The sequence below is a fragment of the Dendrobates tinctorius genome, unplaced genomic scaffold, assembly GCF_039654945.1.
Source record: "Dendrobates tinctorius isolate UK_male_01 unplaced genomic scaffold, ASM3965494v1 ptg000129l, whole genome shotgun sequence".
Taxonomy (NCBI): domain Eukaryota; kingdom Metazoa; phylum Chordata; class Amphibia; order Anura; family Dendrobatidae; genus Dendrobates; species Dendrobates tinctorius.
Genome location: NW_027361797.1, coordinates 38,792,982 through 38,937,160, shown reverse-complemented (window position 1 = coordinate 38,937,160; position 144,179 = coordinate 38,792,982). Strand labels below are relative to the sequence as shown.

General features: G+C 46.8%; 1 protein-coding gene across 2 annotated transcripts; it reads left to right on the top strand.

Moving 5' to 3' along the window:
• Positions 1 to 28,129: 28,129 nt before the first annotated feature.
• On the top strand, positions 28,130 to 136,016 carry LOC141047749 (uncharacterized). Of its 2 annotated transcripts, none has more exons than XM_073543013.1 (3): positions 28,130 to 28,362; positions 62,419 to 62,557; positions 134,511 to 136,016. In XM_073543013.1, the coding sequence occupies exons 2-3, from the start codon at positions 62,467 to 62,469 to the stop codon at positions 135,791 to 135,793; spliced, it is 1,374 nt and encodes a 457-aa protein (XP_073399114.1). In that variant the 5' UTR covers positions 28,130 to 28,362; positions 62,419 to 62,466; the 3' UTR covers positions 135,794 to 136,016. The 2 variants fall into 2 exon arrangements, with proteins under 2 accessions (XP_073399114.1, XP_073399115.1); XM_073543014.1 differs by lacking the exon at positions 28,130 to 28,362 and adding an exon at positions 29,915 to 29,988.
• The last annotated feature ends 8,163 nt before the right edge of the window (positions 136,017 to 144,179 follow it).

Sequence of the window (144,179 nt, the reverse complement as noted above, 5' to 3'; positions counted from 1 at the left end):
ACAGACCTCCATGCAGTATAATGGCCCCCACACATCTCCACACGGTGTAATGGCCCGGACTAGCCCTATAAACAGTATACCGCCCCGACACAGCCCTCCACACAGTACACTGGACCACACTCAAACCTTCATATTGTATAATTGATTGCTTACAGCATAATGGCCCCCACATAGCCTACGAGCTAGTCGCTCCGCAGAACAACACCACTTCACCACCCAGGGCCGCCATCAGGGCATTATTGCTCTTACTACTGTATGGGGCCAGGTCAGCAGCAGTACACAGAGGGGCCCGCAGGTTCGGGACCCCACTCTTGTGCTTCTGCTGATCAGGCCCCATCGTGCACTAAAATACTGTGCACTGCGATGCACACGTCGGCGCTGGGGCACAGAGTCTTTTTGGAGCTGTCCACAGCCGTCTTACCTAGTCGGCTGCGCAACTCCTGCTCGGCTGTAGCTAGAATGTATGGACTCACTACAGGTCCTGACTACAGCCAATACATTCTAGCCATCTCAGTAGTAAATGCGCTAGAATGTATGGGCTCCTTTGAGGTCCTGACTATAGCCCATACATTCTAGCGGCTTCACTGCTGAAAACACTAGACGTCCCGGGAATGACTGAGGTAGGTATAGAAAAGTTAAGTTTTGGGTTTTTTTCAAATGGGTGAGGTGGGAGGGTGAGACTGCAGATGATGAAGTGTGTTTGAGGGGGTACTGCACATGATGAAATGATAGGGGGCTGCAAATGATGAAGTAAGGGAGACTGCAGATGAAGTGAAGGGGTAGGTGACTGTAAATGATGAAGGTGGACTGCAAATGATGAAGTGGGGGTGATGGGGACTGCAAATGATTATGGGGGGGTGATGAGGACTGCAAATGAAGTGAGTGTGAGGGCCAGGGGACAGCAATTGAATTGAAGGTGCGGGTGGGGAGAGCAAATGGTGAATTGAAGGTGGGGAGAGAAAATAATGATGAATTTTGAGGGTGGGGGAGTAAACGATGTATTGAATATGGGGAAGAGCAGTTGATAATGAATAGAGGGTGGGAGAGAGAGAATACATGACAATGAATTGAGGCAGAAGGGGCATGTAACTATAATGAATCAGGGTTAGAGTGGGAGGTACATAGTGGGGGGTGTTGAGGATAAAGTGACTGGTAATGAATTGGGGAAAGAGTACAGGTGCTAATTAATTTATTTATTAAATGGGGAAAGTGCCTATGTACAGATAGTGGGGGCACAGTGGCGGATTATAATTTATATTTGGAATGGTGGGTTGCATAATAACCAATTATATATTAATGGTGGGTGAACGTCTGTATTCAGATGTGTGGTGTAGAAGAAAAGGAAAAAGTGGGGAATGTGCTCTGGAAGTGGTGCTCTAGATAACTGTTATTTTATGCAGAGATAAGTCCTGGCTGAAAGAAGTGATGGCGGTCTATGCTGGATTAAAAAGAAATGCAAAGATTAAGGACTTCAGCTAGACACCACTGGTGAGTCAGTGTGTTACCTATAAACACCACTGACTGTGTGTCACCACTGACACTGACCACTGACTCTGTATACTGTATACAGAGGTCCTGTGTATAATGCCACTGGTAATCACTTTATTACCTGTACGCTATACACTATATACAGAGCTCATGTGTATAATGGCACCGGTGATCACTGTATTACCTGAACACTATATAAAGAGCTCCTGTGTTTAATGTCACCGGTGATCACTATATTACCTGTACGCAGACACTGCATACTAAGTACAGATCTCCTGTGCATAATAGCACTTATGGTGATAGTATTTTTTTTTATTAATGATCAGTATTGTACTATTCAGTCACAATGTGGTGGTAATATTTTGTCTGGTCAAGGTGTGGCAATATTTGTCCCTTGTATGTGCTATTATTTGTTCACTGTCTGGTGGTAATATGTGGTCTGGTCATGGTGTGATGGTATTTGTTCCTTGTATGTGATATTGTTCGGCCACTGTGGTGGTAATATGTGGTCTGGACATGGTGTGGTGGTATTTGTTCCTTGTATGTAGTTGGTCACTATGTGGTGGTAATATGCGGTCTGGACATGGTGCGGTGGTATCTGTCCCTTGTATGTGATATTGTTCGGCCACTGTGGTGGTAATATGTGGTCTGGACATGGTGTGGTGGTATTTGTCCCTTATATGTGGTATTATTGGTCATTTTAAAAATTGGGGAAAAAAAATGAAATATGCCTAAATTGTATTGGATATTTTAACAAATATTTAATAGGTTAGAGTAGAGTAGGACCCAGCCAAAAGATTCTACCTTGTCGTCTTGGCAGATTAAAAATATCTTTTGGCCAAAACAAGAGCTGTTGGCTATATGTGTGATCTGGTGATGGGACTGTTAATGTGTGATTGGTGTGGAGTTTTCCAAGAGAGAGCGGTGAGACTGTGGACATATTGAAGGGTGGAGGTGGGGCTGGGGTGGAGCCTGGGCGGAGTCTCAAGGGGGCCCTGAAAATTTTGCCAGTATGAGGCCCCGAAATTCCTAGTGGCAGCCCTGTCGCCACCAATAAGTAAGCCTCCATTCAGGATGTGTGTGACATGTTGCGCTGCTTTGAATTCTCCACCAATATGGCCAGCGCTGATGATGCCATCGTCAGCGTTACTATATCACTTATATGCCTGCTGGAAAAAACAATTCAGGCGATGATGGATGATGTGGTGGAAGAGGAGCAGGGCCATTTCACACTGTTATCAGGCCTGTTGTTCACACATGGATCGGAGGGTGGGTTACTGTCCCAACAGTGGGCAGGTACTCAACTGTGCTGCCCGGGGACAGTTTAGGAGTGTTAGGCTACTTTCACACTTGCTTTTTTTTGCAGCGCATTTTTCCCGCAAAAAAACGCATACATACGCATACAAATGCTGCGTTTTTTTCAAGCATTTTTATGCGCATGCATGAAAAAAACGCAGCGTTTTTATGCATTTGTATGCGTTTTTAGTGCATTTTTACCGCGTTTGCATTTTTTTCCAACATTAGTTGGCCTAGGGTTAGGATTAACAGTAACCCAAACCATGACTTTACAAAACCCTAACCCCTAACCCCAACCCTAAACCCTAACCCTAACTCCTAACCCTAACCCTAACCCTTAACCAAACACTACAAACCCTAACCCTTAACCAAACCCTACTAACCTTGACCCAAACCCTAACCCTAAACCCCCTTAACTAACCCAAACCCATAATTTCCATTGTCTAACCAAAGGGCAAAAAAAAACCGCATGGGCAAAAAAACGCATACATGAGCATGCCAATGCGCATGTGTGCGCACCCATAGACTTACAATGGGTCTCTTGCTGTAAAAAAAAACGCATTGCGCGCATTTGTTTTTTTACAGCAAGTCGGACGCCCAAAAAATGCAACAGGATGCATTTTGTGCGCCTGAGCGCATACCACAAAAAAACGCATGCGCGCAAAAACGCATACAAACGCATGTGTATGCGCACATAAGTGCATCCCATGCAAAAGATAGGGGGAAAAAAGCGCATGCGTTTTTTAGCGCTAAAATACAGCGCAAAAAAACGCAAGTGTGAAACCAGCATTAAGGATGTAATATATGGCATATGGAGATATATAGAAATCAAGCTTATATTATAAATGGACGCTTTGCTGATGCTGAATGTTTGCTAGACCATGTAATTTCATGTTTTCTGATTCCTCTGTCACAAGACTCATTGCTATCTCAAAGTACACTTTATCGCCAAAATTCCAGATGGACTATGAGATGGATGTATAATCCAAGCTCATCAAGAGTAAATGTACCTGTACCTGAGGGGAACACTCAGTGCAGAACAGATATCAGCTTGACCTAACTATGAGCCATTAGAGTGATAGCCATCACAGAAATGACAGGTATAGCAATAACCATTAGAGAAATGTTCCTTATGGCAATAAAGATAATGAATAGAACAGGTGTAATCAATGCTGACTTGCAATAATTATAGATGAAAAACAAATAAAGTAATGCGGAAACCACCTAATTTTCCTCCATAAATACTGGACTGTTTGGCCGATAAAATCAGAATTCATTTGAGACTTGACTCTCTCTCGTCTTGTGTGTTTTCTCCGTGCACGTACAGTCTCTCTCTGAGATACAATTAGGCCACAGACAATTAAGAAGTGTCACCCCCTAATGGTGACAGAATCCACAGGAGAATGAGAAGGATGAGGAACAACCGTGCACACAGCAGGGGTGCATTCAGAGAATCTCTGGGGCATCACTGGAGTGTGGCTGGGGGGATGCAGATAACTCAGAAGATACACCTCCCACCGAGGACAGCTTGTCATTGCCTATGGGCAGCCTGGCACACATGAGTCAATAGATGCTGCAGTGCTTGTGCAATGACCACCAAGTTATTTATATTGTTACCAGTGCAGATTACTGGGTGGCCACCTTGCTGGATCCCTGCTACAAGAATGATGTACCATCAATACGTCCGTCACTAGAACAGGATCACTATAGTACACTATAGGAACAGAAAAGCGCAATAGGGTCTTATCTGGGTTAATATTAAGATTACAAAAGAAATCCACTCACCTATTATAGGAGAGATCAGGTGTATACGATCAGTAGTCAGCTGCTGCATGTCCAATGGTCAGACAAGTGACCGCTACTATATCAATTCTTGCGGAAATATTTTTGGACTTCCGTGCGCTGCTTGACAAAATACATGAAGGAGGAAGAAGTGGCTCTCACTTCGAAACGCGTTGGGAATAAATGATTAATCTTCAATCATAATTGGAATCATGAATTTTGTCAAGCAGCGCACAGAAATCCAAAAATATTTCCGCAAGAATTGATATAGAACAGGATCACAAAATGTGTGAGTACAAGCACACGGTGGTAGAGAAACTACTGATGGCTTTCCCACTTGACAGCAGGGGCACAGGGGAATAACAAGGCAGAAGCGAAGGAGGAAGTCACCAGCGCACAGGGGCGGACTGGCCCACCGGTAGATCGGGGAAATCCCCGGTGGGCCCCGACCATTGTTGGCCACGCCCCCGAAGCCCCGCCCCCTACCCCCCTGGGGCCCCCGTCCGGTAATGACAGTACACACTGTCTCATATCGGCGCAATGCCGATATGATCAGTGAGTCAGTGACACAGCACACAGGGAATGTGATCATGTTCTGTTCCCCCTCTTTGCAGCGGCTTCTGCACAGTGCTGCTGCTGCTGCCGGGAGCTCTGAATCTCCTCTGCGCAGCGCGACACTGCCTTGCCCGGCACATGCGCGCAGGAGGAGACAGTTTCAGCGGCGATGATGAGTCATGACTGTCTGCTTCCTGCTTCCTGTGCTGCGGGTGCCGGCGCTCGCTGTGTCGCACTGCGGAGGAAGAACCCGGCTGCCTGAAGGAGAAAAGCCATGGCAGCATGATTGATGAGTATGGAAGGCGGGGGGCCGGGTGAAGGGTGAGCGGGGGGGGGATTGGGGGAGGGTGTTAGTGCTGGTGGTGACTCTGTCTCTGAGTGTGGTGGGTGACTGAGGGGGCCCATGATCTGTTCTGCCAGTGCCATGCCATAAATGATGGGCTCCTCTCAGTCACCTCACCAGCCTGGGGCCAGGGTCAGGGTCCCAGACAGTGCTCCAGCCCCCACATTCCTTCTGTCCTGCTGGCTGGGGGCCTGTAGTGCAGTGGTGACTGAGGGGGCCCATGAGCAGGCCCCAGCAGTGGCATGCAGCGGGCCCCAGCAGTGGCATACAGCGGGCCCCAGCAGTGGCATACAGCGGGCCCCAACAGTGGCATACAGCAGGCCCCAGCAGTGGCATACAGCAGGCCCCAGGCTGGTGACTGAGGAGCCCATCTTTTATGGCAGAACAGATGGGCCGCCCATCTGTTTTGCCATAAAAGATAGGCTCCTCAGTCACCAGCCTGGGGCCAGGGGTCCATGACAGTGCTCCAGCCTCCACCATTCCTTCTGTCCTGCTGGCTGGGGGCCTGTAGTGCAGCATGTAATGTGATGTGAATGCCACACTGGAGATGCTGCTTCTACTACTGCCCCCATTATGGTGTGCCATCAGGGAGCTCCCAGCTCCCACAGGGCAATACAGGCCTTAGTATGAAGCAAACACTGTGGGAGCTCCCTGAGGACACCATACTGGGGCAGTGAGATCCTAACTTCACAGGGCACCATGATCTCTATGTACGATCCCTGACTGGGCCCCGTGATCTCTATGTACAATCCCTGCCTGGGCCCCATGATCTCTATGTACGCCACTGACTGGTACAATCCCTGCCTGGGCCCCATGATCTCTATGTACGCCACTGACTGGGCCCCGTAATCTCTATGCATGCCCCTGAGTGGGCCCCGGCCATGATCTCTATGTACACCCCTGATAGGGACCCATGTCCGTCCCTAATGGGGCCCCTGTAATCTCTTGTGGCCCTCACCTCCACTTGGCAGTAGTAGAAGCAGCATCTCCTTAGTGTGGCGTTCAAACTTCATGCTACACTGTACATGACTCACAGCCAGCAGCAGGAAGGATGAGGAGGTAATTGCCTGGGCTGGGACCCTTGGCTGAGGCTGGCAGGGCATACTACTGCTCAATGGGCATGATTATCATGCCTATTGGCCAGCATGTAATGCCAGCCTCTGGTGGTACTATCATGCATGCCCATTGCCCAGTATGTCCTGCCAGCGTGTGTGGTACTACCATGCCCACCCAGCATGTCCTGACAGCCACTGGTGGTAGTACTAACAAGATAGTACCACAGAGGCTGGCAGTGGCAGTGCATACTGAGCAATGGGCATAATAGTGCCACAAAGGCTGGGAGGACATACTGGGCAATGGGCATGATAGTACCACCAGTTGATTCTCCACAGCTCCATCTCCCCACCTCGCTGCTGTTAGGCTGGGTTAAGATTGCGTTTAAGCTGTGCGTTACAACGAATCGGTTGTAAATAAGCACAAACGCAATGTACCGTACACTTGTATTGCAAAAACGCATACTAACACTTGCAAAAATAGGCATGCATTTGAAAGTACCGCATATACTCGAGTATAAGCTGACCCGAGTATAGCGGAGGCCCCTAATTTTACCCTCCAAAACTAGGGAAACTTATTGACTCGAGTATAAGCCTAGGGTAAGAAATACAGCAGACCGCCATCCTGTTATATAGCCCCCATCCCGGTACAGCGGCCATAACTGGTATATAGTGCCCATCACTGGTATACAGCAGGCCCCAGCAGTGGGCAGCACTGATCTCACCCTCCGACGTCTTCTTGCAGCCACCGGGGGTCCTCTGTCCTCGCTGTATTGCCGCTTCTATTGCTGTGGGCGGCACAGCAGAATGACGTCATCGCTGCTGCGCCCGCGGTCACATTATTAGAGCCGGCAATACAGCGAGTGCGGAGGACTGAGGACCCCCGGTGGATGCAAGAAGACGTCGGAGGGTGAGATCAGTGCTGCTGCGGTGGGGGGGGCCTCTGTACAGGGATGGGGGCAGTGTGCCAGCAGGGGGGGCTGTATTCCACTGCTGGGGGGCTGTATACCATAGTGACTCGAGTATAAGCCGAGAGGGGCACTTTTCAGCACAATTTTTGTGCTGAAAAACTTGGCTTATACTCGAGTATATACGGTATGTGTTATTTTCAATGCACTGGAAAACGGTTGGCGGCTGGAGCCCAGCTGTACAGTGACCGCTTCTCTCACAGCTGTGTTCTAGTGTTATTCTGTGCCTGCTCATCTGTCAGTAGACATATTTGTCTGATGGCAAAGATGTAGCAGAGCTCAACACGGAAGATCGGTGGATTACGTCGGAGCGAGGATTTCTTTTAGTAAAGATGGAGTCCCTAAATGTCTTTTGTGTTTGATTTTTAGTAAACATTTATTTTCTCTGGGTTGTTTTTTTTTCTGTTTACTAGAAATTCATGGTGGCCATGTCTAGTTTGGCGTGACGCCATGAATTTCAGGCTTAGTATCAGCTGATAATACAAAGCTGGTACTAACCCCATTATTACCCAGGGTGCCACCCCCCACCAAGGCCACTGGAAGAGCCGGATAAAGCGCCTGGAAATGGCGCTACGATGAATGCGCCAATTCCAGGGGGGCTGCGGGCTGCCATTTTCAGCGTGGGGGGCCCAAAATGCTTGGGCCTTACCATGCTGAGGATCCCAGTCCGCAGCTGCCTGGTTTTACCTGGCTGGCGATCAAAATATGGTGATTGCCAGCCAGATAAAGCAAGGCAACTGGGGGCTGGGATTCTTAGCATGCTAAAGCCCAAGTGTTCTTGGCCCCCCCACGCTGAAAATCATAGCCCACAGCCACCCCTGAAAATGGTGCCTTCATCATAGTACCATGTCAAGGGGCTTTCTTCGGCTCTTCCAGCGGCCCTGGTGGGTGCGGCACGCTTGGTAATAACGGGGTTAGTACCAGGATTGTATTATCAGCTGGTACTAAGCCTGAAATTCATAGTGTCACGCCAAACTAGACATGGTCACTATGATTTTATAGTAAACAGGAAAAAAAAACACAACCCAGAGAATATAAATGTTTAATAAAAATCCAACACAAAACACATTTAGGGACTCCATCTTCAAAAAAAAAAAAATCCTTGCTTCGACGTAATCCACAGGTCTTCTGTCTTCAGGTCTGCTACATCTTTGTCATTACACAAATATGTCTGCTGACAGAGATGAGCAGGCACAGAATGACACTGGAGCACTGTTACTGTGTATTGCGGCACTATGTCGCTTTTTTTGTCCTTTTATGTAGTGTAAAAATCTTGGGAAAAGTGTGGATTGTTCTCTGGAAGTGATCGGTTATAGCTCACTATGTTATTTTCTGCAGAGATAAGTCCTGCAAAGAAGACAGGATATCGGTCTGCGACAGATAAAGAATTTCACCTAGAGACATCACTGGTGAGTTTGTGTATTACCTATACACGCACACTGACACTATATACAGAGCTCCTGTGTATAATGTTACTGGTAATCTCTACATTATCTGTACCCTGACTCTATATACAGAGCTCCTGTGTATAATGTTACTGGTAATCTCTACATTATCTGTACCCTGACTCTATATACAGAGCTCCTGTGTATAATGTTACTGGTAATCTCTACATTATCTGTACCCTGACTCTATATACAGAGCTTTTTTAAATTTTCACTATCGGTCACAATCTGGTGCCATGTTGTGCTCTGGTCATGGCTTGTCGGTATTCGTCCCTTGTATGTGGTATTATTCGGACAGTCATTATGTTGTGGTAATATGTGGTTCTCTCATGATGTGGCAGTATATATACCTTGTTGTTACATACAAAAGCAGAAGAGTGGCACTCACCGGGTTTCTTGCAAGCATTGAGGTCTTTATTGGAGACAGTGGCTGTACATTGTGCAGGGAGGGGGTCACCGGGCGGACGACGATACCGTTTCGGGCATAGTGCCCTTCGGCTGGTGCCAGGACCAGCCGAAGGGCACTACGTCCGAAACGCTATCGTCGTCCGCACGGTGACCCCCTCCCTGCACAATGTACAGCCACTGTCTCCAATAAAGACCCCAATGCTTGCAAGAAACCCGGTGAGTGCAAGAAACCCGGTGAGTGCCACTCTTTTCTGCTTTTGTATGGACTTATCAGTTGTGCTTTAGGCTGTGTGCCCACGTAGCGATTTTTAAGTGTTTTTGCCGCAATTTTCGGCGCAAAAACGCTTAAAAATCGTGTACAGAATGCACCCCATGCATTCCTATGGCATTCCGCACATGCTGTGCTAATGCTGCGCTTTTTTCTGCGGCGGAATCGCATCGTGGAAAAAAATCGCAGCATGCTCATTCTTTGTGCGGAATCGCAAAGAATTGCCGCGATTCCGCACCCATAGGAATGCATGAGAATCGCTTACTTCCCGCATGTGGCTATGCCCACCATGCGGGAAGTTAAGCGTCTCATGTGCGGTTGGTACCCACGGTGTGGAGGAGAGGAGACTGTCCTCCAGGCCCTGGGTTCCATACCCCTGTAAAAAAAGAATAAAAAATAAAAAATCGGTGTATATTTACCTTCCGGCGTCCCGCGATGCATTCCCGGCCTAAGCGTTCACAGTAATGCCTTGCGGCAAGGTCCTGTAATGACGTGGTCTCGCGAGATCGCTATAGCAACGCGAGACTACCTCATCACAGGTCTCGCAAGGCATTACTGGGAACGCTGAGGCCGGGAATGCAGCGCGGGACGCCGGAAGGTAAATATACACCGATTTTTTTTTATTTTTTTTAGCATTTTAACATTCTATCTTTTACTATTGATGCCGCATAGGCGGCCTCAATAGTAAAAACCTGGTCACACTTGTCAAACACTATGTTTGACGAGTGTGACCAACCTGTCAATCACTTTCCAAGCGATGCTTCAAATCGCTTGGAAAGTGCTTGAATATCGCACGCGAAAATCGCGGCAAAATCGCGGTAAAATCGCGGTGAAATCGTGCGGGAAAAAACCGCGCGATTTCTGGGAAGGAGTCCGGATTTTAGTAAGCGTTTTAAAACGCTACGTGTGCACATAGCCTTAGAGCGAAGACACCCTGGGGATCTGTATATATGCCATGCTGTTTGAAGTGTTGCTGTAACCTGAGACACCAGTGTCGGTCTGCATTACTTGTTTTAGTGTATATACCTTGTTGTACTTGGTAGCGCCGTATTTGATCACTATATGTGCTCTGGTCATGGTGTGGCGGTATTTCTCCCTTCTATGTGGTATTATTAGTCTGGGTATAGTGAATTGTTGTCAGTCATTTGTTTTTTCGGATATTAAGAATGGGAACATTCTTTATTTGCAATACATATTGAATACTTTGTTTCACCTTTCCCTGTGTTGTGACTACTACACAGCAGCAGAGATGCACTCAGGCTAGGGTCACACATACCGCTTTTGGGAGTTTTCCGGCTTCCTCAGATTTTCTGGACTCCGGTATTCTGAAACCGGAGTCTGGTTCTGGTGTCTGGTTCCTTCAAACGTGGTACCATCTGCCCCCATGCTGTCAGCTCCCTGCGGCCACACATACAGCGCTTTGTGGTTTGCTTTTTAACGGTGCACAGGAAACGTGGCATGCCACGTTTCCTGTGCACCGTTGAAAAGCGGTTGCAAAAGCGCTGTATGTTTGGCCGCTCATAGATCAAAGCATAGGGGACTATGAGAGGTCTTTTCCTAAAACTGGACGTCGGAACCGTACTCCGGTTTGTGAAACCGGAATGCTGAGAACCGGAGGGACCCCTGAAATGGTCCTAAAACAGTATGTGTGACCGTAGCCTTACAGAGGTTTTCTGTAGGAAGCCAGTAATCATCATTTGTACGGCCATGTTTACACATTGAGTATTTTGTAAATTGTTAACCTTAAGATTTGTAAGGAGACTTATAGGAGCATGGACTCCTGTGCTGCCTCTGTGCATACATATATGGAAGTCCTGCAATACTATAGTTTATGTAAATGACACTGAACTTTTAATTAGCTTTGTACATTAAAGCATCACATTATTTTGGCAAATTGCAATAGTGTCAGAAATAAGTTCTCTTTAAAATATCACTCTGTGTTATTATTAACCACTACCTGACCCATGATGTACAATGTCATGGGCCGGTTACCAGGGTTTGATGTGAGCTCCGGCGCGGAGCTCACATCAAACATTCCACATCTCAGCTGATCTCATCAGCTGAGATGTCAGGCTTACAGCACCGATCGGATCCGGAATCCAATCGCTGCTGTTAACCCTTTTGATCCTGCTGTCAATTACTGCCAGCAGGACCCAAAGCAGCCGCGGCAGGGAATGTGCTGTTCTTCGCCGGTACTGGAGATCCCACGATAGCATCGCAAGATCTCCAACGGTCATGTGATAGCCTGGGGGACTGGCTTGATGTTGGAAGCTGTAACGGAGCACTTCCAGTGAGTGGTTGTCAGTTGCTGAAAACTACTCACTGCGCAATTCTGACAGATACCGTTGTGCTGCAACTCATCAGTATCTTTCAGAAGTAATCGGACAGTGGATTCCTGTGCCTCTCTATGGGGGTGTGTAAAAGTTAAAAGTTCATTAATAGTTATTACAAATGTAAAAAAAAAAAAAAAGTAAAAATCTCTCCCTTTTCCCCCATTGACAATAAAAGTATACAAAAAAAATACATGTTTGGTATCGCCACATTCAGAATCGCCTAAACTATCAAGATATGAAATCAATTAATGATAGCCGTAAACTGCGTAACTGAAAATCGGTCCAAATTACAAAATTATTATTTTGTGGTCCACTGCAACATGGCTTTAAAATGCAATAACAGGCGATCAAAACAGTGCATCCACCCAAACATTATATCATTAAAAACGTCAGCTCAAGACGCAAATAATAAGCCATCACACAGCCCCAGATCTCGAAAAATGAGAACGCTACGGGTCGCAGAACATGGCACAAAAAAAGGTATTTCTTTTCTAACTTGTGAATTTGTTTGAAACACTTAGATACCAGTAAAGGTATACATGTTCGGTATCTAAAAACTCGTACCGACCTAAGGCATCACACCATTACGTCACACCTTATAGTGAACATGACGTCTAAAAAACCCAATAAACAAACATGTAATTGCACTTTTTTTGCAATTTTACTGTACTTGGAATTTTTGGTGCCATTTCCCTGTACATTATATGGTAAAATAAATGATTGCACCTGAAAGTACAACTCGTCCCGCAAAAAAAAAGCCCTCATATGTCTATATCAGAGGTCCCCGATGTCATTCCTCGAGGGCCAAACCAGTGCAGGTTTTCAGGATCTCCTTAGTATTGCACATTAGGTAATGATTCCAATCCCTGTGCAATAGTAAGGAAATCCTGAAAACCTGCACTGGTTCAGCCCTCGAGGACTGACATTGGGGACCTCTGGTCTATATTGACAGAAAAATAAAAAGGTTATGGTTCTTGGAAGCCGAGGAGCAAAAAAACGTAAATGAAAAACGAAAAATACCCGGATCATGAAGGGATTAATGTAAGTTCCCAGTGTGTAATAAAATACATAGCAGGCAGTCATTGTCTTCTGCCACTGTGTCATTTGCTTTTCCTCTTTTTGTTGACAGAAGCAGTAGACTATAGCCACCCACCGGTATTTTACTACACACACACATACCGTAATCTAAATTAGTGATACCGCTCTGGTGGTTAAATAAAAAAATTCCTAAGGTGCTATTTAAAACAAGAGGCTATGTCAGCATTTCTGTGTGGTGTGTATATAGAGGATGTGTTGGCTCTCCTCTATGATTCTGTAAAGACTCACCTCACACACCATACATGTAAGCTGACAGTTCTCCCTATTGATATAGTATTCTTTTTTAGAAGCAAATGCAAAGTCTCTATTTTGTGGCAGCTGGAGTATGTTTGGCTGAATATTGTGTATCCATACTGATTCTAAATGCTACAATATAAGTTTGACATGGCTTTATGAAGTACAAGTGCATAGGCTCGTATGCTAAGATTGTACTTAGGCCGGTTTCATACCACGTTTTTTGCCCTGTAAGGCTGTGTCCGGTGCTTTGCAGGAGGCACTGGACAGAGCCTGACAGCTCCAGACAAATAGAACCAGAGGGTTATTATGCCCTCCAGTCCTGTTTGTAGCCGGATTCTACAGAACGCAGCTGAGGAAGCTGTCCCCTGCTAAAATGGTGCTAAACCTCTTCACATGAGACAGCTCCCCAGTGCTAAAGTTCAGCAGAGCTCACGCTGAACTGCAGCAGCCGGAGTCTGGGAACATGACAGATTCTCTGTCAGATCGGTCGCCCCATAGAATCCCATGTTGAGGGGCGCCGGATCGCTGTCGACCCGTAAGAATACGGCAGGGTCCAGTTTGCTTTAATTTTTCGGCCCAGACACAAAAATGCTGCAAGCTCCATTTTTGTGTCCGGGGCAAAAATCGTTTGCAGCCTGATGATGCCGGACAGGGACAAAACCGGATGGCAAATAACTGCCATCCAATCCTGTCTGGCACCATAGGTCTGTATTGTGTGAAAATCGGGTCCGAGGTGTCAGGTTGACATCGGACAGCCCCGGACCTGATCCTGCCGTGGTGGGAAACTGATTTTATTCGTGAGAATCCACTAATTAGTTATAACTTACATTACCTTTTCGTCAATAGGAAGAAGACAGCGCAATGTCTTCTAAAAGAAATTCTGATTCAAAAGACAAGGCAGAAGAAGAGGGTGGCAAAAAAAAAAATATAAATCTGGTGCAATAAAGAGACAGGAGACATCAAGAAAGGGGCTAGCCAAAGCCAGTTCAGCACCAGGACAGCAGAGGTTATGGCAACCAAGAGGTGTTGCCAGTGAAACATTTGTGCAGCAAACAGCCTCAACCTCGGACGTTGCTACTAGTCAACCTGAGGTATTGCCAGATGAAGCTACTACTGTAGATGCAATATGTGATGCAAAAGAACCTTAAGCATCACATACAGTTGAACAGTATTGCACAGATGAAACTTGTGAGCCAATAAGTGACTCCAATTCAGAGAGTTCTGCTTCAGCCTATGATGTCATATCCTCAGATGTGTCTTCATTGTCTGACACTTGCATTGCTTTTAGAGCACCAGATCAGATGAGCAGTTTATCTGCAAAGCTGCACCTTATGAATAAACATCCAATTCAACCATCATCCGATGCAACCCATACATTGCCATTCCATGCACACAAAGTTTACTTCAGAGCTGTACCAGGTGGTAGTGCCATTCAAAGAAAATGGCTTTCTTACTGTGCACAAAGTCAAAAGTTATTTTGCTCTACTTGCATGGCATTTTGTAGCAACAGAAGAAGCCATTTTATTAATGGCTGGGTAGTTGATAAAACACATGTGTATGATCGCATAAAGGAACATGAGGAATCGATCCTACATCAGTCATCTGCAACAGCCTATTTGTCTGCTGAAAAAAAAAGACATTGAAACAATGATCAATATAAATTTAGTCAATAAAAACACTTGACGAACAGTCAATCAATGTTATTATTGAAAAAGCCTTACCCCAAAAAAGAATAGGTAGAAAAAAAATTATGCCTGGTGAGTTAGCAAAGGATGAGCCTTCTTCTGACCCCTTGAAAAGTTTTCAGCATCATGTTTTTTATGTTGTCATTGACCAGGCAACAATGAGCATTGAAAACAAATTCTCAAAAAACAAAAACCTGATTCAAGATCTAGCGTACTTTGACCCCAGACAGTTTGACCGTATTAGCTATACTGACATTCCATCAGAGGCTTTGCAGACTGTAGCTACACTGGCTGAAGTTGATGTTATTCAACTTGAAGTTGAGCTAGTTAGTTTTAAAGAAAACTATTCTGCTCTCAAAAATCCATGCCCTCCTATGGATGAAATCACACATGAAATAGAGGATGATGAAGAGGAGGTCATTGATACCAAAAAGTTAGCTTGTGAAAACTGTCTTTCCTGCTGCTACAGACTTTTATATGACTACAATTTACATTCTGCCGCTTACACAAACCTTTCTGCCGTTTACAAGACATTAGCTTGCACCCAGGTTTCATGTGAAAGAGTGTTTTCAAAGCTGAAGATTGTAAAAAATCGTCTGAGGTCTTTGATTGGACAGGAGCTTTTAGAGTCACTCCTTCTGTTGAACATTGAGTATGACATTTCAAGGAACTTAGACTATGATGACATTATTAATACATATGCAATGTCATCTTCTGTTCTGAAAAAGAAACTTTTGTAATTTTGCTGCTGCATGACCGTTGTGTGTTTATTTGTTGTTATAGGTCCTTTCAATATACGACTGGGTTCACACTACCATTTTTAGCAGGTTTTATCGGCATCCGCTTAAAACTTAGAATCTTTTCCAGAAGCGCATAAGCGCTAAAGAGCTCTTTAGCGCTTATGCGCTTCTGGAAAAGATTCTAAGTTTTTAGCAGATGCCGATAAAACCTGCTAAAAATGGTAGTGTGAACCCATAAAAATTGAATGGTATTGTATTATAGATGAGAGGAAAACGTGCAATACAAACTTCCAAAATGCCTATAGAATTCATTAAGTTTTCCGAGTGGGGCAAGTTTGGTACTGCTACAATGATGCTGGCTGCTGGGATACTAGATAGATGCAGGTTCAATTTGTGGCACTTATACTTTAAGAGAATGTACCTTGAAAGTATTTATTGTTCTGTTATGGCACTTTATCCCACACTGATGTGAATAAGACACCAGTGTGTCCTCTTTTGCCAGAGTGTTTCTTTAGTTTGTTATTTATTCATTTTATTGGTTATTTATTGGGTAAGAAAGTTAATTAATTTTGAAAGAGTTTGTGGACTTATGTTATTTTTATATACAGTACGGTAACTGCATGGGGATGGTGGGCCCCAAGATTGAGTTCTCCTGGTGGGCCCCAGGTACTCCAGTCCGTCGCTGCCAGCGCAGCTAGGGCACCGCAAGCACCTTAAAAGGCAGGGCTAGCATGGCCAAAATGTGGCAAAACTTTGAGTGCGCCACAACATCCGGCACCATCATTTGATACGGTTCGTATTAGCAGGAGGCAGCGTTACAACAACATGGTGGAAGAGTACCTGTTCACACGTCTCCACGTACTAAAAGATGGGTTTGCCTCGTTTAACTTCTGGGTGTCCAAATTTTACACATGGCCTGAGCTTGCCCTTTTTTTCTTCATGGTGCTGGTTGCACTATGGCAAGTGTACTCTCGGAAAGTGTGTTAAGTACTGCAGGGGCGTGTGATCACAGACTGACGCATCCGCCTGTCCACATCCAACAAGGGTAAGCTAAAATTTCTTAAAATGAACCAGGCATGGATCCCACAGGACTTGTCCAAACCTTTGGATATCTAGACAACTATACTAGCTGCACCCAGCTAGTTTCAACTCTATTTGCCATTGGTTTCATTTGGGTACCCCCACCCCAACTAAAAACAAAACTGTGCTATCTGCCTCCTCCTCCGCCTCTTACACCTACACTGACACATTCACCTCATCCTCCAGTTAGACTTTGATCTCCTCACTCAGGTAGCATGAACAGGGCCGCCATCAGGGCATTACTGCTCTTACTGCTGAATGGGGCCCGGTCAGCAGCAGTACACAGAGGGGCCCACAGGATCGGGACCCCACTCTTGTGCGTCTGCTGATCGGGCCCCATCGTGCACTAAAATAGTGTGCACTGTGGTGTACATGTTGGTGCTGGGGCCCAGAGCCTTTTTGGAGCTCTCCACAGCCGTCTTACCTAGTCGGCTGTGCAACTCCTGTTTGACTATAGCTAGAATGTATGGTCTCACTGCAGGTCCTGACTACAGCCCATACATTCTAGCCATCTCAGTAGTGAATGCGCTAGAATGTATGGGCTCCTTTGAGGTCCTGACTATAGCCCATACATTCTAGCTGCTTCACTGCTGAAAACAGTAGATGTCCCAGGAATGACTGAGGTAGGTATAAAAAAGTTTTGTTTTTTTCTAAATGGGTGAGGTGGGAGGGTGAGACTGCAAATGATGAAGAGTGTTTGAGGGGGTACTGCACATGATGAATTGATAGGGGGCTGCAAATGATGACGTAAGGGAGACTGCAGATGAAGTGAAGGGGGTAGGTGACTGTAAATGATGAAGGTGGACTGCAAATGATGAAGTGGGTGTGATGGAGACTGCAAATGATGATGTGGGTGTGATGGGGACTGCAAATGATGATGTGGGGGTGATGGGGACTGCAAATGAAGTGAGTGTGAGGGACAGGGGACAGCAATTGAATTGAAGGTGGGGGTGGGGAGAGCAAATAGTGAAATGAAGGTGGGGAGAGAAAATAATGATGAATTTTGAGGGTGGGGGAGTAAACGATGTATTGAATATGGGGAAGAGCAATTGATAATGAATAGAGGGAGGAAGAAAGAGAGAAGACATGATAATGAATTGAGGAAAAAGGGGCATGTAACTATAATGAATCGGGGTTAGAGCGGGAGGTACATAGTGGGGGGCGTTGAGGATAAAGTGACTGGTAATGAATTGGGGAAAGAGTACAGGTGCTAATTAATTTATTTATTAAATGGGGAAAGTGCCTATGTACAGATAGTGGGGGCTGTTATGAATGGGTCACCGAGGAGAAAAAAAGCAACACACGCTAAGTCTCAGAAAACCAGAGAGGTTGGTAGCTATGCAGATTACAGAGCCCTAATCTTAACACACAACTAGAAGCAGTCGTGGAGCGTGCCTACAATGGTCCTGGACGCCTTGTCACAACCGGAGAGCTAAATAAGCCTAAAGTAAGAAAAGAGGAAAACTAACTCCCCAGAGCAGAACCCTCAACCACGCCACCAGGCCGATCAGGATGGGCCCGGTAAAAAGCACGAACCAATTTTTTGGCATGAATATCCAAGGCAGAGACCCAAGAATTATCCTCCTGGCCATAACCCTTCCATTTGACCAAATACTGGAGTCTCCGTTTGACCAAACGAGAATCCAATATTTTCTCTACCTCATATTCCACATTGCCTTTAACCAAAACAGGGTCAGGAGGTGCCGCCACAGGAACGACTGGCTCAACAAACCTCTTCAACAGTGATTTGTGAAATACGTTGTGGATTTTGAACGTAACTGGAAGAGCCAATCGAAAAGAAACAGGATTAAGAATCTCCAAAATCGTATAAGGTCCAATAAATCTTGGCTTAAATTTTGGAGATGTAACTTTCATTGGAATATTCTTAGACGACAACCAATCCATATCACCCACTTTAAACCGGGGACCAATGGTCCTATGCCGGTTGGAAAAACGCTGGGCCTTTTCCTGAGAGAGTGACAACTTATCCACAACTTGGTCCCATATCTGCTGCATTCTCACAACCACAGTGTCCACACCTGGGCAGGACAAAGATTCCACTTGTCCTGAAGAGAATCGAGGATGAAACCCAAAATTACAGAAAAGGGTGACATCAAAGTAGCAGAACTAGCTCTATTGTTCAGCGCAAATTCGGCCAGGGGCAAAAATGAGACTCAATCATCTAGATCAGCAGATATAAAACATCTTAAATAAGACTCCAGGGTCTGGTTTCTTCTCTCTGTCTGCCCATTGGTCTGGGGATGAAATGCGGAGGAGAAGGATAACTGAATTCCCAGATTGGAACAAAAGGCTTTCCAAAATCTGGAAACAAACTGGACCCCTCTATCGCACATAATGTTCTCAGGAATCCCGTGTAAGCGATCCACCTGTTGTAAAAACAAGGGTACCAACTCAGCGGAAGATGGCAACTTTGGGAGTGGTACAAGATGGACCATCTTCGAAAATCTATCACAAATCACCCAGATAACAGTCATTCTCTGAGAGACAGGAAGATCAGAAATAAAATCCATTGAGATATGGGTCCATGGCCTCTTGGGCACCGGGAGGGGCATCATCAACCCACTAGAACGAGAACAGGGTTTAGACCGAGAACAAGTCCCACAGGACTGTACAAAATTCCTGACATCACGAGATAAGGCAGGCCACCAAATCGACAGACTCACCAAATCTCTGGTACCAAAAATACCTGGATGACCAGCCAATGCGGAGCAATGGACTTCAGACATCACTCTTTCTCCACTGGTCAGAAACATACAATCTTCCCATAGGGCAACGCTCAGGTTTATCCTCCTGAAATTCCTCCAGGGCGCGTCTCAAATCGGGCGAAATGGCAGAAAGAACTACCCCCTCACCTAGGATAGTAGTAGGCTCAGTCACATTAAGAGAATCAGCAAAGAAACTCCTAGAAAGGGCATCTGCCTTAACATTCTTAGTGCCCGGAAGAAACGAGACCACAAAATTAAAACGCGTGAAAAACAAGGCCCATCTAGCCTGTCTAGGATTCAAGCATTTAGCCGACTCCAGATAAATCAGATTCTTGTGATCGGTGAGAACTACAAATTGATGTCTAGCTCCCTCCAACCAATGTCTCCACTCCTCAAATGCCCATTTCATGGCCAACAATTCCCGATTCCCCACGTCATAGTTGCGTTCAGATGGGGAGAACTTTCGAGAAAAGAAGGCACAGGGATTCATCTTAGAAGTCACAGGATCTTTTTGGGACAAAACAGCTCCAGCACCAATCTCAGAAGCGTCTACCTCCACTTGAAATGGAAGTGAGACATCAGGTTGCCGTAGAACTGGAGCTGAAGTAAATCTCCGCTTAAGCTCCTGAAATGCTGAGACAGCCTCAGGAGACCAATTCAGCACATCAGCTCCCTTCTTGGTCAGATCAGTCAGTGGTTTGACAATACCAGAAAAATTACCTATAAATTTACGATAGAAATTAGCAAAACCCAAAAACTTCTGGAGAGCCTTCAAAGAAGTAGGCTGAACCCAATCATAAATGGCCTGTACCTTGGCCGGGTCCATTTCAAATAGTCGATGGAGACAAGATAAATCCCAAAAATGAAATCCTCTGTACACCAAAGAGGCATTTCGATCCCTTAACAAACAGGGAATTCTCCCTCAAAATCCGGAACACAGTCCGGACATGTTCCACATGGGAATCCCAATCACTTGAAAAGATCAAAATATCATCCAGATAGATGATCAAAAACTTATCTACAAAGTCTCGAAAAATATCTTTCATAAAAAACTGGAAGACAGAAGGGGCATTAGAGAGCCCAAAAGGCATCACCAGGTACTCAAAATGTCCCTCCGGAGTACTAAACGCCGTCTTCCATTCATCCCCGTGCTTTATGCGAATAAGATTATACGCCCCCCTGAGGTCAAGCTTAGTAAACCAGCAGGCACTCTTAACTCTGGAGAATAAATCAGACATCAGAGGTAACGGGTACTGATATTTAACCGTCATCTTGTTAAGGGAACGATAATCAATACACGGTCTTAATGAACCATCTTTCTTGGCTACAAAAAAAACCAGCGCCTAAAGGTGACGAGGATGGTCTAATATGACCCTTCTCCAATGACTCCTTAATATAGGATCGCATAGCATCATGTTCGGGTACAGATAAGTTGAAAAGCCAACCCTTGGGAAATTTACACCCAGGCATCAACTCAATTGCGCAGTCATAACTTCTATGAGGAGGCAAAGACGCAGACTTACTCTCACTAAATACAACAGAGAAATCAGCCAGATAATCAGGAATATCATGAGACTGAGGAGAGGTGGAGACAACAGGAGCGTCCCTAGGAGCACACTGACAACCCCAACTCACCACAGACACAGATTTCCAATCCAAAACTGGGTTATGAGATTGCAACCAGGGGAAACCCAGAACAATAGTATGCAAATTATGCAGAACCAAAAATGTACAATTTTCTTGGTGGTCTGGGGCAACTCGCATTATCACCTTGGTCCAAAACTGAGGTTTATTCTCTGCCAAAGGAGTGGCATCAATACGCCTCAAAAGAATAGGCGTCTGCAGAGGCATCATGGACAAGCCACAACGTTTAGCAAAGTCCAAATCCATCAGATTCAGAGCTGCTCCTGAATCCACAAAAGCCTTTGTGGAAAATGTGGACAAGGAGCAGATCAAAGTAATTGCCAAAAGGAACTTAGGTTGTATACTGCCCACAGCAAATGTGTGTGCAAAACGTTTCTCTCGTTTAGGGCAGACAGAAATAACATGAGAGGCGTCTCCACAGAAAAAACACAGCTTATTACGCCTTCTAAACTCCTGACGTTGCGCCCTAGACAACACCCCATCACATTGCATAGGTTCAGACATTTGTTCAGAAGGTGGCAACGCCTCCCGTGTAGTTTTACATTCACGTAAACGCCGATCAACTTGAATGGCTGATGACATAGAGCCATCCAGACCAGAGGGAACAGGAAATCCCACCATAACATCTTTTGCGGTCTCAGACAAACCTTTCCGAAAGAGAGCTGCCAGTGCACTATCATTCCATGTAGTAAGGACCGCCCACTTTCGGAATCTTTGACAATATAACTCTGCAGGATCCTGGCCCTGGTTTAATGCCAACAGGGTTCTCTCAGCTTGATCAACGGCATTAGGTTCATCATACAACAACCCCAAGGCCTGAAAAAATGCATCCACATTAGTAAGAATAGGATTTTCAGGTGTCAGAGAAAACGCCCAATCCTCGGGATCGCCGCGCAGCAAGGAGATGGCAATTTTAACCTGCTGCACAGAGCTCCCCGATGAGTTAGGCTTCAAGGCAAGAAATAATTTACAATTATTCTTAAAATTCAGAAATTTAGAACGATCCCCAGAAAACACATCAGGAGTAGAGATCTTTGGTTCAGCAACATGTGACTGAATCAGGTAGGTAGAAATTCCCTGCACTTCAGCAGCAAGTTGCTCCACACGATCAGACAGTTGCTTAATCTCCATTAGGAGAGAGAAAAAAATTCTTACACTTTTTCCTTTTTTTTCCTTTCCTTTTGTTTTCAAACAATTCTTTCCTGCTTTTGAGCACCCTAGAATCTGCGGTATGGCTGGTGATTCTGTTATGAATGGGTCACTGAGGAGAAAAAAAGCAACACATGCTAAGTCTCAGAAAACCAGAGATGTTGGTAGTTATGCAGATTACAGAGCCCTGATCTTAACACACAACTAGAAGCAGTCGTGGAGCATGCCTACGATGGTCCTGGACGCCTCATCACAACTGGAGAGCTAAATAAGCCTAAAGTAAGAAAAGAGGAAAACTAACTCCCCAGAGCAGACCCCAAAGGAAAAGCAGCCCCCCACATGTATTGACGGTGAGGCAAGATGAAAACACAAACAAAGGCAGAAAAATAGGCTGAGCAAACGATGGGGCCAAACTAACTTGAAAGGAAAGATACTGTCTGCAATCTGCCAAAAAACCCTACCAAAAATAATGTCCAACGCTTCTGATAACAAAATTAACCCTGAAGTCACTAGACTTCTCCCGCTATATCAGCACTCTGGAATATTCTGAGATAGAGCAAAAAGAGGCCAATCTAATAAAGGACAAAAAGGCAAATTGTCAAATACAGATAAATAAGAGTGGAAATTCAGCACAGCCCAGCTGGGCTGGCTGACCACACAAAACCTGAGTTGGCCAACAAGAGCAAGTGTGAACATTAGCAAAAAACAAACTTAACTTGAGAAGAGTGGAGCAGAGCTGAAGTCCAAGACCTAAGAAGCAGACTGAATCACCAGCAACAGGATAGGGCGTCGGCTGTCTTATATCCATTCTGATACTCCAGAGATCCAATCATTATCCTCCTCGTCAGGTGGCAGACCATTACCAATTAAACTAACCTCACTACCTCCTGTCACCACCAGAGGGAGAACGGAAGGAGAACTCCCAGCTGGTGGAGCAGAAAATGAGCTCATAACAGAGGGCACAGTGGCGGATTATAATTTATATTTGTAATGGTGGGTTGCATAATAACCAATTATATATTAATGGGGGGTGAATGTCTGTATTCAGATGTGTAGTGTAGAAGAAAGGGAAAAAGGGAATGTGCTCTGGAAGTGGTGCTCTAGATAACTTATTTTATGCAGAGATGAGTCCTGGCTGAAAGAAGAGATGGCGGTCTATGCTGGATTAAAAAGAAATGCAAAGATTAAGGACTTCAGCTAGAGGCATCACTGGTGAGTCAGTGTGTTACCTATAAACTGACACTATACACTGTATACAGAGGTCCTGTGTATAATGCCACTGGTTATCACTTTATTACCTGTACGCTATACACTATATACAGAGCTCATGTGTAGAATGGCACCAGTGATCACTGTATTACCTGTACACAATACACTATATAAAGAGCTCCTGTCTATAATGTCACCGGTGATCACTATATTACCTGTACGCAGACACTGCATACTAAGTACAGATCTGTGCATAACGGCACTTATGGTGATAGTATTTTTTTTATTAATAATCAGTATTGTACTATTCAGTCACAATGTGCTGGTAATATTTTGTCTGGTCATGGTGTGGCAATATTTGTTCCTTGTCGTCTTGGCAGATTAAAAAAATCTTTTGGCCAAAACAAGAGCTGCTGGCTATATGTGTGATCTGGTGATGGGACTGTTAATGTGTGATTGGTGTGAAGTGGAGTTTTCCAAGAGAGAGCGGTGAGACTGTGGACAGTTCGAAGGGTGGAGGCGGGGCTGGGGTGGAGCCTGGGCGGAGTCTCAAGGGGGCTCCCGAAAATTTTGTGCCAGTATGGGGCCCTAAAATTCCTAGTGGCAGCCCTGATCATGAATCAGCTTAGACACCTATAACCTATTAAGGACTATGCCACTTTGTATGTTAATGACTGGGCCTCATTTTTAAATCTGACCACTGTCACTTTATGAAGTAATAACCCTGAAACGCTTCAGCAGATCTGCTGATTCTGAGAGTGTGTTTTGTGACTTATTGTCCTTCAAGACAGTGGTAAAATTTTCAAAATTGCTTACTTTTTTGTGAAAAAATTGGAAATTTGGCAAAAATTTAGAAAATTTCACAATTTTCAAACTTTTAATTTTTATGCCCATAAATCAGAAAGTTATGTCACACAATAGTTAATTAATAACATTTCCCCACATGTCGACTTTATATCACCACAAGTTTTGAAACATTATTTTTTTTGTTAAGAATTTATAAGGGTTAAAAGCTTGGTGGTCGGCGCTCATAGCAAGTGAGCATATCTGCTACATAGAGCTAGTAATACTTTCTTTTTTGGTTTGGAACGCATTTGGAAGACATTTGGTTCTTCATATCGCTTTCGCCGCATTCACTTCCAGTCCTTGGAACGCAGGACATGTTCCACTGTAACATGTAAACCGGAAGTGTGTGGAAGAGCACCCTTAAGTACACTTCCTTTACTTGGAATGCATGTGGCGCATTGGCCCGCCTCATTCTGACACACTTCCGGGTTTTGGAGCGCATGCTGCGTTCCATGGGAAGCTACTCCAGCACGTGGGACCGGAAGTGACGCCTTATCCCTATCGTTGGGAATCTTTAAATGATGAAGTAAGATGTGCATGGAACACACCGCACACTGCATTGCTCTTTCAGCCTGGGGGTGATGAGACCCCAGTTGCTGACCCCTGATGAACCCTTAACAATCTAGAGGGGGAAACGCGTCGGATTTTCCTTTCATCTATGGCTCACATAGTGCCAGGTATCAGCATACGGGCCCAGGGCACCTGGACGGGATAGTACGTCAGATGTCAGGAAGGGGTTAAACACTACAGCAAGATATTTTTCAAGTTTCTGTGGAACTTCATCCTTACTGTGAAGCAGGTAGGCAACTGTATATCTGGAGTAGTTATCAATAAATGTGAGAAAATATCTCTTCTTGCTAGGAGTTTGAACACTCATTGGACCGCATACATCTGTATGCATCAGATCCAGTGGCTATGCAGATCTAGTAGTGCTTATTTTAGGAAAGGATTTTCTGGACATTTTCCCTTTAAGACAGCTCATTTGACTACACTGGCTGATTTCAATACCATTTTCAAATTGAGCTAGCTTCCTTACTGCTTCTGGGACTCTGTGCCAAAGACGTGTGCCATACATGGATACAGTTCTTATGTAGATCTTGTCTAGCACTGTACACTCTTTCTTTGCATTTTAGCTGATAAAGATCATCTTGGATTTTTCCTTCTGCAAGATTGTGACCTTCTTTGAGATGATGCAGCTGTTATCTTTAAAAGTAACTACATTCCCCGTTTGCATGAGCTTCTTTACTGACAGAAGATTACTTTCAAGGCTGGGAACATAGAGAACATCCTTTATTGGGATCTTTCTGCTTTGTACTGAGGAAACTGGACACTGGAGGTAGCTAGCCGTCTCCTACTCCTTCTGAAGTCTTATAGTGACCATTAGCTAAGATGACCTTTTCTGACTTGTTTTCATTAAGGTCAGTGAAAAAATCCTTATTATTTGTCATGTGGCTGCTTGCGCCAGAATCTATACACCATATGTGCTCTACAGATGGGCCTGTACTGGCATTAAATGCAGTTTCAACACATGCAGAGTCTTCCTTTACAGCTGTTTTAACCCTTTGATGACTGTTCTGCTTTTTAGATAGTGGTAATAACGGTCATGAAGGAGCACCAGCCGTGCGCCGTTAGGGACACAATGCAGCTCCAGCTGGGTACCTCTAAAGGAGGGTAAATGTGATGCGTTTCGACAGGATCATCTGTCTTCCTCAGGTGGCAGTCACCACCTGAGGAAGACAGATGATCCTGTCGAAACGCGTTGTGGACTATGCAATAAAAAGAAGATTTTACGTCCACCTCCCCTTTCTCTGCGCTCCTTCTGACCGGGTTAATACTCAGCATTGCATGTTCTGCTTTTTAAGCTTACTCAGTCTTGCTTTCCAAATTCAGCAGTCTAAGGTGGCTAGGCTTTTTACAGACAAAACATTCACGAGTTTCTCTTAGATTGCTCTTATATTTAGGGAAATCCTTTGTCTTTAATGCTGTTTATGCTCTGGATTCATTACTGCTGCTTACATGCTGCATTTTTCTCTTGAATTCATCCACAAGTTTGCCTTTAACATACTCTAGTGTCAGCTCATTATCTAGCCGTGCATCTAGTGCAGTTATGAGTGTGTCATAACTCTCTGGAAGACCACTTAAAAGAAGTGCAGCAACATAAAAATCTTTAATTTATTCTCCAATACCCGAGACGCTCCACAATCTCTAGAGTGTTTCTTATATAGTCCTGCATATTCTGTCCATCACTTAGCTTAGACTGATACAGCTTTCTCATGAGATGAAGCTTATTGCTGAGATATGATGTTTCATGCACTTTCTGTAACTCATCCCACATCTCCTTTGCACTCTTGCATATATGCACAATCTGATTATCATCTACACTGAGGGAGATCGTGCTTTATGCTTTCTGATCCTTCTCTAGCCAATCATCTGGTAATGGATGAGGCACTTGTTCCTGAGTATATTTCCGTGTACCTTCTCTTATGAGAAGCATCTTCACCTTGAATTTCCAGAACTGGTAGTGCTGGTTAGTGAGGTATGGCACTGAGAACTTGACAGGATTGCTGCTAGTGGACATCTTCTCTGTTGCGCTGTGCTGCTTTTGCTCTGGGCTTCTGTTGCTGTATTACTCTGGGGTTCTGTGTCACTCTGGGACCATAACCTGTTGGCAGAGGATTATTCAGGATAATCCCAAAGTGTGTGACAACAGAGCTTCTTTATTCAGGAACAATCAGGAACAATATATGATAAGCTTAATAGATCAGGAATATATAATTTATGTTTCTCTATCTGTGCATCATCTACAACAGGCTGCTTCGCTCAGACACAGGAAAAGCAGGAATTAGTCACATGCTATCCCTGTGTGAGCCTCTGGGAGTTTTTTTTTTTTAAACTTTATAAACAGCATACAAATCTGGCATCTGAACACTCATAGATAGGAATGGAGTTGTTGCATCAAACATATTCCAACAGAAAGCTAACATTTCTTAAAGGGAATCTGTCACCCTTTTTTCGAATATGAGCTGCCGGCACCGACATCAGGGGCTTATCTACAGCATTCTGTTGATAAGCCCCTGATGTCGGTGCCGGCAGCTCATATTCGAAAAAAGGGGTGACAGATTCCCTTTAAAATGAACCATGCATGGATCTTACAGGACTTGTCTAAACCTTTGGATATCTACACAACTATACTAGCTGCACCCAGCCAGTCTTCAACTCTATTTGCCATATGTTTCATTTCGGTACCCCTCCCCAACTAGAAAAAATAAAAAACTGTTGGCTTCCTCCTCCATCTCCTTCACCTACACGTCCACTTCATCCTCTAGTTGGACTTTTGTCAGAGACGGGGATCTCTCCTCACTCAGGAGAGTGACTAAGCCACTTTGTAGGTTAATGACCGGGCCTCATTTTTTAAATCTGACCACTGTCACTTTATGAGGTAGTAACTATGGAACACTTCAGCGGATCCTGCTGATTCTGAGAGTGTTTTTTGTAACATATTGTCTTTCATGGTAGTGGCAAAATTTCTTCAAAATGACTTGCGTTTATTTGTGAAAAAAATTTGGCGAAAATTTTGAAAATTTCACAATTTTTAAACTTTTGATTTTTATGCCCTTAAAACAGAGAGTTATGTCACACAAAAAAAATAACATTTCCCCACATCTCCTGAAAGGCTGACATTCTCAAATAGACAAGTAGATGGCGATGGAACCTCACTTCTGCCACTGCTTACAGGTGGAGGCCGCTCTTTTGAAGACCCAGCCTCCAAAGAGGGAAAACTTTTCAATCCAACAGTAGTAGCAGCTCAAATAGCCGTGTCCGCCATTACTTGTCTCCTGTCTGGTCTAACGTCTCCTGGCCGCTGTACTGAAGGTGCTGACCAGCACTCACTAAAGGGCTCCGGCTCGATCTGCTTGGAGAATCCACACATCTGCCTCAACTCTTGTCTTTCCGGACCTTGGCTCCTGCAGACTTCCTTCTCCCTTCGCTCGGTTGTGCTCTGGAAACAGGTAGGTAAGGAAGCACTGTGCCTGTTCTCACAAGAGATAGATGAGAGTCAGGGGCTGGCTGGCAAATTTTAGCCTGGGGGGCAAGCAGACAGTGGTGGCCCATGAGTAGAGGCTCATCCTTAGCATGTTTTCCTCCCGATGCTTCATAGGCTGTGTTCACATAACTGTACTGTTTGTCGGAGTGCTGCCCGTGAAAAAAAAATGGCAGCACTCAGACTAGTTCTGATGAGCGTTTGTACGGGTGAGGTGTAGTACATCTATGATTACGTATTAATATTTTTAAGCAGAATATATGTTTATAGAGGTGTAGTAAAGCAAGGTACGTTGTGCTTTTCTAAACTCCTAAAGAAACATAGCCCTGCAGAAAAAGTGCAGGAAAACTATATATATTTGTACCGTGATAGCCAGTAGATAGAAAAATATTAAGCTTTGAGAGTCCTCAGTGGTTGATACCTTTTAATCTAAAGGCCCCGTCACACTAAGCTATCTCGGTAGCGAGATCGCTGCTGAGTCACAACTTTTGTGACGTAACAGCGATCTCACCAGCGAGATCGCTATGTATGACAGCGATCAGCGACCGGCCCCCCTGCCGGTATCGCTGATCGCTGGAAGAAACCTCTGGACATTTCTTTGGTCGCTGGTCTCCCGCTGGCCAGCACGCATCGCTGTGTGTGACAGGTGGGAGACCAGCGATCAGGTGTAAAAAATAATAAAAAAAATAAAAAATATTGTTATTCTCACCTTCCGACGTCCCGTTCAGCCATCCTGCCTTTCTCCACGCTCCGGTCCCAGTGATCCTTTGCACGAATGACCACGAGACTTTGTTATCCCACGAGACCATGACGTCTCACGGTCATTCTCGCAAAGGATCACTGGGACCGGAGCGTGGAGAGAGGCAGGATGGCTGAACGGGACGTCGGAAGGTGAGAATAACTATATTTTTTATTTTGATTCTATTTTTTACAGGGATGGCCAGCGATGCCGAGCTGTCTGTGTGAAAGCTCACCAGCGATCACATAACGACTTACCAGCGATCCTGACGCATTGATATTGGTGTCGGGATCGCTGGTAAGTCGCTTAGTGTGACGGGGCCTTAACTGAAAAGATGGCAACAAGTAGCAAGCATGAGAGACTACTCGGGTCTCTTCATCAGGCATAGAATAACACACAATCTGAGGAGTCACATATTTATACACAGCAGGACACTGGAATAATGCAATAGATAAGACAAGTGAGAGAGGCAGAAGTCTCATTAGGGGAGGGGGAGAAACAGTTGTGGCTGTAACTATTGGAACAGTTCATAGATAAAGAGATTGAACATTGTATTGTCCTGTGATTGAGGTCTTGTCAGTTATTGTGATGCTTCTAAATCAGACCTGGGCAAAGTGCAGCCCGTGGACTGAGACAGCCGTGGGGCCGCACCATGCCCACCCACTGGCTCTCTCCGTTGTCTCTCTAGGCGCAGTCAGTATTGGTGGAGGAGGGGCCTCCGGCCACTTCCTCCACCAATCAGCGTGTGAAACAGCTGACACGATGATGTCATTTCATAGCGTCAGCTGTGTACCGCCGGAGAGTCAACACTCCAGAGGCAGAGAGAGGAGCAGAGCGCCAAGGAAAGGGACCGAGGTGAGTATGAATTCTTTTTTTTTTCATGTGTATGAACATAGGGATTCTATGGGGGTGACATGCAGCACATGGGGTATCTATGGGGTTGTCGTGCAGAACATGGGAAGGCTATGACGGTGACATGTAGCACATGGGGATTCTATGGGGGTGACATGCTGCACATGGGGATTCTATGGGGGTGACATGCTGTACATGGGGAGGCTACACTCCGGAGGCAGAGAGAGGAGCAGAGCGCCAGGGAACTTGACCGAGGCGAGTATGTGTTCTTTTTTTCTCATGTGTATGAACATGGAGATTCTATGGGGTTCTCATGCAGAACACGGGAAGGCTATGAGGTTGACATGCAGCACATGGGGATTCTATGGGGTGACATGCAGCACATGGGGTTTCTATGGGTTTGTCGTGCAGAACATGGGAAGTCTATGGGGTGACATGCAGCACATGGGGAGGCTATGGGTGTGACATGCTGCACATGGGGAGGCTATGGGAGTGACATGCAGCACATGGGGTGACATGCTGCACATGGTGAGTCTATGGGGGCCTCATGCTGTATATGGGGGAGGCTGTGTGGGGCTCATGCTGTAAATGGGGAGGCTGTGTGGGGCTCATGCATTATATAGGGAGACTGTGTTGGGCTCATGCAGTATATGGGGAGGCTGTGTGTGGCTCATGCAGTATACATAGGGAGGCTGTGTGGGGCTAATGAAATATATAGGGAGGCTGTGTGGGGCTCATGCAGTATATGGGGAGGCTGTGGGGGCCTCATGCAGTATATGGGGAGGCTGTGTGGGGTTTCATTCAGTATGTGGAGAAACTGTGTGAGCCTCATGCTGTATATAGGGAGGCTGCGTTTGGCTCATACTCTGTATATATGGAAGCTGTGTGTGGCTCATGCAGTATATAGGAAGGCTGTGTTGGGCTCATGCTGTATATGGAAAGGCTCTGTGGGGCTCATGCAGTGTATAGGGAGGCTCTGTGGGGCTCATGCAGTGTATAGGGAGGCTCTGTGGGGCTCATGCAGTGTATAGGGAGGCTCTGTGTGGCTCATGCAGTATATATAGGGAGGCTCTGTATGGCTCATGCAGTATATATAGGAAGGCTGTGTGGGGCTCATGCAGTATATATCGGGAGGCTGTGTGGGACTCATGCAGTGTATATAGGGAGGCTGTGTGGGGCTAATGAAATATATAGGGAGGCTGTGTGGGGCTCATGCAGTATATGGGGAGGCTGTGGGGGCCTCATGCAGTATATGGGGAGGCTGTGTGGGGCTTCATTCAGTATGTGGAGAAACTGTGGGGCTCATGCAATATGTATAAGGAGGCTGTGTGGGGCTCATGCATTAAATATAGGGAGGCTGTGTGGGGCTCATGCAGTATATAGGGAGGCTGTGGGGGCCTCATGCAGTTTATGGGGAGGCTGTGTGGGTCTTCATTCAGTATGTGGAGAAACTGTGGGGCTCATGCAGTATGTATAAGGAGGCTGTGTGGGGCTCATGCAGTATATAGGGAAGCTGTGTGGGGTTCATGCAGAATATAAGGAGTTGTGTGATGCTCATGCTGTATATAAGGGGCTGTGGGGTTCATACGATATACAGAAGGGGCTGAACTTGGGTTCAAAAATATATTGGGGTGTCAGCATACTTAATTTCTGCTCAATATTAAGTGATACAATTAATATTAATAAATTAATTTTGAATAGAATTAATTTAAAGCTATTGGTTCAGCCCTCCACAACAGTCATGGTCTCTCATGTGACCCTTCGGGAAAATTAATTACCCACCCCTGTTCTAAATGGTCTGAGGAGCACATTCCTTAGTTAATGTAGAAAGACATAAATTCACGCGACAGATTCATTACTGCACTGAGTGTGTCAAAGATTGTCATAAATTTATGCTCATACCATACAGATTCGGCCTTCCCAAACCCTATCTGATGACAAATGCACTAGCAGGATGCAGTAGGCCTCCACTAATAAAGGCAAGGATAAGCACAGGTGCAAGCTACTGATAAAAACAGCCAACCCCACACCTACCAGATTATGGAGGGGTTGGCTACCTTGTAGAAAAAAATTGCACACTAATAGGGCTTGGATAGGACGCCAGTCACCCAGGTAAGTGTGATGCAAAGTGTCTGACTTGCAGCCTATTAATGATGCCCATAGTATTATCAGGCGGGCTGCCTAGCACTATAATATGCACCACACAGGGACAGACGCCTCAATGAACCAAGCCAGCAAAAAGAGTCCTAGCTCCATCCTGCAAAAAATGATATGATAAAAATTGCAAAAAATAAATGCATATGATAAATACATTAAATGAGTTATTGCTTTATTTTTTGGCCAAAATAGATAATCTCGCAACCCAAATCAAGGGTCCTCGTGCTTGCGAGTCCTAACACTAATATCAAAAACAGCTATTAGTGTACAATTTTTTTCTACTAGGCAGCCAACCCCTCCATAATCTGGTAGGTGTGTGGTTGACTGTTTTTATCAGTATACTCAAACCCTTAATTGTAATGAAGAAGGGGGACAGAAGAGATCCATACAAATTATTATTTTTATTTAAATATAAAAATTAAAAACAAAAAGAAATTACCGATAAAAAAGCAGAATGCCTCACATGAAAGAACGAGTCAGCTTACACAAAAATAGACCAGAATAGGATTAAATGTATAAAAGCCATATAAGGGAGAGGTGTTAATAAGACACCTATCCATTACTAATCCTAGAGTTATTCAAGGGTTAAATAAACACACTCAATAAGAACAAAGTATTTTAATGAAAGAATACACCACACAAAGTGTCTAAATCTTTATTATACCCCTAATCTCATATCGACGCCATTGTTCTCCCGTAAAAAAATTCTAAAATAATAAACCAACAATATCCATACCTGTCCAGAGATCAGTCACGTCCCATGGCGCAGAATCCCCCTTCAAGTGATCCCATTTTGAAAATTATATTGCTGTCAAACATGTGGATATTACATGTGGTTTAGGCACAGTGAGGGGCTCATTTGGATTTGGGAGTGCTGAATTCGACAAATTTCTTTTGGAGGGTGAGGAGCCATTTTGCTTTCCCAGATCCTTTGTGGTACTAGTAACGTGGAAGTCCCCTATATTTCCATTGACAGACTACGGACCTGAGTGGTGACTTTTTTTGGGGGGATTGAGATGAAACTTTATTGGGAACATTTTACATAACGTTTGGTATCACATTAATCCGGGGCTCTTAAGGACATGAAATTGATATTTAATTGATATGTAATTATGAAGATATACAATTCATAGACGCTGGCATATGAATCATGGCAAAATGGATGCTTTGCTGAGTATGTATTTAAAATGGAGTGCTCATGTGTTCTTTAATGTATGCCTGCCAATGTGTTAACCTTCAGTAGACTTTGACACATTTAATCTACTGAGCTTATCAAGAACAAATGGAAACTGTTCTTGTACTAGTTAGTTATTAGTAGACACACCTGCCAGTTCTATCCAGAATCAACAACCCTTAACGATAAGGCAATGAAATAATATGTTGAAAGGCACCGTGCTTTCTCTATAAATACTCTGCATTTTAGCCAATAAAATCAGAAATCATTTGACACAACTGCATTGTTCTGTCTGGTGTATTTCTCCGTGCACGTAAAACATCCCCCTACGATCTGGCCACAGACAATTAAGAGGAGTCACACCTTAGTGTGACAACGTGAGCACTACACTGAGCACTTACTATGGGGTTTCCATCTAAATCTCCAAGTGATGTGTTTCAGATGAAACCCCCAAGGGATTCAATCACTATAATGACGCAGCAGTGTTACTCTGGACTCCTTCTGGCCTCTGTTTAGCGGAGTTCTTTTTTGCATGCCTAAAAAGACGGACACCGCCGGATCATAGGCCAGACAGTGTCTCCATCTGCCTCATTATAGAGAATCTTCTGTTGTGGGTTCCATCTGAATTGCATATTTCAGAGAATAAACACGGAAACCCCGGTGTAAGTGCTCAGCGCAGAGGATAAATGTGAGCCGAGCCTTACAGTGATCTTTGGGAGGTGGAATGAACAAATCAACAGCAGGTGAAGAATTGGGTTTATTTATTTTTTACGTCATTCCTCATGCAGTATAAGTGATAAGACGACTTTTATTCTTTGGGTCGGTGTGATGACAGCTATACCAGATTTATATCAGGTTTTTATGTTTGGCTGATGTCACACATAAAAGATGCTTTTTATTGCAAAAACTAGTTTTTCGTCACCATATTTTGAGAGCTATCATTTTTCCACATTTAGGTGGAAAACAGTCATGTGGGGGCTTGTTTTTTACAGGATGAATTAATGTTTTTATTGGTACCAATAATGGTATTGGTATTTTCAGTCAAATGATAGTTTTTGATCGCTTTCTATTCCGATTTTTGTGTAGGCAGAATGAACAAATCACAGCGATTCAGGAATTGATTTTGGAGCTTTTTTTATGCAATTTACAATCTGGTAAATCTAGTAAATTTGATAAGTCAGCTGTATTCTTCGGGTGAGCGATACCACATTTATATAGACTTTTTATGTTTTGACAATTACACACTTTTATAGGGAAAATAATTATTTTTGCATGGCTTTATTATGAGAGCTATAACTTTTTTATTTATCTGCTGATGAAACTGTGTGATGGCTTGTTTTTTGCGGGACAAGATGACAATTTGAGCTATACATTTATATTTATATTTGGCTTTCTGATCACGCTTGATTCCACTTTTTTTCAGCAGTATGATGATAAAGCATACTTTTTTGTGTTTTTTATGGCGTTCACTGAAGGTGTTAACTAATATGACAATTTATAGATCGGGTTGTTCTGGATGATACCAAACATGCACTTATTTGTTTATTTTATTTTTTTACATAAAAATGTGTATTTATTAGTGTAATTTTTTTATTATTTTGACATTTTTATACATATTTTTAAACTTTTTTTTTTAACTTTTTTACTTAGTCTCATTATGGGACTTTCACAGGTATAATGCACTGCACCAGCTTGGTGATCTGGGGGGTCATCATGATGTAAACCCACGGCTGCCAGGGGGTAGCTTGTGCGGCCACTCCAGCACTCACTGTGCTGGAGGCTGTTTCATCACCCATATGCTGTTCACTTTGGGGACCCAATTGACTGTAGACAGAGGCTGGAATCAACTTTTACAACTCGGCTTTATTCTCTTCAGGGCACAGCACATTCAATACAGCAACAGGACTCTTTACTTGGTAACAGCAATACATCTTCATCTACAGCAGTATGTCACTTCTTCCTTCACTTCACACATATGCACCACACAGGCAAGCTGACACGTCACACGGAGCACGATGAACACAGAACACTTCCCTTCTTGCAGAGCCCGACTTCAGCTCATGAAGGTACCCGACTTATCCGTTACAGCTCACCCCCTAAAGGCACTGTTTCTCCTGTTCATATCGTGGATTCACAGCTCACTAAACTCTCCACAATGCTTCAGTACTCAGGCTATGTGCCCACGGTGCGTGTTAAAACGCACACCAAAAACCGGACTCCTTCCCAGAAATCGCGCGTTTTTTTCCTGCGATTTCACCGCGATTTTACCGCGATTATGATCGCGATTTTGCCGTGATTTTCGTGTGCGATATTCAAGCACTTTCCAAGCGATTTGAAGCATCGCTTGGAAAGTGATTGACAGGTTGGTCACACTCATCAAACATAGTGTTTGACGAGTGTGATCAGGTTTTTACTATTGAGGCCGCCTATGCGGCATCAATAGTAAAAGATAGAATGTTAAAATGCTAAAAAAAATAAAAAAATCGGGGTATATTTACCTTCCGGCGTCCCACGCTGCATTCCCGGGCCTCAGCGTTCCCAGTAATGCCTTGCGAGACCTGTGATGACGTAGTCTCGCTTTGCTATAGCGATCTCGCGAGACCGCTAGTCACGTGAGACTACGTCATCACTGGACCGTGCCGCAAGGCATTACTGGGAACGCTTAGGCCGGGAATGCCGCGCGAGACACCGGAAGGTAAATATACCCCGATTTTGTATTTTTTATTCTTTTTTTTTACAGGGGTATGGTACCCAGGGCCTAGAGGACAGTCTCCTCTCCTCCACACTGTGGGTACCAACCACACATGAGACGCTTAACTTCCCGCATGGTGGGCATAGCCACATGCGGGAAGTAAGCGGTTCTCATGCATTCCTATGGGTGCGGAATCACGGCAATTCTTTGCGATTCCACACAAAAGAATGAGCATGCTGCGATTTTTTCCGTGATGCGATTCCGCAGCGGAAAAAAGCGCAGCATTAGCACAGCATGTGCGGAATGCCATAGGAATGCATGGGGGGCGTTCTGTACACGATTTTTAAACGTTTTCGCGCCGAAAATCGCGGCAAAAACGCTTAAAAATCGCTACGTGGGCACACAGCCTCAAGCTGCTACTCCCACAGGTATCCTTCCATTGTAATTCCCTTGCTTGCAATTCTCCAGACACGGGCTGGACTCAATAGACTGGCTTGGGTTGTCACTTCAGCTCTTCCTTGCTAGCTGACTTGACCGATGAGATTCCTTCTTCTGTCTCACTAGCCTTACAGTCCCCAGTCCCTGACTGCAAGGCCTCCAACACCACAACGTGCTGGGTACTGCTGTAGGCACTCCTGTCCTGTGCTGTTCGCTACCCCCAGCTAGTAGTGATGTGTCATTCGTGAACGATCCGATTCAAACAGCCTGCTCCCTGCTGTGAACGAAATTAGCCGACTCTGCAGGGTGAACGAGCCGAGTTTTTTTTTTTTCTTTCTTGGCTGGCACCTGGCAGCAGCTTATTATCAGACCCAGCTTAGTGAAGCCTTACTGTGACTCGTCTGGGGGAAGAGCAGTAAGGAGAGGAGGATGTGTAATTCTGTACTGTGAATAAATGCAGGGGAGTTAATCCTTCAGTCCCTAATATATCGTGCCAGTTCCTCCATGGCATATATGGCATGTGACTATGTGTAGGAGGATGTGTTTGTCATCATCATCATCTGCAATGGCCTGTGTGTTACCTTTAGTCCCAAATAAAGATTTACTTTCCTGGCCCCTCATCCATGGCGTATACATACAGTATATGGTATGTGTAGGAGGAGAGACTCAGCACATTGTTAGGTATATCATCTTCTCATAGTGTTAGGCCAGGTTCACATTGTGCTAATGGCCCTGCGTTCAACGGGATCGTTACATAGCGGCACTAACACTATGTAACAGATGCGTTAGTGCACCCATTGGCCGCAGTGATAATCGGCATGATGCGTTACTTCATGATGCACCCCCAAATGCTGCAGACCGCGTTCAAGGGTACGTCATGAAGTAACGCATCATGCCGATTTTGGATGCATTTGTATGATTGCGGCCAATAGGTGCGTTAGTGCCGTTATGTAACGGATCGCATTGAACGCAGGGCATTAATGCAATGTGAACCTAGCCTGTCAGGACTGAGGAGGATTCAGGACAACACTACAGGGAGGAGGATAGACGACGTCAGTTGTTGCTGCAAAGGGCTCATACTCACTTGTGAGAGACTCGCGTGATTCTCGTGTGAGTCTCTCGCATGGAAACCTGGCACTGCCACCAGCACTCGGACAGGAGCATGCGGCTACATGTACTTCTATGCAGGTGCACTCTCTGGTCCGAGTGCCGACGGCAGTGCCAGGTTTCCATGCGAGAGACTCACACGAATATCACGCATGTCTCTCACAAGTGAGTATGAGCCCTAAGGGCTGGTGTATAATGAGGCCTCACTGTACAGGAGAGACCGGAGCGAGGAGCAGGGGTCTGATCACAAGAGCTGACAATCTGAGGAAGCAGCAATGCTGAATAACAGTCTACACTGCGTCACTAGATCCTTATACAGGGGTATAATGAGGCTCTCTTTTTACAGGCAAAGACCTAGAACGAGGACCGTGGAAAATGTACTTCTATTTTAAAAAAAGAGCCAAAAGAGCCGGCTCTTTATGGTGAGAGGAGCCGAATGAGCCGGATCACCAAAAAGAGCCGAACTTCCCATCACTACCAGCTAGACTAGAAAGATGTATATCTTTGTACCGTATTAGCCAGTAGATAGAAAAATATTCAGAATTGAGAGTCCTCAGTGGTTGATACCTTTTAATGGCTAACTGAAAAGATGGTAACTAGTGTTGAGCGAGACCACCCGATACTTAAAAATATCGTATCGGAATGGATCGATCGGCCGATCTAAAAAAAGTATCGGGTATTGCCGATTCCGATACCAGAAGTCCCTTTCAAGTCTATGGGACTTCCGGTATCGGAATAAGAAAAACCCTTTTTTTCCTTGTACAGCCTCTCTGGGGTCTGTACGGGCCTTTCGGGGGGTCAGTGCTGGCCTGCCGGGGGTCTGTGCCGACTTCCCGGGGGTCTGTGCAGACTGCCGGGGGTCTGTGCCGGCCTGCCGGGGGTCTGTGCCGACTGCCCGGGGGTCTGTGCCGACTGCCCGGGGGTCTGTATCGGCCTGCCGGTGGGCTGTGCCGACTGTCCGGGGGTCTGCAGGCTCCAGGGGTCTGTGCAGGCATCGTCCGATGGGACTACAAGTCCCATCGAGCGATGCCTGCTACTATGACAGTGATTGACACATTAGCCATTGATGGGACAGTAGTAGTCCCATCATCCGGCTAATGTGTTGAATGTAAAAAAAAATACATGCTACATATATACTACATGCATGCAACATGCATACTACATATATACTACATGCATGCAACATACATACTACATATATACAACATGCATACTACATATATACTACATACATACTACATATATACCACATGCATGCAACATGCACACTACATATATACTACATGCATGCAACATACATACTACATACATACTACATATATACCACATGCATGCAACATGCATACTACATATATACTACATGCATGCAACATGCATACTACATATATACTACATGTAACATACATACTACATATATACTACATGCTACATACATGCTACATACATACTACATATATACTACATACATGCATTCAACATGCATACTACATATATACTACATATATACTACATGCATGCAACATACATACATACTACATATATACTACATGCAACATACATACTACATATATACCACATACATGCAACATGCATACTACATATATACCACATGCATGCAACATACATATATACTACATGCAACATACATACAACATATATACTACATGCATTCAACATACATGCATACTACATATATACCACATGCATGCAACATACATATATACTACATGCAACATACATACTACATATATACTAGATGCATGCAACATACATATATACAACATATATACTACATGCAACATATATACTACATATATACTACATGCATGCAACATACATATATACTACATGCAACATACATACTACATATATACTACATGCATGCAACATACATATATACTACATATATACTACATGCAACATACATACTACATATATACCACATGCATGCAACATGCATACTACATATATACTACATGCATGCAACATACATATATACTACATACAATACATACAATACATACATTTAGACATACAGTACATATAACATAGAGTACATACTCACCATCACTTGTCACTTTGATCCCCGAAGCCATTGTCATCTGAGGAATAAATATTAAAATAAAAAAACACCAATATACTTACCCCTGATCCGCAGAAATCCACAAGGGTCCCACGACGATCTTTCGTGGAGAACAGCAGCATCAGCTGATGCTACCGTTCTCTACCAGCTCCAGGAATACAATGATGGGAGGTAGGTATCCTTCCGCACTGTATTCCTCCGCCACTGTAAAAAAAAGTCCCTAGTCTCACTTTATGGCATTGCTGTTTGAGAAATTTCCCACGCAGCAATGCCATAAAGTGAGACTAGGGACTTTTTTTACAGTGGTGGAGGAATACAGTGCGGAAGGATACCTACCTCCCGTCATTGTATTCCTGGAGCTCGTAGAGAACGGTAGCATCAGCTGATGCTGCTGTTCTCCACGCAAGATCGTCGTGGGACCCTCGCGGATTTCTGCGGATCAGGAGTAAGTATATTGGTGTTTTGTTATTTTAATATTTATTTCTCAGACGACAATGGCTTCGGGGGTCAAAGTGATGGTGAGTATGTACTCTATGTTATATGTACTGTATGTCTATATGTATGTATTGTATGAATGTATTGTATGTAGTATATATGTATGTTGCATGTATGTAGTATATATGTAGTATGCATGTTGCATGCATGTAGTATATATGTAGTATGTATGTATGTTGCATGCATGTAGTATATATGTACAGTCATGGCCAAAAGTTTTGAGAATGCTACAAATATTAATTTTTACAAAGTCTGCTGCTTCTGTTTTTCTAATGGCAATTTGCATATACTCCAGAATGTCATAAAGAGTGATCAGCTTAACACCAATTACTTGCAAAGTCAATATTTGCCAAGAAAATGAACTTTAACCCCCAAAACACATTTCAACATCATTGCAGTCCTGCCTTAAAAGGAGCAGCTAACATTGTTTTAGTGATTGTTCAATTAACACAGGTGTGGGTGTTGATGAGGACAGGGCTGGCGATCAATTAGTCATGATTAAGTAAGAATGACACCACTGGACACTTTAAAAGGAGGCTGGTGCTTGGTATCATTGTTTCTCTTCTGTTAACCATGGTTATCTCTAAAGAAACACGTGCAGCCATCACTGCCCTGCACAAAAATGGCCTAACAGGGAAGAGTATCGCAGCTACAAAGATTGCACCTCAGTCAACAATCTATCGCATCATCAAGAACTTCAAGGAGAGAGCTTCCATTGATGCCAAAAAGGCTCCAGGGCGCCCAAGGACCAGCAAGCGCCAGGACCGTATCTTAAAACTGTTTCAGCTGCGGGATCGGACTACCAGCAGTGCCGAGCTTGCTCAGCAATGGCGGCAGGCTGGTGTGAGTGCTTCTGCACGCACTGTGAGGCGGAGACTCTTTAAGCAAGGCCTGGTTTCAAGGAGGGCAGCAAAGAAGCCACTTCTCTCCAGAAAAAACATCAGGGACCGACTGATATTCTGCAAAAGGTACAGGGAGTGGACTGCTGAGGACTGGGGTAAAGTCATTTTCTCTGCTGAATCCCCTTTTCAATTTTTGGGACATCTGGAAAACAGCTTCTTCGGAGAAGAAGAGGTGAGCGCTACCACCAGTCTTGTCTCATACCAACTGTTAAGCATCCTGAAACCATTCATGTGTGGGGTTGCTTCTCAGCCAAGGGAATCGGCTCACTCACAGTGTTGCCTAAAAACACAGCCATGAATAAAGAATGGTACCAGAATGTCCTCCAAGAGCAACTTCTCCCAACCGTCCAAGAGCAGTTTGGCGCCCAACAATGCCTTTTCCAACATGATGGAGCACCTTGCCATAAAGCAAAGGTGATAACTAAATGGCACAGGGAACAAAACATAGAGATTTTGGGTCCATGGCCTGGAAACTCCCCAGATCTTAATCCCATTGAGAACTTGTGGGCAATCCTCAAGAGACGGGTGGACAAACAAAAACCAACAAATTCTGGCAACATGCAAGCATTGATTATGCAAGAATGGACTGCTATCAGTCAGGATTTGGTCCAGAAGTTGGTTGAGAGCATGCCAGGGAGAATTGCTGAGGTCCTGAAGAAGAAGGGTCAACACTGCAAATATTGACTTGCTGTATTAACTCATTCTAACTGTCAATATAACCTTTTGTTACTCATAATAGGATTGCAATTATATTTCTGTATGTGATATAAACATCAGACAAGCACAAATAAAAACCAGAGGCCAGCAGATCATGTGAAAATATAATTTTGGTGTCATTCTCAAAACTTTTGGCCATGACTGTAGTATGTATGTTGCATGCATGTAGTATATATGTTGCATGCATGTAGTATGTATGTTGCATGTAGTATGTATGTATGTTGCATGCATGTAGTATATATGTAGTATGTATGTTGCATGCATGTAGTATATATGTTGCATGCATGTAGTATATATGTAGTTTATATGTATTATGCATGTTGCTTGCATGTAGTATATATGTAGTATGCATGTTGCATGCATGTAGTATATATGTTGCATGCATGTAGTATATATGTTGCATGCATGTAGTATGTATGTTGCATGTAGTATGTATGTATGTTGCATGCATGTAGTATATATGTAGTATGTATGTTGCATGCATGTAGTATATATGTAGTTTATATGTATTATGCATGTTGCTTGCATGTAGTATATATGTAGTATGTATGTTGCATGTAGTATATATGTATGTTGCATGCATGTAGTATATATGTAGTATGTATGTTGCATGCATGTAGTATATATGTAGTTTATATGTATTATGCATGTTGCTTGCATGTAGTATATATGTAGTATGTATGTTGCATGTAGTATATATGCATGTTGCATGCATGTAGTATATATGTAGTATGCATGTAGTATGTATGTTGCATGTATGTATGTAGCATGTAGTATGTATGTAGCATGTATGTAGTAGCATGTATGTAGTATGTATTTTTTTTTTTTTTACATTCGACACATTAGCCGGATGATGGGACTACTACTGTCCCATTATTGGCTAATGTGTCAATCACTGTCATGGTAGCAGGCATCGCCCGATGGGACTTGTAGTCCCATCGGACGATGCCTGCACAGACCCCCGGACAGTCGGCATAGACCACCGGCAGGCCGGCACAGCCCCCCGGCAGGCCGGTACAGACCCCCGGCAGGCCGGTACAGACCCCCGGGCAGTCGGCACAGACCCCCGGAGCCTGCACAGACCCCCGGACAGTCGGCACAGCCCCCCGGCAGGCCGGTACAGACCCCCGGCAGTCCGCATAGACCCCCGGGCAGTCGGCACAGACCCCCGGAGCCTGCACAGATCCCCGGACAGTTGGCACAGACCACCGGCAGGCTGGCACAGCCCCCCGGCAGGCCGGTACAGACCCCCGGCAGTCCGCACAGACCCCCGGACAGCCGGCACAGACCACCGGCAGGCCGGTACAGACCCCCGGACAGTCGGCACAGACCCCCCGGAAGGCCCGAACTGACGGCGCATCATGATGGGCACAGACCGCGCATCATGATGACGTCATTTCGGCAGCCAATCAGAGCCACAACAGTGGCTCATTGCATTATGGGACTTCCGATTCCGATATTGAAAAAATATCGGTACTCCGGTATCGGAATTCCGATACAGCTAATATCGGCCGATACCCGATACTTGCGGTATCGGAAAGCTCAACACTAATGGTAACACATTGCAAGCTTTCGAGACTACTCAGGTCTCTTCATCAGGCTGACACTAATACAAAATCTGGAGTCACATATTTATGCACAATACAGCCTAGAAAAAATGCAATAGATAAGACGTGACGTGAAGCAGAACTATCAATATGGGAGAGGGAGAAACATAAATATAAACATTGGACCAGTTCATAGATAAGGAGTCCGGATATTTTAAATCCGGACTCCTTATCTATGTACTGGTCCAATATTTATGTTTCTCCCTCTCCCATAATCATAATTCTGCTTCACATCACTTGTCTCATCTATTGCATTTTTTCTATCCTGTATTGTGCATAAATATGTGACTCCAGATTTTGTATTAGTCTATGCCTGATGAAGAGACCTGAGTAGTCTCGAAAGCTTGCAATGTATTACCATCTTTTCAGTTAGCCATTAAAAGGTATCAACCACTGAGGACTCTCAATTCTGAATATTTTTCTACCAGCTAGACTGACTTAATGCAGGAAAACTATCTACTTTCCTCCTGTTTAGCCACTCCCCTAAGTTAACCTCTCAGACGTCTTCTTACTAGTTGAGCTCAGTGCCCCCATCTAGTGGCCCTTTTCTAATACTACACCTAACTATCTTAACTAATGTTTGGACACAAACACACACACAACATGCATACAACACACAAATAATATCAACAATCGCAGGGCAAAGCCCTTGCCCTCCTTACATTGACGCCACTGGGTCACCATGGTAATGATCGGGCCTCCGCAATGACGTCGTGGGGGTGCCAATCTGAAGGCAGAGGGAGCTACTGTTGCTCCTGGTTGTTTAGTGCAGAAGCTCAGCCACTAGCACACTGAGCTCCTGCATGATTATCGTGCCGGAGGTTCTGATATTTCAGACTGGCAGACTCAGGAGGTGGTAAAGTGGAGTGAGTATTGTCATGGACACTGCTTAGGCACCCGGCTGGTGTAGAGGTGGTGGGCCGGACTAGGGGGGTGATCCCTCGTTATACCGCACAGAGACGTACAGAGACAATTGGAGGCAACATTCGGGTACAACAGGTCCAGGTTTATTCGCCTGCCGTCCGCCTGACGGCCTCTGAAGTACATCGCACTTCACTACAATTCACGTCACTTCACTTTCCTGGGCCTCCGTTTCTAGGCCCGCTTTACACACTGTACCTTAGCACCAGGGACGTACATACACGTACCGTCCCTACTTCACTTGATGACGCTGCTGACAGGTCCGTCACTGTGGCCGCCTTAGGCCCGTACACCAACAGTAATTTTACTGGTCAGACGTCTTCTTCCACACGGTATGTTTCGCCTCTGTCTCGTCCTTTTTGCGGTACTTTCCTGTCAGGACCACCCCCCTGATGTTCTCTCTCCTCAGTCCCCCTGGTCTGGATTCTCCTCACAGCGCACAGACTGTCGCAGTCCTCCTGTCACTGGAGCTCCCCCTGGGGACTGGAACTTTCTGGAACCCTCCCTCAGTATTTATAACCAACCCGGTTCCTTGAAACTGTCACTCCGCCTCCATGACCAACGGTTTCTAAAGCCCTAAGCTGTTGTCAAGTCCTTTGCTCACACTCCTCCCTGCCATCTAATGGTCAACCCAAGGTACTGCACGTCCACTACACTTTCCTAGCTGTATCCCCACTGTAATCGACACCTACCTACACTGTGCAAACCTTTCCTTCTTCACTCTGACTAGCCCGTCCGTCCGTCAGGTCACCTTCCCTACACTCCCCCTTCCTTTGTCCATTGTCGTCCTCGACAATCGTCATCCCTGCCTTCGTCGTTCTGAAGCTACACCTACATTCTGTTGTCGGACCAGCTGTTGAGCCAAACCCACTATCTGCGGGGGCCGAACCATACTGGGAGCACTATGCTCTGAGCAGCCTACTGCTACTCACCAGCGCGCACGCCACATGACTACGTCTTTCAAATTGGGCTAGGTACACCCATATTCTCTCTATGGCGTGTACCTTCCCCTACTCTCCCCTACTGTCACCTTCCACTATTCGGTACGCCATGATCGAGGTCTCTTACCTTCCAGATCATTACCAGCGCCCGCCTTCCTCCTTCAGGGGTGTCCGTGGTGTTGGGGACCTGACCTAGGACGGCTGTCTTCCTCACGTCTTCCAACTCATTTTCCTTTCTTTCAATAACATGTCATGGTCGGCGTCCCGGTCTCCCAGACTTCCTCAACTCTTAGATCCCTACCCGATCTCACACTTTCCTTTGGTCCCGCAGACCTTCCCTTACCCGGACCTGTTGCATTTCACTTTGGCATATTATACATTAAACAACTTTATAATAGCACAAGTACCCATTTTTATATATTTTTTTTCCGTTTTCTTTTGCTCATTTTAAAACCAACATATAACAACATAACATTGCATGTCTTCTTTCTCCCCCCTTCCTTGGACCTGAACACTCCTCCACTTCTCCATATCCCCGTTCTGTCAAGTTTCAAATCAGCAAATAACATCCTGTAAGAGGAACATATTAAAAACAAACTCAGCACATCAAACATTTTTTTTTTTAAACTAGAACTATTCTTCAGAACCTGCACTACAGTGCACTGAACTCTCGACAGTCTACTTCACTACGCAGTGGCTAGTAGTGAGGGACCCCACAGCCGTTGAGCCCCCGGGGATACTGAGGGTGTCCATTCAAGTCCTCTTCTTTTCCATGACGGCCTCTCCTTGAGTGTGGAGCAGGTTCCACACTTCCTGCTCCCGGGCCTTCTTCCTGATCACCTCCGCTACCCACACGGAAGGAACAGCACGGGCCCTGGAGTCCAGTGGGCGGGACTCCGCTGAAAAAGACCGCAAGACAGAAACGGCCGAAGATTTCTGTGGCCCAGTAGCCGCTGGGGTCAGGTGGCAAATGGGGACAACCGGGTCCTTGGGGGATGGAATCACAGGGCCCGCTAAGTCGGTCGCAGCCGGCTCCAGCAGCGGCATAACCACGGCCTCAGGACAGGCCGCATCCACTACTTCCAACGGAGCTGGAGTAATGGCCGATTTCAACGATGCAACTGCTATTAGCAGGGAAAGCGCAGCAGCGTCTTCTTTGGGTGAGCTCTGCACTGGTGACTCCGGGCGGGGTAGTTCGGGGACATGAGCGGGGGCCTCGCTCAGCTCCACATACACCACGGGGCCCGTGGTAACTAGGCCTTCTGGTGCGCAGGGGGCCGCGTGCTGCAGCAGAATGGTGGGGGCCGCTTGCGGAGGCACTGGTAGGGCCGGGGGTACTCTCACCTTCCCCGGCGCTCCGGCCTCCGTCCCATCATCACGCGGTTTCCCCCGCAACCTCCGTTCCTTGCTCCACTGTCCTGCGGGCCTTCCCTCCGGACTCAGGGGCTCCGCTGAGAAGTCCTCTGCTGGTGTGACATCGGCGGCCGTACCCGCCGATGCCCCTTTAGCGGCGGTGCCCGCCGCAGCTTCCTCTCACCTGCCTCCCCCTGCTCGCGCGTCCTTCCGCGCTGCTTGCCGCTCTGCTGCGGGTAACCGCGCCGGCCTTAGGCCGCGCGCGCGCGTTCCTCCGGCCTCTGTTGGCAGGGGGCGTCGCTAGGGGAGGGTCTGTAGGGCGCACTTCCGGTCTCCGCATATATCAGGCGCCCGCTCCATTCTGAGGGCGCCTGATGATTGTTTGTGACTCGCAGCACCCATCGGCCTTACCTTTTTCAGTGTTCCCTGCCTATCCTTGTTGCTCCGTTGTCTGCCCTGTTCCTGGTCCTTGTCCGTCAGCCTGTCTCCTTCCGTGGTCCTCCCTGTACCTTTCCTGTAGTCTTCCTGCCATCACCTTCTGCCTTCCTCCCCGCTACTCCTGCTCTGTCTGCCAGTCCTCCGAGTCGTCCCTGCTGGCTCCGGCTGTCGCGGTTCCGCCCCCTGTGGTCCTGCCCCTAACGATCCCTGTACAGGGGTCGGTCTTCACCAGGTGCGCTCGGCCCAGGGGCTCCGGATCCGCGATCCAGGGGGTCCACTCTTGGACGTATTGCCAGAGGCGTCACAGTATCATCAGGCCCTGGATCCCGCCGGTGCCGCAGCCGCCACACAAAAGGAATTGCTTTTCCTTCGTGAAAATCAGAGCCGGATAATGTCCTTTATGAAGTCTATGGACACCCGGTTGTCCGCCCTGCAGACCTCTGACCCCGGACACGCTCCCCTCTTAGTCAGCCTTCAGCAGGAGCTTGCGCAGCAGCGCGACGCCCAATCCCACATCTTGGGTTACATGGCATCCGTGGATGACCGATTACAGGCCCTGCAATCCTCTGCTGCCGCTGCAACTTCCTCCCCGGATGTAGCCTCTACCCCGGCTCCCCGTCTGGGCAAACCCCCCAGGTACAGTGGAGATCCCAAGTTATGCCGGGGCTTTTTAAATCAATGCAGGCTACATTTTGAGCTTGCCCCCCTTCAGTACCCCACTGACCGCGCCAAGGTGGCGTTCGTTGTGTCCCATCTCGAGGGTGAGGCCCTGTCCTGGGTGAACCCCTTATGGGAGAGAGATGACCCCGTCGTGTTAAGCATACAGACCTTCTTAGAAACCTTTCGCAAGGTATTCGATGAACCGGTTCGCTTAGCGTCCTCCACTGAGGCCCTTTTTAACCTCCGCCAGGGTTCCCTCACAGTGGGGCAATATGCCATCCGCTTCCGGATCCTCTCTTCTGAGTTGGGGTGGAACAATGAGGCCCTTGTAGGAGCCTTTTGGAGAGGCCTCTCCAGTAAGATCAAGGATGAGCTTGCCGGGCGTGACACCCCCACCACTCTGGAGGACCTTATTTCGCTAGCCACTCGCATAGACCTCCGCTTTCAGGAGCGCGCTCGAGAGGCAGTCGGAGAGAGGAGGTCCTTTAGGCTGTATCAGGCTCCTGTCCCCCGTTTCCCGGTATCTCCCGTTAGCACCGCTCCTGAGCCTATGCAGGTCGATCGTGTTAGGCTGTCCGAGCAACGCCGCAGGGAGAGGATGACCAAGGGTCTCTGCCTGTACTGTGGGGGTGCCAACCATTTTGTGCGTACTTGTCCGGAGAAGCCAGAGAGATCGGGAAATGCCTCCACCTAGGTCAGGTAAGAGAGGACCCCCTAGGTGATCAAAATTCCTCTCTTCCCCTTACCCTTTCTGCTTTGCTAATTACAGGTCGGGGGCGTGGATCTGTGGAGGCGTATGTGGACTCGGGTGCTGCCGGTAATTTCATCCGCCAGGAGGAGGTTGACAAACTCCAGATTCCGGTGTTGGGATTGAAGAACCCTCGCGCTATTTCCTCCGTTGACGGTAAACCTTTACCCGGACTCATCACCATGGTTACCGCCGAAGTAGACCTTCAAATCGGAGCTCTCCACCTCGAGAAGATAGCCTTCTATGTCTTGCCACAACTAGCCCATGCTGTTCTCCTAGGGCTTCCCTGGCTCAGACGGCACGAGCCTGTGATTGACTGGCGCTCTGGGGAAGTTCTCCGTTGGGGGCACTCCTGCCAGGAGCACTGCCTACGGGCTCTCACGCGTCCCCGTCCATGCTTGGAGCCTGCCGACCTCCCGGGTCTACCCGCACCCTATCACACGTTTGCCGACGTGTTTAGCAAGAAGGAGGCGGATTCCTTACCCCCTCATCGCTCCTATGACTGCCCTATCGACCTAGTTCCTGGTGCCACTCCCCCCAGAGGGAGAACTTATCCTTTGTCCCCAGCAGAGACCTCGGCTATGTCGGAATATATACAGGAAAATCTGGCCAAGGGGTTCATCCGGAAGTCCTCGTCCCCTGCGGGCGCAGGCTTCTTCTTCGTCCGGAAGAAAGATGGGTCCCTGCGACCTTGTATTGATTACCGGGGCCTGAACAACATCACGGTTAAAAACCGGTACCCGCTCCCGCTGATTCCTGAACTCTTCGACCGGCTGAGGGGGGCCAGAATCTTCACGAAGTTGGATCTGCGGGGAGCTTACAACTTAGTCCGAATCCGAGCGGGGGACGAGTGGAAGACGGCCTTCAATACCCGGGACGGCCATTATGAATACTTGGTCATGCCGTTCGGTCTCTGCAATGCTCCAGCGGTGTTTCAGGAATTCGTAAATGAGGTGTTCCGAGACCTACTCCATTCCTGCGTGGTGGTGTATTTGGTCGATATCCTCGTTTTCTCGACCGACCTCTCCTCCCATCGGAGAAGTGTACGCATGGTCCTGCAGCGCCTTCGAGAAAATCGTCTTTACGCCAAGATCGAGAAGTGCCTTTTTGAGCAAACAGCCTTACCCTTCTTGGGGTATATCATCACGGAGTCCGGTCTTAGGATGGATCCGGAGAAGCTGTCCGCGGTACTCCAGTGGCCTCGTCCAGTTGGCATAAAGGCCATCCAGCGTTTCCTCGGCTTCGCTAATTATTACCGGCAGTTTGTACCCCACTTCTCTACAGTCACCAAGCCCATTACGATCCTGACCCGTAAGGGGACGAAGCCTAACGTCTGGCCTTCTGAAGCCGAGGACGCCTTTCTGACCCTGAAACGCTCGTTTGCTTCTGCTCCGATCTTACACCGTCCAGTGGCTAGTAGGCCCTTCATCCTGGAAGTTGACGCCTCCTCCACTGGAGCTGGGGCAGTTCTCTCCCAACAGGCTCCATCTGGACGTCTTGTCCCCTGCGGGTTCTTCTCCAAATCCTTTTCTCCCGCGGAGTGCAACTACTCCATTGGGGACCGGGAATTTTTGGCCATTAAGATGGCGCTGGAGGAATGGCGATATCTGCTCGAGGGGGCAGTGCACCCCTTTACTATCTTCACGGACCACAAGAACCTGGCCTACCTGCAATCTGCCCAGAGACTCAACTCCAGACAAGCCAGGTGGGCTCTGTATTTTTCCCGTTTTGAGTTTAAGCTCCATTTCCGGCCCGGCAGTAAGAACATCAAAGCTGACGCGCTTTCCAGGTCTTTGCAGCCACCAGAGAAGGAGGAGGACCCATCTTATATCATCGAGCCGGCTAAAGTTATCTCCGTGGCCCCCGTGAGGTTCTCTAACCCTCCGCCTGGCAAGACCTTCGTTCCTCCAAACAAACGTCTGGAAGTACTGCGCTGGGGTCATTCTTCCAAGGTTGCTGGGCACGTTGGGATTAAGAAGACTCTTTTGCTTCTGTCCCGGTATTACTGGTGGTCCTCTCTCCACCAGGATGCAAAGGACTTTGTAGCCTCCTGCAGGACTTGTGCTCAGAACAAGATTCCAAGGACTCTGCCCTCCGGCCTCCTTCATCCGTTGCCTGTGCCAGAGGCTCCTTGGCAGCAAATCGCCATGGACTTCGTGACTGATCTGCCCCGCTCTGCAGGATGCACTACCATCTTGGTCGTCGCTGACCGCTTTTCCAAAATGGCCCACTTTATTCCCCTGGTCGGACTGCCATCTGCTCCAAAGTTGGCCGAGATCTTTATCCACCACGTGTTCCGGCTACATGGTCTCCCTCTGCGAATCGTGACCGATCGTGGGGTCCAGTTTACTTCCCGATTCTGGAGGGCCCTCTGTCGGCTCCTGGGCACGTCTCTCGACTTCTCCTCAGCGTATCATCCTCAAACCAACGGCCAAGTGGAACGGATTAACCAAATTCTGACCACCTACCTACGCCACTTTTCTAACGCCCATCAAGATAATTGGGTCTCTCTTCTACCTTGGGCGGAATTCGCTCATAATAATCATTCCAGCGAATCAACGTCCAAGACACCGTTCTTTGTGGTAACTGGGCTAAATCCTGGGGTTCCATTGCCTTTTTCCGCATCATCCGGAGTTCCTGCAGCAGACACTCTCGCCAAGGAGTTTTCACAAATTTGGAAGGAGACCAGAGAGGCGCTCGAGCTGGCCAACGTCCGAATTAAGAGACACGCGGACAAAAGACGAAGGGATCTACCCCCGTACCAGCCCGGGGACAAAGTCTGGCTTTCTACCAAACATATCCGCCTGAAGGCCCCTGCTTACAAATTAAGTCCTCGGTACATCGGGCCTTTTGAAATACTTGGGCGCATTAACAAGGTAGCCTACAAATTGAGGTTGCCGGCGTCACTCCGGGTCCCTAACGCCTTCCATATCTCGCTCCTCAAACCTGTGGTCTTGAATCGGTTCCAACCAACCTCCATGTCTTCTCCCTCGCCCATTTGTTCTAACAATGTCTTTGAAGTAAAGGACATCCTGGCTATGAAAAGGGTCAAGGGTAAAACTCTTTTTCTTATCGACTGGAAGGGTTTTGGCCCAGAGGAGAGGTCCTGGGAGCCCCGAGAAAATGTCGATGCCCCCCTTATCATGAAAAGATTTCTGACCAGCCTCAGAAGGAGAGGGCATATGGGAGGGGGTACTGTGAAATCGGCGGCCGTACCCGCCGATGCCCCTTTAGCGGCGGTGCCCGCCGCAGCTTCCTCTCACCTGCCTCCCCCTGCTCGCGCGTCCTTCCGCGCTGCTTGCCGCTCTGCTGCGGGTAACCGCGCCGGCCTTAGGCCGCGCGCGCGCGTTCCTCCGGCCTCTGTTGGCAGGGGGCGTCGCTAGGGGAGGGTCTGTAGGGCGCACTTCCGGTCTCCGCATATATCAGGCGCCCGCTCCATTCTGAGGGCGCCTGATGATTGTTTGTGACTCGCAGCACCCATCGGCCTTACCTTTTTCAGTGTTCCCTGCCTATCCTTGTTGCTCCGTTGTCTGCCCTGTTCCTGGTCCTTGTCCGTCAGCCTGTCTCCTTCCGTGGTCCTCCCTGTACCTTTCCTGTAGTCTTCCTGCCATCACCTTCTGCCTTCCTCCCCGCTACTCCTGCTCTGTCTGCCAGTCCTCCGAGTCGTCCCTGCTGGCTCCGGCTGTCGCGGTTCCGCCCCCTGTGGTCCTGCCCCTAACGATCCCTGTACAGGGGTCGGTCTTCACCAGGTGCGCTCGGCCCAGGGGCTCCGGATCCGCGATCCAGGGGGTCCACTCTTGGACGTATTGCCAGAGGCGTCACAGCTGGTATTGGTGGTGGCCGTTCTCGCTGACTCTGCTCAGGCTCCGCTCCCCGGCTCAGCATCCCGCTGCCTGCCCGTGGTTCTGAAGATGACTTCTGGTGCAGCTCCATCTCTCGCCGCCATTGCCACTCTAGGCGGCCGATGCCCCGACACCCGCAGCGTCTCATACCGTCCGTTGGGCAGCACTCGAATGGCGTCAGACAGCCGCAGCAAAGTTTTTCTTCTGTGCCACTTCTCCTGCTGGGTGGGGTGTCGGCAGGCCTTTCCACCCATCTGCCAGGGTCCAGTACATGGGAGCGTCGGCCTCCGGGCACATACTGCTGTCCACGGGGGTACGTTGGAGGGGGTCCCAGTCCATTCAACACGACTGCAAACACCCAGACCTCTCCCCTGTGCTGTAGTAATGCCGCCATCTTGCGCAGCACCTGATGCCGCCTCGGATCTTCTGTCAGCACCACGGAGTCACCACAGCGCTCCCAATTTGTAATCCACAGGTAAGCCAGTTGTAATCCACAGGTATTTATTATCCAAGCAGCACAGTCCAAGTCCTTCTCCATCCTTTAAGGCAGGCCTGCCGCAGAAGATGATGTATTAGCGGCGGCGATCCTGCCGACTACGCCAAATGTAGAGGTGGTGGGCCTGACTAAGGGGGTGATCCCTCGTTATACCGCACAGAGACAATTGGAGGCAACATTCGGGTACAACAGGTCCAGGTTTATTCGCTTGCCGTCCGCCTGACGGCCTCTGAAGTACACCGCACTTCACTACAATTCACTTCACTTCACTTTCCTGGGCCTCCGTTTCTAGGCCCGCTTTACACACCGTACCTTAGCACCAGGGACGTACATGCACGTACCGTCCCTACTTCACTTGATGACGCTGCTGACAGGTCCGTCACTGTGGCCGCCTTAGGCCCGTACACCAACAGTAATTTTACTGGTCAGACGTCTTCTTCCACACGGTATGTTTCGCCTCTGTCTCGTCCTTTTTGCGGTACTTTCCTGTCAGGACCACCCCCCCTGACGTTCTCTCTCCTCAGTCCCCCTGGTCTGGATTCTCCTCACAGCGCACAGACTGTCGCAGTCCTCCTGTCACTGGAGCTCCCCCTGGGGACTGGAACTTTCTGGAACCCTCCCTCAGTATTTATAACCAACCCGGTTCCTTGAAACTGTCACTCCGCCCCCCATGACCAACGGTTTCTAAAGCCCTAAGCTGTTGTCAAGTCCTTTGCTCACACTCCTCCCTGCCATCTAATGGTCAACCCAAGGTACTGCACGTCCACTACACTTTCCTATCTGTTTCCCCACTGTAATAACTGACACCTACCTACACTGTGCTAACCTTTCCTTCTTCACTCTGACTAGCCCGTCCGTCCGTCAGGTCACCTTCCCTACACTGGTAAGGGTGGATACCCAGTCTGTGCCTAAATACCTGTGTGACTTTGGGGATGTGTTCTCGGAGCAGAGGTGTCAAGAACTTTCCCTCCATCGTCCTTATGACTACGCTCTAAATCTTGTCTTTGGGACCAATCTGCCAAAGAGCATACTATATAATATCTCTTGTGCAAAGAGGCAGTCCATGAAGGACTATATCACGGAAAGTTTAGCAAAAGGTCCTATCAGACCATCCTCATCCCCCATTGCTGCAAGGTTTTCCTTTGTAAAGAAGAAAGACGAGGGGTTATGCCCATACCTAGATTTCCGCAAACTCAATCAGATCATGGTGTTAGGGCCTGTGGAACGCACCAAATAATATAAAAGGAAATATGAGGTGCGTTCGCAGCCCGGGGTCCACCGTGCAGAGAACCGGAGGATTCTCCAGTGGGCCCTGGCATCCGGTGGGCCCTGGCACCTGCTGGCATACAGGGCCAGCAGTTGCCTAGGGCCACTGCTGCTCCAGGGGCCCCCAGCCAGTGATGTGTTGCCAATAGCAGCACACCACGCCGCTGCTATGGGGCCCCTGCCAGCGGAGCAGCAGCGGGAGGCAGGAGCTCCTGTCCCCGCTGCTAAAGAGAAATGAATATTCACTGCTTCCCATGCCCACATTGGCGTGGGAAGCAGTGAATATCATTTCACGGTCTCCATTCCCCAGGAGCCCCGCCCCCCAGCCCAGTAAGCCGCTATGCAGCTGTAAATCAGGGCCAGCGTCGCCCTCAATTGTAATGGGAGAGTGTGTCCGATGACGCTCTCTCTCCCATCAGTCTCCTCTGCTTCTTCTGACTCACAGTCAGTGCGCGGTGACGTCACTTCATAGCGCACCCGCTGTGTGTCTGGCAGACGGGGCAGATCCTGAGACTAAAGCAGGCATCAGCGTGGGAGCAAGGAGGAGAGGTGAGTATTGTGTTTTTTTTTTTTTTTTATATATCTATCTCTATATCTATCTATCTAATGAATCTATCTCTATCTATCTATCTCTATATCTATCTGTCTATCTATCGATCTCTATATCTATCTATCTCTCTATATCTGTCTATCTATCTTTCTATCTCTATCTATCTAAATAGAAAAAACAGATAGCATCACAAACTTGAGCAGATTTTGGGTGCAATACTTCCTGAATAATGCGGTTGTCCAACGCAAAAATATAAATGGAAAAAAATCAGGCAGCACTCCAGTTAACGGAAAAATGTGGACATGACAAAGACCGTGCTGTGAGGTCGAAACGTTGCACCACTTGGCGCTGGATTAAAGTCCACATTTTTCCTTTAACTGGAGTGCTGCCTGATTTTTTTCCATTTATCTATCTATCTATCTATCATATATATATATATATATATATATATATATCTGTCTCTATATCTATCTATCTGTATATCTCTATCTATCCTATCTCTATATCGCTATCTATATCTATCTCTATATCTATCTCTATTTTAGATATAGATAGATAGCGATAGATACAGAGATAGATAGAGAGTTACTGTAGATATAGAGATACTGTAGATATAAAGATACTGTAGATAGATATAGATATAGAGATTGAGAGATATATATAGATAAGCTATCTAACTCTATCTATCTCTATCTATAACTATCTATATCTATCTCTATCTATCCATAGATCTATCTATTTATCCCATATCTATCTTCTATATATCTATCCATAGATCTATCTATTTATCCCATATCTATCTATCCCTATATCTATCTATTTATCCATTATCTATCTTTTATCTATCAATCTATCCATAGATCTATCTATTTATCCCATATCTATCTATCTACAGTATCTATCTATCTATTATCTATATCTAAATATCTATCTATATCTATCTATCATCTATCGATCTATCTCTATATATATATATATCTATAGCTATCTATCTATCTATCCCATATCTATATATCTATCTATCTATATATATAGCATTATATCCTAAGAGGGGGGCAGCATTATACCCTAAGAGGGGGGCAACATTATACCCTAAGAGGGGGGCAGCATTATAGCCTATGAGGGGGGGCATTATACCCTATGAGGAAGGAGGCAGCATTATACCCTATGAGGAAGGAGGCAGCATTATACCCTATGAGGGGGGCAGCATTATACCCTATGAGGGGGGCAGCATTAGACCCTATGAGGGGGGGCATTATACCCTATGAGGGGGGGCATTATACCCTATGAGGGGGGCATTATACCCTATGAGGGGGTGCATTATACCCTATGAGGAGGCAGCATTATACCCTATGAGGAAGGAGGCAGCATTATACCCTATGAGGGGGCAGCATTATACCCTATGAGGGGGGCAGCATTATACCCTATGAGGGGGGCAGCATTATACCCTATGAGGGGGGCAGCATTATATTTTGTGAGATGGCTGCATTATACTATATGAGGGGGCTGCTTTACATTCTATGAGGGAGTCTACCCCAACTCCTGCTACATAATTAAGATTTGTACTACCTTATATTAAACCCGGATATCAGCGTGTTTTACCGCACAATTGGTGGCCTTGTATTAATCTCTATGTAGCTACATAGTGGGCCCCAAGAATGATTTTCTCTGGTGGGCCCAAGGTGTTCCAGTCTGACACTGAATGGCGGAACTAGATGGTGAATGAACGCTTACTCACGCATGGGTTAACTTCACCCAGTGTGAATAGAGGCGAACTCTGTTGCTCCACAGAGCGGTTAAAACAAACGCCGGAGTCTGTTGAACTCACAGAGCTCGGCTGAGTGAGCGCTAATTAGAGGTCACAGAGCTCTGTCCTAGAGGCAGAAGACTAGAGCTCCTCTAGACCATCAGCGCTTGGCGCCGCGGCTGCGGTGCCAGCAAAAGGATGGAATCGCACCAAGTGCGCACAGTACTGCTTCGGTGGATGCCACTAACCACCCAGGGTGGGGAGGAAAGCGCTAGAGGTGCGCACGGCGTTGCACTGACAGTTACTGCTAGCTGGCGCGGTACGACAGTGCCCTGAACAGGGAGGCACAGTCGGACGCTAGCTAGTGCAGAGGACTAGGATGCACTGTGGCGTATAGCTAGTCACTGACAGGCACTGACTCTAACCTCTAAACCATAACAACAGTCACAACCAAGGGTAGGGGTTTCATAATGAGTCATTCACAGTCACAAACATCCATCATCATACACACCATAAGCCAAAAGAGTCTGTACTAGCGCATGGCGAACCTTTTATAGCAGCATCCTTCTGGGACCTTCCTGGTGGTCCAATCCGAGCTGGAGAAGGACCTGAGCGTGTGGTGTGACCTCCGATCTCCAATGGGAGATCGTCCCACACCGGAAGGAAGACTTAGGCCTGGATCACACTTCCGTTTTTTCAAATCTGTCAAAATCCGTTGGTTTCCATTAAAAAACGGATCCGCCATTTTTTTTGCAGGATCCGTTTTTTTGTCCCATAGACTTCCATTAGCAGTTACTGCGGATCCATTTAAAAAAAAAACGGATCCGTTTGCATCAAAAAACGGAAACGGATCCGTTTGGCGGACACAAAAAACGGATGTGTGAAACAGGCCTTAGTCCCTGGAGTTGTTCACTGCAGACCAACATGCGTTGCTATAGCTGGAACAGAGGTGGCAGCAGCAACCAAACCCACAAAGCTGGTCTGAGCAGAGCGCCGGGATCGGCGAGTCTGCTGAGCAGGCTCCTCTGCAGCCGGAGAGGAATGGGAGACCACCAAAGGCAAGGCTCAGGATCTCTACTGTGCAGCGACAGAAACCCGACGCCTAACAATGGTCCGGGATCCGGATCGGCTCCCTCTCATCTTTAATCAGATTGTAGGAACAAAATTGTTTTCTAAACTGGATCTCAGGAGGGCTTATAATCTAATTTGTATTAAAGAGGGGGATGAGTGGAAAACAGCTTTCAATATGCCTGAGGGACACTATGATAACCTTGTATGCCATTTGGGTTATTATTAATATTTATTTATATAGCACCATTGATTCCATGGTGCTGTACATGAGAAGGGGTTGCATAAAAATTACAGATATCACTTACAGTAAACAAACTAACAATCATAGACTGATATAGAGGGGAGAGAGGACCCTGCCCTTTTGGGTTTACATTCTACAGGGTGGTGGGGAAGGAGACAGTAGATTGGGGGTTGCAACAGCTCCAGTGATGGTGAGGCGGTAGCTCCAGTAGTGGTGAGGAGGCAGTGGGGATCATTGCAGGCTATATGCTTTCCTGAAGAGGTGGGTTTTCAGGTTCCGTCTGAAGGATCCGATTGTGGTTGATAGCCGGACATGTTGGGGCAAAGAATTCCAGAGGATGGAGGATATTCGGGAGAAGTCTTGGAGGCGGTTGGGTGAGGAGCGAATAAGTGTGGAGGAGAGAAGGAGGTCTTGGGAGGATCGGAGATTGCATGAGGGAAGATATCGTGAGATTTATTCAGAGAGATATGGGGGAGACAGGTTATAGATGGCCTTGTAGGTCAGTATTAGTAATTTGAATTGGGTACGCTGAGGGATTGGGAGCCAGTGAAGAGATTTGCAGAGGGGAGAAGCGGAAGAGTAGCGAGGAGAGAGATGAATTAGTCGGGCAGCAGAGTTAAGGATGGACTGGACAGGTGCGAGGGTGTTAGCAGGGAGGCCACAGAAAAGGATGTTGCAATAGTCGAGACCGGAGATGATGAGGGCATGCACAAGCATTTTAGTAGAGTGAGGGTTGAGGAAAGGACAGATTCTGGAAATATTTTTGAGCTGGAGGTGGCAGCAGGTGGAGAGAGCTTGGATGTGCGGTTTGAAGGACAGGGCAGAGTCAATGTTTACTCCGAGGCAGCGGCCCTCCGGTATGGGGAAAAGCGTGATGTCATCAATTGTTATAGATAGGTCAGGTAAGGAAGATCTGTGAGATCGGGGAAAGATGATCAGTCCAGATTTGTCCACATTCAATTTGAGGAAGCGGGAGGAGAAGAAGGAGGATATGGCTGATAGCCACTCCGGGATTTTGGAGAGCAGAGAGGTGATGTCTGGGCCAGAGAGGTAGATCTGAGTATCATCGGCATAAAGGTGGTACTGGAATCCGTGGGACTTTATGAGTTGCCTCAGGCCAAGTGTATAGATTGAGAAGAGCAGGGGTCCTAGAACAGAGCTTTGGGGGACTCCAACAGAGAGAGGGTGGGATGAGGAGGTAGTGTGAGAGTGGAAGACGCTGAATGTGCGGTAGGAGAGGTATGAGGAAATCCAGGATAGGGCAAGGCCTTTGATGCCAAAGGCAGAGAGGGTTGACTAATGCTCCTGCTGTCTTTCAGCACTTTGTAAATTACACCTTTATTAATGTATTCACCTGACCTTGAGTCACATCAGTTACATGTCAAGCAGGTCTTACAGATACTCAGAGACAATAGATTATTTGTCAAACCAGAGAAGTTTATGTTCTCAGTTGAGGAGATCACTTTTCTAGGATATGTGTAATCATCCACCGGTTTTCACATGGATCCGGCAAAAGTCCAGGCGGTACTGGATTGGGATCGTCCTGAAGATTTGAAGGTGATACAAAGGTTACGCCAACTACTACTGTAAGTTCATCAAAATTTTTCGGTAGTGGTCAAACCTCTGACAGATATGACCAGGAAAGAGAGAGACTTTTCCAAGTGGTCCCATCTGGCCAGTGAGGCATTCGATTCCTTGAAGGAGTATTTTGCATTTGCGCCGATTCTCAAACAGCTTGCCATCACTTAGCCTTTTATTATAGAAGTTGACGTGTCTGAATTGGGTGTAGGGGCTGTATTGTCGCAGGATGCGTCTCCTGGTAAATACAATGCATGTGATTATTGTAAAAATTGTCATCAAAAAATAAATAATAAAATCTGCGGAGAGATGATGACATTGGTAACACGGAACTCTTGGCAATCAAGTGGCCTTTGAACAGCGGCATCATTTTCTGGAGGGGGGTAGATCATCTGGTTAATGTAATCACAGATCATAAGAATCTCATATATCTAGAGTCTACAAAATGTCTAATGCCTCAACAGGCAAGATGAGCATTGTTCAGGTTTAACTTTTTTGTCACATATAGGTCGGGGAACAAGAACATTAAGGCAGATGCCTTATCTCGTTGTTTTCCTGGTGGTGGAGATAATTGTGAACCATTTAATATACCACAAAAAGGGGTGGTAGGCTGATGGGAGTAATAGTCCTATCAGCCGCCACCTGCTGTCTCTTTTATTACTTAAATGTAACTCATCATCCCCTGCTTGCGCTGATCGCTGGCAGAGTAGGGGGAGAATGATGAGAGCCGTGTTCAGCACCCAGAGCAGGGGAACAGTGCTTACAGCAATGCTTCTTCCCTGGCGCCCATCCTTGTACTGATGCAGCACACGCATGCCACATGTGTTCCACAAGTATTACACACACGGATGCTGACATCTCCGATACCGGAAAAATCAGGATGTGTGAAAGAAGCGTTATAGCGGGTTTTTATGTTTGGCAGCTGTCACACGCTAAAAGACGCTTTTTAATGCAAAAAATAGTTTTTGCTTCACCACATTTTGAGAGCTATAATTTTTCCATATTTTGACCCACAGAGTAATGTGACGTCTAATTTTTTGCGGGACGAGTTGATGATTTTATTGGTACCATTTTCGGGCACATGACATTTTTTGATCGCTTTTTATTCCGAGTTTTGGGAGGCAGAATGAACAAAAACCATCAATTCATGAATTTCTTTTTGGGGGGTGGGGTGTTTACACCATTCCGCATGTGGTAAAATTTATAAGGCAGTTTTATTCTTCGGGTCAGTGCGATTACAGTGATACCTCATTTATATCAATTTTTTATGTTTTGACGCTTTTATATAAAAAATCATTTTTGCATTGCTTTATTCTGCGAACTATAACTTTTTTATTTTTTCGCTGATGATGCTGTATGGCAGCTCATTTTTTGCGGGACAAAATGACGTTTTCAGCGGTACCATGTTTATTTATATCTGTTTTTTTGATCGCGTGTTATTGCACTTTTTGTTTGACGGTATGATGATAAAGCATTGTTTTTTGCCTTGTTTTTTTTTTTGAAGAGGTTAACTGAAGGGGTTAACTAGTGGAACAGTTTTATAGGGCGGGTCATTACCGATGTGATGATACTAAATGTGTACTTTCATTGTTTTTTTTATTTACAAAAAAAGAATTGGGGAATATTTTTTTTTATTTATTTAGGAATTTTTCAAAAATTATTTTTACACATGATATTTTTTACTTTATTATATTGTCCCGGGTGGGACATTACTATATAAAGTCAGATCACTGATCTGATACTTTGCACAGCACTGTGTCAGATCAGCGATTTGACAGGCACTGCAGGAGGCTTTCTCAGGGCCTGCTCTCAGCAGGCCCTGAGAAGCCACCTTCCTGCAGGACCCGGAAGGCACCTGCAGCCATCTTGGTCCGTGGGCCTGATGGAGGAGGCCCTCAGAGCAACGCGAGCACATTGCGTTGCTCTGAGAGTCTCAGGGAAGCATGCAGGGAGCTCCCTCCCTGCGTGAAGCTTCTCTATGCGCCCGGTAAACTGCGATCATGTTTGATCGCAGTGTACCAGGGGTTAATGTGTTGGGAGCGGTCCATGACCGCCCCTGACACATAGTGCCGGGTGTCAGTTGTGATAATCAGCTGACACCCAGCCGCGATCAGCTGCACCCCCCCCTTGAGCACAGCTGATCGCTATAATGTACTATCCTGTCCATGGGCATTAAAGGGGTTGTCCGGGCATCTCAGTGCATATCTGGGCTGCAGAATGCTGACACTAAGTAATTTACCTTCTGTGGCCAGTTTGCAGGGTTTCCAAGATATCAGCTCTTGCTTGTAAGAAAAACATCCAGGGGGGGTGTGTTCTGGCATTGAAATGAGAACTGGTCATTTCCTCCTACTCTACTAAAAACATGCCCTCTATAGCAACAACCCCACCCTCCATAGCAACAGGCCCTCCTCAACCACACGAACAAGCCTATCCCTCCTCACACAGTAACAAATCCTCCCCTCTAGCAGCCTCGGTGCAGAGAGCAGGACCACCCCGCTGCTCCTCCCCCAGACACACGCTGAACAGTGATCTATGGAAAGTGAAACTAGTGAGGAGGAAATGACCAGTTCTCATTTCAATGCCAGAACACACACCCCCTGGACGTTTTTCTTACAAGCAAGAGCTGATATCTTGGAAACCCTGCAAACTGGCCACAGAAGGTAAATTACTTATTGTCAACATTCTGCAGCCCAGATATGCACTGAGATTATGTGAAAAGCCCGGACAACCCCTTTAAGGCCCAGGGTACATGGACGGAATGGTATGTCATTTGTCAGGAAGGGGTTAATGTGTCATTTCCTCCACTATCTGTAAATCCACCTGAGGAAGGCAGAGGTCTGCTGCAAAAACGCGCAGTGGTCCAATAAAAGGTTGTTCACCACCAACTTACTGCAGTGTTCTCTATAGCCATAGCGCTCCTCAAAATGACCACATATATTTAAAAAAAAAAAAATTTGAAAATTTGGCCCGGTCACTAAGGGTTAATGAAGGAAATGACTTTACCATAATGCAGTTACTTACAGTGACGCCGGCTTCTATCACTACACGCCGCCGTACTGACTGAGGGCAGCCCAGTGATATAGGAGGTGGAGATGTCAGCATCTTTCGGTGGCTCAGGTGCCCCATGAGCTTGTAGTAAAAGCCTCCATCTAGAACATTCCATGTGAGTTTTCCTTCTGTCCGTGACTTTTACGTTATTTCTTTCACAGCTTTGACATCCAGGAAAATATCTGAGGAATATCAATACTGAAGCCATAATGGAAAAAGGGGAAATCGATGTGCGGGATGAGGAATGGTGCAAAGAGGACGTTCCTACAGGTAACTGCCCCAAAGAGGACCTTCCTACAGGTAAGTGACCCAGTGAGGAGTCACCACTAAATACAGCAGAGAAGAGTCCCATTCTCCTCATTCACCGAACCGGACAATTTTAGGCTTGAAATTTTATGTTATGTGTTTTCTCAGGTTTTTTGGCCATAGATTTCCCCATTCAGCTAAAATACAGATTATATCTGGCTGACAATGTAATGACACAATATGTAATAACCGGCTGTGTATCTATAATATGGCTATAAGAATAGACTGGGATGATAGATCATCAAAGACATGTGACACCTCATTGGCAAAGTATCTAGTTTAGCGTTTTACATCATATCCATCATGGTTCTGGTTCCAGGATTAAAATGTAACCTAAGTAATCTATTTGATATACTGAACTAGCTGGAGATTAAAAAACTGTTTTAAGACAATTCTCTCATAGTCACAGCCAGAAGTAGATTTTAAGAGAAAGCTGAGAATTTCCTGAGTTTTCCCAGCTTTATATTTTCTCCATGGCCATGACTTCCTAATACACGACCATACAGCTCCTCCGTTCTGCATGTAGCGGTCAGTGATTGTGTGAGAAGGACACCACCTAGTAGTACTGACGCCTCAGCATTTCTCCAGGGACAAGTGACACAATATGAGCAAGTCCTGCACTCTGTCACATGGATGATGGGGTGCCAATGGTCGATGTGAAGTGTTCACTGAAGAATAGACATAATATCCACAGCACACACCACAGGATGCAATATGGAAGCCAATTATGCTTTATTATTCTAAAACAGTCCAGACCACAGACATAGACATTTAATTAGAGATGTTAGTATAGACAGTACTTACCTCAGTCTGCTGACCGCTCTGTCTCCGAAATCCACCATAGCCATGACCGTTCGGCCAAGCATTTATCTGTTTTCTATGGGGAGAGAGAACAAAGCTGCTTCCATATCATGAATCAGTGCCTGCTACAGGTCAATACCTGCCTGTGTAAATAATAAATATAACCCGTCAGCTACAAAAATGCTATTTACCTGCAAGTATATTGGCAACCTGTAGGTAAGTAGTATTTAAAGGGAACCTGTCAACAGTTTTATCTGATAGCAGATGTGGCCACTGCCTTTCAGGGCTTATCTACAGCATTCTATAATATCCGACCTAAAAGATAAGAAAAATAAGTTTTATTATACTCACTATCAGAGGCGTAGCTAGGGGTTCAGCTTAGGGGGGGGGGCGAAAAATCTGAGTGGGCCCCTAACCTATAACCCTGATTACTACTCAGGTGGCGCACTCTAGTCGTGGGTATAGGAGAACTTCAGCAGATGACCGCGCTGTAACTGAAACAAATCTCTATACAAAAAACAATACTGATATTACCGCCATATGGTGACCTCATAGTGGTAGATACCAGTCCTGCAGAATATACAAGAGTTTACTATACAGTTACAGATGATAACTTACAGGAGACGTTTTTTCTGATAATTTTTCACTTTTACAACTCAGACCGACATGACGACTTCTCCAGCCAGGACTCGTCTGCAGAGATTACAACAAAGACACATTTGACTTCTCACATTTCCAGCTTAGTACACATATATCTCCAATCTGCACAAACTACAAACTCCGATACTGAGCCGCTGCTGCCGTATGTGTCCCTATTACTGCACCTGATACCCCAATACTGAGCCACTGCTGCCGTATGTTACCCTATTACTGCACCTGATACCCCAAAGCTGAGCCGCTGCTGCCGTATGTGTCCCTATTACTGCACCTGATACCCCAATGCTGAGCCGCTGCTGCCTTATGTGCCCCTATTACTGCACCTGATACCTGAATACTGAGCCGCTGCTGCCATATGTTACCCTATTACTGCACTTGATATCCCAATACTGAGCCGCTGCTGCCGTATGTGTCCCTATTACTGCACCTGATACCCCAATTCTGAGCCGCTGCTGCCGTATGTGTCCCTATTACTTCACCTGATACCCCAATACTGAGCCACTGCTGCCGTATGTTACCCTATTACTGCACCTGATACCCCAAAGCTGAGCCGCTGCTGCCGTATGTGTCCCTATTACTGCACCTGATACCCCAATGCTGAGCCACTGCTGCCGTATGTGTCCCTATTACTGCACCTGATACCCAAATGCTGAGCCGCTGCTGCCGTATGTGTCCCTATTACTGCACCTGCTGTGTGGTACAAGCGCATGGATCCTCTAACTGCCTCACATAATAATGCCACCATTGTGCCCTTTACATAGCAGAATGTCTCTTATGTGCCCTCACAATAGCTCTCATACTATATATAACCCCCAGTGTGTGACAGACTCCACAGTAGCTCCCACACTGTATATAGGCCCCCATACTGTATAATGGCCCCCACATTAACTCCTATACTGTATATTGACCCCTACATTTGCTCCCATGCTGTATAATGACCCCCGCATTAGCTCATCTGCTGTGTAATGGCCCCTGAATTAGCTCTAACACTGTATAATGGCCCCCAAAATAGCTATCACGCTTTATAATGACCCCTGCATTAGCTCCCATACTATATAATGACCCCTGCATTAGCTCCCACACTGTATAACAACCCCTGCATTAGCTCCCATACTGTATAACGACCCCTGCATTAGCTCCCATACTGTATAATGACCCCTGCATTAGCTCCCATACTTTATAATGACCCCTGCATTAGCCCCCATGCTGTATAACGACCCTTGCATTAGCTCCCATACTGTATAACGACCCCTGCATTAGCTCCCATGCTGTATAACGACCCCTGCATTAGCTCCCATGCTGTATAACGACCCCTGCATTAGCTCTCATGCTGTATACTGGCCCCTACATTAGCTCCCATACTGTATAATGACCCCTGCATTAGCTCTCATGCTGTATACTGGCCCCTGCATTAGCTCCCATACTGTATAATGACCCCTGCATTAGCTCCCATACTATATAATGACCCCTGCATTAGCTCCCACACTGTATAACGACCCCTGCATTAGCCCCCATACTGTATATCGATCCCTGCATTAGCTCCCATACTGTATAATGACCCCTGCATTAGCTCCCATACTGTATAACGACCCTTGCATTAGCTCCCATGCTGTAGAACGACCCCTGCATTAGCTCTCATGCTCTATACTGGCCCCTGCATTAGCTACCATACTGTATAATGACCCCTGCATTAGCTCTCATGCTGTATACTGGCCCCTGCATTAGCTCCCATACTGTATAATGACCCCTGCATTAGCTCTCATGCTGTATACTGGCCCCTGCATTAGCTCCCATACTGTATAATGACCCCTGCATTAGCTCCCATACTATATAATGACCCCTGCATTAGCTCCCATACTATATAATGACCCCTGCATTAGCTCCCACACTGTATAACGACCCCTGCATTAGCCCCCATACTGTATAACGATCCCTGCATTAGCTCCCATACTGTATAATGACCCCTGCATTAGCTCCCATACTGTATAACGACCCTTGCATTAGCTCCCATGCTGTATAACGACCCCTGCATTAGCTCTCATGCTCTATACTGGCCCCTGCATTAGCTCCCATACTGTATAATGACCCCTGCATTAGCTCCCACACTGTATAATGACCCCTGAATGTATCCAGGTGACCCTAAAAGAAATACTCTGGTCTGGACAAGACCCCAAAGAGGGAACCGGAAAGAAAGAGGGAATTGGAAGAGAGGGAGGTAAAATATTTCTCATGTAAAGAAGAAACTGTGCCCCCTGGTATGTCTTCTCTTTTATTCCCTTTTCTGCCTTTGGGGGGGTCTTGTCCAGATTGAGTATACGTTCAGGGGTCTATATGTGATCAGCTATACGCACCTGCTAGCTGTTTTTATTTTCTTCTATTTGGCTCTTTATCAGATATATTCATCCTCAACTTTGTGGGGATTACTTTTTTTAATAAAAAGTTATATACCGTAATTGGGTTTTCATGCTTGCCACCCTGGATTTACAATATGAGATGATAGGACCCTCACCCTGGCCACAGGACCAAGTCACAGGGTGTGTGTGTGTGTATGTATATATATATATATATATATATATATACTGTATATATACATATATATGTAGAGAGATATTTGAAATATACGGCTGCCAAACATTCCAGGCATTTACCGATCTTCAATATAGCAGCAAAAAAATGAAGACAGCACACCATTTAAACAAAATGAAAAAAAAAACGAGTTATGGTTCTCCTGGGAGTTTTTGTCAATGGTGCTCTGCCTTCATTTTTTTGCTGCTATTTGTACATTTATAAACCGTATATACAGTGTAGGTGTTGTGAGGTAGCGCTGTCATTCAGTTAGGGGATCCTCGCTAGGCAGCGAATAAAACACATCCGGCACCGGGTGCTTCATAAACCAAAACAGTCCATGCGGTTTATTCAGCAGCATAAACCCATAGAAGCAACATAAAGTTCATATAACAGCATAGCGTCCATTATAGCTTCACTCTGGTTATCCTTATATCACACAGGTTAAGCAAATGTCCATTACACAGGCTCTTCAGCCTCAGTGTTCTCACCCACGTCAGGGTCACACATGGTTCCTTCACCATCATGCGGCAGACGTCCATTCCCTCCAGGGAACTCTCAGGCACGTGCAGCCATTAAGACAGCGTTCACTTGCTGTCAGAAGGCAGCCCCATCTCACTCACATGGGACCTTCCACACTGGACCAACCAGGTCCCAGCATTCACCTCCATGTGACCTACCCTGGCCACATTATATGATCCATAGCCACGCCCACCGGGTCACATGGCTATGACCTCATCACAGGTCCTGAAACCACTCACACTCTTTACAACACTGTTCTTTAAACACACCCCCTGGGTGGGTTTGTAGGTAACCAGGTCCGCCCATTTCTCTAGTTACCTGGAGACTTCTCCCTGACACCTTAAAGCAACCCCTCAGCAATGTCCTTGCTGATCAACACACATACATAAGTCTCCATCTCAAGGCCACCCACCTTGAGATACATAACCGTCCTTCAGGATTCTGCCACTCATCCTCTCTCTTGGGACATCCACACAGGGCCCCCTACACCACATACCTCCCCCCTCTGTTCAAACTTGTGGGGTTGAACACACAACATTACATCAGGCTCTCGAGACTGGGCACTCATTACACCTTGTCCCACAGGTCGAGAGAACTGTCTCCATCTGTCATACGGCCTCATCTCTACGTTAGGCCTCCCCCGCCCCCAGCGGTCAGAATATCGGCCCTGATCTTTTGTCCTCCAGTTACTGTCTGTCTGCATCATCAGACACTGTCTAGTCACCACCCGCCTACAGTGCGCTTCGTCACCTGACCTCTCTCCCACTGACCGGCTCTCCCGGTTGGTGCGGTCATCAGTCTTAGTTGGGCCTACTGTCTGGCCTGAGTCTGACCCATTCAGCGTCTCACAGGAACTAATGTCTCTCAGCCTCGTACGGCCCGTCGAACTGCCACTTGCTGACATCCTTCGGCCACTTGCCTCATCACTACTTGGAGTCACCCTTTGGGTCCTAACATCTTGGGTTGGAGGCGGCCGCCACCTGGTATTCCGTACTTCTTTATTAATTTGCCGGCGGTCCAGCCTCAACTGCTCAATTTCTTGCAGGTACCACACTCGATACTCCATGAGCATCCGAAAGTCTCTCAGGCTTTCCACGGAGCCAACCACCATGATGGGAATCCTACCCTCTTCACTTGATACCTGGTCTTCATCATCAGAAGGGATCCTCACCCTCACCACACCGGAGATATTCACAAGGTCTTGCATTACCTTCCCGGATCTTCCAATGATTCTCCCAATCAGAGCTTTGGGTACCGGAACCACATCTTTCCGCAAACCCAGCCGATCCATAGCCTCCCTTGCTAACTCTAGGCATCGAGCAGCCTTCACATTGCTCCACCTGACCAGCTGTTTGGCGTGGAGACATTGTAGATGCATCTCTTTCAGGACAGCTACTCGGTTTGATGTATCTTCTCTGGCTGATACTATCACCAACTGCCGAGTTTCAGGTGCAGTGCACTTTACACGCCTTGACCGCCTCTTTGAAAGCCTCATGTACACCTTCCTCTGCATTGGCTTCTTGCATGTCTTCGGGTACCTCGATCACAGGCTTGAAGGTCGTGGTCCTGCTGTCTTCCTGGACAGAAGACTCTGGCTTTACCACCGACACTTCCGTCACTACAGTTGACCCAACCGAGTGACTGTCTTCTTCAGTTCTTAGCTCACCAGCTTCAGGAGATCTCTGTCACGGTCACGTGTGTCCGGACGCAGCGAGTACCACAAGGCGAACCCATATGACACACGTGACCCTGGTTATAGCGCCTCCAGTGGGGCGAATTTAAATAATAAAACGTGCAGCTGGATACGCCGCCTCCAACTGGCGAATTTAGGTATTACACGTTATACATACATTCTGGAAACCCCGCCTCCAGTAAGGCGAATTTAAATAATAAGGGGGACCTGGGTAACATTAACAATGGTGGGCCCTGCAATAGGGAATAGGGAAGTGGAGACCTCCTGAGCTCCCCTGAGCCAGTGTCCCTGCACTCCTAACGTTCCCTATGCCGGCTCCGCACCGGGCGCCGCACGCGTACCTTAAAACCCTTGCTCGCCCTGACCCTAAACCCTCACTAGGGAATTGGTCGGTGCGGAGACTAATCCCACCACTGCACTAGAGACACAAAAGGAAAGAAGACAATACAGGGGGACACCACTTATCTTTATGCTCTGTGCTTATGCTCCTGCAACAGAGCCCCACCACCTGTGTGCGTCTTCTCCTCCACCCGGATCCATCACCATCCCGGATCCTTCACCATAGTGCAGCCTTGGAGCAGAGTCCACCACCAATTGCAGCAGTCCAGTAACATAGTCCCAAAGATGAGTCAGCCTCTGCCAAGAATTTAAGCATGCTTGAGTCCAGCTCTCAGCAACCAAGTCGAGCATGCCGAGTGCAACTCTCTCCATAGTCGCCACTCCACCAAGCCATGCAAGCACTTCCCGCCGACACCATAAACTGCGACTCCTCCACGCCATGCCAGGACTTCCTGCAGACACCATTAGCTGCCCTTGTCCCCTCTGGCTGACTGCGCAGGACTCATGTTCAGCTCCATGTTCACCCAGGCTTCCTTCCCAAATGAACACAATATCACCAGCAGTGATGAAACCCCCTGACACTCATTTATAGAGCATTCACACCTGTTACCTAATCACGTGCACTCAACCAAAGAACTAAAGTGCACATTAAACCAAAAACTAAGGTGTGATACCACTCACCACCACCGGGGCAACTCAGAATGAACGACACCAAGTGCGACAATTCTAATGGCCACCGGGGGCAATCACATCACTCTTTGGCACCTTGCCAAAGGGAAAAAAGTTCACCTTTTCCATTTAATCTGTCAGATCCATGCCTGGATCATGACAGTACCCACTCCTTAATGAGGGGCCTCTGGACCCTCAAGACCACTCCTCATTCACCTCAGTGAAGCCCAGCAGCAATTGCTCACAGGTCTCCACATGGCCAAAGGCCCCAGACCCTGATAATTGCTCACAGGTCTCCACATGGGCAAAGGCCCCAGACCCTGATAACTGCTCACCGGACTCCACATGGCCAAAAGCTCACCAGAAAAAAAAAAAAAAAAAGGTAAGGCTGGTGATAATGTCACGGTCACGTGTGTCTGGACACAGCGAGTACCGCAAGACGAACCCATATGACACACGTGACCCTGGATATAGCGCCTCCAGTGGGGCAAATTTAAATAATGAAACGTGCAGATGGATACGCCGCCTCCAACTGGCGAATTTAGGTATTACACGTTATACATACATTCTGGAAACCCCGCCTCCAGTAAGGCGAATTTAAATAATAAGGGGGACCTGGGTAACATTAACAATGGTGGGCCCTGTAATAGGGAATAGGGAAGTGGAGACCTCCTGAGCTCCCCTGAGCCAGTGTCCCTGCACTCCTAACATTCCCTATGCCGGCTCCGCACCACGCGTACCTTAAAACCCTTGCTCGCCCTGACCCTAAACCCTCACTAGGGAATTGGTCGGTGCGGAGACTAATCCAACCACTGCACTAGAGACACAAAAGGAAAGAAGACAATACAGGGGGACACCACTTATCTTTATGCTCTGTGCTTATGCTCCTGCAACAGAGCCCCACCACCTGCGTGCGTCTTCTCCTCCACCCGGATCCATCACCATCCCGGATCCTTCACCATAGTGCAGCCTTGGAGCAGAGTCCACCACCAATTGCAGCAGTCCAGTAACAGAGTCCCAAAGATGAGTCAGCCTCTGCCAAGAATCCAAGCATGCTTGAGTCCAGCTCTCAGCAACCAAGTCGAGCATGTCGAGTGCAACTCTCTCCATAGTCGCCACTCCACCAAGCCATGCAAGCACTTCCCGCCGACACCATAAACTGCGACACCTCCACGCCATGCCAGGACTTCCTGCAGACATCATTAGCTGCCCCTCTGGCTGACTGCGCAGGACTCATGTTCAGCTCCATGTTCACCCAGGCTTCCTTCCCAAAAGAACACAATATCACCAGCAGTGATTAAACCCCCTGACACTCATTTATAGAGCATTCACACCTGTTACCTAATCACGTGCACTCAACCAAAGAACTAAAGTGCACATTAAACCAAAAACTAAGGTGCGATACCACTCACCACCACCGGGGCAACTCAGAATGAACGACACCAAGTGCGATAATTCTAATGGCCACCGGGGGCAATCACATCACTCTTTGGCACCTTGCCAAAGGAAAAAAAGTTCACCTTTTCCATTTAATCTGTCAGATCCACGCCTGGATCATGACAATCTCATCTCCTCATGACCCTCTGCCAAGACGGGCACCGGCAGCTCCATTCCACCACCAGTCGGACCCGGCCGCTGTTCATCACTGTCCAAGTTCTTCTCCCGCAGAAGACCACTTACAGTTTCTTTGAGCTCCAAGACTTCTTTCTCGAGCTCCTCAACCCTGTGCTCGTCCATTTGTCTCAGGACTCTTTCTTGTTCGAGATGTTCTTCCATCTCTTCCCTAAGCGTCTTGTTCACATTTTTCCACGTTGACAGGTGACCTCTGAGCTCAGAAACTTCCTTCTCTAGCCCTTCTATTCTGTGCTCTCTTTCTCTCTCAGAGCCACAGTTACCCCCAGAGTCTGAGTCACCCCGGCCTGTCGAGTAATCCTTCCATTTATCCACTAACCGTGTTTTCCCCCCAGTCGTCTCATCTCCCAGCCCACCATCCGTCATATCATGAGACATCAGGTCCGTAAGTTGGGCAGATGTACTACTTCTTCCAGTCAGTTCTACCTCTGACCTGTCCACGTCAGGAGCAGTCACTGTCTCAATATCTGTTAGCCCAACAGTAGAAACATCTCCAACCTCCTGCCATATGTCATCAAACGTGACAAAGTCCCGGCCCCTCTCCAAGGCATAAACTAAGTCAGGGGGTATCCCGCCCCCTTGGCACTCACCACTAGAGTTGAGCGACTTTTGTTTTTTTAGGGTCGAGTTTCGTTTCGTGAAACCCGACTTTTCCAAAAGTCGGGTCGAGCAAGATCGGCCGATTATAGGGAAAAGTCGGGGTCGTCCCGAAACATGAAACCCAATGTAAGTCAATGGGGAATAAAAGTCGGCAGTGAGAGGAGAACAGGAAACACACCTACAGTGCCCATTTGAATGCCAAAAGCATCAATTCTTCTTACTTAAGCTTGTCAACCTTAATTAACTTCATAATACAAGTTACGCACTGAAAAATGGGGGTTATTTGGCTAAAGTTGTGGGGGGGTAGGGCTGGCTCCAGGTTTTCATGTGCCCTGGGCGAAAGAGCGCCCCTTTAACACATACTGTACCACAACTCATAATGCTCCGATACGGCAGAGAAATAGCGGTATAGTACAATGAAAAATACTTCACTTTTTACATCTCATGACAAGGCCCATCTATTTCTCCATACAGAATCATTGGTCCCATATAATGTTTGAAACAGTATATGATGAGCTCCACATAATGCTACAGTATACGTTGGTCCCCATGGATGAAGCTCCACTGTCTTATGGGCCCAAATAATGCTCCAAACATAATGGGCCCCATTTCTAATGCTCTAGTGTATAATGGGCCCTGTAAATGCTGCTCCAGTGTCTGATGTCCACCTTTGGAATGTTCCAGTGTATGGTGGGCCCCATCTATCATTCTCCAGAGTATAGTGCTCCCCAAAAATTGCTGTCCCAACATTGAAAACAATGAAATAAGTCTCCTCGCTAGGGAATCCCTGTACTAGTCTGGACTCCTCGTCGTCCCCATCTTCCATCTCACTGCACAGTATTTCAACCTTGCAAGTGCTGTGATCCTGAGCAAGCAGGGGGGCCCACTCGTTGGCGACGGCACTGGCACAGGGCCCCTGATAGTACGGTGGTGTGTCTGATGGCACTTTCATCTGCAGCTTCCTCTTTGTCACCGTGTAAGATGGAACTGTATATGGGAAGGGTAACCTGAGTTTCATCAGGGTCAGATTCAGGCCGTGTAGCGTGCGAGGGGAATGTAGTGGTCTGGGTCAATGTACCAGCAGATTCATCGAGCAGTGGCTGGGCATCAGTGCACTTGTGTCACCCCCAGGAGTACGGTCGCCACAGTGGCATTACCTTCCTCCTAGGGAGTGTGATGTCATGCTTGGGAGCAACGAAGGATCTCTCTAGCAGGTTAACTGATTGGGCGGCGTTATTCCCACGAGTCATGACCCTCCAAACAGCGTTCATGAAGGCAAAGTGTTTGTTTTACGTGGGCAGTATGGTTGCAAAGCTGAACCTTAAAGGAATGTCCAGAAGGGCACCACCAGGAGTGGAGCCTACGGTTTAATTCGACTCCACCTGGGAAACCTCAACCATGCCAGCTACAGAAAAGATGCACACATTGCAAGCTTAATTCCGTTAACGAACGAGACTCCGTCATGCCCCGCGGTCCGAGTCCGGCTTACTAGAGGGACACGTGAGGCTCTGGCACATGAGATTGGCCAAAAACTGGTGTGTCATGCGCATACATGTCCATGGCTGCATGTGCACTACACTAAAAAGGCCAGCGTTTGTCGCTTACAGGTGCAGATAACCCGCTGAACAACATTAGTGATGGGGATCTGTGATTACAATTATTACCCGTGAACGATGATTTCCCAGTAAGTGCAGGTCAACCGCAGTTCCGGAATTAGGCCTAACCGTCATTCCTGAAAAAATGAAAAACTTACGTGTGCAAACCACAGGTGCTGTAGCTTGCTTAACAGCTCGCCAGCCGTTCTCAGGCCCGGTATGGCTTGCACGTGATTGCACAAAGGTGAGAAAGGGTACCGTATCCCCGGATAACATGTATGGATAGCATAGTGTACACATTCAAAATATATGTCTATACATCAGGAGGCAGGCTCAGACGGTGTTAGGCCCAGTATGGATTGCACATGATTGCACAAAGGTGAGAAAGGGTACCGTATCCCCGGATAACATGTATGGATAGCATAGTGTACACATTCAAAATATATGTCTATACATCAGGAGGCAGGCTCAGACGGTGTTAGGCCCAGTATGGATTGCACGTGATTGCACAAAGGTGAGAAAGGGTACCGTATCCCCGGATAACATGTATGGATAGCGTACACATTCAAAATATATGTCTATACATCAGGAGGCAGGCTCAGACGGTGTTAGGCCCAGTATGGCTTGCACGTGATTGCACAAAGGTGAGAAAGGGTACCGTATCCCCGGATAACATGTATGGATAGCGTACACATTCAAAATATATGTCTATACATCAGGAGGCAGGCTCAGACGGTGTTAGCCCCAGTATGGATTGCACGTGATTGCACAAAGGTGAGAAAGGGTACCGTATCCCCGGATAATATGTATGGATAGCGCACACATTCAAAATATATGTCTATACATCAGGAGGCAGGCTCAGACGGTGTTAGGCCCAGTATGGCTTGCACGTGATTGCACAAAGGTGAGAAAGGGTACCGTATCCCCGGATAACATGTATGGATAGCATAGTGTACACATTCAAAATATATGTCTATACATCAGGAGGCAGGCTCAGACGGTGTCAGGCACAGTATGGATTTGACGGCCCAGACTACACAGCGGAGGAGCAGGGAGAGGTAAAGATTGCAAATGCTGGGGCCCTGCCCAAGCAAGGGGGGCCCACTCGCGGGCGTCGGTACTGGCACTGGGCCCCTCATAGTACGGCGCTGTGTCTGACGGCGGGTGTGCACCACCACCGTCAGAGACACTTGATTGCACTATGAGGGACCCTGTGCCAGTGCCAGCTCCCAAGAGTCTGCCTACCCACCTGTCCAGGGCAACGGCACTCGCACGGTGTCGTGCGCTAGGTGGTGACCACGGCCATGGGGGGGGAGGCAGCACAGTTAGGGAGTTTTAGAAAGTGGCATATGTTGATGTTGGACATTCAGCTGATGCAAAAGGCGAAATAGGTCAAGTCCCAGGAAGAGGTGGACCAAAGCAAGCCATTTTTCTGTCACCCTATGTGTCATCAGGGGAAGATGGGACAAAATCCTTGGAAACCCATGCATGGTTCATTTTAATGAAGGTTAGATCATCCACATTTTGGGTTGACAGACGGGTCCTTTTTTCTGTCAGGATTGATCCAGCTGCACTGAAGACTCTTTCCGATAGCACACTTGGGCAAGCGAGCTCCTGTAAGGCATATTGGGCCAATTCAGGCCAGGTGTCCAGTTTAGCGGCCCAATAGTCAAAGGGGAATGACCTGTGTGGGAGAACATCGATATGGGAGGAAAAGTAGTTTGTAACCATAGTTGACAACTGCTGTCTCCTGTCACTTTCCATCGATGCAGTATTACCAGTTGTGTGAGCGGTACTTGAAAAATCAGTCCACAACATTGTCATGAAACCCCTGTCTCCAACGCCACTTCTGCTGTGTGCACCACGAACACCTCTGCCAAGCTGCCCCCGGCCCGTACGGCTCGTGTGAGAACCATCACCACTGCTGTGTGCTGGGAATGCCTCAAGCAACCGATTTACCAGAGTTGCTTGTTTATTAGCCAATATTAGGTCAAGGTTCTCCTGTGGCATGATGTTTTGTAATTTGCCTTTATAGCGTGGATCCAGGATGCTGGCCAACCAGTAGTCGTCATCGTTCATCATTTTGGCAATGCGGGGGTCCCTTTTTAGGATCTGCAAGGCATAATCTGACATGTGGGCCAATGTTCCCGGTGTCAATGATGCACTGCGAGTGCTGGTTGGAGGAGCACTTTCTGGCAAATCCACATCCCTCCAGTCACGCACAAACCCTTTACCAGACCTTGCCACGCCAACATTTTCACTTGCCCCATGAGATGCATCCTCCTCCCGTAAGTAATCATCCCCATCATCATCCTCCTCCTCCTCTTCTTCCTCCACCTCGTCCAGGAGAGGTCCCTGAGCAGACAATGGCTGAATGTCATCAAGGATTCCCTCCTCCTCTTCCTCCTCGTCAACATTGGCTGCAGACGCCTGCTCCTTAAGGTGCGTCAAAGTTTGCATGAGCAGACGCATAAGTGGGATGCTCATGCTTAGGATGGCGTCGTCTGCGCTTACCAGCCGTGTGCATTCCTCAAAACACTGAAGGACTTTACAGAGGTCTTTCAGCTTCGACCACTGCACACCTGTCAACTCCATGTCTGATCTCAAAGTGCCTGGCCATGTATCCTCCCACAAATGCATTATGGCCTGCCTCTGCTCGCACAGCCACTCAACCATGTGCAGGGTGGAGTTCCACCTTGTTGCAATGTCGATAATGAGGCGGTGGTTGGGAAGGTGGAGCAATCGCTGCAGCTTCTGCATACGAATGGAGTGTACAGGCGACCGGCGGATGTGCGCGCACAGTCTTCGCACCTTCTGGAGCAGGGCTGTTAACTCCGGATAATTATTGAGGAAGCACTGCACCACCAGGTTCAAGGTGTGAGCCAAGCAAGGTATGTGGCTGAGTTTTGAAAGGGCTATGGCTGCCACAAAATTACAGCCGTTATCACTAACTACCTTGCCTGCCTCAAGATGTACACTGCCCAGCCATGACTCAGTTTGTCGCTTCAAGTACTCGGCCAGCACCTCGGCGGTGTGTCTGTCGCCCAAACACATCATCTGCAACACAGCCTGCTGATGCTTTCCACTAGCTGCTCGATAGGGGGACACCTCGTGTGCAACAGTGGCAGCTGCAGATGGAGTGCTCATACGACTGCGCTCTGTGGACGAGCTTTCGCTTCTGGAGGAGGAGGAGGAGGAGGAGGGTCGAACGCCTACAGCCAACTGTTTCCTATACCATGGGCTAGGCAGCACTGTCCCACCACCGCTGTCCCCTGTGGACCCTGCATCCACCACATTAACCCAGTGCGCAGTGATGGACACGTAATGGCCCTGGCCATGCCGACTGGACCATGCATCAGTTGTGAGGTGCACCTTTCCACTCACTGACTGCTTGAGTGCATGGACAATGCGGTCTTTCACATGATGGTGGAGGGCTGGGATGGCTTTGCGAGAGAAGAAGTGGCGACTGGGTAGGTCATAGCGTGGTACTGCATAGGCCATGAGTTCGCGGAAAGCTGCGCTTTCCACCAACCGATAAGGCATCATCTCAAACGAGATTAGTTTGGCAATGTGGGCATTCAAACCCAGTGTACGCGGATGAGAGACTGAGTACTTTCTTAACCTACTCATAGTGTCTCGGAGGGTGAGCTGTTCTTGAGAGCTGCATATGGTGGAAGTAGCGGTGGACAGGACGGACTGAGAGAGGGTTGATGATGGTGATGGAGTTGGTGTTCTTTCTGATGGCCTAGAATCAGTCTTTCGTTGATATAACAGTGGGATTCCCTGACTGCTGTGGCTGTTATGATTGAGTGACCGTAGGAGGCAGACACAAAAATAGAAGCTACGTCCAGAAAACCAGAGGAGCTGACAACTATCCGATTGCAGACCCCTCAACCTATCAACACAACTAGCAGTAGCCGTGGGGGGTACCTACGGTGCCCTAGACCCCTCGAACACAGCCGGAGAACTATATAGCCTAAAGATAGAAAGGGAAATCTAAACTGCCCCAGAGCAGACCCCAAAGTAAAAGGCAGCCCCCAACATATAATGACGGTGAAGCAAGATGAAAAAACACTGATACAGATAGAAAGATAGGCTGAGCAAACGTTGGGGCCCAATCTAATCTAAACAGGAAAGGAAAGGAAAGCTGCTGTCTGCAATCGGCAAAAAACCCTATCAAAAACATAGGCCAGCAAGCTGAAATGGAAAAAGGCCCTGAAGCAACTAAGCTTCAAAACTAAATCAGCACTCTGGTATTTTCAGGAGACAGAGCTAAGGAGTTCAGCTCACCCCAGCAGGGAATGGCTGAAATCCAGAAAAAACAAAGCAAGGACAAATGCAAAAAGCAAGGAAGAAAACTTAGCTTTAGCAGAGCAGGAATTCAGACTGGACTCCAAGGAAACCACAGAGAAATCACCCGCAGGGAAAATGGGCGTAGGCAGCCTTATATCCAGTCTGTGACTCCACTCAGCCAGTCATCATCATTAATCTCAGGTGTCTGATAATCAGACTCACTACCTCTCCTTACCAGAAGAGGGAGTTCCTCGGGCCTCAGTGATGAAGGTGAAAATGAACTCACAACAGTACCTCCCCCTTGAGGAGGGGTCACCGAACCCTCAACCACGCCACCAGGGCGATCAGGGTGTGCCTGATGAAAGGCACGCACCAATCTTTTGGCATGAACATCAGAGGCAGAGACCCAGGAATTATCCTCCTGACCATAACCCTTCCACTTAACCAAATACTGGAGTCTCCGTCTAGCCAGACGAGAATCCAGTACTTTCTCTACCTCATATTCAATGTTACCTTCAACCAATACAGGGTCTGGAGGTGCCACTCCCAGAACAACAGGTTCAACAAACCTCTTCAACAAAGACTTATGAAACACATTATGGATTTTAAATGTGACCGGAAGAGCCAAATGAAAAGAGACCGGATTAATAATCTCCAAAATCTTGTAAGGTCCAATAAATCTAGGCTTAAACTTAGGAGAAGCCACCTTCATAGCAATATTTTTTGATGATAACCACACTATATCACCAACCTTAAACTGGGGACCAATGGTCCTATGTCGGTTGGAAAACCGCTGGGCCTTTTCCTGGGAGAGAGATAACTTATCCACCACTTGGTCCCAGATTTGGTGCATTCTCTCCACCACAGTGTCAACAACTGGGCAGGCAGACGGCTCCACCTGCCCTGAAGAAAATCGAGGATGAAACCCAAAGTTACAAAAAAAAGGTGACATCAAAGTGGCAGAACTAGCTCTATTATTTAAAGCAAATTCGGCCAAGGGTAAAAATCCAATCATCCTGATCAGCGGAAATAAAACATCTCAAATATGACTCCAAGGTCTGGTTTGTTCTCTCTGTCTGCCCATTGGTCTGAGGGTGAAAGGCAGAGGAGAAGGACAACTGAATTCCCAGCTTGGAACAGAAAGTTCTCCAAAATCTAGACACAAACTGAACTCCTCTGTCAGACACAATGTTCTCAGGAATCCCGTGCAAGCGAACCACCTGTTGCAAAAACAGGGGCACCAACTCAGAGGAAGACGGGAACTTAGGGAGTGGTACAAGATGAACCATCTTAGAGAACCTATCACAAATCACCCAAATAACAGTCATCCTTTGAGAGACAGGCATATCAGAGATGAAATCCATTGAAATATGGGTCCATGGCCTCTTGGGGACAGGCAAAGGCATCAACAACCCACTAGAGCGGGAGCATGATTTAGACCGGGAGCACGTCCCACAGGACTGCACAAAATTCCTGACATCACGAGACAAGGAGGGCCACCAAAAAGACCGACTCACAAGATCTCTAGTACCAAAAATACCTGGATGACCAGCCAAAGCAGAGCAATGAACTTCAGACATCACTCTCTTCTTCCACTGGTCAGGAACATACAACTTTCCATTGGGACAACGCTCAGGCTTGTCTCTCTGGAACTCTTCCAGAGCACGTCTCAAATCGGGCGAGATGGCAGAAAGAACTACCCCTTCGCCTAAGATGGTAGCAGGTTTGGTCACCACAGGAGAATCAGCAAAGAAACTCCTAGAGAGTGCGTCTGCCTTGACATTCTTAGTTCCAGGAAGAAAAGAAACCACAAAATCAAAACGTGTAAAAAACAAGGCCCACCTAGCCTGTCTAGGGTTCAAGCGCTTAGCCGACTCTAGATAAATCAAATTCTTGTGGTCGGTAAGGACCACGACTTGATGCTTAGCTCCCTCCAACCAATGTCTCCACTCCTCAAATGCCCATTTCATGGCCAACAGTTCCCGATTCCCCACATCATAGTTACGTTCAGATGGAGAGAACTTTCGGGAAAAGAAAGCGCAGGGATTCATTTTAGATGTTACAGGATCCTTTTGGGACAAAACAGCTCCTGCACCAATCTCAGAAGCATCCACCTCTACCTGGAACGGAATTGAGACATCAGGTTGCCGCAAAACAGGGGCGGAGGTGAATCTTCGCTTCAACTCCTGAAAGGAAGAAACAGCCTCCGGAGACCAATTTAACACATCAGCACCCTTCTTAGTCAAATCAGTCAATGGCTTGGCAATACTAGAAAATTTTGCAATAAATTTCCGATAAAAATTAGCAAAACCCAAAAACTTCTGGAGGGCCTTCAAAGAAGTGGGCTGAACCCAATCATAAATGGCCTGTACCTTGGCTGGATCCATTTCAATAGTTGACGGAGACAAAATAAATCCCAAAAATGAAATCCTCTGTACCCCAAAAAGGCATTTAGATCCCTTGACATACAGGGAATTCTCCCTCAAGATCCGGAACACAGTCCGAACATGTTCCACATGAGAAGATCAAAATATCATCCAGATAGATAATCAAAAATTTATCCACAAAATCTCGGAAAATATCGTTCATGAAGCACTGGAAGACAGAAGAGGCATTAGTGAGCCCAAAAGGCATCACCAGGTACTCAAAATGTCCCTCCGGAGTATTAAGGGGGTTTTACACTAAGCAATATCGCTAGCAATATCGCTAAAACGTCACTGGTTTTGTGACGTTATAGCGATATTGCTAGCGATATCGCTATGTGTGATACTTACCAGCGACCGGCTCCCCCGCTGCTCATCGCTGATCGCGCGAGAATGTCCGGCTCCATTTCTCGTCGTCTGCTTCCTGCTGGGCTTCCTGCTGTGACGTCCAGCGACGCGTGGAGGCGGGCGGGAGGACGCAGGATCGCTGTGTGTGAAAGGTAAGTATCGTGCGCTGCGTCGCTGCTGCATCGCTGTGAGATCTTTCTGTGTGAAAGCTCACTAGCGATCATTTAGCGATGCACCAGCGATCCTGACCGGGTCGGATCGCTGGTTGGATCGCTGGTGCATCGCTAAATGTAAAAGGGCCTTTAAACGCCATCTTCCATTCATCCCCATGCTTAATGCGGATAAGATTATACGCCCCCTGAGGTCAAGCTTGGTAAACCAGCAAGCACCTTTAACTCTAGAGAATAGATCCGAAATCAGGGGTAACGGATACTGATATTTAACAGTAATCTTGTTGAGGGCACGATAATCAATACAAGGTCTTAGTGATCCATCCTTTTTGGCTACAAAAAAAAAAAACAGCACCTAAGGGTGAAGAGGATGGTCTAATATGACCCTTCTCCAATGCCTCCTTAATATAGGATCGCATAGCCTCGTGCTCGGGTACAGATAAATTGAAAAGCCGACCCTTGGGGAATTTACACCCCGGGTTCAGCTCAATAGCACAGTCATAACTCCTATGAGGAGGCAAAGACGCAGACTCATTCTCACTAAATACATCATAAAAGTCAGCCAAATAGTCAGGAACATCATGTGACTGGGGAGAGGTGGAGAAAACGGGAGCATCACTAAGGGCACACCGACAACCCCAACTCACCACAGACAAAGATTTCCAATCCAGAACTGGATTATGGATTTGTAACCAGGGAAACCCCAGAACAATGGTATCATGCAGATTATGCAACACCAAAAATCTGCAATTTTCCTGATGGTCTGGGGCGACCCGCATTACCACCTGGGTCCAAAACTGAGGTTTATCTTTAGCCAAAGGAGTAACATCAATCCCCCTCAAAGGGATAGGCGTCCGCAGAGGTGTCATAGGAAATCCACAACGTTTAGCAAAATCCAAGTCCAATAGGTTTAGAGCTGCTCCCGAATCCACAAATGCCTTGGCGGAAAATGTGGACAGGGAGCAGAACAGAGTAATAGCCAGAAGAAACTTAGGTTGAACACCACCAACAGAAAACGTGTGTGCAAAGCGTTTCTCTCGTTTAGGACAGACAGAAATAATATGCGAGGCATCTCCACAGAAAAAACACAACTTATTACGCCTTCTGAACTCCTGACGCTGCTCTCTGGAGAAAACTCTATCACATTGCATAGGTTCAGTCATTTGTTCAACAGGTGGCAACACCTCTCGTGCAGTTTTGCGTTCGCGCAAACGCCGATCAACCTGAATGGCTAATGACATAGAGTCGTCAAGACCAGAGGGAACAGGAAATCCCACCATAGTATCTTTTACGGCTTCTGACAAACCCTTCCGAAAGAGAGCAGCCAAGGCATTATCATTCCAAGTAGTAAGTACCGCCCACTTTCGGAATTTTTGACAGTACAATTCTGCAGAATCTCGACCCTGATTCAATGCCAGCAGGGTCTTTTCAGCCTGATCAATGGCATTAGGTTCGTCATACAACAAGCCCAAGGCTTGAAAAAATGCGTTCACATTAGTCAGACTGGGATCATCTGGTTTCAAAGAAAATGCCCAATCCTGGGGATCGCCACGCTGCAAAGAGATGACAATTTTAACCTGCTGCGCGGAGATCCCTGACGAGTTAGGCTTCAAGGCAAAAAATAATTTACAATTTTTGAAATTCAAAAATTTAGACCGATCACCACAAAATACATCAGGTGTAGGAATCTTTGGTTCAGCAGCATGTGAATGAGCAAGGTAGGTGGAAATTCCCCGCACTTCCGCAGCGAGCTGCTCCACACGATCAGACAATTGCTTTATCTCCATTGAGAGAAAAAAAAATTCCCCCTACGGCCTAAGAGATATAGAGGAAAAAATATACACACCTTTTTTTTTTTTTTTTTGCAATTCTTTCCTGCTATTGAGTACCCTAGGATCTGCGGTTAGGCGGGTGATTCTGTTATGATTGAGTGACCGTAGGAGGCAGACACAAAAATAGAAGCTACGTCCAGAAAACCAGAGGAGCTGGCAACTATCCGATTGCAGACCCCTCAACCTATCAACACAACTAGCAGTAGCCGTGGGGGGTACCTACGGTGCCCTAGACCCCTCGAACACAGCCGGAGAACTATATAGCCTAAAGATAGAAAGGGAAATCTAAACTGCCCCAGAGCAGACCCCAAAGTAAAAGGCAGCCCCCAACATATAATGACGGTGAAGCAAGATGAAAAAACACTGATACAGATAGAAAGATAGGCTGAGCAAATGTTGGGGCCCAATCTAATCTAAACAGGAAAGGAAAGGAAAGCTGCTGTCTGCAATCGGCAAAAAACCCTATCAAAAACATAGGCCAGCAAGCTGAAATGGAAAAAGGCCCTGAAGCAACTAAGCTTCAAAACTAAATCAGCACTCTGGTATTTTCAGGAGACAGAGCTAAGGAGTTCAGCTCACCCCAGCAGGGAATGGCTGAAATCCAGAAAAAACAAAGCAAGGACAAATGCAAAAAGCAAGGAAGAAAACTTAGCTTTAGCAGAGCAGGAATTCAGACTGGACTCCAAGGAAACCACAGAGAAATCACCCGCAGGGAAAATGGGCGTAGGCAGCCTTATATCCAGTCTGTGACTCCACTCAGCCAGTCATCATCATTAATCTCAGGTGTCTGATAATCAGACTCACTACCTCTCCTTACCAGAAGAGGGAGTTCCTCGGGCCTCAGTGATGAAGGTGAAAATGAACTCACAACAGTACCTCCCCCTTGAGGAGGGGTCACCGAACCCTCAACCACGCCACCAGGGCGATCAGGGTGTGCCTGATGAAAGGCACGCACCAATCTTTTGGCATGAACATCAGAGGCAGAGACCCAGGAATTATCCTCCTGACCATAACCCTTCCACTTAACCAAATACTGGAGTCTCCGTCTAGCCAGACGAGAATCCAGTACTTTCTCTACCTCATATTCAATGTTACCTTCAACCAATACAGGGTCTGGAGGTGCCACTCCCGGAACAACAGGTTCAACAAACCTCTTCAACAAAGACTTATGAAACACATTATGGATTTTAAATGTGACCGGAAGAGCCAAATGAAAAGAGACCGGATTAATAATCTCCAAAATCTTGTAAGGTCCAATAAATCTAGGCTTAAACTTAGGAGAAGCCACCTTCATAGCAATATTTTTTGATGATAACCACACTATATCACCAACCTTAAACTGGGGACCAATGGTCCTATGTCGGTTGGAAAACCGCTGGGCCTTTTCCTGGGAGAGAGATAACTTATCCACCACTTGGTCCCAGATTTGGTGCATTCTCTCCACCACAGTGTCAACAACTGGGCAGGCAGACGGCTCCACCTGCCCTGAAGAAAATCGAGGATGAAACCCAAAGTTACAAAAAAAAGGTGACATCAAAGTGGCAGAACTAGCTCTATTATTTAAAGCAAATTCAGCCAAGGGTAAAAATGAAACCCAATCATCCTGATCAGCGGAAATAAAACATCTCAAATATGACTCCAAGGTCTGGTTTGTTCTCTCTGTCTGCCCATTGGTCTGAGGGTGAAAGGCAGAGGAGAAGGACAACTGAATTCCCAGCTTGGAACAGAAAGTTCTCCAAAATCTAGACACAAACTGAACTCCTCTGTCAGACACAATGTTCTCAGGAATCCCGTGCAAGCGAACCACCTGTTGCAAAAACAGGGGCACCAACTCAGAGGAAGACGGCAACTTAGGGAGTGGTACAAGATGAACCATCTTAGAGAACCTATCACAAATCACCCAAATAACAGTCATCCTTTGAGAGACAGGCATATCAGAGATGAAATCCATTGAAATATGGGTCCATGGCCTCTTGGGGACAGGCAAAGGCATCAACAACCCACTAGAGCGGGAGCATGATTTAGACCGGGAGCACGTCCCACAGGACTGCACAAAATTCCTGACATCACGAGACAAGGAGGGCCACCAAAAAGACCGACTCACAAGATCTCTAGTACCAAAAATACCTGGATGACCAGCCAAAGCAGAGCAATGAACTTCAGACATCACTCTCTTCTTCCACTGGTCAGGAACATACAACTTTCCACTGGGACAACGCTCAGGCTTGTCTCTCTGGAACTCTTCCAGAGCACGTCTCAAATCGGGCGAGATGGCAGAAAGAACTACCCCTTCGCCTAAGATGGTAGCAGGTTTGGTCACCACAGGAGAATCAGCAAAGAAACTCCTAGAGAGTGCGTCTGCCTTGACATTCTTCGTTCCAGGAAGAAAAGAAACCACAAAACTTAGCTTTAGCAGAGCAGAAATTCAGACTGGACTCCAAGGAAACCACAGAGAAATCACCCGCAGGGAAAATGGGCGTAGGCAGCCTTATATCCAGTCTGTGACTCCACACAGCCAGTCATCATCATTAATCTCAGGTGTCTGATAATCAGACTCACTACCTCTCCTTACCAGAAGAGGGAGTTCCTCGGGCCTCAGTGATGAAGGTGAAAATGAACTCACAACATGTGGCCTTGCAACGACACCTCAACATTTGCTGCTGTGCTAACCGGTGGGCTTACAGAGGGGGAAACAATGTAGCGTTGCTGACAACCTTCTTTGTGATCAGTTGCACATGTGGCACTTGAGGTTTGGTGTTGTGTCCACGCTTGCAAGTGCATGGTGGTTAAATGTCTAAGCATGCAACTGGTATTCAAATTTTTCAGATTTTTCCCTCGGCTAAAGGTCTTTGCGCACTTCTTACAGATAACCTTGGCCTGATCATGAAGATTTTGTTCAAAAAGTGCCACACTGCACTCTTCCTACTTTGGCAGACATTTTGCGGCCTAGCACAATGTGATATTTTGACCCTCTGGACAAGCTGTCCAGCAACTCTTTTGATTTTTGGAACCTGTCTTTGGAGTGCTCCGTGCCTGCCAGATAACAGCTGTTGCGATGTCGATGTCTGCTGTGGATGCTCCTCATCTGAGCTATTGGAAGCAGCACCCTCTTCCCCCAATGGATGCCAATCTGGGTCAACAACTGGGTCATCCATCACCTCCTCTTCAATGTCATGTGCACCTTCCTCTGTGTCACCATGTATGGTGGTATAGTGTGCGGGAAGGGGCACCTGAGTCTCATCAGGGTCAGAATCTGGCTCTGTACACTGCGAGGACAATGTAGTGCTCTGAGTGAATGTACCAGCAGAATCATCTATCAGCGGCTGTGCATCAGTGCACTCCATGTCAGATTCATCTTGGCCTGGGTAATTCACCATTTCACTTGATAATCCAGGCATGGTATGTGAAAACAGCTCCATGGAGTAATCAGTAGTATGGCCTGCGTCATCCTTCAATCTTGGTTGGGGTGAAGGACACAAGGAAAGGTGTGGTTCATGAACATGAGCCTCCAATGACGACTCAGTGCTTTTACTTTTTACAACTTCAGAAGAGGAGGCAATAGAGCTGGAGGCTGAGTCAGCAATGTAAGACAAAACTTTTTCCTGCAGCTCTGGCTTTAAAAGCGGTTTGCGAACTCCTAGAAAACTAAGCCTTCGAGGCCTTGTGGAGCCAGACGATGACGCAGGCTCAACACCTCCTGCATTCGGTCCTATTTTGCTCTTGCCACTACCATCAGATCCAGCACCAACACCATCATTACCAGCTGCCAACTCCCGCCCAATTCCACGGCCTCTTCCACCAGCCTTCCTCATTTTTGGTAGAAATGTAGACAAAATCCAACTAACTATATAGTAATGTAAAACAAGGTACAAGGTGTCTATAGGACGGGGGAGATTTTGAATTTCTGCACACACTTGTGGACACTGGACACTTATGGATTGTGTGAGGCCCACTGAATATCAGAGCGCTATGTCACAGGCTCGATGGCACAGGTGTGAAAAAAGTGACTACAGGATCACAGAGATTTTGAATTTCTGCACACACTAGTGGACACTGGACACTTTTGGATTGTGTGAGGCCCACTGAATATCAGAGTGCTATGTCACAGGCTCGATGGCACAGGTGTGAAAAAAGTGACTACAGGATCACAGAGATTTTGAATTTCTGCACACACTAGTGGACACTGGACACTTTTGGATTGTGTGAGGCCCACTGAATATCAGAGCGCTATGTCACAGGCAGAAATTGGCTAGTGTATCACAAACTACAAGGTGTATGTAGAATTGGGCAGAATAGGAATCTCTCTAGAGTGTAGGTCTGTAAGAACGGAACAAGTCCTCCACTTATCCTTCCACAGTGACACACAGATAGCTTCACTGTGGCCGTGATAACAGCCGTTACACGGTACTGAGAGGAGCGTGCACGTACACGGCTGTCCGGTGTACGTAAAATTGTCAAGCTCCGTGTTTTTTAAGTATACGGACTGACACACGCTGTCTCTCTATAGTTTTGAATGTGATCAAACAGCAAATATATTTAACTGTTTGAAAGCTAGACAAAACTAGAAGGTGCAGGTCTGTAAGAACGGAACATGTCCTCGACTTATTCTCACAGAGTGACACACAAATAGCTTCACTGTGGCTGTGATAACAGCCGTTACACGGTACTGTGTGAGGAGCGTACACCGCTGTATGGTGTGAAAAAATGCATGCTCAGTACCTCAGCAGGACAAAAAAAAAATTGTGATTGCTTTTAAAAAAGCAGTTTGCAGAGCAGTGGGTAAACAGCAATGCAGCTGTCAGGAAGCCTTAGAAGGCAGCCTAACAACCAACACCGCTGATCCACCACAATATAGCCTCCCCTTGCACTGCACACACAGTGACTGGTGTGTTGTACAGGCAAAATCGCTAGCAGCAGAAGCAGTTTTTTTTTCTTCTTCCCTGCCTAACGCTCTCCCTACAGAATCAGCAGCAGCAACCTCTCCCTATGCTAAGATCGGCAGAAGTAAGATGGCGGTCGGCGTGCACGCCCTTTTATACCCCCTGTGACGCCCACCAAAGCAAGCCAATCACTTGCATGCCCTTCTGAAAGATGGTGGTGACCCCTGCCTATGTCATCACGTTGCCCACAGTGTCCGTGGATCCTGATTGGCTGAAAAAGAGCGCAAAACAAACTTTTGAAACGTGACTTTGGCGCGTAAGTCGCCGACCTCGTGGCCGACCTCATCCTAGGGTCGGGTTTCGTTTCATGAAACCCGACTTTGCCAAAAGTCGGCGACTTTTGAAATTTTTCGACCCGTTTCGTTCAACTCTACTCACCACCTTTGGTCCCCTCAAACATTACTCTGTCTACGGCATAGTTCACCGTGACCCCGTGTTTACAGCGAACCCTGGCGTTTTTCTCGGTCAGAGATAAAACGAGAGGCGTTCCTGTCAGAGTCACCTGACTCTCTGAGTCCAGTCTACCAGAGACTCCTTCCCCGTGCAGCATTACAGTACACACCTGTGGCCCGTCATTATCTGGAAAATACATGCCGCACTCCTCAAAACTCATATAGACACTGCGGTTCCACAGACATACCCACTGAGGCAACCAGTGCTGCCATTTCCTGAACCATCCCAATTTGGGTCACCGCCCCCTCCCGGGACTCCACCCCTTTTTGGGTTACCACCCCAATTTGGGTCACCGCCCCCTCTGGGACTCCACTTCTTTTTGGGTTACCACCCCAATTTGGGCCACCGCCCCCTTTCAGGTCTTCCCCATGTCCGTTATACCGGTCTTCTCAGACCCCAGTTCACACAACACAGTTTGTCTCTTTTACAATACCACACAAGTCCTTGTTGGCACCACCACAGCTCCTGCTGTCACCAATCACCGACACCACACCAGTTCCTTCTGGCGCTGTCTTTGTGGACCCGCCGATCCACCGGAAGCCGCTTGTCCACTTCGTAACCCCGCCGAGTTACCAGAAGCCGCTTGTTACCTTCTTGACTCCCATTGAGCCACCGCAGGCTGAGTTGAGAAAAGAAGGAAAAAAAAACACCACACAAAAAACTCACGTGTCCTGTCTGTGTGCTATTCAGGATGTACCGTCTCCGCCTGAGACCGTCCAACACACAGGGCGCACCGGGTGCTACTCAGGGAGCCGACCCTCCTCCCAGGGTTCCCAACACACCGGCCTCACCAGATCCAGGGGCTCAGCGGGTGCTATTCAGGACATCCATCTCCTTCTGAGACTGCCCAACACTCACGCCTCACCAGGTCCAAGGTCATACCACGTGCTCCAGGGATCCGATTCTTCTCCTAGAACCTCCCAACACTGACCCTCCAGGACCTTTCCTCACTGAACCCTCCAGGTACACAGTCTTTCCCACTGACCCAGGTCAGTACAGCACGAACACCTGTCCGTTACCTGTGTCGGCCACACAGGTCCTCGGATACCTCTTCTCCACAAAGGCACCCTATAGCAATCACCAGTCTCTTTCTCACTGACCCCGGTCAGTACAACACGGTTTTCACGACTGTCACCTGCTGGCCATGCAGGTTCTCGAACCCCTCTACTGCAGAGGTATCCTATAAGTCTTTCTCCTGGGGAAACGGCCGCACTGGGCTCACCGATCTGGACAGTGCCTTACTCACTAGGCCGCCCCACAGTTCCAGAACCACAGCCGGGCAGTGGCTTCCCTAACCGTCAGCCCTCCTGGCTCAGCGTTGCCAGCACTGCAACATACCCTTTTGGAAACCGTTGCCCTTAGCAACCGACTTTGCAGTCCTCTTCCGTTGCTCCTAGCAACAAGGCTACAATAATGCCCGCATTCTCCACCATTTGTGAGGTAGCGCTGTCATTCTGTTAGGGGATCCCCGCTAGGCAGCGAATAAAACACATCCGGCATCGGGTGCTTCATAAACCAAAACAGTCCATGTGGTTTATTCAGCAGCATAAACCCTTAGAAGCAACATAAAGTTCATATAACAGCATAGCATCCATTATAGCTTCACTCTGGTTAACCTTATATCACACAGGTTAAGCAAATGTCCATTACACAGGCTCTTCAGCCTCAGTGTTAGCTCACCCACATCAGGGTCACTCATGGTTCCTTTGTGGTAGGGGCCGGGCTTGGGGGGTGGACCACTGCTTACCAAACGAGGCAAAGACGAGACAGAGACAGATTCCACTTGTAACAGTTCCGGATTTTATTCGTCGTCCTCCTGACGACCACAACCAAGTACCGCAGTTTCTGTACACTTCTCCGTCTCCAGGCCCGGGTACCTGTACCTTCCTCTGAGTCGAAGTAACGTCCTCGCGGATCTTTCGCTGGGGCTGTCCTAGACCAATCTACCACCTTCATCTGCCCGAAGTCGTTGTCCAGTCGATACCCTCAGGGCCTCGTCTGTCCTGCGATCTGTCGGGTCAGGGCCACCCCCCTGACTGTCTCTTCTCTGTCCGTCCCCTGGCCGAGCTCTTTTCTCTTCTCTGTCTTCTACTGAGCTCCTCCCGGGACTAGCCTGTCTGGAACCCCTCCTTCTTCTATTTATCCCCTCTCTCACTGGGGAATTCCCCTTCCGGGCTCCAATCTCCCCGCCCCCCATGACTAAGCGTTTCTTGAGCCATAAGCTGATGTTCAGTCCTCAACTACTCTCCTCTGCCATCTTGTGGTCATTTCTCGGTACTACACCCTCCTATCTGCCTTTCCCAGCTGTCACCCTTCTATCCTGTCAATCTCCGTCTCTGGTGCGCAAACCGTCACCTCCTACTGCCAGTCACATCTGTCCATCAAGTCACCTTCCCCACACTCCCCCTCCCTTTGTCCATTGTCGTCCCGACAACCATACTCCCTACCTACGTCATTTTAAAGCTTATACACAGTCTGTTGTCGGACCGGTCGTTGGGCCAAAACCCGCTGCCCATGGGGCCAAACTAAACCGGGAGCACCATGCTCCGAGCAGCCTACTGCTACTCACAGCGCGCACGCCACGTGACAACTTCTTTCAGGTTGGCGAGGTCCACCCGGACTACTCTACAGCGTGAACCTCCCACTACTCTCCCCTTCCACTACCTTCAGCTGTCTGGAACGCCATGACCGAGGCCTTTCGCCTACCAGGTCATCGACGCCCGCTCGTCTTTTTGGGGTGTCCGTGGTGTGTGGGACCTGACTGGCGGACCACTGTCTGGTTCAATGTTCTTCATTTCTTCGTCCTTCACTTAAAAGAGTCATGGTCGGCGTATTCGTCACATCTACCTCGTACCCGGAACCTGTTACACACGGTTTTTTTTAAACATATTACACACTAAATCAACTCTTCTCCTGTTACTCTTTCTTTAATAACATGAGGAGTTACTCAACTGGAGTAACCCCTTTTTCCTTTCTCTTATTTTTTTTTGTTTTCTTTTTCCTTTTCTTTTCAACCACGTTAACATTTTTTCACAATATTTTCCGTACAGCATCTTTAAAATAAAGACTCCCCCTCCCTTTAACATTAATACTCCCTTTTTTGCATCCCCGTTATATCAGGAAAAACAAATTCAACAATATAAAAAAGTGTTTTTTTTTCAACCTGGACGAAAACTGTCCTCGTGGTCTGCACAACAGTGCAGCAAAATCCCGACAGTCTGGGCCACCTCCTGGTAGCCGGTAGCAAGGGGCTCCACAGCCGTGGAGCTCCCGGGATGCAGGGAGTGTCATTAGGGATCCTTTCTATGGGGGTTCGTGGCCTTCGGGTTCAGCAATTACGGCCACCGCATAATAGCCGCGGGGACAGTACTCCTTGTAGTATGGCACCAAGTCCCCTTTCCGCAAAGCCCTGCCGTGCCAGATGGAAGTCACATTGATATATAACTTTTGTCCGGTTGCGCGGGCTCGAATGAACCCGTATCCCTTCTCCAGGTTGGTGTACACGAGTCGTCCCATAGATAGTGCAGCCGCCATGCCTGCCTCCCCTCTCTCATGCAGCAGGTTCCAGACATCCTGCTCCCTGGCCTTTTTCTTCCGGATGACCTCCGCGACCCAAACGGAGGGTCCGGTGTAGGCCCCGGAGTCCGGTGGGCGGGACGCAGCCAGGGCTGAGAGTGGAGCAGAGGCGGCTATAGATGTCGGCGGCCCAGCAGCCGCTGGGACCGGGCGGCGGGTAGGGGCAGCCGTAGTTCCTGATAAATAGGCCGCAGAGCCCGACAAGCAGGCCGCAGCCGACTCCAGTGGTGACGCAGATGCGGCCGCGGGGCGGGCCGCAACCGGAGTTGCAGACGGGGCCGGAGTGGTGGCCGGCTTCAGAGGATGGGCCGCTGCTGGCAGGTGGAATGCAGCAGCGTCGGCCGCGGGCTGGTTCCGCACCGGCGACACCGGATGTGGCGCCGCCAGGTGGGGTGGCTCGGGGCCGGGGGCAGAGGCGTCGCTCAGCCCGGCGGAGGCCGCAGAGCCCTCCGCAGCCAGGTTTACAGGAACACAGGAGGCCGCGCGGTGCGGCCGGGTGGTGGGAGCCGCCGGCGGAGCTGCCGGCAGAGCCGGAGTAACTCTCACCTTCCCCGGTGCCGCGGCCTCTGACAGGCCGCCCCGCGACTCCTCCTGCAGCCTCCGATCTTCACCCCGCCGTCCGGCAGGGCTAGCCTCCAGGCTCATGGGTCCCGCGGGGAGGCTCCCAGAAGATGTCTTCGGCGGCTGCTCCAGCAGGGCCCGCAGTCGCTCCTCTTCTCCGCCCGATGTCTTGGGAGCTGTCAGTGGCTCCTGGAAGCAGGTCTCCAGACGTACACAGCTCCGGATCCTCTGGTGACAAGCGATGATCCGGAACAAAGTCTCCAATTTATAATCCACAGCTGGGCAGTCTTGTAATCCACAGGTATTTGTAATCCACAGGAGAACAGTCCAAGTCCTTCTAGGTTCTTCAGACGCAGGCCCGCCGCGGAAGGTGTCATATTAGCGGCGGCGATCCTGCCGACTACGCCAAAATGTGGTAGGGGCCGGGTTTGGGGGGTGGACCACTGCTTACCAAACGAGGCAAAGACGAGACGGAGACAGATTCCACTTGTAACAGTTCTGGATTTTATTCATCGTCCTCCTGACAACCACAACCACGTCGTCCTCCTGACGACCACAACCACGCACCGCAGTTTCTGTACACTTCTCCATCTCCAGGCCCGGGTACCTGTACCTTCCTCTCAGTTGAAGTAATGTCCTCGCGGATCTTTTGCTGGGGCTGTCCTAGACCAATCTACCGCCAGCGCTTCATCTGCCCAAGGTCGTTGTCCAATCGGTACCCCCGGGGCCTCGTCTGTCCTGCGGTCCGTCGGGTCAGGGCCACCCCCCTGACAGTCTCTTCTCTGTCCGTCCCCTGGCCGAGCTCTTCTCTCTTCTCTGTCTTCTACTGAGCTCCCGGGACTAGCCTGTCTGGAACCCCTCCTTCTTCTATTTATCCCCTCTCTCACCGGGGAACTCCCCTCCCGGGCTCCTATCTCCCCGCCCCCCATGACTAAGCATTTCTTGAGCCATAAGCTGATGTTCAGTCCTCAACTACTCTCCCCTGCCATCTTGTGGTCATTTCTCGGTACTACACCCTCCTATCTGCCTTTCCTAGCTGTCACCCTTCTATCCTGTCAATCTCAGTCTCTGGAGCGCAAACCATCCCCTCCTACTGCCAGTCACGTCTGTCCGCTAAGTCACCTTCCCCACACCTTCACCATCATGTGGCAGATGTCCATTCCCTCCAGGGAACTCTCAGGCACGTGCAGCCATTAACACAGCGTTCACTTGCTGTCAGACGGCAGCCCCATCTCACTCAGATGGGACCTTCCACACTGGATCAACCAAGTCCCAGCATTCACCTGCATGTGACCTACCCTGGCCACATTATATGGTCCATAGCCACGTCCACCGGGTCACATGATTATGACCTCATCACAGGTGTTAGGAGTGGCGGAAGGCACTAAAAAAATAAATAAAGTGCCTTCGCCACTCGGGGTCCACCGTGCGGCAGGTGATATGACCACTGCTAGAGAGGCAGAGCACTGTAGCGGTAATGTGCACGGGGTTCACTGCACCCAGTGCACTAAAGCAAGCTCTGTTAAGGTCACAGAGCTGCACACTTAAAGCATACAAAACCGCTGAGTCTGTTCTAGGTCACAGACTCCAGCGGAGCAGACACGGTATTAATAGTCACAGGAGTAGCCTTAGACGTCAGGACTACTCTGTCTAGACCTACCGTGAGAGAGAGGTGCGAGACGTCACAACTGCGAACGCTCGAGGAACTGCAAGCGCAGCGTGGTGTGAACGGAGCCTCAGTGGAGACACCGCGATATCGCTGGCGCGATGCAGGACGCTAGCTGCTGAGACAGAAATAGCTGTAGCCCGCTGGTACTGGCGGCTGCCCAATCACTCACACAATCGTATTATCAGAGGGAAGGGGTTTCTTAATAAGTCAGTCACCAGTCCAAGCATCCGTCACCATACATATAGCAGCAGTATGAAAATACTAGCGCATGGCATAGCGGCCATGCGCACTTTTTATAGCGTACGGGACCTGCCAGAAATCTCCAGAGCCCTGAGCTAAGCCAATGGAATCAGGAGCAGGACCTGAGCACCTGACTCCTGAACTCCAATGGGAGCTCATTCCAGGAGCATGCTCAGAAGCTGGCTGAAAGGACTTAGCCTCTGGAGACAAATGTGAGGATCTGGATCTCTGCATAGGTAAGGCAGGACACAGATTCCTAACATTACCCCCCCCTCCTAAGGCCCCCTCCTCCCCGAGCCCTCCCGGCGAATACCCTGTGCCCTACGGTGGCATAGGGCTCAAACTCGTCCGAGGGCGAGCTTGGTGTCCAGGTAGGGGTTACAGTAACCCGAGACACCTGGATGGCATCAGAGGAACCGAGGTCACCAGGTTTCAAGAGGGACACTTGGGAGATAGTAGGAGCGGGAGTGACAGAGGCACGCTTCCGCGTGTCGGCAGATGTCGCCACCCTCTGTCTAGGTGGGTTAGGCTGAGCACATAAGGTGCAAGCCTGAATAAATTTTTTTATGTCCCGAGCTCTATGGGGCCACCAATACGCATCAGCCAACAGTTTTGAGACCTGCATATAGCCCCGATGGTGGTGCGTGTTAGTGACAACCGCAGATGGATTCATGGTCAGAGTCTGTATTAAAGTTGGTGCGAGACACCTCCATGGGCTCAGGGGGTAGAACCTCCGGCTCGTCTAGCTCAAGGGGTACAAAAAATTTGGGAGCCGAAACAGATTTGCGCTTGGAGTGAGCACGCTCCATACCGCGCTCCGAAAAACAGAGATCAATACGTGAGGAGACTGAGATTAGCTCTTCCAAACTAGTGGGAATCTCTCTAGTAGAGAGCTTTCTTCACATGCTCCGCTAGACCTCGCCAAAAAACGGGGATTAGGGCCTTGTCGGACAATTCCAACTCGGATGCCAGTGTCCGAAAACGGACGGCATACTGGCTAACCGAGAGGGACCCCTGAGTAAGGGCGAGTAACTGCAGGGACGTATCGTGCGTGACCCGAGGACCAAGAAAAACTTGCCTGATGGCAGTTAGCAAGTTAGCCACAGAGCGAATATCGGGGTCACCACGCTCCCACAGAGGCGTAGCCCATTCCAGCGTCTTGCCTGACAGTAGGGAGATGGCAAAAGCCACCTTAGCCTGCTCCGTAGGGAATTGCGCAGCCAGCAGCTCCAGGTATATCGAGCACTGGCTGATAAAACCCCTACAGGAGGCGCCATTACAGCATATTTATCGGGCAACGGGAGGCGGGTAACTGTCGGTGCAAGGGTGGACATGGACATACGTCCTACCGCATCTGTAAGTGCCTGGACGGAAGCATCTGTAGCCTGCGCAGCTGCGAGAGACCTCTCAAGGGTAGCAAGACGAGCCTCGAGCTGACGCACAAGCTGTAACAGCTGCTGCTCATCTGCTATCTCTATCCAGACCCTGGCGCTAGTATTATGTTAGGAGTGGCGGAAGACACTAAAAAAATAAATAATTTAAGTGCCTTCGCCACTCGGGGTCCACCATGCGGCAGGTGATATGACCGCTGCTAGAGAGGCAGAGCACGGTAGCTGTAATGTGCACGGGGTTCACTGCACCCAGTGCACTAAAGCAAGCTCTGTTAAGGTCACAGAGCTGCACGCTTAAAGCATACAAAACCGCTGAGTCTGTTCTAGGTCACAGACTCCAGCGGAGCAGACACGGTATTAATAGTCACAGGAGTAACCTTAGACGTCAGGACTACTCCGTCTAGACCTACCGTGAGAAAGAGGTGCGAGACATCGCAACTGCGAACGCTCGAGGAACTGCAAACGCAGAGTGGTGTGAACGGAGCCTCAGTGGAGACACCGTGATATCACTGGCGCGATGCAGGACGCTAGCTGCTGAGACAGAAATAGCTGTAGCCCGCTGGTACTGGCGGCTGCCCAATCACTCACACAATCGTATTATCAGAGGGAAGGGGTTTCTTAATAAGTCAGTCACCAGTCCAAGCATCCGTCACCATACATATAGCAGCAGTATGAAAATACTAGCGCATGGCATAGCGGCCATGCGCACTTTTTATAGCGTACGGGACCTGCCAGAAATCTCCAGAGCCCTGAGCTAAGCCAATGGAATCAGGAGCAGGACCTGAGCACCTGACTCCTGAACTCCAATGGGAGCTCATTCCAGGAGCATGCTCAGAAGCTGGCTGAAAGGACTTCGCCTCTGGAGACAAATGTGAGGATCTGGATCTCTGCATAGGTATGGCAGGACACAGATTCCTAACAACAGGTCCTTCAACCACTCACACTCTTTACAACAATGTTCTTTAAACACACCCCCTGGGTGGGTTTGTAGGTAACCAGGGCCGCCCATCTCTCTAGTTACCTGGAGACTTCTCCCTGACACCTTAAAGCAACCTCTCAGCAATGTCCTTGCTGATCAACACACATACATAAGTCTCCATCTCAAGGCCACCCACCTTGAGATACATAACCGTCCTTCAGGATTCTGCCACTCATCCTCTCTCTTGGGACATCCACACAGCACCCCCTAGTGGACACAGTGGTTACTACACCACAGTGTATATATATGTGTATATATATATATATATATATATATATATATATATATATGAAGAGGGAAAGACACATATTCTATCTGTGCTGTCCTGCAGCCGGGGTGACTTCTATCATGGCAGAGCATGATACTGACTACTTACTGAGGCACAATGGGATTTATGGCAGCTGATTTGCACTGATAGAGACACCTTCTGAGCTGTTTAAAAGTTCAAGTAGCCACCATAAACCTACTGTGCCTCAGATACAAGACTGCAAACACAAGAAAATTGAATAAATTAACAATCCAGGACATGTAAGGAGGTGAGCAGCATCCTGCCCCCTCCTCACTCCACAGACACCTCAGGGACCCCAAGTTCTTACTCACAGCTCCATCTTGTCTTGCTCTGTGGTGACCTCTCTCCTCACAGGCTGCAGTGTGGACGTGCAGTTTTCTGGAGGAAGCTTAAAGGTATAGTCTCCCTGCACTATGCAGAGAAGCTTAACTACATCAGTGAGCTGCGCATGCTGACATGGTTAACAGTGGCAGAAGCTCTGGGTGTGGGTGGGCCCCTTCAGAGCAAGGGGCCAGGGCGACTGCCCCCTCTGCCCCCCTGCTAGCTACGCTACTGCTCACTATACTACAGTGCTTTGGCCACATCTTATATCGGCCAAAACAGCTGACAGGTTCCCTTTAAAGCATGTTAGGCTGTTTTACTGAGAGAGCATCTACCAGGAGAAATTGAAATATGTTCCTTGTGGGGGGTGTGGCAAGACCGGGCATGTCAGAAGAAACAGGAAATTAGCTCCAGGATATAAAACCTGTAAGAGATTCCACTGGGCCCTGAACAATTTTAACCCCTTCCCGACCTTTGACGCCATGTAGGCGTCATGAAAGTCGGTGCCAATCCGACCTGTGATGTCTTCGTGGCGCCATGGGGAGATCACGTTCCTGCGGGTCTGGTGACCGGGGTCACTGAAAGGTCACCCAAACCACAGGTACAGGGGGACTTGTACTTCACCACAGGGGTGGTGGTTTTGCCACCCCATGGCTACGATCGCTCTGATTGGTTGTTGAAATTGAAACAGCCAATCAGAGCAATTGTAATATTTCACCAATGAAACTTGATGAAATATTGCAATCCAGCCATGGCCGATGCTTCAATATCATCTGCCATGGCTGGAGACCGTAATCTGACCCCCCCCACTGACTGACGGGGGCAATGTGCCACCAACTGACGGCAGCGATCTGCCTCCGCCGTCAGTATATGCTCCCCCTCCCCTGCCCTCCACCTTCCGATCACCCCCCTCCCCCCGGTACCTCCTAGGTCCTGGTGTCCATCCTCCCTCCTCCTTGGGCGCTGCCATCTTCCAAAATGGTGGGCGCATGCGAAGTGCAACCGCCAAATTTGCCAGCCGGGGAGATGGTGGAGAGAGGGGGGAGAGGGGGGGAGAGGGAGGGGGGTGAAGAGACAGCAGCAGCTGACTTGTGAACGCTCCTCTCACTCGCATACATACAGCAGTGATTTGTCTCAGCTCCTGCAGCTGTGGGCGGTGAGGAGTCTGCACATCTCTATTGTCTGTGTATCTAATCCCATCCTCTGTGATACTCTCTGCTAAGCCATGTATCTTATCCTTCCATTTATGATACTGACTGCTGAGCCGTCTATCTAATCCCATCCTGTGTGATACTGCATGCTGAGCCGTGTATCTAATACTATCCTGTCTGATACTGACTACTGAGCCATGTATCTAATCCGCTTCTGTGTGATACTGTATGTTGAGCGGTGTATCTAATACTATCCTGTGTGATAGTCTGCTGAGCTGTGTATCTAATCCTCCTGTGTGACAGTGACTGCTGAGCCATGTATCTAATCCTCTCCTGTGAAACTGTTGAGCTGTGTACCTAATCCTCTCGTGTGATACTGACTTCTGAGCCATGTATCTAATCCTATCCTGTGTGATACAGTCTGCTGACCCGTGTATCTAATCCTATCCTGTGTGATACTGACTGATGAGCCGTGTATCTAATTCCTTCCTGTGTGATTCTGACTGCTGAGCTGTGTATCTAATCCTATCCTATGTGATACTGTCTGCTGAGCCGTGTATCTAATCCTATCCTGTGTGATACTGTCTGCTGAGCTGTGTATCTAATCCTATCCTGTGTAATACTGTCTGCTGAGCTGTGTATCTAATCCTATCTTGTGTGATACAGTCTGCTGAGCTGTGTATCTAATCCTCTCCTGTGTGATACTCTCTGCTGAGCCATGTATCTAATCCTATCCTGTGTGATACTGACTGCTGAGCCGTGTATCTAATCATATCCTGTGTGATACTGTCTGCTGAGCCATGTATCTAATCCTATCCTGTGTGATACTGTCTGCTGAGCTGTGCATCTAATCCTATCCTGTGTGATACAGTCTGCTGAGCCGTGTATCTAATCCTATCATGTGTGATACTGTCTGCTGAGCCGTGTATCTAATCCTATCCTGTGTGATACTGTCTGCTGAGCTGTGTATCTAATCCTATCCTGTATGATTCTGTCTGCTGAGCTGTGTATCTAATCCTATCCTGTGTGATACTGTCTGCTGAGCCGTGTATCTAATCCTATCCTGTGTGATACTGTCTGCTGAGCCGTGTATCTAATCCTATCCTGTGTGATACTGTCTGCTGAGCCGTGTATCTAATCCTATCCTGTGTGATTCTGTCTGCTGAGCTGTGTATCTAATCCTATCCTGTGTGATACTGTCTGCTGAGCTGTGTATCTAATCCTATCCTGTGTGATACTGTCTGCTGAGCCGTGTATCTAATACTATTCTGTGTGATACTGTCTGCTGAGCCATGTATCTAATCCTATTCTGTGTGATACTGCCTGCTGAGCCGTGTATCTAATCCTATCCTGTGTGATACTGTCTGCTGAGCCGTGTATCTAATACTATTCTGTGTGATACTGTCTGCTGAGCCGTGTATCTAATCCTATCCTGTGTGATACTGTCTGCTGAGCTGTGTATCTAATCCTATCCTGTGTGATACTGTCTGCTGAGCTGTGTATCTAATCCTATCCTGTGTGATACTGTCTGCTGAGCCGTGTATCTAATCCTATCCTGTGTGATACTGTCTGCTGAGCCGTGTATCTAATCCTGTCTTGTGTGATTCTGTCTGCTGAGCTGTGTATCTAATCCTATCCTGTGTGATACTGTCTGCTGAGCCGTGTATCTAATCCTATCCTGTGTGATACTGTCTGCTGAGCCGTGTATCTAATCCTATCCTGTGTGATACTGTCTGCTGAGCTGTGTATCTAATCCTATCCTGTGTGATACTGTCTGCTGAGCTGTGTATCTAATCCTATCCTGTGTGATACTGTCTGCTGAGCTGTGTATCTAATCCTATCCTGTGTGATACTGTCTGCTGAGCTGTGTATCTAATCCTATCCTGTGTGATACTGTCTGCTGAGCAGTGTATCTAATACTATTCTGTGTGATACTGTCTGCTGAGCCATGTATCTAATCTTATCCTGTGTGATACTGTCTGCTGAGCCATTTATCTAATACTATTCTGGCTGATACTGTCTGCTGAGCCGTGTATCTAATACTATTCTGTGTGATACTGTCTGCTGAGCCATGTATCTAATCCTATCCTGTCTGATACTGTCTGCTGAGCTGTGTATCTAATCCTATCCTGTGTGATTCTGTCTGCTCAGCTGTGTATCTAATTCTGTCCTGTGTGATACTGACTGGTGAGCTGTGTATCTAATCCTTCCATGTGTGATACTGATTGTATTATGTGTGATCTATATGGCAGTATTATGTGTGATCTATATGGCGGTATTATGTGAGAACACTTGGGCTGTATTATGTGTGATCTATATGGTGATATTATATGAGAACTATATCACGGTATTATTTGTGATCTATATGGCGGTATTATGTGAGAACACTATGGCAGTATTATCTGCAGAAAGGAGACCCATTCTAGGGTGGTGCTGACTGAGCACCTGCCCACGGGTCTGGGGTAATAGAGGGGGCAGCATGCCCTCCAGTTAGGTGCAGTCAGGGGAGGGCTGGTGAGGCAGCTGAAGAGAGGGGTCTCATTTTTATCGTTACTGTATGGCTCCATTTCCCCCCAGCGTCACCCCGGACTGTGCCTGTCACCTCCCTTTCACACATCGCCAGGTCAGGATGGAGAAGACAGGATCTGAGGAGGGGAATGGGGTCTTTGCATGCAAAGTCTGGCTCAGAACAGGCCATCAATCAGCAGAAATGTTTCCTGGATGTCTGTGGAGCAGATGGGTCATCCATGTGTATAAAAGACAGCGCTCAATCCCTGGCACCGAACAGGGTGCCCCCCATAGACCAGCACACTGCTCTCCTGAAATACTCTGTGCTGCTGTCACCCTGCTCCCTCCACCATATATTTCCCAGAATATGGAGCTGCCACGTGCTCCTTCCATAGAAGAAGCATTTGTAAAATGGTGCTGTCGGGGTGGGAGCAGGTTGCAGCTGGGTCTCCTGCCCTTGGCACTTTATAGGTAATGTTTACTTTTTTAGCCACTTTACCCTGTAATATATTTGCATTGGGAAGTGGTGATTGTTAGCCCCTTACTAGGGGTGATATGCTGTTTGCCCTGGTTGTGCTGCACTTTTGCACTTTATAGATATTGTTTACTCTTTTCATCCCCTTTATACCTGAACAGTGGTTATGGCTGTCTTGTTACCAGGAGTTACACATTGCTTGCCCTGGTTGTGCTGCTATGCACTAGTCACCTTGGACAATTACTGATTTCTTCTAAGTATCTATATTTTGCACTATGCACTTTCTTTGTATACTTATGAATTAGTATGGTCTCTTTGTTTATTCGATGAAAAGGTATTTCTGATGAATATATATGTATTTTGCTATTTTGTTGCACTTTGCAAGCACATGAGTGCTGGCATTACCTGCCCAGATTTCCTGCTCCCGTGCTCCTTTCCTCTTTTGTTCCTATAGCTTGATTACAAATCATTTTTTGTCATTATTTATGTGTTTAATTTTCAATAAAGATTTCTTTTGAATCTTAATAATTTTTGCAATTTCATCGTTTTAGGCTGGTTTCACATTTGCGTTTTTTTTCGCGGTAATTTAGCGCTAAATAGCGCATGCGGTTTTTTTCCTATACTTTGCATGGGATGCGCTTATGTGCGCATACACATGCGTTTGTACGCGTTTTACCGCGCATGCGTTTTTTTGCGGTATGCGCTCGGGCGCACAAAATGCAACTTGTTGCATTTTTTGTGCGTCCGATTTGCCTCAAAAAAACGCGCGCGCAATGCGTTTTTTTACAGCAAGACACCCATTATAAGTCTATGGTGAGCATATGTGCGCATTGGCATGCTTATGTATGCGTTTTTTTGCACATGCGTTTTTTTTTTTACCATTAGTTTAGACAATGGAATTTAGGGGTTAGGGTCAGGGTTAGGGTCAGGGTTAGGGTTAAGTATGGTTTGGTTAAGGTTTAGGGTCAGGGTTAGGGTTAGGGTTAGGGTCAGGGTTAGGGTTAAGGTTAAGTATGGTTTGGTTAAGGGTTAGGGTCAGGGTTAGGGTTAAGTATGGTTTGGTTAAGGGTTAGGGTTAGGGTCAGGGTTAGGGTTAGGGTCAGGGTTAGGGTTAAGTATGGTTTGGTTAAGGGTTAGGGTTAGGGTCAGGGTTAGGGTCAGGGTTAGGGTTAAGTATGGTTTGGTTAAGGTTTAGGGTCAGGGTTAGGGTTAGGGTTAAGGTTAAGTATGGTTTGGTTAAGGGTTAGGGTCAGGGTTAGGGTTAAGTATGGTTTGGTTAAGGGTTAGGGTTAGGGTCAGGGTTAGGGTTAGGGTTAGGGTCAGGGTCAGGGTTAGGGTTAAGTATGGTTTGGTTAAGGGTTAGGGTCAGGGTTAGGGTTAGGGTCAGGGTTAGGGTCAGGGTTAGGGTTAAGTATGGTTTGGTTAAGGTTTAGGGTCAGGGTTAGGGTTAGGGTCAGGGTTAGGGTTAGGGTTAAGGTTAAGTATGGTTTGGTTAAGGGTTAGGGTTAGGGTCAGGGTTAGGGTTAAGTATGGTTTGGTTAAGGGTTAGGGTTAGGGTCAGGGTTAGGGTTAGGGTCAGGGTTAGGGTTAGTAAAGTCATGGTTTGGGTTAGTGTGAGTGGCCACCTAATGTTGGAAAAAAACGCAAACGCGGTAAAAGCGCACTAAAAACGCATACAAACGCTTAAAAACGCTGCGTTTTTTTCATGCATGCTCATAAAAATGCTTGAAAAAAACGCAGCAGTTGTATGCTTTTGTATGCGTTTTTCAATGCGTTTTTTTGCGGGAAAAACGCGCTGCAAAAAAAAGCAAGTGTGAAACAGGCCTTAGACCTCAAAATGTATTCTTTTAGGCTGTGTGTATCATTTGTATAAATATGCTATAACTAATTTTCGAGACTGTGCTAATACACTTTTTCACCAGGCCGCCGGATTCTCTGACTATGTGGGCCATGAATCCCTCCTGGTTTCAAATTCTAGATATCCCGCTGATCACATTTACCTTAGAACATTATTGTAAGGAAAACGACAAATGAGTGTCGCAAAACACACTATGGGATGCCATGAAAGTGTGCCTATGAGGAGTCTTAATACAGGCCATTAACAGATCTAAAACTAAGTCAAAACAGTTTGGGGAGTTTTTACGGGATAGACTTAAGGGCATGTCACACTAAGAGATATCGCTAGCAATATCGCTATAACTTGTGACGTTATAGCGATATTGCTAGCGATATCTCTGTGTGTGATACTTACCTACGACCGGCTCCCCCGCTGGTTATCGCTGATCGCGCGAGAACGTCCTGGACTGTTTCTCGTCGTCAGCTTCCTGCGGCGCTTCCTGCTGTGAAGACGAGCGACGCGTGGAGCCGGGCGGGAGGACGCAGGATCGCCTAGTGTGACAGGTAAGTAGCGATCCCCGTCCCCAGCGATGTCGCTGGTGAGATCTGCCTGTGTGGCAGCTCACTAGCGACCACTTAGTGATGTACCAGCGATCCTGACCGCGTCATATCTCTGGTCGGGATCGCTGGTACATCGCTAAGTGTGACAGTACCTTTAGATCTACAGAAGAGAAATTTGTACTAACCGGTGCAAAAGAGAACCTGATGGAGTGGGGAGCGGTACAAGAAGGGTACACCACACATATGAAGGAAAAATCTAAAAATAAAGGCATGTTTGCCCAGACACACTTCTTTGAGGAGGGGAGAAGGCAGGACACTTACTAGCTGTGATAGCAAGGGCTCAGTTGGGGAGTTCTTTTATTGGTGCTTTGAAGGATATGGAAGGAGTGGTAGTGAACCAGACTGACCAGATCTCGAACACTGTTAGAATTTTATAAAGATCTATATACATCCAAACCTCAATTTAGTAGAGAACAGATCTTATCCTACCTTAGGGAAATCAAACTACCGACATTTAGAGGTAAAGATTAAGAATTTTTAAATAGACCATTAGGAGGTATTACAAAAGGCTGTATCCTCTATGGCTAATAACAAATCGCCAGGACTAGACGGGCTTCCCACGGAAATATTTAAGAAGTTTGGAAATATTCTACTTGCCCACTTGCTGGCTACCTTCGAGGAGGCGGTGAAGGGGGGAACCCTGCCTCATTCAGTGCAAGAGGTGGTGATAGTAGTCATACCTAAGCCAAATAAAGACATAATAATAATAATAATAAATTTTATTTCTATAGCGCTGACATATTCCGCAGCACTTTACATTTCAGAGGGGATTTGTACAGACAATAGACATTACAGCATAACAATAATCACATAGATCATAACAGATACCAAGAGGAATGAGGGCCCTGCTCACGAGCTTACAATCTATGAGGAAAAAAGGGAGACACGAAAGGTGGGTGGTAACAGTTGCTCTGATTGTATGTGTTAGCAGCGGATTAATCAGCGTAACATCCAGAGTCAGCAACACAGAATGTAGATTTATTCATATCCAGGTTGAACAGCTTACAGCATGAAATGTGATCAGTCTGGTATCTGCTGTGGCTTGCAGCATGGGAGCATTACAACAACAAGAAGGGAAGAGAAGGAGGGGGCATCCTGTCTGTTCCTTTTTTTTCTTTTGTCACTGAACTTTGTTAGCAATCTCACAATATGCACAACATATCAAACAGTACAGTAGTAGTTGTTGCAATACATACAGATCAATATGCATTATTCCAACACCCCCACTCAACAACTACTTATCCTCTTAGTCCCAGTGTGGTTCTCAATTCTTGGAACCTGGCTCGTGGCAATGGCTTTGTCATAATGTCTGACGTTCATCTTTTGTACAGCAGCTACAGCTAACAAAGCTCTGAAAGTGGTCTGTTTAGCGACTGGAGCAAACGTAGCATCGTAATCTTCGCCATACTTTTGAGAATATCCTTTTGCCACCAACCTTGCTTTAAATCTGTGGACTTTACCTTCAGAGTCATATTTGGTTTTGATGACCCACTTTCACTTGATTGCCTTTTTGCCCTGTGGCAGCTTGGTGAGTTTCCAAGTTTGAAGTTGATGAAGCGATTTGATTTCCTCATTAGCATTGATCCACTTTGTTCTTTCATGGACAGGTAGTTCTTGCATTTCATCCCATGACTGCGGCTCTGATTCAGGTAGTGTCTTGACTATGTAGGATAGACATTTAGCTGGTATGCCTCTGTTTGATCTTGACGATCTCCTGCTTTCAGATTCACCTGATTTTTCTGTTGTTCCTTCAGTGGTTGAAGAATCCAGCCAGACCTCTACATCCTCCTTGTTATTGTCTTGTAATTGTGACTTCAGCTGGACTACTGGCGTGATGTCACAAAACTTGAGGGACACAAAGTTCTCATCAATCACTACATGTCTACTTATTGTGACCTTGTTTGTTTCTGGGTGTAGAATCCTATAACCTTTCTGGGTTTCACTGTAGCCTACCAGGATCCCTTCCTTAGCGTGAGATTCCAACTTAGTTCCCCTTTCTTTGGGAACATGTACAAGCGCTTTACTTCCGAATATTCTTATATGATGTAGTTTTGACTTTCTGCTGTTCCATTGCTCAAACCGTGTTTTCTCTGTAGCTTTACCTGGTAGTCTGTTCTGAAGATAGCAAGCTGTCATGATTGCTTCACCCCAATATGCTGTGGGCAGATTTGCATCAAACAACATACTTCTTCCACTTTCACAGAGTGTTCGGTTCCTTCTTTCCGCGACACCATTTTGCTCAGGATTGTACGGTACAGTGGTCTGAAATAGGATTCCATTTTTCTTTAAAATGCTCTGTGTCTCATTACTTGTGTATTCAGTCCCATTATCGGCACATAGAATCTTTGGCATTCTCCCAAATTTATTATATACCTCAGCTAGATATACTTCAAGTTTCTCTGGAACTTCTTTCTTGCTGTGAAGCAGATGGACAACTGTATATCTTGAATGATCATCAATAAATGTGAGAAAATATCTCTTCTTCCCAGGAGTCTGAGTGCTCATTGCACCACAGACATCTGTATGTATTAAATCTAGTATCTGTTCTGTTCTTGTAGTACTTCTCTTAGGAAAAGCTTTTCTAGACATTTTCCTTTGATGCAGCTAGTACATTTCATTATCTAGTTACATAGATCAATTGTAATGTCCACAGCTATTTGCTTTTGAACTAGCTTCCTTATTGCTTCTGGGTCTCTGTGTGCTAGGCGCCTATGCCATACATGAATGCAGTTATTGTGCCTTTCTTCCTGAGCAGTGTACACACACTCTTTGCATTTAAGCTGGTAAAGTTCATTTGTGATTTTTCCTTCTGCTAGTGTGTGGCCCTCTTTTGAGATGATGCAGCTATCATGCTTAAATGTAACCTCATTTCCTTGTTTTGTGAGTTTCTTCACAGATAGTAAATTACTCTCAAGACTAGGCACATAGAGCACATCTTTTACTGGGATCTTCTTGCTTTGTGTTGGTGAGATTTGACAATCAATATAACCATCTCCTATACCTTGTGAAGTCATGCACTGACCATTAGCCATAATCACTTTCTCTGACTTACTTTGGTTAAGCTTAGAAAAGAAGTCCCTGTTATTAGTCATGTGACTAGTTGCTCCAGAGTCTATACACCATGCATGCTTTGATGTATTTACACTGACAGTAAATGCAGTTTCAGTATTCACAGAATCATTTTCTGCAGACACAGCACTTTTAACCCTTTGAAGACTGCTTTGCTTTTTCAGCTGATTCATTCTAGCTTTCCAGACTCTGCAGTTGGCTTTCAAATGTCCTGATTTCTTGCAAACAAAACATTCACGCGTTTCTTTTAGGTGCTTTCTGTTATCATTTAGATTTTGTGTCTGTAAAGCAGATTCTGCATCGCATGCCCTGCTGTTTACACCTTCCGCTTTCCGCTTATATTCATCTATGAGCTTCCCTCTGACATACCCCAATGAAAGCTCATCATCTGGGTGCGCATCTAGTGCGGTTACAAGCGTGTCATAGTTTTCTGGAAGACCACTAAGCAGTAATGCGGCTACATGAAAGTCCTTCAAATCTTCCCCAATGCCTCTCAGGCGTTCTACAATCTCTAGAATGCTTGTTATGTAGTCCTGTGTTATGAATGAGTCACCGTAGGAGGCAAAAACAGAAATACTAGCTAAGTCCAGAAAACCAGAGAAGTTGGCAGCTATCGGATTGCAGACCCCTGAACCTATCAACAACAACTAGCAGTAGCCGTGGGGGGTTCCTACGGTGCCCTAGACCCCTCGATCACAGCCGGAGAACTACATAGCCTAAAGACAGAAAGGGAAATCTAAACTGCCCCAGAGCAGACCCCAAAGCAATAGGCAGCCCCCAACATATAATGACGGTGAAGCAAGAAGAAAAAACACTAACACAGATAGAAAGACTGAGCAAATGATGGGGCCCAAGCTAACTAGATAGGACAGGATAGAAAAGCTGCTGTCTGCAATCCACCAAAAACCCTATCAAAACAAGAGCCAACAGACTGACAGGGAAAAAAGTCTGAAGACGCTAGGCTTCAAAAAGACTATGTCAGCACTCAGGTATTTTCTGAAGACAGAGCAAAAAGACACAAAGGAATTCAGCTCACCCCAGCAGGGAATGGCAGAATCCAGAAAAGCAAGGCAAACTAAAACCAAAACACAAATGCAAAGAGCAAAGCAGAAAACTTAGCTTTTGAGGAGCAGGAATCAGACTGGTCTCCTAGAATCCCTCAGAGAAATCACCAGCGAGGCAGAAGGGCGTCGGCTGCCTTATATCCAGTCAGCAATTCCCGTCACCCAGTCATCCTCTACCAGCTCAGGTGTTTGGTAATCAGCCTCACTACCTTCCTTCACCAGAAGAGGGAGTTCATCAGACCTCAATGGTGAAGGGGAAAATGAACTCATAACAGTCCTGCATATCCTGGCCATTCTGTAGTTTAGACTGGTACAATTTTCTCATGAGATAAAGTTTATTGCTTAAATTTATCCTCTCATGCACCTTTTGCAGCTGCTCCCACATTTCTCTTGCAGTTTCACTTTTACACACATGCACAATCTGATCATCATCTGTACTGAGTGATATGGTACTTTGTGCTTTCTGATCCATCTCTATCCACTCCTGTGATACTGGGTCAGGTTTAGGCTCCTGTGTGTATTTCCACGTACCTTCTCTTATCAGCAGCATTTTCACTTTGAATTTCCAGGATTGATAATTCTGGTTAGTGAGACTTGGTACTGTAAACTTCATGGAGTTGCTGCTGCTGGTGGCCATCTTTGCTGTCTTCCTTTCTTTTCTTTTCTCTGTGCTCTGGGGATCTGGGACTCTAGGACTCTGGGCCCATAATCTGTTAGCAGCGGATTAATCAGCGTAACATCCAGAGTCAGCAACACAGAATGTAGATTTATTCATATCCAGGTTGAACAGCTTACAGCATGAAATGTGATCAGTCTGGTATCTGCTGTGGCTTGCAGCATGGGAGCATTACAACAACAAGAAGGGAAGAGAAGGAGGGGGCATCCTGTCTGTTCCTTTTTTTTTGTCACTGAACTTTGTTAACAATCTCACAATATGCACAATATTTCAAACAGTACAGTAGTAGTTGTTGCAATACATACAGATCAATATGCATTATTCCAACAGTATGAACCAGCCATAATGTTAAGTGTGTAACAGTACGGATGCAGAGGGCTAATGGATGCATAAAGCATGTGGGAACATGATGCGGGGAACCTGGTTATGGTAAAAAACTTTTGGCTGTGCCACATAGGGATAGATTAGGTTAATGTGTTGAGGCGGTAGGCCAGTCTGAATAAATGCGTTTTCAGGGCACGCTTAAAATTGTGGGGATTGGGAACTAATCATACTGACCTGGGAAGTGCATTCCAAAGAATTGACGCAGCACGTGTATAGTCTTGAAGATGGGAGTGGGAGGTTCTGATTACTGAGGATGCTAACCTCAGGTCATCAGCAGAACGGAGGGCGCAGGTAGGATGGTATACTGAAACAAGGGAGGAGATGTAGGGTGGTGCTGAGCAATGAAGAGCTTTGTGGATGAGGGTAATAAGTTTGTACTGGATTCTGGAGTGGATGGGTAGCCAGTGTAATGACTGGCACAAGGTAGAGGCATCAGTGTAACGATTGACGAGTAAAATGATCCTGGCAGCTGCATTCAAGACAGATTGGAGGGGGGAGAGTTTGGTAAGCGGGAGACCGATTAAAAGGGAGTTACAATAGTTGAGACGAGAATGAATAAGAGAAACAGCAAGAGTTTTTGCAGAGTCAAAAGTAAGAAAAGGTCAAATTCTAGAAATGTTTTTAAGGGTGCAAATAACAAGAGCGAGCCAGTGATCGGATGTGGGGGACAAAGGAAAGCTCAGAGTCAAGTATGACCCCAAGACAGCGGGCATGTTGCTGGGGAGTAATAGTAGAACCACACACAGAAATGGCAATGTTGGGTATAGGTACATTACTAGCGGGAGGTAACACAAGGAGTTCAGTCTTTGACAGGTTCGGTTTCAGATATAGTGAGGACATGATGTTAGACAATTGCCGGTGTTTTCTAGAAAGGCTGACATGATGTCAGGAGAAGAAGCATATAATTAGGTGTCATCAGCATAGAGATGGTACTTGAAACCAAATCTACTGATTGTTTGACCAATAGGGGCAGTATACAAAGAGAAGAGGAGTGGGCCTAGGACTGATCCTTGAAGAACCCCATCAGTAAGGGGAAGATGAGAGGAGGAGGAGCCAGCAAAAGATACAGTGAAGGAGCGGTCAGAGAGATAGGAGGAGAACCAGGAGAGAATGGTGTCCTTGCGGCGAATGGAACGGAGCATAGTGAGGAGGAGCTGATGATCCACAGTGTCGAATGCTGCAGAGAGATCCAAGAGAATTAGCATGGAATAATGACCATTTGATTTAGCTGATAGTAGATCATTAGAGACTTTAGTAAGACTTCAGTTTCAGTAGAATGTAAAGAGCGGAAACCAGATTGGAGAGGGTCGAGAAGAGAGTTTTCTGAGAGATAGCGGATAAGACGGGAGTGGACCAGGCATTCCAGGACTTTAGAGATGAAGGGAAGATTAGAGACAGGTCTATAGTTAGCGGCACAGTTTTGGTCGAGGGATGGTTTTTTAAGTAGTGGATGTATGATGGAATGCTTAAATGAGGAGGGAAAGATACCAGAAGAGAGAGAGAGGTTAAATATTTTAGTTAGGTGAGGAGTGACAGCAGGGGAAAGGGTCTGGAGTAGATGTGACGGAAATGGGTCACTGGTGCAAGTGGTTGGGCGGGAAGATGCAAGGAGCCTGCTTACTTCTTCTTCTGTGACTGGTTCAAAGTCAGAGAGTGAGCTAGATGCAGTGGGGGAGGGAGGACAGTGCATGGTATGAGGTGACTGGGAGATAATTTCCTGTCGGATCTGGTCAATTTTTTCTTTGAAGACCCTTTAATCCCTGACTCATACAGGCCCATGTCTTTATTGTCAACTGATGTTAAAATCATTGCGAAGGTTCTGGTGTCTAGGTTGAATACAGTAATTTCTACAGTTATCCATTCTGATCAGTCTGGCTTCATGCCTCATAGATGCACAGCGGTTAATATCCAGAGATTGTTTCTTAATCTTCAATTGCCGGTGGATGATGGGGATAGAGCTGTATGTTCTCTGAACGCCGCTAAGGTGTTCGATTCTGCTGAGTGGGAATATTTGTGGGCGGTGTTGGAAAAGTTTGGTATAGGACATAGTTTTATTTCATGGGTTAAATTGATGTATGGTAGGCCGATGGCTAGAATTCGGGTAAATGGACACCTCTCCCCATCTTTTGGACTGAGTAGAGGTACGAGGCGGGGTGCCCGTTGTCTCCCTTGCTCTTTGCACTGGCCATTGAACCGCTGGCATCGGTTATCATGGAGCATCCAGGAATAGTTGGGTTTCGTGGAGGGAATAGTGAAGAGAAGGTCGCGTTATACGCTGATGACACTTTATTATTTCTTGCTAAAACTTCTGGGTCCCGTCCTATAGCTATAGAAACATTTGGAAAATACTCTGGTCTAAAGATAAGTTGGAGCAAATCAGTTCTACTTCCATTGGGTAATACAGATGAGAATGCTTCGAGTTTAAAAGTGAAATCGGAGTTTAAATATTTAGGCATCAATATATCAGCAAAAATAAATAATGAGAGGTTGAATCTTCATCCAATCATAATTAAATTTAGAGGTAAATTGGGCGCTTGGTCTAAGTTACTGTTGTTGGTTATGGGCTGTGCTAACCTGGCCAAAATGATCTGGATGCCACAATTGCTGTATGTTCTGCACAACTCCCCAGTAAGGATAAATCTGAGGTTTTTCTTTTAAGTCAATCAGGAGTTTAAAAAATTAATATGGGGCAAAGAGACTCAGCGAATTAAGCCGGAAACATTACAAAGAAATAAAACAGTGGGAGGGGGGTTAGGCGTCGGGTTCCTGTCGCTGCACAGCAGGAATCCCGAGCCTTGCATTCGGCGGTCTCCGATTCCTCTTCGGCCACAGAGGAGGCTGCTCAGCAGACTCGTCGATCCAGACGCTCTGCTCAGACCAGCTCTGTAGGTTTGGTTGCTGCTGCCACCACTGGTCCAGCTATAGAAATGCATGCTGGACAGCAGTGAGCTACTTCGGGGACTAAGTCCTCCTTTCGGTCCACTAAGCATGCCCATGGGACGATCTCTCATTGGAGATCGGATGTCACATGCTCAGGTCCTTCTCCAGCACGGATTGGAACATCAGGAAGGTCAGGAAGGTCCCGGAAGGACGCTGCTATAAAAGAGTCACATGGCCGCACAGCCATGCGCTAGTATAGACTCTGATGGCTTCTTGTGTGTGTGATGATGGATGTATGAGACTGGTGACTGAGTTAGGGTTTAGGGAGATAGTCAGCGCCAGTAGTGGCATAGTCTATGGGCCACTGAGCATCCTGCTCTCCACACAAGCATCAGCGCCAGATAGCACCAGTCAGTGCAAGGCACCACTGGACCGCATATGCAGCAGCGCTCCTCACAGCGGCGCCATGCGCAAGTCAAGCGCTCACCTCCCTGCTCAGGGTGGTTAGTGGCGTCCGCTGAACCAGTGCAGTGCGCAAGTGGTGTGACTATATAAATTAGTTCAGGCTTCGCAGTGGCGGTGTCGAACGCTAGTGGGACTAGAGGGACTCTAACCCTGTTTACTTGGGGCAGAGTCCTGTGTCTCTGAACTAGTGTTCACCTTGCCGAGCCCTGTTTGGTTAACAGGCTCAGGCACTTGTGTTCTACGGCTCTGTGCAGTAACAGAGTTCGCTCCTGTACACACAGGGTTAGCAGTTACCCCGCCGGTGTTCAGTCAGTGTCAGTAAAACATCTCTGCACGGTGGACCCCGGGTTGCGAACGCACCTTATTATTATATTTTATTTGGTGCGTTCCGCCAACCTTAACAGAGGACTTGCAGTTCCTTACCCAAGGGTATAATGTGTGGCATCTCAGCTTCAACATATCTGGGGACGGGATGACCCTGGGGGAGGCGGAGCTCGAGCTCAGCGTATGTTGCTGCATCACTATTTCCAATCGGATAAACTCTATGGGGTATTGGAGGCGCATAAGTTTGGGACATTTGGAGGCAAAATACCGAATATGTTGTTATGTCATAAACTTTGGGGGATGGTGAAAAGAAAATAGAAGGTGTTTCACAATTTACTTCATTATGGAACGCTCCATGGCTTCCAAATGTATATCAACTGGTGGGATTTGGCTCCTGGAGCGCCAAGGGTTTTTACAGACTTAATCAAGTGCTGATAGGTGATGTGATTAAGGAATTCTCACAGCTGCAAAGTGAATATGGGTTACCTCCCTCTGAATTCTATAAATACTTACAATTTAGACAAGCAGATCTGGCGGACAGAACTGTTTGGAAAGAGAGGTACCTCGAAACTCGATAATACAGAGAATAGCTAATCTACACAGTTCTTCTGGACTGATCTCATTGCTTTATAACATTCTCAGACATTATATTGACAAACCAGCCGATGTGATCAAAAGAGAAATGGGAGAGTGCAATGGGACCCATAGAGGAAAATCATTGGTCAGATACTGGAAAGAGTTCCACAGCTGTCTTTAAGCGAATCCCATAGACTGTCCTATATATATGTGATACACCAGGTATACAGGACACCTCAATTCTTATTATATATAGTATTTCAGTCAAGCCTCTACGGTCCTAGATGCAAAACTAATATAGCAGATATGTTTCATATGATGTGGAACTGTCCTAACTTGGTGTCCTTTTGGAGGAGTGTTGTAGCGACGATTAACAGGGATTATTCAGTTGATGTAGAGCTTACACCATTAGTATGTATATTGGGATATATTGAAGATCTGTCTATTGAGTGTGGCAAAATTGCGGCAGCACCGTATGCTGATAGCCCAAAAATGGATAGCTGATCAGGAGCCTATGATATCAGAATTAATTCATAAAGTTAACTGGTTAGTAAATTTAGAAAAAGACATATACCTATAAAGAGATGCTATCTCTAAATTTGACAAGATATAGGGTCTATGGATTGATGGCTCTGGTTCGACATCTAGGGAATTGAGGAGATTTCACCTCGGCTTGCTTTGAGCTATGTTTATTTGATGCATCAAATTAAACTTCTTTGAAAATTAATAAAATGTTATTAGTGTTTTCACAAGCTATATGTAATTGGTTTGACTATTGTTACTATGTTAAAATATTTGTTCATCCAATTATACTGGTTTTTCAGAGCCAAGATGTATAAATAACACATGAATAATGTTTCTTATGGTTGGGGGTAGAGAGATGTGTTTCTCCAGTGTTTGTCTGGTTGATGTCGTTTTTCTCTGTGTTAATCTTCATAAAATTCAATAAAAAAAAATTGATGTAAAAAAAAAAAAGAAATACGTTCCTTGCAGCCGCTGGCTTCCAGTCATTGAGGTGGTGCATGAAGCTCTAACAGAGAAATCAAATAAAACATTTGGCATTGTTCGCATATTTTATATGAGAATAAAAATGAACTTTGTTGACAGCGCATCATCTACTATGTGTAAATTCAGGATGTTCTTCAATAATAAAAAAGCCATGAGATAAGGAAATAAATCATCATTGTTTCATCAAACGTGTGACTGGACACACCGCCTCCAGCAGGGCGAATTTAAATGACACACCGCCTCCAGTAGGCGAATTTAAATAATATAACGTGCAGTCGGATACACCGCCTCCAGCAGGCGAATTTCAGTATTACACTAGAATCTGGATACCCCGCCTCCAGCAGGGCGAATTTAAATAATAAAGGGAAACCGATACAATGGAGAGCCCTGCGATAGGGAATGTGGACGTGGAGACCTCCTGCATTCCCCTGAGTCAGTGTCTCTACACTCCTGACAGTCCCTATGCAGGTTCCGCACCTGGCGCCGAGCAGGATACCTAAAAACCCTAGCTCGCCCTGCACCTAGCCCTTTCTAGTGAAATGGACGGTGCAGAAACTAATCCCACCACTGCACTGAAACACACAAAAGGAAAGGTACAAACAGGGATAACACCACTTATAACACTACTTAGCTTTGCTCTGTTGCTCTTGCTCCCAGCAACAGAGTCCAACACAGAATGCAGCTTTCCTCCTGAATAGCTGCTCCTTCATCAAGCTTTGTCAGAGCTGCAAGGAACTCCTCTCTGGCTCCTTCCACACCAGGACTCTGACTGAGCTGCCAGGAACTCTCTCTAGATCCTTCCTCCACCAAGGATGGTTGAAATGACCAATATCACCACCAGTGAGTGAGAACACATGACACCCCTTTATAGTTAAGCCAGAGCAATAACACCTGTTAGTGATTCCCATGTAATAACGCGTGATAACGCTAGCCACCACCGGGGGCAAACTAGAACTAAAAAAACCACTGTGTAATGACCCTAATGGCCACCGGGGGGGCAAAACTAACTTTAAGCAAAGAGCTTAAAGGAAAAAAAAGGTTACTTGTGCTTTTATCTGTCACAATCCAGCATGGATCATGACTAGTGTTGAGCGATACCATTCGATATAGAGAGATATCGGATCGGATTGGATCTGGCCGATCCAAAAAAAGTATCGGGTATCGCCGATTCCGATACCGGAAGTCCCATTCAAGTCAATGGGATAGAAATATCGGAATTAAAAAAAAACCCTTTCTTTCCTTTTAGGTTAATTCTACATGAAGAAAAACAACTAAGAATAATGTAGAATGTATTGGGGGAGGTGGAGGAGACATTAAAGGCATAGAGGTTTAGCCCAATCAAAAGGAATAGCAGGAATATTTTTTTTTTTTTTAAAGACGTTCAGAGTTACAAAGATATTGACTATGTTAACCTTTTTATATTTTGTCAGATATGTTTGTTTCACTACTTCCATGCTCTTCACCTTTTTTTTACTTCTCCCACACTTTTCCCTTCATGATCCTCAGCAGCAGCAGCATCTTTGTCATCAACTTCTTCTTCACCTTCTTCATCTTCTTCTGATTCTTCACTTTCTTCCTATTATTCTTTTTTTTACATTCTTCATATTCTTCTTATTCAACAATTCGTCTTCTTCTTCATCTTCTTCCTATTCTTCTTCTTCATCATATTCTTATTTGTGACAGGCATTCCTGTAATTGTTATCTATAAAAGTTTGAAGATTACACCTTCTGTTCTGCCTGTCACAAAAGATTTCCAACAGGATTTGTCCGCGTTCAGTTTGTCCTGCAGCAGCAGGCATTTTCCAGGGGCACCACGAGGAGGAACGGACTCACCCCCATACACTGCTTAGTCTTCTTCTGCTTATAATTTAGATAATATCTTTTGCTCTGATTTTTAGTCTTATGCTTAAAGTTCTTCTGCTTTTGGTCCTTCTGCTTTTTGTTCTTCTGCTTCTTTGTCTTCTGTCTCTTGTTGTTCAGCATCTTGTTGGTTGTCTTCATGTTCTTTGTCCTCTTGGTCATCTTCTTCAGGGTCATCTTTTTGGTCTTCTTCGGTGTGGTCTTCAGGGTCGTCATCTTCAGGGTCGTCGTCAGGGAGATCCAGAGTGAGAAACAAAAACCATTTCCACAAGCTTGAAATTTGAAAAGTAGCAGAAGGTACAAGAAGGCTGAGGAACTGCCGAGAACCAGCTGACGGTGCTGAAACCCAGAGGGGCAGCAGAAGGTACAAGAGCCGATGGCACTACCGAGGACCAGCTGACGGTGCTGGAACCCGGTTACTAAGCAGGAGGTACCTATGCTAGAAAGCACTACCAAGGACCAGCAGACGTTGCTGGAACTCGGATACCGAGATGGAGGCACCTAGGCCAAAGGCTCTGCTGAGAACCAGCTAACGGTGCTGGAACCCGGAGGGGCAGCAGAAGGTACAAGAGCCAAAGGCACTACCGAGGACCAGCTGACGGTGCTGGAACCCGGTTACTAAGCAGGAGGTACCTGTGCTAGAAAGCACTACCAAGGACCAGCAGACGTTGCTGGAATTCGGATACCGAGATGGAGGCACCTAGGCCAAAGGCTCTGCCGAGAACCAGCTAATGGTGCTGGAACCCGGAGGGGCAGCAGAAGGTACAAGAGCCAAAGGCACTACCGAGGACCAGCTGACGGTGCTGGAACCCAGTTACTAAGCAGGAGGTACCTGTGCTAGAAAGCACTACCAAGGACCAGCAGACGTTGCTGGAATTCGGATACCGAGATGGAGGCACCTAGGCCAAAGGCTCTGCTGAGAACCAGATGACGGTGCTGGAACCCGGATGGGTAGCAGAAAGTACCCCTGAAAAGCAAAGTTGGCATGCCGCAAGCTGGCCGCAGTTACCGAATCCCACAGTCCTACAGGGGGTGCTTGTCCTATTGGCACTACGGAACCAGCCTTTATTACCAGAACCCACAGCCCACATAGGAAGCACCTAAACTGCAGGCACCATAGACTCGGCTAACCCGACCGTAACACGACATGACAACGTTGTGGTGGCAAAGTGACGTTGACACTTCCCGGAAACAGCAGGCAGGGCTGGAACCAGGCTGGGCCGGAGGGAGTACCCGTGCCAAAGTCACTGCCGAGAACCAGCTGACGGTGCTGGAACCCGGAGGGGTAGCAGAAGCTACCAATGAAAAACAAATTTGCAAGGCCGCGAGCCAGCCGCAGTTACCAAAACACACAGTCCTACAGGGGGTGCTTGTCCTATTGGCACTATGGAACCAGCCTTTATTACCAGAACCCGCAGCCCACATAGGAAGCACCTAAACTGCAGGCACCATAGACTCGGCTAACCCGACCGCAACACGACAGGACAATGTAATGGTGGCAAAGTGATGTTGACACTACCCGGAAACAGCAGGCATGCTGGAACCAGGCTGGGAAGGAGGGAGTACCCGTGCCAAAGACACTTCTGAGCAACAACTGGCTGTGTTGAAGCCCAGGATAAATCATGGTGTAGGCTGAGGCCTAATTTCATCAAGTTTAATATCGGTTGTAGACTACTACTGATTTTAACCGTGATCCAATTAGACCTCTGGCTCCACTGTCTCTAGTATTTCCCCAGGCCTCCAACACCGGCCATTGCTGCTCAGAAGTGGCGTCTGCACAATCAACACTTGTTCCTGTGTAATTGGGGTTCAATAATGTCAGCTGATCCCCTGATGTGTGTCCGGCAATGTCTTCTGCTCTGTCCACATTCCCACTACTAGTAATGGGAATGTGGACAGAGTAGGAGACATTGCCGGACACACATCAGGGGATAAACTGATGTTACTGAGCCACAGTAACACAGGAACAAGTGTTGATTGTGCAGACACCACTTCTGAGCAGCAACGGCTCGTGTTGGAGGCCAGGGGAAATACTAGAGACATTGGAGCCAGAGGCCTAATTTGAGTACAGTTAAAAATCAGTAGTAGTGTGAATGTGGAGGCAGCAGTAGATATTGCCGCCCACACAGCAGGGGAGCAGCTGGCGTTACTGCACCCCACTAACACAGGGGCTAGTGTTTTTTTCTGTGCGGACGGCACTTCTGAGCAACAACTGGCTGTGTTGGAGCCCAGGATCAATCATGGAGTAGGCTGAGGCCTACTTGGAGCAAGTTGAAAATATGATCTAGTTTGAAAGTGGAGGCAGCAGGAGATATTGCTGTCCACACAGCGGGGGAGCAGCTGGCGTTACTGCACCCCACTAACACAGGAGCTAGTGTTTTTTTCTGTGCGGACGGCACTTCCGAGCAACAACTGGCTGTGTTGGAGCCCAGGATCAATCATGGAGCAGGCTGAGAACGCATTGAAGCAAGTTTTATATCGGTTGTAGACTAATACTGATTTTAACCGTGCTCCACTTAGGCCTCTGGCTCCACTGTTTCTAGTATTTCCCCTGGTCTCCAACCCCACCAGTTACTGCTCAGAAGTGGCGTCTGCACAATTCACACTTGTTCCTGTGTTACTGGGGGTCAGTCACGTCAGTTAATCCCCTGATGTGTGTCCGGCAATGTCTCCTGCTCTGTCCACATTCCCAATACTAGTAGTGGGAATGTGGACAGAGCTGGAGACATTGCCGGACAAACATCAGAGGATGAACTGATGTGACAGAGCCCCAGTAACACAGGAACAAGTGTGGATTGTGCAGACGCCACTTCAGAGCAGTAACTGGCAGGGATGGAGGCCAGGGGAAATACTAGAGACAGTGGAGCCAGAGGCCTAAGTGGAGCACGGTTAAAAATCAGTAGTAATGTGAATGTGGAGGCAGCAGTAGACTTTGCCGTCCACACAGCAGGGGATCAGCAGACGTTACTGAACCCCACTTACACATTAGCGAGTGTTTATTTCTGTGCATACAGCACTTCTGAGCAACAACTGGCGGTGTTGGAGCCCAGGGACAATCATGGAGTAGGCTGAGGCCTACTTGGAGTCAGTTTAAAATCTGAGGTGTTTTGAATGTGGAGGCAGCAGGAGAGTTTGTCATACACACAGCAGGGGATCAGCTGACGTTACTGAACCCCACTTACACATTGGCGAGTGTTTATTTCTGTGCATACAGCACTTCTGAGCAACAACTGGCAGTGTTGGAGCCCAGGGACAATCATGGAGTAGGCTGAGGCCTACTTGGAGCCAGTTTTAAATCTGAGGGAGTGTGTTTTTTGAGGCAGCAGGAGAGTTTGCCGTACACACAGCAGGGGATCAGCTAACGTTACTGAACCCCACTTACACATTAGCGAGTGTTTATTTCTGTGCATACAGCACTTCTGAGCACCAACTGGTGGTGTTGGAGGCCAGGGACAGTCATTTTGTAGGCTGAGGCCTACTTGGTGGCAGTTTTATATCGGTTGTAGACTACTACTGATTGTCAACGTGCTCCAATTAGGCCTCTGTCTCCACTCTGTTTCTAGTATTTACCCTGACCACCAACACCGCCAGTTGATGCACAGAGTTGCCGTCTGCACAATCCACACTTGTTCCTGTGTTGCTGGGGTTCTGTAATGTCAGCTGATCCCCTGATGTGTGTCTGGCAGTGTCTCCTGCTCTATCCACAATCCCACTGGGAATGTGGACAGCGCAGGAGACATTGCCGGACACACATTGGGGGATCAGCTGACATTACTGAACCCCTGTAACACACGAACAAGGGTGGAATGTGCAGATGGCAACTCTGAGCAGCAACTGGCGGTGTTGGAGGCCAGGGGAAATACTAGAGACAGAGTAGAGACAGAGGCCAAATCAGAGAATGTTTTAAATCAGAGGTAGTTTGAATTTGGAGGCAGCAGGAGACTTTGCCATACACACAGCAGGGGATCAGCAGACGTTACTGAACCCCACTTACACATTAGAGAGTTTTTATTTCTGTGCATACAGCACTTCTGAGCACCAACTGGTGGTGTTGGAGCCCAGGGACAATCATGGAGTAGGCTGAGGCCTACTTGGAGCCAGTTTAAAATCTGAGGTGTTTTGAATGTGGAGGCAGCAGGAGAGTTTGCCATACACACAGCAGGGGATCAGCTGACATTACTGAACCCCACTTACACATTGGTGAGTGTTTATTTCTGTGCATACAGCACTTCTGAGCAACAACTGGCAGTGTTGGAGCCCAGGGACAATCATGGAGTAGGCTGAGGCCTACTTGGAGCCAGTTTAAAATCTGAGGGAGTGTGTTTTTTGAGGCAGCAGGAGAGTTTGCCGTACACACAGCAGGGGATCAGCTGACGTTATTGAACCCCACTTACACATTAGCGAGTGTTTATTTCTGTGCATACAGCACTTCTGAGCACCAACTGGCGGTGTTGGAGCCCAGGGACAGTCATTTTGTAGGCTGAGGCCTACTTGGTGGCAGTTTTATATCGGTTGTAGACTACTACTGATTGTCAACGTGCTCCTTTTAGGCCTCTGTCTCCACTCTGTTTCTAGTATTTACCCTGACCACCAACACCGCCAGTTGATGCACAGAGTTGCCGTCTGCACAATCCACACTTGTTCGTGTGTTGCTGCGGTTCTGTAATGTCAGCTGATCCCCTGATGTGTGTCTGGCAATGTCTCCTGCGCTGTCCACATTCCCACTACTAGTAGTGGGAATGTGGACAGCGCAGGAGACATTGCCGGACACACATCGGGGGATCAGCTGACGTTACTGAACCCCAGTAACACAGGAACAAGTGTGGAATGTGCAGACGGCAACTCTGAGCAGCAACTGGTGGTGTTGGAGGCCAGGGGAAATACTAGAGACAGAGTGGAGACAGAGGCCAAATCAGAGAATGTTTTAAATCAGAGGTAGTTTTAATTTGGAGGCAGCAGGAGACTTTGCCATACACACAGCAGGGGATCAGCTGACTTTACTGAACCCCACTTACACTGTAGCGAGTGTTTTTTTCTGTGTGGACGGCACTTCTGAGCAACAACGGGCGTTGTTGGAGCCCAGGGATTACAGTTCAGGTCAGAGAAACATGAACACAACAGGAGACCTGGATACTGTTGCCAGCCAATTATTTATTCTGGAAGAGTACTGGCAAATTCAGGGGAGATACAGGCCTTGTTCATTTTCAGAAAAGTAAGCCGGTGAACATTATCAGAGGATAGTCGCGTGCGACGGTCTGTTAGTACACCACCTGCAGCACTAAAGACGCGTTCCGATAATACACTGGCAGCAGGGCAAGCCAGCACCTCCAATGCATACTGGCTAAGCTCTGGCCATGTATCCAGCTTAGAGACCCAAAACTTGAAGGGAGAAGAGCCCTCTGGGAGTACACTGACAGGGCAAGACATGTAGTCTGTCACCATCTGACGGAAACATTGCGTCCTGCTGACTGGAGCCGTCTGTGATGGTGTAGCCATTTTTGGCGGGCACACAAAACTTTTCCACATTTGGGCCATACTGGCCTTGCCTTGTCCTGCGGCGCTGCCTCTGCTACCTCTTTGTGCAGAGCTTCCTCCACTGCCTCGACGCACATAGCTGCTTTGAAAAGCACTACCAGCACTGCTGTCGGGTGGAATGGAGAACATGATGGCCTGCACCAGCGTGTCTTGGTACTCCCGCATTTTACGCTCCTGGTTCAACTGTGGTATGAGGCTTTGTAAGTTGTCCCGATAGCGAGGATCTAGGAGGGTGTACACCCAATAATCAGCCGTGTGGAGAATGTGGTCGATGCGCCGGTCGGTTCTCAAGCACTGCAGCATGAAATCAACCATGTGCTGCAGACTGCCAAGTGGAGAAGAAACACTGTCCCCTGCTTGAGGCGTCCTCTCTGCCTGCTCTGCATCACCCCACCCTCACTGTACATACTGACTACTAGAGCCTTGTGTACCTCCCTCCTCTGGAGAGATGTCTTCCTCCTCCATTGACTCCTCCTCCTCCTCAAAAAGTGTCCCCTGCCTAGGCCTTTGTGAGGAACCACGTTGCGCAGACTGTCCAGAAGCAGATGGCATTTGTGACTCCTCATCCTCCACCTCTTCCAAAACCTCATCACTTAGTGCTTGCAATGTTTTTTGAAGCAGGCAGATAAGGGGGACAGTCATGCTGACTAGTGCATCTGCACTGGCCATCCGCGTGGAATCATCGAAGGCCCGCAAAACTTGGCAGATGTCCGTCATAGTGGCCCACTCTGTGGTACTGAAGTGTGACCAGCACACAGTGCGACTTGTTTGCACCTGATGCAGCTGGTACTCCATTAGTGCTGCCTGCAGCTTACACAACTGCTCCAACATATGTAACATTGAATTCCACCTGGTGGGGAGGTCACATATGATGCGATGTTCTGGAAGGCGGAACCGGCGTTGCAGAGCTGCAATGCGCGATCTTGCCATGCTGGAATGCCGCAAGTGAGCGCACTCTATGCGGACCTTGTGCAGCAGTGCATCAAGATCCGGATAGTCCCTCAGAAAGCTCTGCACGACCAAATTGAGCACATGTGCCAGACATGGTATGTGAGTGAGGTTGCCTAGGCCCAGAGTTGCCACCAGATTTTGGCCATTGTCACACACTACCAAGCCTGGCTGGAGATTCGCTGTCCCAAACCACACGTCGCTCTCCTGCTTGATGGCATTCCAGAGCTTCTGCGCTGTGTGGCTTCGATTCCTCAAAGAAATTAATTTCAGGACGGCCTGTTGACGTTTGGCCACGGCTGTGCTCATATCGGTTGTAACAGGCTCCTGCTGCGCTGATTCTGAGGAACTAGAGTAGGAGGAGGACTCAATATGTACAGACTGGATTCCTGCAATCCTTGGAGTTGGCAGAACACGTACAGCGCCACTCTCCAGATCTGTACCCGGCTCCACAACATTGACCCAATGGGCAGTGAGAGAAAGGTATCGTCCCTGTCCATGGTTACTGGTCCACGCATCGGTGGTCAGGTAGACCTTGCTACTGTCATAGCTGTTTTCGTTCTGACCAAAGTCAGTTTCTGCCAGATCACCAGTGAGTCCGAATTGTGAGGTTTTTCGCCCTTTCTGTTGCAAGCGCTTGGAGACAAAGAGACTTCAACACACAAGCCGTGGTCAAATCACTTTATCTGACGTAATGAAATACAAGACATGTTTTTATACCATTTACAACAATATGTGACTCTATGGAGCTCATTTGGCCCCCACCATCACCTCAGGGTCGTACCTTGTTTACAATGTACCCAGAACACGTTGTTGAGAACAAATATGATAACAAGTATAGTTTCCTTGAAGACAGAGACTAGTAGTCTACATAAGAATAATAAGAATAATACATAGCAATATTAGGCAAAAGGCAATTGAAGTCTTAAAAGCATTTAAAGGGATATAAAAGCAAACCATTAACTCTTCTATATCAATTTCCCTCTTTTGTAAATGGTATAACCTTTGCCACAGGGTCAGCTGATGTCCACAAAGGAGCTACTGTCTCATGGGTCTAGTACCCATAAGGGGGCTTCCTACCTGCTTCGCCCATCCACCCTCAGTGTGGACACTCACTTTCCCCATCAGCAATGGCCACCTGGGGTCTATGATACACTACAGAAGGTTCAGCCTTAGATTCTTTTTTTCACACATACATTATTCAGTAGCTTAAGTAATTCATATATTAGCGCTTTTACGGCTACATAAACCAATAAGCAAAACAACAAACTTTGAATACAAGTCTATATAATGCCAAAAATCCATCCTGCAAGGCCATTAAGCCAATTTGCTGGATTTAGGAAAGAGAATATGTTACCCCACCAGGAATCTCTGTTTGCACTGTGTTGTTTTAACCGTTGGTCTCTGAGTTCACCTATTTTGTCTATACTGGCCCTGATCTGGAGATTGCCAGCAGGGTTGATATAATTACAACAGGTGGGACCAATTATCTGACACATTCCTCCTTCTTTTGCGGTCAGGTAATCTACTACTATAGTATGTTGGTTAGTAACTACGATTAATTGTCTCTGTATTGTATTAGTTTCATTAAGAACTTCAAGAATCTGGAAAATCTGATCGTCCAGGTAGTCGGTAGCTTCCACTAATTTATCCCACATTTGGGTTATGAAGGGGTATATTAGCATACTACTGAATATTTTATTTGTTATCCCCTTTTCTACTAGATGCGGCCTACCATTTGGCTTATTGTCTGCAGCCCTTCTATACGAGGTGTGAATTGGAACTGCTGCTGTGTCTATTTTACTATGAGGAACTATGAAAGTGGCTGGTGTCAGTTTAGCAAGAGTGCAGACCCCTCTTATGTCCGGGCTCACCCACCTGTAGGCACGATGTCCGCAAACCAAGAATACTCAGTCAGGGAGAACACAAACGTGACCAGGGGTCTGTATACATTGGTATAAACTCAAAAGTCCTGACCTACTGTAGGCTTATGGGCACACCAAGTATTATTCATTTGTTTTCCACTTACACCAGATGTACATTTACCCCTTTCTTTCCTTATTATTTTACCCGTAGATGATTTACAGCCTTCAACACCATCTTGGTACACCGTATCATTAACCTGTGTTTGATTGCGAGTGTATATGCGGAAGCAATTATTGTCCTCACCACAGGTGTCTGCTCCAGTGTGTTGAAGACTGAACTACAGTCCATCATTAGGAATAGGGTCTGAGTGAGGGATTTCAGTCCTCCTCCTCGCGACCATATTTCCGACATCTGAGTCATATTCCCGCCACCACATTTGTACCTTTAGGCCGCGTTATATTAAACTGAAGCCAGGGATTAGCGGCCCATTCGACTATAGCCAATGAGGTAGATATATCACGAGGCACACCTAGATTGAGTCCAAGTCTCATTGTGTATGCAGTGTGGGGTTAATACCTCCCATGGCTCCAGAGGTAAGGCCAAGTACGGCATAGTCCTTACAGATACAGGGCTGTGTGTACAGATCCAACAGTCCTTCGGTTTCTGTCCTTCCATGTACTTTATAAGAAGAGCATGATGCCGAATAAGTTTGTTGTCCCAGTCAGCATTTAAGAGTTTGTCCTGTGTCTCTGTAGAGTGCAGTAATCCTGTCACTGCCAGCAAGGCGATGAGGAGTACAGTCATTCTGCTGTTGACAGGACCTTCTTGCAGTGACTGGCGTGGATCCAGGTGGGCTTTCCCTCAAGTTTTACTGAAGTGGATGTGGTCAGCTGGACTTGGAAGGGGCCGTCAAATCGTGGGTCCAGGCTGCTTCTCACGTGTCTGCGTATAACCACCCAATCACCTGGATTCAGCTGATGCACATCTGCACTGGCATTAGGATCTGGAATGTATGAGAACACATGTTTATGCACCACATTAAGTCTTTCCTGCAAGGCCTGGACGTAGGCTGTCATAGCACCGTGTTGCATTTGTAGCACCTGTGGGAAGTACAGACGAGTCTTTGGTGCACTACCAACAGGACTTCAGAAGGAGACAAGCCTGTGTTTCTATTTGGAGTGTGTCTGACTGAAAAGAGTGCAAGAGGCAAGCACTCTACCCAGCTCTTTCCTGTGTCTGCCATGGCCTTTTGAATTTTCAGTTTAAGTGTCCCATTTAGTCTTTCCACTTTCCCACTACTTTGTGGCCTATATGGTGTATGAAATGTTTGCTGTACACCCGGGGCCTGCATGACTTCCCTCATTATTTCTCCCATGAAGTGTGTACCCCTATCTGTTTCTGTGGCTTCTGGGACACCATACCTGCAGATCAGTTCTTTCATCAGTTTGTCTGTAGTCATTTTAGCATTTGCACATTTTACCGGATAGGCTTCCGGCCAACCAGAGAAGAGATCTACACATACTAGGATATTTGCATACACTCCTACCTTGGTAGCTGTATGTCGTCAATCTGCAGTCTCTGAAACGGGTAGAGAGGCCTAGGTGTCGCTTTCTTAGTGACTTTTACTGTTTTACCTGGGTTGTGCTGTGCACAGATGAGGCATGATTGTACAAGTTTCGCGGCTGCGTAACTGAAACCAGGAGCGATCCAGAAGGCATCTACCAGGCACACATGTGACTTTTTGAGGTGTGAGTGGGGCCATGTGCTGCTTGCGCCATAATTGGGAACAGGGACTTTGGTGGGCACATTTTATCCTTATTCTCCCATATTCCATTTGAGTTCAACTCAGCTCCCAGTCTCCCCCGGTGTACCTTCTCTGTTTGGGCAGCCTTTTGCTGGAGGGATTTCAGGACATCTAGACCCCATGTGGCTGGAATACGCTGACTCCCCGCCACCGTCCACTGCTCTCTCTAGGCTGCCTTGTGCTATTTTAGCAGCCTCGTTCGCCCTTCTATTGCCCTCTACCTCCACGGAGTCACCTTTGTGTGTGCTTTTACCTTGACAATGCCAACCTGGACTGGTAACATCAATGCCTCCATCAATTGTTTCACCAGCTCTGCATTTTTAATGGGCTTCGAATCTGTGAAAATATTAGCGACTTTACCTGCAGCGGCTCTACACGCCTCAGTGAGTGCCTTCAACTCTGCCTCCTGCGCCGACATGTGAGGAGAGAGTGGTTCCGCTCGGATTACCTCATGTGAGGATACTACTGCATATCCAGTGTAGAATCGTCCATCCTGGTGGTATCTGGGGCCATCTACAAAAAAGAAACTCAAAGTCTGCATTAGGAACAGGTTTTTCATGAACGTGTGCAAACCCAACTGTCTCCTGACTCATCAGTTCTATGCAGACATGTTCATGTGTCATGTCAAAGTATCCTTCCTCACTCACTAATACGGTCACCAATTCCCTCTTTTCTATATCCACAGGAAGGAGGGTGGCTGGATTCAGAACGTTACATCTTTTGAGGGTGACATACTCAGGAATTAGTAGAACACACTCAAGTCGGAGCTGTCTGGCCATAGACAGATGTTTTGGTTGAACTTGTATGAGTATGGCATGGATGTCATGTGGGGAATAGATTGTCAAAAGAAACGTCAGTGTGATCTCACATGCCTTTCCTAGTAGTAGTGCAGCTGCTCCTACCGCACAGACACAATCAATTTTGTGTGAGGTCCCGGGTCTCATGACAAGCAGTCATAAAGTGGTTGGAATATTTGTGAAGCGGACCTTATCCAAGGCCTACTGTAGGTCACTAAACCTAGGAAAGTGCATAGATGCTGATGTGACCTGGATAGAGGGAGATCTTGAATTGCCTGTTTCCTGTCAGGTGTCTGGTACCTTCGGCAATATAATGTTCCAACAAATGTCACCTTTTGTTTGTAATACTGTAATTTGTCACGTGAGACCTTGCAACCCTTAGGGTCATTCACATACTGAAATAGTGCAATCAGCGGATGAGGTGATTGCCACTACTCAAGGATCCCTGCCATTGCTGCTGAATAGATGGCAGGGGATTTATTTCCCCCTTTGTGGGAGGACTGTCCAACAATATTGTTCACCTTTATGAGTAAAGGAAAAAGATACTGACAGTCTGGGTGCAGGGGTACAGAGAAAAATGCACCTGCTAAATCAATGATTGTGAAACATTTTGACATTACTGGGATCTGTGACAGTATTGTGTGTGTGTTAGGGACAATTGAGGTCACACTCACTGTATCATAATTAATAGCCCTTAAGTCATGAACCTTTCTGTAAGTGTCAGCAAACCCTTGAGTCCTTTTTTTCCTAATGGGATACAAAGCGGTGTCAAAGGGGGAAGATCTTTGCAGTCCAGGGGGGGTTTCTTTGCACCAGAACCCCTGCCTTAACATACTCTCTAATATCTCTGCTCGGGGCAATTGATTTGGCTAGGCTCAAGGGGTATTGCTTAAAACAAGGAGGAGTGGTTCCCTTTTTTTTTTTCAATTTAAACATGACAGGGGGGATGGGCAACCGACCCACATCATTTTTCCCCCCTTGCCCAAACAGTGTCTGGCACCTGTCCCATTTCTTCATCCTCAGGCATTTTGGTGTCAGGTGTTAGTTTCACCGCTTTTGTCATATACACCATTACCGCAATCTTACATAAATGTTTATCTGAGAGGGGACTTGCGACTGTAATACCCTCAGGAGAGTACTGTATGATGGCCGGGATCGCACTCAGCACATCTGCTCCCAGTAAATTCATAGGGGTATTGTCACTGACAATAAGTTTTGTAAGTACCACAATTCCAGCACCTCACTGTTTCTATGTCCTTAGGTCCCTTATTACGTCTCCACTTTTTTCCTTGTGCTCCAGCATACATGACAGGTCGTCTTATTGTCCTTGTTTGCTAAACTTCTTTAGCTACCTTAAGGAGGTCTTTTCGGATCTACATATCTCCATTCAGGTTTGGTGTCTCGTAAGTCTTTGTTCATACCGTCAATAAATGCATTCACCAGTATTCTAACATCAATTGGGTTTATGCAAATGTACCCCATGTCTGCCCATTTTCTTAGTGACTCATAGTACGTCTCCCCAGACCGTGCAGATTTATCATCCATGCCCCAAGCCTGATTCTTTGTCACATCTGTGTGTGTCTTAATTATATGTCTTAGTGCGTCACCTGCCTTTAAACTCACCAACCTCTCTAGGTCTGCCCAGGTACACTTATATGTCTGCTGTATTTCCTTTATGTGTCTGTAAAACGGGAATGATTGGTCTTCAGGGTCAGGCAACTGCTTCAACAAAGCTAGCTGGTCAGAGGGGCTCCAGGGATAATACACCTGCATCTTTCTTATTCTAGTCGCACTTCTAGGTCCTGATGGGGTTGGTCGTCTGATGTCTACTGTCAGCTTACTCCTTGAAGGTCAATGTCCCCACTACCCACTATCCACACTATTATGTCAGCTTCTTATGATCTTGTCTGGACAGGATTTAGTGCAACTCGCTTAGGTCAGTAGCACAGGTCACACAAGTAGCTATTCAGTCTGGGTTTGTCTGAGTCTGATCACAGTGTTTACAAGTCCATCTGTTTTGTCTGGGTCTCTGGTTAAATTTTGTCAATCAAAACATTCATAATACACCTTCCATACTGCTGCACATTCATTCTCAAGCATCATTTATTCACTTGCTATTTTCTTCCCTTGTCTGTGCCTTTTTGTACATCCAAACATTCACACTCTGGTATTTTTGCCTTTTTAAATATTGGTCCAACCTGTTTCACTGCTTCCTTTCTTCTCTGTCTTTTACAATTTGCATAGCTGTCTTGGATCTCATTGGGGGCACCGACTGTACACAGAAAAAGTTGCCATGGCTTCAACCTTTTTCTGCCGACCGTTCACCTTTCTTCTGAAATGCCCTCCCCGTGTGCCTGGACCTCTGTCTTACAGGCCACACTTAGCAAGTCAGAGAGAGCCTGCCAAGGTGTAGCAGGAAGGCTCCTTGCCTCTCACCCGGTAGACCTACAGGATGTAGCGGGAAGGCTCTCTGCCTCTCACCCGCTAGATCAGCTGACTAGATAGGAATAGGCCTTTTTCCTTCTAGCCCAGCTCCATGGATTGTGGGAAGGCTACTTCATCTTAGACAGCTCACCTTTCTTCTGAAATGCCCTTCTGTGTGTCTGGACTTCTGTCTTACAGCCCACACATAGCAAGTCAGAGTGAGCCTGCCAAGGTATATCCAGAGGGCTCCTCGCCCTTGCCTCTCACCCACAACAAAAAAACCCGCTGACTAAAGTAAGAAGGCCCAGGTGTGATAGGCCTCTGACCTTCTTTATCAGCCGTACAGTCGACTACCTCCTCTATTGATACACAATTTGCTATACAAATCAATCACACAACTAGAAGTAGGTTCAAACACATTAATGACCAAACAATCACTTACAATGACTAAACAATCACTTATAATGACCAAACAATCACTTACAATTTCCTTCTAAATTAGGCACCATATTTTACTTTTAACTTCCAACTTCAATTAAGTACTGTTGCTTTAAAATGCACAAATCTTTCAGCGAGTACCTTACGGATAGAATTACAGAGAATTTTGAGCACAGCTCACACTCAGCAGAGATAAGAGCGAAGGGAGAAGAAAAACTGCGCAGCGGCATCATTCCCCCCTCCCATCAGAATGCAGCGTCGTCCTTCACCGAATTCCGTAGTTCTTTAGACTTATCAAAATCAATTTCTACAAAGAAACTCAAAATCACGGGATTTCACTGTAAGAGCAGATAACTGTATAATGAGATTAACTGAGACTTGCCCTTTTTCTGGCCAAATGCATTCGGGAAACTTTACAATGTAATGCCACATATAACACGAGCTATATCATTACTCAATTCATTCAGTCTCAGATGTAGATTTGAAATATCTATAACGCATCTGTCCGGGATTCCACCACAACTAGAAAGGTAACAAATCTCTTGACACAAAAATGATGTGTGATGATTCATTCATACGTGCTCATTCAGGGATTTTTTATACTCAATTACTCATCTCTCATCTTATTCAGAGGTTCTCATAGATATATATACAAGGATTCACACAGCCTGACTATCTTGCACTTTGGATTTGATTGACACTTTAACCTACAGCAGTGTCCACTGACACTCTGAGAACACCAAAGTCAACTTCTTAAACAAGAAACATTGAAAACCAGAGCAACCAAAAACCACAGCCTTATACAAATTTACTGGCAATCCAAAATAACCACTGCACAGAGTCTATCCCAGACTTTGTGCTACACAGTACACCAGTACACAACCAGTTAGTATATTAGTATATTGCCAGAACAGTTTAACAGATAATACAGATGACAATTATTATCTTATTACTCTATTATTCAACTCTCATACAGACATACTCACCACTCACTGGTGATGTGGGTTCTTTTGAACCATGTTTGTACAGTCTTACCCAGAGATATGTAGACATCCTTAGAAAGGTTGCAGATGCAGAATCAATGTAAGAATAAATGTTCTCACCTGCTGCAGCCTGGATTCTGCATTTTCAACCTCCCAGGAAGCTCCCACATACGGATTCCGAATAGGCTGGTTTCCACGGTCCCCATTGGGCGTCAAAAACTGTCGTAGCTGCTTTTGTTCTGACCAAGCGTCAGCTGTCCAGATCACCAGTGAGTCCGAATTGTGAGGTTTTTCGCCCTTTCTGTTGCAAGTGCTTGGAGACAAAGAGACTTCAACACACAAGCCGTGGTCAAATCACTTTTTCTGACGTAATGAAATACAAGACATGTTTTTATACCATTTACAACAATATGTGACTCTATGGAGCTCATTTGGCCCCCACCATCACCTCAGGGTCGTACCTTGTTTACAATGTACCCAGAACACATTGTTGAGAACAAATATGATAACAAGTATAGTTTCCTTGAAGACAGATACTAGTATTCTACATAAGAATAATACATACCAATATTAGGCAAAAGGCAATTGAAGTCTTAAAGGCATTTAAAGGGATATAAAAGCAAACCATTTACTCTTCTATATCACTACTGACGGCATTTAGTAGCACATGTTCAGTTTTTCCCTCCACATGCTTTTGCAGGGCAGGGACTACTTGCCTGCTGAAATAAAAGCGGCTGGGCACGGTGTATTGTGGGACTGCCAATGATATGAAGTTCCGGAAGGTGTCAGTCTCCACCAGCTTGAATGACAGCATTTCAAGGGCCAGTAGTTTGGCAATGCCAGCATTCAGAGCCTGTGCTCGGGGATGGTTTGCCGTGTATGGCCGCCTTTTCTCCCATGCCTTCGCTACCGATGGCTGTTGAGTGGCCTGGGAGTGTGAGGATGACTGGGAACATGGTGCAGTGGGTGGAATTTCACTGGGTCTCTGGACAGCAGTGCCAGAGGTTCTTCCATGGCGATCCTGTGAGGAAGCCGAACCAGCTGTGTGTGAGCTGGAGGAAGAGGCCCCAACACGAGCTGAAGAGGTGGTAGGTGGTGCTGTTGGTTGGCCTATGTCTTCAGTGTGTCTGTGTAACTCCACCTCGTGCTTGGCACGCACATGCTTCCACATATTTGTGGTATTGAGGTTGGTCACACTTTTCCCTCTTTTGACTTTCTGATGACACAGCTTGCATTTGACAAAGCAAATGTCATCTGCAATTGTGTCAAAAAAGGCCCACACACTGCAAGTCCTGGGAGCGCCCGTTTTGTGTTTGGGAAGAGGATTGCTCCTCACGGGTGCCGAAGTGGAGGCTACAGGCAACCAAGTCTGCCCCCGCCCTCTCCCTCCTGTTTTGCCCGTTCGGGGAATCTCTTCCTCAGAGCTGCTTCCACCACCTTCCTGTTCCTCATGCCATAATGGGTCAAGGACCTCATCATCGCCTCTCCCCTCTTCAAACACCTGCTTCTCCTGGGTAGTCTCGCCAGCACCGTACGCACCAGAAAGTGGCACCTGAGTCTCATCATCATCAGATGCATACTGAGGTGTGCTGACGATAGGCACTGGCCCACCCGCCTCTTCAGATTCAGAGGGTCAAAGCAGTTGCGCATCACTGCATACTCCCTCTTCTTCACATTCTAGAATGCTTCTTGGTTGGCCACCTCTTTCCAAGCCAACAGATTCTGAAAACAAAAGTAGAGATTGAGATGGCTCCTGTCCAGGGCTCTCTGACTGCCTGGGCAATTTGGCAGGTGGTGAAGAGACAGATGGTTGCTCTTCAGTGCTCTGGCCCTGAGAGGATGTGGAAGTCATTGAAGTCGATGCATTAGCTGCCATCCATCCGACAACGACTTCAGTTTGTTCGTCCCGCAGCAGTGGGGTATGGCGAGGTCCTACAAAGCTGCGCATAAAGGACTGTTGCCTGGTAAAACTGGGGGATGCTGGGTCACTGGTGGCCGCAGCAGGCACAGAATCCCCACGTCCTCTCCCTGCTGAAACTCCACGCCCATGACCATGTGCCTTACTCCCTGCCTTCTTCATGTTGGTAGACTGATAAAGATAGGCAGAAAAGTAAAAAAGGGGGGCTTAGTGTGCTTATTCCTGAACAGCTGGTAACAGGTATAAGAAACACTAGTTTTATTAAGTGTGTGGACTACACTTTAATATAAGCTAATGTGGCCTACACAACTCGAACGTGGAGTGTTTGGTGAACTTTATTTCCTTTTTTTTTTTTTTAACTAAAATGATGTGACCAAAGATGTGAAAGCAATAGTATCACAAACTTTTTGGAGCTATTACAATGCAGGAAGGTAACCTACAATGCAATAGATGAGGCTCCAAAAAATAGGGTAATACTAATCTGGCTGGGCCTGCAGGGCACAAGCCAGCAAAAAGGCTCCTCTATCTACTCCTATATAGTGTTTGCAACCAACCTATGTTGATGGATATGGATGGAAGCACACTAATATAGGAGAAAAAAATCAGGAAAAATGAACAGCAATAAATAAAAAAAAGGACTATGTATGAGGCAGGGATGCACGCTGAGCGGACTACAACCAGTGGTGGCTGCAGAACACACTACAACGTGAGCTGCACTCACACACAGAGACCTCTCAGACAGCCAAAAACAGTGCAGAGAAATGGGCACTAGCACTGAAAGGCTGCTGAAAGGCTCCGCTGTCTACTTCTTTAGTGTTTGCAACCAACGTATATGGATACGGATGGAAGCACACTATATAGGAGAATAAAAAATAAGCAGCAATCTAAGAAAAAAGTGTATGAGGCAGTGACACGCGTGGTGGCCTACAAGCAGATGTGCCTGCAGGACACACTACACAGCGTGAGCTGCACTCACACAGCCCTTGCAGACAGGTGTGAACACTGCTGCTAGGCAAAAGAAAGCTACAGTGGTGGATTATGTAGCCTGGGTAAAGCATAATTTTTTTTGATAATCGCTATCTCGAACTGTCCCTCACAGTCTTCAACAGCAGCCTGTCCCTAACTGAATTCACAGCAGAGTGAACAGAAATGGCGGCTGCGGCGGCTTTTATAGTGCATCATGACATCATTTCAGCAGCCAATCACAGCCATGCCAATAGTTAACATGCCTACATGCCGAACAGGATATGCCCACACTTCTGAGTATTCCCATTGGCTGAATCAAATTGAGCGGGCTCATAGCATTATGGGAACTTCCGATTCCGGTATTCGATATGAAAAAAGTATCGGAACTAAGTATCAGAATTCCGATACAGCGAATATCGGCCGATACCCAATACTTGCGGTATCGGAATGCTCAACACTAATCATGACAGAAAGCTATTAAGCCCCATCACCTTCCTATATCATCAATCACTGCTCATTGATGAAATTATATTCCCCTTGCAGCTGCTCGATTTTATTCTTCAGAAGCAGAGGGCTGTAGCAGTCATCTGTTTGCACTGGCCAATGATTGAGAATGAACATTAGCACAATTGATTCTTTTGTGAAAACTTCACATTATGTAAATTACACTTCAGTCAGTTAATAATAGAACTTTGCTACAAACTTTGCAATTTGTATGTAATTTTTTTATTTTTACTTTTCATAATTTTTTTCATATTTAGATAAATATAAGGTTATTTGACTAAAAAATAACATCAGTTATATTCTTGACAGATGGTCGTGCCAGCAGCTCCAAAATCCAAAAAAGTATTGCACAAGACCCATATGAAGAACATGCCAACATCTCAGACGTGGATCCTTTTAAAGTACAATGTCCTAATTCATCACAGACTGTTAAACCAAATAAAAGACACAGAAGAAGTGTGGAAAATAAAAAAGCTCCCACAAGGAAGAAGCCATTTTCATGTTCAGAATGTGAGAAATGTTTTACTCTAAAATCAACTCTTGTTATACATGAGAGAATTCACACAGGGGAGAAGCCATTTTCATGTTCAGAATGTGAGAAATGTTTTACTCTAAAATCAAGTCTTGTTAGACATGAGAGAAATCACACAGGAGAGAAGTCATTTTCATGTTCAGAATGTGGGAAATGTTTTGCTCGGAAATCACCTCTTGTTAGACATGAGAGAAATCACACAGGAGAGAAGTCATTTTCATGTTCAGAATGTGGGAAATGTTTTACTCTAAAATCAACTCTTGTTATACATGAGAGAATTCACACAGGAGAGAAGTCATTTTCATGTTCAGAATGTGGGAAATGTTTTACAGATAAATCATATTTTGTTAGACATGAGAGAATTCACACAGGAGTGAAGCCATTTTCATGCTCCGTATGTGGGAAATGTTTTACAAATAAATCATATCTTGTTAGACATGAGAGAAATCACACAGGAGAGAAGCCATTTTCATGCTCCGAATGTGGGAAATGTTTTACAGATAAATCATGTCTTGTTACACATGAGAGAATTCACACAGGAGAGAAGCCATTTTCATGTTCAGAATGTGGGAAATGTTTTACAAATAAATCACATCTTGTTATACATGAGAGATTTCACACAGGAGAGAAGCCATTTTCATGCTCCGTATGTGGGAAATGTTTTACAAATAAATCACATCTTGTTACACATGAGAGAATTCACACAGGAGAGAAGCCATTTTCATGTTCAGAATGTGGGAAATGTTTTACAAATAAATCACATCTTGTTACACATGAGAGAATTCACACAGGAGAGAAGCCATTTTCATGCTCCGAATGTGGGAAATGTTTTACAAATAAATCATATCTTGTTATACATGAGAGAAGTCACACAGGAGAGAAGCCATTTTCATGTTCAGAATGTGGGAAATGTTTTACAAATAAATCATCTCTTGTTAGACATGAGAGAAATCACACAGGAGAGAAGCCATTTTCATGTCCTGATTGTGGGATATTTTTTTTATTTAACTCTCAACTTGTTAGACATCAGAGAAATCACATTGGGAAGGAGGCAGCGTAATCCTTTAGTGACCAAACCTAATTTTTGAAATCTGACGTCACTTTTTGCCGTAATAACAATGAAATGTCTCGTATCCCAGTTATTATGAAAATATTTTTTCCCTTATGTTGTACTTTATTTTGGTAATAAATGTAATAAATAAAAATATGCAATATTCCAGCTTTGAATGTTTATACCTGTGAACCGTATAGTTATACTACATTAAAAAAAAAAAAAAAACGTTTACCTTATGTCTTCTATGTCAGTAATTTTTCAAACATCCTTTTATTTTGTTTGAAGGGTTAAAAGTTTAGTAGTTTAATTTTTCATTATTTTAAAGCAATGTTCAGAACTCATTTTTTTTAGGGACATATTCCATTTTGAAGTGACTTTGAGGGGCCAATATATTGGGCATTCCTCTAAAGGGATGCTATTTTAACCCTTTCACCCACATGCCTGTTTTCACCTTTCTGACCGGAACAATTTTTTTAATTTCTGACCAGTGTCACTTTATGAGTTTGTAATTCTGGAATGCTTCAATGGATCCCACTGATTCAGAAACAAACTGACATACAGTGTGGAACGTAAGTATTTGATACACTGCTGATTTTTCAAGTTTTCCTACCTATAAAGAATGGAGAGATCTGTAATTATCGTATTGTTACCTTAAAGAAAAATAGGAGTAATAAGTCCAAATATAAAAAAGGTATAAATTGTCAAACCACAAGTTTCAATTAAATAATTGAAACAACAATAGAGGACTAGAATCAGGTAATGATAGGCTACAGATGTCCTAACACTCAAAAATGTACATACATATACAGTACAGACCAAAACTTTGGACATACCTTCTCATTCAAAGAGTTTTCTTTATTTTCATGACTATGAAAATTGTAGATTCACTCTGAAGGCATCAAAACTATGAATTAACACATGTGGAATTGTATAATTAACAAAAAAGTGCTAAAACAACTGAAAATATGTCTTATATTCCAGGTTCTTCAAAGTAGCCACCTTTTGCGTTGATTACTGCTTTGCACACCCTTGGCATTCTCTTGAAGAGCTTCAAGAGGTAGTCACCGGAAATGGTTTTCACTTCACAGGTGTGCCCTGTCAGGTTTAATAAGTGGGATTTCTTGCCTTATAAATGAGGTTGGGACCATCAGTTGTGTTGTGCAGAAGTCTGGTGGATACACAGCTGATAGTCCTACTGAATAGACTGTTAGAATTTGCATTATGGCAAGAAAAAAGCAGCTAAGTAAAGAAAAACGAGTGGCCATCACTACTTTAAGAAATGATCAGTCAGTCCGAAAATTTGGGAAAACTTTGAAAGCGTCCCCAAGTGCAGTGGCAAAAACCATCAAGCGCTACAAAGAAACTGGCTCACATGAGGACCGCCCCAGGATAGGAAGACCAAGAGTCACCTCTGCTGCAGAGGATAAGTTCATCCGAGTCATCAGCCTCAGAAATCGCAGGTTAACAGCAGCTCGGATTAGAGACCAGGTCAATGCCACACAGAGTTCTAGCAGCAGACACATCTCTACAACAACTGTTAAGAGGAGACTTTGTGCAGCAGGCCTTCATGGTAAAATAGCTGCTAGGAAACCACTGTTAAGGACAGGCAACAAGCAGAAGAGACTTGTTTGGGCTAAAGAACACAAGTAATGGACATTAGACCAGTGGAAATCTGTGCTTTGGTCTGATGAGTCCAAATTTGAGCTCTTTGGTTCCAACCACTGTGTCTTTGTGTGATGCAGAAAAGGTGAACAAATGGACTCTAAATGCCTGGTTCCCACCGTGAAGCATGGAGGAGGAGGTGTGATGGTGTGGAGGTGCTTTGCTGGTGACACTGTTGGGGATTTATTCAAAATTGAAGGCATACTGAACCAGCATGGCTACCACAGCATCTTGCAGCGGCATGCTATTCCATCCGGTTTGCATTTAGTTGGACTATCATTTATTTTTCAACAGAACAGTAACCCCCAAACACACCTCCAGGCTGTGTAAGGGCTATTTAACCAAGAAGCAGAGTGATGGGGTGCTACGCCAGATGACCTGGCCTCCACAGTCACCAGACCTGAACCCAATCGAGATGGTTTGGGGTAAGCTGGACCGCAGAGTGAAGGCAAAAGGGCCAACAAGTGCTAAGCATCTCTGGGAACTCCTTCAAGACTGTTGGGAGACCATTTCCGGTGACTACCTCTTGAAGCTCATCAAGAGAATGCCAAGAGTGTTCAAAGCAGTAATCAAAGCAAAAGGTGGCTACTTTGAAAAACCTAGAATATAAGACATATTTTCAGTTGTTTCACACTTTTTTGTTAATTATATAATTCCATATGTGTTAATTCATAGTTTTGATGCCTTCAGAGTGAATCTACAATTTTCATAGTCATGAAAATAAAGAAAACTCTTTGAATGAGAAGATGTGTCCAAACTTTTGGTCTGTACTGTAGGTAAAGTGCTTAGTGCCAATACACATGTGGGGACTACATAAAGTAGAGGTAAATAGATTCCAAGGACCGCTGAGCTCCTGCAATTACCGGGCAGGAGATGCTGAAATTTCAGCATCTCCTGCGCGGTCATGCTGTGATCGGTCAGTCAGATTGACTGACCGATCGCAGTGTTTAGGGTGTGGGACCGATGGCATGGGTCCCCACACCTCTTGCCATTCCTGTCAGCTGTCTATGACAGCTGTTGGCACTGAACTGTCACTGCATGTTGACACGCAGTGACAGTTTAAATGCATGACGGGCATACTCCATCATGGTGCGAGAACTTACATCCTGCCATGCCCGTCAATGAACGTTAAGGGGTTAATCAGTTCATTCTTTGTCAGGATCCTTCTGTTGCTTTTTTAAACCAGTGAGCCATGGGTGGATTTGATTTGATCTCATTATTTGGTGGTGGTTTCACAACAGTCTATGTAGTCAAAAATATAATAGTGAATAATAAAACTCCGAAGCTCTTCAACTACCGTATATACTCGTGTATAAGCCAAGATTTTCAGCCCATTTTTTGGGCTGAAAGTCCCCCTCTCGGCTAATACATGGGTCATTTACCTGGGGGTTGGCGAGGGAGGGGGAGCGGGGGTGTCAGAGATCATATTTACCCCTCCTGGTGCGGTCTCTGCAGCCCCATGCTTCTCCCATGGTCTCCCTTCTTGCCTTCAGCGGTCACGTGGTACCGCTCATTAAACTCATGAATATGCCCATATTCATGAATGTAATGAGCAGTATCACATGACTGCTGAAGGCAGGAAGGGAGACCGTGGGAGAAGGGGCTGCAGAGACCACACCAGGATGGGGTAAGTATAGCGATATTCACCTGCCCAGACTCACCGCTGTCTGCTGCATCCTGTGTCAGTGACGTTTAGGCAGCAGGGGGCGCGATGACGTGGTTAGAACATATTGCGCCCTCTGCTGGCTGAACAGTCACTGACACAAGAAGCGGCAGACAGCGGTGAGCCCAGGCAAGAGAGGTGAGTATGGCATTTTTTTTGCAGCAGCATATGGGGGCATAATATATGGAGCATTTTATGGGGGCAGCATATGGGGCATATTCTATGGAGCAGCATATGGGGGCATATTCTATGGGGCAGCATATGGGGGCATAATCTATGGAGCAGCATATGGGGGCATATTCTATGGGGCAGCATATGGGGGCATAGGAGAGGGAGGACTGGGAGCTTGCTTCGCATCCAAATAGATGGGTGCACGAATTTGCTGGTGAGCCCAGCAGATATCCAAAAAAAAGAAGAAAGTTCGCTCGGCACACCAGCATAAATGAAAAAACTTTATTAGGCTAATGTGCCATATTTAAAATGCAGAAAAACACCTGATGCGTTTCTGGTGCACAAAGGCACCCTTAGGCTATGTGCACACGCTGCGGATTCTGCTGCGGTTCCGCAGCGGTTTTGGCCCTGCGGAACTGCAACAGTTCCGCAGACAAGGTACAGTACCATGTAACCCTATGGGTTTTAAAACCGCTGTGCTCACGCTGCGGTTTTTTCCGCGCGGTTTTGCTGCGGTTTATAAACCGCAGCATGTCAATTGCTTCTGCGGATTCCGCTGCGGTTTGGCACCTATTTCATTGTCCAGGTGCCAAACCACAGGGGAAAACCGCTGGCCAAACCGCAGGAAAACCGCAGGTCACTTTACCTGTGGTTTTACCTGCGGTTCCGCGGGGAAAAACCCGCAGGTGAATCCGCAGCGTGTGCACATAGCCTTAGTCATAGGTAAATAAAAACAAGATGCATAGAAAAAAATATACAGGTTACAAACCAATCACAAAGCTTGCAATTAATTACAAAGAGTGGCAACACATGAAAGGAAGAGTGAGCGGTTCCTAGCAACGATACAGATCACTCCAGGATTGAAGTTCCCAAAAAAAGAAAAAAAAAAAAAAGAAATAAATCATACAGTCAAACATATAATTAGTCGATATTAGACAGATCATACATGAATTTTATACAACTGGAGAGTTTAATTATACATAGAAAAAAATTTTTTTCCTACAATAATATAAATGAATATATCTAAAACTAATTAGATTACTCCAAAATGATCTCCAATGGAAAATGGCTTTTCAGCGCAGAAATAAATGGTTCCATGCAAAGGGTGTGAATGAGTGCCTACAAACAATATATGGAATTAGTCAGAATCAGAAGGAATTTTTTACACATCAAAAATAATTTATAGATACGCAGGAATAAGTGGTTCCATGCAAGAGGTGTGAATAAATGCCTATAAACAATATATGGAATTAGTGACAATCAGATGGAGTTTTTTTGCACATGAAATGGCTTTTTCAGTGCAGAAATAAATGATTCCAAGCGAAGAGTGTGAATGAGTGCCTACGAACAATATATAGAATTAGTCACAATCAAAAGGAATTTTTTGCACATGAAAAAAAAAACCTTATAAATACGCAGGAATAAATGGTTCTATGCAAGAGATGTGAATGAGTGCCTACAAACAATATATAAAATTAGTGACAATCAGATGGAGTTTTTAGCACATAAAAAGTAAGTTATAGACACCTAGCAATCAATGGTGGAACTTTTCATGGAATTCATGCCGTTGGAAATTAAGCAGCATATGAAAAAAGAATGCATAATTCCCTTCAAAATCAATAAATGAATATAATAAATACATAATCCCTGGTAATAATATAAATAAATATAACCAATAAAGATAATATAAATATACCTATAATTAAATACTATAAAAAACATTCCGAAGTTACCTCTACTGAAAGTAGATGATAACCATATAAAACCATCATTCTGTGCGGTGGTACTCAAAAAAAAAATTGAACATGAAAATCATATTAAAATTATTACTACTAAAGAATGCTTGATAAACATATGAATGACATTAGGAAGTATAAAATAAATCCTATGCTTTCCTACTATAAAATTATTTTTGCTAGAAAGAACTAATAGGTACATGAATTTCATTAATAAATATAGAACAAATCGTTTCTAAAATTCATACTGTTTGGGGATTTAGTGTCTAGTTTTAATATCCAAAAGGCTTTGCATATATTTAAAAGCTTATTTCTATCACCAACTCATGCAGGAGTTTTAACCTTTTCTAGACCATAGAAGGCAAATGAATCCATATTGCTATGATGAGCATGAAAGAAGTCTTTTACCGCTCCTGAATAGGAAGCGTTTTTTGTTCTATATTTCTATGTTCAGCTATTCTTTTTTTTATTTTGCGTATAGTACAGCCAATATACTGAATCTTGCATTCTGTGCAACAAATGCAACTAGATGTGTATTTCCAGAAGGAAGTACAGATAGTGCTTTGAAATGGTGCCCGGGCTGCCCCTTTAAGAGACACTTGCCTGCTGCCCCTGCAAGACTTTCAACTCAAGATCTGTTTTAACTGTGGGTGCCTCTCAGTGTCCACTTTGGCCTGTGGGGCCCCTCAGGGTCTGATTTGGTGGGTGGGGCCCCTCAGGATCTGATTCGGTGGCCTGGGCTCCTCAGGGCTTGAATTGGTGGACGGGATCCCTCAGGGTCTGATTTTGTGGCCGGGGCCCCTCAGGGTCTGATTTTGTGGGTGGGGCCCCTTAGGGTCTGATTTTGTGGGCGGAGGCCCTCTGGGTCCACTTTGGTGGGTGGGGCCCCTCTGGGTCCGAATTGGAGGCCGAGGTGTCTCAGCCTCCGATTTGGAGGCCGGGGTCCATCAGCCTCCAATTTGGAGCCTGGGGTCCATCAGCTTTCGATTTGGCGCGTCGGCCCTTTAAGACTCATTTTGGTGCGTCGGCCCTTTAAGAATCACTTTGGCGCATCGGCCCTTTAAGAGCCAGTTTGGCGCACTGGGTTTCTAAATCCACTTTGGCGCACATTCTCTCTCAGGGGCATGCGTCATGTGATGAAGCTAGATTTGCATTTGTGCTTTGGGTTTCGCTTTAAGACCTGACATTATCTGGCAGAAACCGTGTCCTGGGGGCATCATGTGATGTTCGTAGGCGTTGGCATAGTAACTGGGTCTGCCGCAAGTGGTCCTCAAATTTGAAATCGCCTCACGACTGCCCCATGTATTCCTATGGCAAAATTTTGCCATTCAAATGCATTGAGACAATGCATTCCAATGACGGGAAAAAAAATTTCAAATGCAAATTGCGCAAAAACTACAAATCCGATCGACACGAAAAATACGTAGCACACCACTCGTCGATGCTGACTTCAAAACGACGCCTCAAAGGAGTCTGTGCGTGTAGCGGTTCGGGACGCATTAATTGCGGAAATCAACGGAATAATAAGAAGAACTAGATGTGTATTTCCTGAAGGAAGTACAGATAGTGCTTTGAAATGGTGCCCGGGCTGCCCCTTTAAGAGAGACTTGCCTGCTGCCCCTGCAAGATTTTCAACTCACGATCCGTTTTAACTGTGGGTGCCACTCGGGGGCCGATTTGTTGGGCGTGGCCACTCGGGGGCAGATTTGGTGTTCAGGGCCACTCGGGGGCCGATTTGGTGGGCGGGGCCAGTCGGGGGCCGATTTGGTAGGCGGGGCCAGTCAGTGGCCGATTTGGTGGGCGGGGCCACTCAGGGGCCGACTTGGTGGGCGGGGCCACTCAGGGGGCCAATTTGGTGGGCGGAGCCACTCGGGGCCGATTTGGTGGGCGGGGCCACTTGGGGGCCGATTTGGTGGGGGGCCACTCGGAAGCCGACTTGGTGGGTGGGGCCACTCGGGGGCCAATTTGGTGGGCGGGGCCACTCAGGGGCCAATTTGGTGGGTGGGGCCACTCGGGCGATTTGGTGGGCGGGGCCAATTTGGTGGGTGGGGACACTCGGGGCCGATTTGGTGTTCGGAGCCCCTCTGGGTCCGATATGTGGGCGGGGCCACTCTGGGTCCGATTTGGTGGGTGGGGCCACTCTGGGTCAGATTTGTTGGGCGGGGCTACTCTGGGTCTGATTTGGTGGGCGGAGCCCCTCAGGGTCCGATTTGGTGGGTGGGGCCACTCTGGGTCTGATTTGGTGGGCGGGGCTACTCTGGGTCTGATTTGGTGGGCGGAGCCCCTCAGGGTCCAATTTGGTGGGCGGGGCCAATCGGGGGCCGATTTGGTGGGTGGGGCCACTCGGGGGCCAATTTGTTGGGCGGGGCCACTCGGGGGCCGATTTGGTGTTTGGAGCCCCTCAGGGTCTGATATGTGGGTGGGGCCACTCTGGGTCCGATTTGGTGGGTGGGGCCACTCTGGGTCCGATTTGGTGGATGAGGCCTCTCTGGGTCTGATTTGTTGGGCGGAGCCCCTCAGGGTCCGATCTGTGGGCGGGGCCACTCTGGGTCCGATTTGGTGGGCGGGGGCCACTCTGGGTCCGATTTGGTGGGCGGTGCCACTCTGGGTCCGATTTTTTTGAGCGGGGCCACGCTGGGTCCGATTTTTCGAGCGGGGCCACGCTGGGTCCGCTTTGGAGGCCGGGGTGGCTCAGCCTCCGATTTGGAGCCTGGGGTCACTCAGCTTTCGATTTGGCGCGCCGGCCCTTTAAGACTCATTTTGGTGCGCCGGACCTTTAAGAATCACTTCGGCGCGTCGGCCCTTTAAGAGCCAGGGTGGCTCACTGGGTTTCTAAATCCACTTTGTCACACATTCTCTCTCAGGGGCATGCATCATTGGATGAAGCTAGATTTGCATTTGTGCTGTGGGTTTCGCTTTAAGAGCTGATATTATGTGGCAGAAACTGTGTCCTGGGGGCGTCATGTGAAGTTCGTAGGCGTTGGCATAGTAACTGGGTGTGCCTGCACATATCAATGAGCTTAACTGCCATTTGAATCGCCTCAGGGCACGTTTTAAGTTTCCCATTGAAAAGCATTGAGACAGTGCTTTCCAATGACGGGAAAAAAAAATTTCAAACGCAAATTGCGCAAAAACTACAAATCCGATTGACGCGAAAAAT

Excerpts from the sequence above, each read along its gene's own strand:
- LOC141047749 (XM_073543013.1), top strand. The coding sequence starts at position 62,467 with ATGGAAAAAGGGGAAATCGATGTGCGGGATGAGGAATGGTGCAAAGAG. Across the intron at positions 62,558-134,510 it reads CAAAGAGGACCTTCCTACAG|ATGGTCGTGCCAGCAGCTCC; the intron begins GTAAGTGACCCA and ends TATTCTTGACAG.